This window comes from Spinacia oleracea, chromosome 6 (assembly GCF_020520425.1).
Source record: "Spinacia oleracea cultivar Varoflay chromosome 6, BTI_SOV_V1, whole genome shotgun sequence".
Lineage (NCBI taxonomy): Eukaryota > Viridiplantae > Streptophyta > Magnoliopsida > Caryophyllales > Amaranthaceae > Spinacia > Spinacia oleracea.
This window is the reverse complement of record NC_079492.1, coordinates 2,208,909-2,330,528: the sequence shown is the minus strand read 5'-3', so window position 1 is coordinate 2,330,528 and position 121,620 is coordinate 2,208,909. Positions and strand designations below refer to the sequence as shown.

The window sequence follows — 121,620 nt, the reverse complement described above, 5'->3', positions numbered from 1 at the left end:
CCTTGGGCTGGCGTGTTGTGGCGCGCGTTTCCCTTGCTGGACGTGGGCCTGGCTTCGTGCTGGGCCTTCGTCTAGCAAGCTCGTCCGATGCTAATTCGTACGACGCGCTTCCGATTAATTTTCCGATTCCGGAATTCATTTCCGATACGAACAATATTTAACATTTCCGATTCCGGAATTAATTTCCGTTTCGAACAAATATTTAATATTTCCGTTTCCGGAATTATTTTCCGATTCCGATAATATTTCCGATTCAGACAATATTTCCGTTTCCGGCAATATTTCCGATTCCGGCAATATTTCTATTTCCGATAATATTTTCCGATACGTACCATGTTTCCGTTTCCGGCAACATCTACGACTTGGATAATATTTATATTTCCGATACGATCCATATTTCCGTTTCCGGCAATATCATCGTTTCCGGAGTATTCTTTCCTTGCCTGTGACGATCTCAGCTCCCACTGAAACCAAGATCCGTCGATTCCGAATATCCATAGATGGAGTATTTAATGCCATTAAATACTTGATCCGTTTACGTAATATTTGTGTGACCCTACGGGTTCAGTCAAGAGTAAGCTGTGGATTAATACCATTAATTCCACTTGAACTGAAGCGGCCTCTAGCTAGGCATTCAGCTCACTTGATCTCACTGAATTATTAACTTGTTAATTAATACTGAACCGCATTTATTAGACTTAACATAGAATGCATACTTGGACCAAGGGCATTATTTCCTTCAGTCTCCCACTTGTCCTTAGGGACAAGTGTGCATTTCCTAATTCCTTTGTCGCTCGATGCTTGCTCTTGAACATAAGGTAAGAGTTGTCATCCTTATTATGTCCAGAGGTGTTCCTCGATTTCAGAGTTCAACTGATCAAATAAACAGATAATCATAGCCTATGATTCATCCGAGCACGGCCATGCATTTCACAGTTTCTAGCTCTCCGAGTGGCCTTGTACAACTTTTAAGCATCTCATCCCGATTTATGGGAGGACAATCCCAATCTTGCGATCTTGAGATTAGACTTCGTTTGATAGGTGATTACCTGAGCGTTGCCTTTATAGCCTCCTTTTACGGTGCGACGGTTGGTCAACGTCAAAGCAACCAGTTCTCAAACAAGTAATCTCAAATCACTCAGGTATTGAGGATTTAGTGTCTAATAATTTTAATGAAATTTACTTATGACAGATTTTCATCTCTTACAGTAAAGTTTCATAGGTCTTGTCCGATACTAGTCTTCCCAAAGTAAGTATCTATGCAAATGATTATGACATTGCCATGTCCACATAGTTCAAGAAACAGAACTACTAGTCATCTTGCATTCTAGTCGTCTAACGTTTTCTATGCGTCCAATTTTATAGAAAACTCCGACTAGGGACCATTTTCAACCTTTGACATTCAAGTTCACTTGATAGACATTTCTTAGTCACAGGACTGGTCCTGACAGTCTATCTTGAATATATCGTCAATATTGAAGGGACTCATCATTTAATACTAAACCAAGATTAAATGGAATATGAAAATACATTTCATATATGATAAATGTGTTAGGTTATGATACATATGACATTTACATAGATCATGCGGAAACAACCATTAACCCAGGAAACATATTATTTACACATAATCATATAGCATAATTAGATGCATACTCTTTGTTGCGTGCCTTCCCTAGCTGCGCCCGAACCGAACAAGAACAAGTCTTTTAGGACTCCAAGTGTCGTCCCTCCGTAGATAGTCCACAGCACGTCCGGATCCGCCTTAAGATTGACCAACTAGAATCGCCCTTAAGGTACTAGAAAATTCGGCACTTTTATGAGCAAGATGTGTTTTAATTTTCTCTCAAAAAACTCACTTTTGAATACTTTGAAACTTGTTTATAAATTATGACCCCTAGGCCTTTATTTATAGAGTTATGGAAAAGGAATCGTAATCCTAGTAGGATGTGAATTAATTGGAATTAGAATCCTACATGAATTCTATTTAATTAATTTATCCAATTAGGAATAGAAATTTAATCATACACTGACTCTTGTAGATTCAGGAATCACGCATGAGCACAAACTCACACACACACGGCAGCCACAAGGGCTGCCCATGCGCGTGCGAGCAGCAGCCCGCGCAGCACGGCCCACGCAGCCGTGGCCCTTGGCGCGCGCTGGGCCTGCCTTGCGGTAGGCCTGGCCGCTGCCTTGGCTGGGCTTGTGGCGCGCATGCTTGCTGGGCGATGGCCCCGGCTTCGTGCTGGGCCTTCGTCCGGCAAGCCTCGTCCGATGCTAATTCGTACGATACGCTTCCGATTAAATTTCCATTTCCGGAATCTATTTCCGATACGAACAATATTTAACATTTCCGATTCCGGAATTAATTTCCGTTTCGAACAAATATTTAATATTTCCGTTTCCGGAATTATTTTCCGATTCCGGCAATATTTCCGATTCTGACAATATTTCCGTTTCCGGTAATATTTCCGATTCTGGTAATATTTCCATTTCCAATAATATTTTCCGATACGTACCATGTTTCCGTTTCCGGCAATATCTACGACTTGGATAATATTCATATTTCCGATACAATCCATATTTCCATTTCTGGCAATATCATCGTTTCCGGAGTATTCATTTCTTGCCTGTGACGATCTTAGCTCCCACTGAAACCAAGATCCGTCGGTTCCGAATATTCATAGATGGAGTATTTAATGCCATTAAATACTTGATCCGTTTACGTACTATTTGTGTGACCCTACGGGTTCAGTCAAGAGTAAGCTGTGGATTAATATCATTAATTCCACTTGAACTGAAGCGGCCTCTAGCTAGGCATTCAGCTCACTTGATCTCACTGAATTATTAACTTGTTAATTAATACTGAACCGCATTTATTAGACTTAACATAGAATGCACACTTGGACCAAGGGCATTATTTCCTTCAGTCTCCCACTTGTCCTTAGGGACAAGTGTGCATTTCCTAATTCCTTTGTCGCTCGATGCTTGCTCTTGAACATAAGGTAAGAGTTGTCATCCTTATTATGTCCAGAGGTGTTTCTCGGTTTCAGAGTTCAACTGATCAAATAAACAGATAATCATAGCCTATGATTCATCCGAGCACGGCCATGCATTTCACAGTTTCTAGCTCTCCGAGTGGCCTTGTACAACTTTTAAGCATCTCATCCCGATTTATGGGAGGACAATCCCAATCTTGCGATCTTGAGATTAGACTTCGTTTGATAGGTGATTACCTGAGCGTTGCCTTTATAGCCTCCTTTTACGGTGCGACGGTTGGTCAACGTCAAAGCAACCAGTTCTCAAACAAGTAATCTCAAATCACTCAGGTATTGAGGATTTAGTGTCTAATAATTTAATGAAATTTACTTATGACAGACTTTCATCTCTTACAGTAAGGTTTCATAGGTCTTGTCCGATACTAGTCTTCCCAAAGTAAGTATCTATGCAAATGATTATGACATTGCCATGTCCACATAGTTCAAGAAACAGAACTACTAGTCATCTTGCATTCTAATCGTCTAACGTTTTCTATGCGTCCAATTTTATAGAAAACTCCGATTAGGGACCATTTTCAACCTTTGACATTCAAGTTCACTTGATAGACATTTCTTAGTCACAGGACTGGTCCTGACAGTCTATCTTGAATATATCGTCAAGTTGAAGGGACTCATCATTTAATAAACCACAAATTAAATGGAAAAATGAATTTCTTTCATTTATTGTGAATGATTAACCAATAATGTTTTACAAAGATTTAAACTCTAAAACTTTAAAACATTAAACAGAGACATCAAAGCCATTCTCCAATATGCTTGATTCCCATAGCTGCAGTGTGCGAGTTGTGCTTCGCTTGCGGCAGAGGTTTAGTTAATGGATCTGATATGTTGTCATCAGTTCCAATTTTGCTTATCTCGACTTCTTTTCTTTCAACGAACTCTCGTAGAAGGTGAAATCTACGAAGTACATGCTTGACTCTCTGGTGGTGTCTAGGCTCTTTTGCCTGTGCAATAGCTCCGTTATTATCACAATACAGGGCTATTGGTCCTTTAATGGAGGGGACTACACCAAGTTCTCCTATGAACTTCCTTAGCCATATAGCTTCCTTTGCTGCTTCATGTGCAGCAATGTACTCCGCTTCAGTTGTAGAATCCGCAATGGTGCTTTGCTTAGCACTTTTCCAGCTTACTGCTCCTCCGTTGAGGCAGAAGACAAACCCAGACTGTGATCTGAAATCATCTTTGTCGGTTTGGAAACTTGCGTCCGTATAGCCTTTAACAATTAATTCATCATCTCCACCATAGACCAGGAAGTCATCTTTGTGCCTTTTCAGGTACTTCAGAATGTTCTTGGCAGCAGTCCAATGCGCCTCTCCTGGGTCTGACTGGTATCTGCTCGTAGCACTGAGTGCGTACGCAACATCCGGGCGTGTACATATCATAGCATACATTATTGAACCAATCAATGATGCATATGGAATCCCATTCATTCGTCTACGCTCATCAAGTGTTTTTGGGCACTGAGTCTTGCTTAGAGTCATTCCATGAGACATGGGTAGGTAGCCTCGCTTGGAGTCCGCCATCTTGAACCTATCAAGCACCTTATTGATATAAGTGCTTTGACTAAGTCCAATCATCTTTTTAGATCTATCTCTGTAAATCTTGATGCCCAATATGTACTGTGCTTCTCCTAGATCCTTCATCGAAAAACATTTCCCAAGCCAAATCTTGACAGAGTTCAACATAGGAATGTCATTTCCGATAAGCAATATGTCGTCGACATATAATACTAGGAAAGCAATTCTGCTCCCACTGACCTTCTTGTATACACAAGATTCGTCTGCGTTCTTGATGAAACCAAAGTCACTGACTGCTTCATCAAAACGTATATTCCAGCTCCTGGATGCCTGCTTCAATCCGTAGATTGACTTCTTTAGCTTGCATACCTTTTTAGCATTCTTTGGATCCTCAAAACCTTCAGGCTGTGTCATAAACACAGTTTCTGTTAAAACGCCGTTTAAGAAAGCAGTTTTGACATCCATCTGCCATATTTCGTAATCGTAATATGCAGCGATTGCTAACATTATTCGAATAGACTTTAGCATTGCAACTGGTGAAAAGGTTTCATCGTAATCCACACCGTGGACTTGCCTGTAACCTTTTGCAACCAATCTAGCTTTGAAAACTTCAAGTTTTCCATCCTTGTCCTTTTTCAGTTTGAAAACCCATTTGCTTCCAATGGCTTGGTAGCCATCTGGCAAATCGACCAAATCCCATACTTGGTTTTCAGACATGGAGTCTAATTCAGATTGCATGGCTTCTTGCCATTGCTTGGAGCTAGGGCTCGTCATAGCTTGCTTGTAAGTCGCAGGTTCATCACTTTCAAGTAATAGAACGTCATAGCTCTCGTTCGTCAAAATACCTAAGTACCTCTCCGGTTGAGATCTATATCTTTGCGATCTACGCGGGGTAACATTTCTAGATTGACCATGATTCTCACCAGATTCTTCTAAAGATCTCTGAGTTTCATCCTGAATGTCATCTTGAGCATTCTCTAGAGTTTGTTGTTCGACTCGAATTTCTTCGAGGTCTACTTTTCTCCCACTTGTCATTTTGGAAATATGATCCTTCTCCAAAAAGACACCATCTCGAGCAACAAACACTTTGTTCTCAGATGTATTGTAGAAGTAATACCCCTTTGTTTCCTTTGGATAGCCCACAAGGATACATTTGTCAGATTTTGGATGAAGTTTGTCTGAAATTAATCGTTTGACGTATACTTCACATCCCCAAATCTTAAGAAAAGACACATTTGGAGGTTTTCCAAACCATAATTCGTATGGAGTCTTTTCGACAGCTTTAGACGGAGCTCTATTTATAGTGAGTGCAGCTGTATTTAGTGCATGTCCCCAAAATTCTAATGGAAGTTCGGCCTGACCCATCATTGACCTGACCATGTCTAGCAAGCTTCTGTTCCTCCGTTCTGACACACCGTTCCATTGTGGTGTTCCAGGAGGAGTCAATTCTGATAGAATTCCACATTCTTTCAGATGGTCATCAAATTCATAGCTCAGATATTCACCGCCTCTATCAGACCGCAGTGCCTTAATCTTCTTGCCTAATTGATTCTCTACTTCACTCTGAAATTCCTTGAATTTGTCAAAGGATTCAGACTTATGCTTCATTAGGTAGACATAACCATACCTACTGAAGTCATCAGTGAAAGTGATAAAGTAGCTGAAACCACCTCTAGCATTTGTACTCATTGGTCCACATACATCTGTATGGATTAAACCCAATAGTTCATTTGCTCTTTCTCCAACTTTAGAGAAAGGTTGCTTTGTCATTTTGCCAAGTAAACATGATTCGCATTTACCATAATCCTCTAAGTCAAATGGTTCTAGAATTCCTTCCCTTTGAAGTCTTTCTAAGCGTTTCAAGTTTATATGGCCTAATCGACAATGCCACAGATAGGTGAGATCTGAATCATCCTTTTTGGCCCTTTTGGTATTTATGTTATATACTTGTTTGTCGTGATCTAATAAATAAAGTCCATTGACTAATCTAGCAGATCCATAAAACATCTCTTTAAAATAAAACGAACAACTATTGTCTTTTATTATAAAGGAAAATCCCTTAGCATCTAAGCAAGAAACTGAAATGATGTTTTTAGTAAGACTTGGAACATGGAAACATTCTTCCAGTTCCAAAACTAGCCCGGAGGGCAACGACAAATAGTAAGTTCCTACGGCTAATGCAGCAATCCGTGCTCCATTTCCCACTCGTAGGTCGACTTCACCCTTGCTTAACTTTCTACTTCTTCTTAGTCCCTGTGGATTGGAACATAAGTGTGAGCCACAACCTGTATCTAATACCCAAGAAGTTGAATTAGCAAGTATACAGTCTATAACGAAAATACCTGAAGATGGAACGACTGTTCCGTTCTTCTGATCTTCCTTTAGCTTCAAGCAATCTCTCTTCCAATGCCCCTTCTTCTTGCAGTAGAAGCATTCGGATTCAGAAGTGGGTTGACTGACCTTCCTCTTTGCAGATTTGGCGCCAGTTTGCTTAGTTGGGCTGGCCTTGTTGCCACCTTTCTTAGCATTCCTCTTCTTTCCAGATTTCTTGAACTTGCCCCCACGCACCATAAGCACATCCTGCTTATCACTTTTGAGCGTCTTTTCAGCGGTCTTCAGCATACCGTGAAGCTCAGTGAGCGTTTTGTCCAGACTATTCATACTGTAGTTCAGTTTGAACTGATCATACCCGCTATGAAGAGAATGGAGGATGGTGTCTATAGCCATTTCCTGAGAAAATTGCTGATCCAGCCGACTCATATTCTCAATGAGTCCAATCATTTTGAGAACATGTGGACTTACGGGCTCGCCTTTCTTAAGCTTGGTCTCAAGAATTTGCCTATGAGTCTCGAATCTTTCGACTCGAGCCAGATCTTGGAACATGTTCTTCAACTCACTGATGATTGTGAAAGCATCTGAGTTGATGAACGTTTTCTGCAGATCCGCACTCATGGTGGCGAGCATTAGACATTTCACATCCTTGTTGGCATCAATCCAACGATTGAGGGCAGCCTGAGTGACCCCGTCGCCAGGAGCTTCGGGCATCGCCTCATCTAGGACATACTCCTTTTCTTCCTGCATAAGAACTATTTGCAAGTTCCTTTGCCAGTCAAGGAAGTTTTTCCCGTTCAACTTCTCCTTTTCGAGAATTGATCGAATGTTGAATGAATTGTTGTTTGCCATATTAAAAACTACAATTGAAAAGAATAAACAAATAAATAACCATTCACAGTTTCTCTTAATAAACTTAAATTCTAGCATACATGCATAATTCAATGTTTATTAAGCATTTTATTCAAGTTATGTGTTCCGGCAGGTGTGAATAAAATGATTCCAAGATCCTAAAATCATTGAAGAACTAAGCACAGTTTGTCGACTTAATCCTAGAACATCTTAGGTAAGCAAAAGCCTTTTGCTAATAGTCTAGAAACTATTCTTGGTTGATAGGTACGTCTAAGAACTTATTAGGTAAACCTATCGAATTTGCCACGACATAAAAGGACTCCTTACTTATATCGTTGAGTTTCACCAAAACTAACATGTACTCACAATTATTTGTGTACCTTGCCCCTTTAGGACCAATAAGTAACACCTCGCTGAGCGAAAACTATTACTAGATTGATGTAAAGGATATCCAAGCAAGTGTATATTTTGGCATGGCACCTTTTAACTCAATTTTTAAGTTTGGAACTTAAGGCTCTTACTATGTTGGTTAGATTTTAAGTGAACTAAAATCCTTAATCATGCAACATAATCAAGCTTTTGATCTCATGCATTTTAAGACATATTTAAAACAATAAATAACTTAAAACATGCATAAGATATTTGTGATCTAGTATGGCCCGACTTCATCTTGAAGTTTGACTTCAAAGTCCGTCTTGAAAATCTCCGTGGGAGGCACCATTTTCTTCAAATAGGATAAGCTATAACTAATTACAACTATTTGATGGTACGCAGACCATTTTGAATTGAAAAATAACTTTGGTGCTTTAGACCAATTACATTCAAATTAATGGTACGCAGACCATATTTTCTATCCTATTTGGGCCATACTAGTCACTTCATAACCTGCAAAACAGTACATATACAATATATACCATTCACCCATTCATTATCATGAATGGCCCACATAGCTGGTTAGTAAAACACATTATGCATCACGTAAACATTTGCAGCAATTAATCAAGGGCACCAATAATCTACCAATTATTCAGTCCTTATTAATTCTAATCAAGTTGTTTTAACCTTAAGGATTTGTAGACCTAATCAAGAGTTTATGACTAAAAAGCGCTCCCACTTAAACCAATAAATTCATATGCTTTACTAATTTTAAACATAAAATTGTATTTCTAGTCTAACCGGAAACATACAAATTTAATTAAAATTTAAAGCTCATATAAATTTATAATTGAATCCAAAAATTTAATTTAATTTCAGTCGCATTTAAATTAATTCATGATTTTAATTTTAGTAAAATAATTAGAATAAATTCCATTTATTATAATTATAATATTCAAAATTAAAATCCAAGAAATTAATTCAAATTATTAATTTTAAAATTAATTAAAATTACGTGAACTGAAATTTTCAAATTAAACATTCAAAACGATCTAATCGTAACGCAAACACCCTACGCGTTGCACGCCCATGGGCCGTACGCACACAGCCATTGCTGGCCATGTGCGCGCAGCCCATGCGCTCGTCGCATAGCTGCTGCTGTCCTATCGCAAGCCTCCGCACAGCGCCCCATCGCACGCGAGCTATCGCTCGCAGTGCGCGCGCGCGAGATCGCTCGCTGGGCGCGCTGGCTCGCTCGCTGTGCGCACGAGCCATCGCTCGCTGGGGCGCGACATCGCTCGCTGGGCGAGCGACATCGCGCGCTGCGCGCGCGAGCAGTGCTGGGCGCAGCGCTCGTGGCACGCGAGCTTGCGCTCGCTGCGCGCGAGGCTGCGCGCACTTGTGCGAGGCAGCGCGCGTTGTGGCGCAGCTCGCTTGCTGCCCACACGCGACTGCCTTGGCTCGCCCTTCGCCCATGCCCATTCGTTCATTGCTCGTGGCACACGACACAAGGCAGGGCTGCTGCCTTGTGCTCGTGCACTACGCCCTTGCTCATTGCATTCGTGCCGCACGGGCGACGAGCTCCCTTGCTCGTCGTCGCATGCCCGCATTATACAACACCCCTTAAGGGTAACACGAAGCGTCCATTGCTTCGTGCGTGCAAGTTATTTGAACGAATCGCATAAAATTTAAAATTTATATTTAAAATTAATGACAAATTAATAAATATTATTAATTTCATAATTTTAGGGCGAAAAAATCGAAAATTTATTATCCAATTGATTTCCGATTGATATGGATTCAAGTCTAGGTCATAAAAATTTAAAATTTATCGTAAATTTACAATTTTTATGGTGGTTTTTAATCATAGGTTTCTAATTAAATTATAATTAATTATGAAAATCAAATTAATTCTAAATTATTCTAATTTTCAACAAATTAATCATAATTACAAATTAGATTGCATAATTAACAAGACTAGGCATTCAAACTTGTTAAACATATGCAGTAGGTCAATCAAAAATTCAAGATTTATCAACAAGAATCGCAAATATTTAATTTAACATCTTAAATTTACGAAATTTTGCATTCGAAAAACTAAAACCTTCGAAAAGTCATAGTTAGGCTTCGAATTTGAGAATTCTGGGTTCGGCAGAAAAACACTATTTTTGTCAAAATTTTAGAATGCCTTTTACATGCGGAATTGACACAAAAATCACTCAATTCGGATGAGTAATGAAGAAACTGCCGAAAAACTGCGTACATATAATTAAATAAACGCAATTTGCAATTAATTAACAATTACGAAAATTAATCACCCCTTTTAATTCTTGCAAATTTGTAATATTTAACCATGTTCATGCAATTTAGATTATGAAAATAATTAGGGGCTCGTGATACCACTGTTAGGTTATGATACATATGACATTTACATAGATCATGCGGAAACAACCATTAACCCAGGAAACATATTATTTACACATAATCATATAGCATAATTAGATGCATACTCTTTGTTGCGTGCCTTCCCTAGCTGCGCCCGAACCGAACAAGAACAAGTCTTTTAGGACTCCAAGTGTCGTCCCTCCGTAGATAGTCCACAGCACGTCCGGATCCGCCTTAAGATTGACCAACTAGAATCGCCCTTAAGGTACTAGAAAATTCGGCACTTTTATGAGCAAGATGTGTTTTAATTTTCTCTCAAAAAACTCACTTTTGAATACTTTGAAACTTGTTTATAAATTATGACCCCTAGGCCTTTATTTATAGAGTTATGGAAAAGGAATCGTAATCCTAGTAGGATGTGAATTAATTGGAATTAGAATCCTACATGAATTCTATTTAATTAATTTATCCAATTAGGAATAGAAATTTAATCATACACTGACTCTTGTAGATTCAGGAATCACGCATGAGCACAAACTCACACACACACGGCAGCCACAAGGGCTGCCCATGCGCGTGCGAGCAGCAGCCCGCGCAGCACGGCCCACGCAGCCGTGGCCCTTGGCGCGCGCTGGGCCTGCCTTGCGGTAGGCCTGGCCGCTGCCTTGGCTGGGCTTGTGGCGCGCATGCTTGCTGGGCGATGGCCCCGGCTTCGTGCTGGGCCTTCGTCCGGCAAGCCTCGTCCGATGCTAATTCGTACGATACGCTTCCGATTAAATTTCCATTTCCGGAATCTATTTCCGATACGAACAATATTTAACATTTCCGATTCCGGAATTAATTTCCGTTTCGAACAAATATTTAATATTTCCGTTTCCGGAATTATTTTCCGATTCCGGCAATATTTCCGATTCTGACAATATTTCCGTTTCCGGTAATATTTCCGATTCTGGTAATATTTCCATTTCCAATAATATTTTCCGATACGTACCATGTTTCCGTTTCCGGCAATATCTACGACTTGGATAATATTCATATTTCCGATACGATCCATATTTCCATTTCTGGCAATATCATCGTTTCCGGAGTATTCATTTCTTGCCTGTGACGATCTTAGCTCCCACTGAAACCAAGATCCGTCGGTTCCGAATATTCATAGATGGAGTATTTAATGCCATTAAATACTTGATCCGTTTACGTACTATTTGTGTGACCCTACGGGTTCAGTCAAGAGTAAGCTGTGGATTAATATCATTAATTCCACTTGAACTGAAGCGGCCTCTAGCTAGGCATTCAGCTCACTTGATCTCACTGAATTATTAACTTGTTAATTAATACTGAACCGCATTTATTAGACTTAACATAGAATGCACACTTGGACCAAGGGCATTATTTCCTTCAAAATGTTCAACCCCATTGTTTTACAACCATGGGCCTCAAACCCATCTTTAAAACAGTTCATGGAATTCAAAGCTTTGCTTGATTTCTAGTGCTACAACGTGAGTGTTGCTTCTCACTTGTTGCACATGTTTAGTTATCATGCTTTGCCAATCTTAATATCCTTTTCATCGAATGTTCTTCGAGATATGATGATAAGATCTTTTCGAGTTTGTTTATTATGTGATCTAGTCTTTCTTACTTTGATGGTGGTTTTACTCATTTTGCAATGAAGAACCATCAAGTTAGCAGACGTTTTTCTTGCTTCAAGAGTGGTTCTACGCATTTTTCAATGAAGAACCATCAAGCCAGCAGATAGGTGATCTACCCAAGTTCAGTGAAGAACTTTAAACAACCCTGTTTTATTGCTTCTTAGGCAATAATTACTTTTACTTCAACTGTATAGGTTGCTAGTGATGCTTTGTTTGGATTTACCTATCCAAGCAGTTCATAGATATGTGGAAGACTCTCCAACTATATCTTAGAACATAGAAATTATTATTTTAATTTCCCACGCAACAACTCATGGTCTCCAATCCATGTTTCCATTTTGAAACACGATGCTCTATAGCTCGTCCTTATCAATGGTTAACTCCAAAGGGTCTTGCTTGATCCTTTGCCAGTGTTTATGCGTGTAGCATCAATATTTAGCATATCTTTATTTCCTTGAATCAAGAACTATTCCTATGTACCTTTTCAAGTACCATAAGTATTCTTGATCTCAATCTAGTTGATCTTCACTTAGATCAATAGAGATTGGTATATGTTCGTCATGCCTAAAGTCATACGATACGTTTTTGGCGATCCTCATATTATATCATACATGATAAATTCTTTTGCAGAATAATTCCCAATTGAATTCTATTCATGTAACTTTAGCTTATCTAGTTTCAGTAGATACTAAATTCAGCTAAATTCTTTGACATATAATATAGGTTATGAATCTCATTTAGACTCTTTGATGTTTAACTTAGTAAATGCTTATACATAGTTCAAACATCCTTTACTTAGATTTATTCACATGGGTCGAATATCTCCAATGGAGACTTTCGTGTTTGATTTAGTAAATGCCATTACTTAATCCAAAACAATATCATAAGATCTTTGTAAATAGATCTTAATACCCAGTATGTACTAAGTTTCGCCTTGGTCCATCATTGATGAATAATTTCAAATCTAAGTCATTAGCATTTGAATGTTATTTCACAATAGAGAGATATGTGTGTGATACACACAGGACCAATTAAGTTTTTATGTACTCCCACTAAACTTCTTATATATCTATAAGAATCATGTACATTTTATGAAACTAAAATACTTATTAGCTTCACTAAAATACATTTCTAATTCCCAATTGCTTGCTTTAAATCTGTACTTAGATTTTATAAACCAGCTTTTCTTTTCAAGCATTTATTTGGATCCACAAATCCTATGACATACCATGTACATAGTTTCTTCCAACATTTGACTGAGGAAGATGTTTTGTCATCCAATTGCCATATGTACCAATATGCAATCATTGCTTGAATTATAGACTTAAGCATTACGATTTTGCATGAGGTTTCAACACAATCCACATCGTGAATTTGCTTGTAACCTTTAGCAACTAATCTAGCTTTGTGTGTGAACACAATTTTATGTTTGATGGTTTTTATCCTTAAAACAAACTTTTGCAACCAATAGGTGTGAAACTATTCTTGCAAATCAACAAAATTTCAATTTTGTCATCAAAACATTGAGTATGTTTTATGGCCTCTAACCATTTAAAACATTTGAGTCTATATATGGCCTCTAACCATTTTAGGGAATCTGGGTTTCGTCATAGCTTTCTTACAAGTCACAAACTCATTAATCTACATGATAATAGTTTGACTGCAAGTTGTAGGTTTCTTCACTATCTAATAGAAGAATCTCATAGTTTCATTGACCAGAACTCTATGTTTCTTTACTATCTAATAGAAGAATCTCATAGTTCCAGTGACTTGAACTCTATGCCTACTTGGGTATAGAACATTAAACAATAGAATATCAACAGGCACTTTGAGAGTCCTTTGAATATTCTGTTCTCTTTGAAGCACTTGTAAAGTCTTTTAAGAGATGTGTATTCTTTAAAGCCACTTGTAAAGTCCTTACAGAATAAGTTCGGATTTTCTGAAGCACTTCGAAAAGCCTCCGGAATGTCCGTTTATGTTTGTTGTTCGCCTCGAAGACTTTCGAGGTCTATTTTCTCCCACTTGTCATTTTGGAAACGAATCCCAAAAGGACATTATTTCGAGCAAACAAACATTATGTTCTCAAAAATTCGTGGTAGAAACAATACCCTTGTGTCTCATTTGAATAAATCACAATGAAACATATATCTAGACTTGGGCCTTAGTTTGTCGAATGACAAACACTAAGCTCCCACTGAGTTTAGGAACTCTTTAGATATATTATGAAAAGATATTTTGAAATTACTTTTCAATAGCTTTGACGAATTTGGTTTAGTTTGGTGGTAGTTGAGCATTTTGTTTTAGAAGTTATAGGAAAAGTCTTTATGATTCATCATTAATCAAATCAAGTACTAATTGACTTCGATTATTCCAACTAAGATATGCCATATCTTATGGACCTAGATTGTGAAATTACAACACACAATCATTGATGATCCTTTGCCAGTGTTTATGCGTGTAGCATCAATATTTAGCATATCTTTATTTCCTTGAATCAAGAACTAATCTTATGTACCTTTTCAAGTACCATAAGTTTTCTTGATTTCAATCTAGTTGATCTTCACTTAGATCAATAGAGATTGGTATATGTTCGTCATGCCTAAAGTCATACGATACGTTTTTGGCGATCCTCGTATTATATCATACATGATAAATTCTTTTGCAGAATAATTCCCAATTGAATTCTATTCATGTAACTTTAGCTCATTCAATTTCAGTAGATACTGAATCCAGCTAAATTCTTTGATATATAATATAGGTTAAGAATCTCACTTAGATCCTTTGATGTTTAACTTAGTAATTGCTTATACATAGTTCAAACATTCATTACTTAGATTTATTCATATGGATCGAATATCTCCAATGGAGTCTTTCGTGTTTGATTTAGTAAATGCCATTACTTAATCCAAAACAATATCATAAGATCTTTGTAAATAGATCTTAATACCCAGTATGTACTAAGTTTCGCCTTGGTCCATCATTGATGAATAATTTCAAACCTAAGTTATTAGCATTTGAATGTTATTTCACAATAGAGAGATATGTGTGTGATACACATAGGACCAATTAAGTTTTACGTACTCCCACTAAACTTCTTATATATCTATAAGAATCATGTACATTTTATGAAACTAAAATACTTATTAGCTTCACTAAAATACAATTCCAATTTCCAATTGCTTGCTTAAATCTGTACTTAGATTTCATAAGCTAGCATTCATTTCAAGCATTATTTGGATCCACAAATCCTATGACATGCTATGTACATAGTTTTCTTCCAATATTTGATTGAGGAATACGTTTTGTCAACCAATTGCCATATGTACCAATATACAATCATTACTTGAATTATAGACTTAAGCATTACGATTATGCATGAGGTTTCAACACAATCCACACCGTGAATTTGCTTGTAACCTTTAGCAACTAATCTAGCTTTATGTGTGAACACAATTTCATGTTTGATGGTTTTTATCCTTAAAACAGACTTGCAACCAATAGGTGTGAAACTATTCTTGCAAATCAACAAAATTTCAATTTTGTCATCAAAACATTGAGTATGTTTTATGGCCTCTAACCATTTTAGGGAATCTGGATTTCGTCATAGCTTTCTTACAGGTCACAAACTCATTAATCTACATGATAATAGTTTGACTGCAAGTTGTAGGTTTCTTCACTATCTAATAGAAGAATCTCATAGTTTCAATGACTTGAACTCTATGCCTACTTGGGTATAGAACATCAAACAAATAGAATATTAATAGCCACTTGAAAGTCCTTTGAATATTCTGTTCTCCTTGAAGCACTTGTGAAGTCTTCTAAGAGATGTCTATTCTTTAAAGCCACTTCTAAAGTCCTTAAAGAATAAACTCGGATTTTCTGAAGCACTTCGAAAAGCCTCCGGAATGTCCGTTTATGTTTGTTGTTCGCCTCGAAGACTTTCGAGGTCTATTTTCTCCCACTTGTCATTTTGGAACGAATCTCCAAAAGGACATTATTTCGAGCAAACAAACATTATGTTCTCAAAAATTCGTGGTAGAAACAATACCCTTGTGTCTCATTTGAATAAATCACAATGAAACATATATCTATACTTGGGCCTTAGTTTGTTGAACAACAAACACTGAGCTCCCACTGAGTTTAACAACTCTCTAGATATATATTATGAAAAGATATTCTGAAATTGCTTTTCAATAGCTTTGACGAATTTGGTTTAGTTTGGTGGTAGTTGAGCATTTTGTTTTAGAAATTATAGGAAAAGTCTTTATGATTCATCATTGATCGAATCAAGTACTAATTGACTTCGATCATTCCACTTAGATATGCCATATCTCATGGAGTTAGATCGTGAAATTACAACACACAATTATTGATGATCATTCTTGGTATAAGTAATCAACAACATGATCTAACCTAGATCTTTATGATTTCTTGCCAAGTGGATTTTATACTTCTGAATCTTTGAACTAGCCAAACAGATTCAAATTTATATCACTTTGAGTAAATAAACCTATATTCACTCAAATCCATGTGAAATAATAAAGTCATAAAATCTTTCTTTAGCTTTGAACTCTATTGTCTAGGCGTTCTAACAATAGTTCATATCTTTTGTTACTTTCAACAAGTAAGACTAGCTTGTCTTAAATTGATCTAGAAATCAATCAACTTTCAAAAGTCCATCGAAATAGAGCTTATGAAAGTTAACTTGTTGATATGGTCTAAGCAACAATGCTAAAGATTAGTGGAACTCAAATCAAGGGGTTGATTTGAACCTAGTAAAGTTCTTTAAAGAGTTGTTTGTTTTAATCAAGCATATTGACTCAACCTGTAATTGACCAATTCATTCAAATAAACAAACAAACATTGTTTTTTTATTTTTCTTGAATGTGAGTCTTTCTGTGTTTGAAAACAGAAATTTAGGTATGTTGATTATGGAACAAAATAGCCATTAAGTTCCAGCCTTTGAAAGGACTTAAAACAAACTAGATGACCCTACAACTAATGTAGCATTGCCATGCTTCATTTCCCACTTGTAGGTCATTAGTGTATCCTAGCTTCCATTGTTTGAGTTATTACCAAAGTAAGGACCTCAAGCGGTATATGATACCAAGGATGTTTGATTGCTAGGTCACTTCTCTTTAAACATAAACTTATAGGTAGAAACGGAATCGTAAATTCCTTTCATTTGTTCCTCGTTTTCCTATTTCTTGTACCCTTTCTTATAGTCTTAAGAATTGAATTCTTTAGTGTTGACTTTTATACTTTGTTAGACATGTCCAATGTCACCCCAACAAGGTTCTTACCATTTAATTTATGTTGAATATTAAGTTTCAACTAGATGATCTTACCAGAAGCTTCTAAAGTTCTCTAAGCATCGATCTATTCGAATGTCTAGGGACTAGACTCATTCGAGAATTAAATGGACAAAGATATTAGGTTGTTAACCATTGGTAAAGCTGAGCGTATTAAACTCAATGCTTTATGATCTCAAAACTACAGTGTATTTTGAATTCACAAGCACCAATTGGTTTGCCATTCGACTTTGATTTTCGAAAACAACCATAAAAGTCGCTATAAGAAACGTACATTTTAAATTGCTCACTTTCTCTCATTTTCGTGAATCGTTCTTGGATTCACTACCAATCGAGGAAATTTACTGTTACCTTTCTAAAAGGATTTATTGCAGTGCAAGATATTTAATTATAAACAATAATTAAAACATACATTGAAGCATGCAAAGTCTAAACATTTATCATGAATAATAACTTGAAAATTAAAGCAATCATGCAATTCAAACAAGTTATTACATTTTATTCGAATTTATTGTTCCGGCAGGTGTGAATAAAATGATTCCAAGATCCTAAAATCATTGAAGAATTAAGCACAGTTTGTCGACTCAATTCTAAAACATCTTAGGTAAGCAAAAACCTTTTGCTAATAGTCTAGAAACTATTCTTGGTTGATAGGCACGTCTAAGAACTTATTAGGTAAACCTATCGATTTTGCCACGACATAAAAGGACTCCTTACTTATATCGTTGAGTTTCACCAAAACTAACATGTACTCACAATTATTTGTGTACCTTGCCCCTTTAGGACCAATAAGTAACACCTCGCTGAGCGAAAACTATTACTAGATTGATGTAAAGGATATCCAAGCAAGTGTATATTTTGGCATGGCACCTTATAACTCAATTTTTAAGTTTGGAACTTAAGGCTCTTACTATGTTGGTTAGATTTTAAGTGAACTAAAATCCTTAATCATGCAACATAATCAAGCTTTTGATCTCATGCATTTTAAGACATATTTAAAAGCAATAAATAACTTAAAACATGCATAAGATAAATGTGATCTAGTATGGCCCGACTTCATCTTGAAGCTTTAACTTCAAAGTCCGTCTTGAAAATCTCCGTGGGAGGCACCATTTTCTTCAAATAGAATAAGCTATAATTAAAACTAATTACAACTATTTGATGGTACGCAGACCATATTTGAATTGAAAAACAACTTTGGTACTTTAGACCAATTACATTCAAATTAATTGTACGCAGACCATATTTTCTATCCTATTTGGGCCATACTAGTCACTTCATAACCTGCAAAACAGTACATATACAATATATACCATTCACCCATTCATTATCATGAATGGCCCACATAGCTGGTTAGTAAAACACATTATGCATCACATAAACATTTGCATCAATTAATCAAGGGCACCAATAATCTACAAATTATTCAGTTCTTATTAATTCTAATCAAGTTGTTTTAACCTTAAGGATTTGTAGACCTAATCAAGAGTTTATGACTAAAAGCGCTCCCACTTAAACCAATAAATTCATATGCTTTACTAATTTTAAACATAAAAATGTATTTCTAGTCTAACCGGAAACATACAAATTTAATTAAAATTTAAAGCTCATATAAATTTATAATTGAATCCAAAAGTTTAATTTAATTTCAGTCGTATTTAAATTAATTCATGATTTTAATTTTAGTAAAATAATTAGAATAAATAAAATTTATTATAATTACAATATTCAAAATTAAAATCCAAGAAAATAATTTAAATTATTGATTTTAAAATTAATTAAAATTACGTAAACTGAAAATTTCAAATTAAAATTTCAAAACGATCTAATCGCAATGCAAACACCTCACGCATCACACGCCCATGGGCCACACGCACACAGCCATCGCTGGCCATGTGCGCGCAGCCCATGTGCTGCGTCGCATAGCTGCTGCTTCTGCCCTTCGCAAGCCATCGCACGAGCTGGTGCTCGCTGCGCGCGCGCCAGCGCTCGATGCACGCGAGCATGTGCTCGCTGCGCGCGGGCCAGCGCTCGCTTCGTGCACACGCCAGCGCATGCTGTGCGCGCTCGCTACACTCGCTTGGTGCGAGCCAGCGCTCGCTGCGCGCGGCATCGACGCTGGGCGCAGCACTCGTGGCACGCGAGCTTGCGCTCGCTGTGCGTGAGGCTGCGCGCGCTTGCGCGAGGCAGTGCGCGTTGTGGCGCAGCTCGCTTGCTGCCCACACGCGACTGCCGTGCCTTGCCTTCGCACATGCCCATTCGTCCATTGCTGATAGCCCACGACACAAGGCAGGGCTGCTGCCTTGTGCTCGTGCACCATGCCCTTGCTCATTGCATTCGTGCCGCATGGGCGACGAGCTTCCTTGCTCGTCGTCACATGCCCGCACTATACAACACCCCTTAAGGGTAACACGTAGCGTCCATTGCTTTGTGCGTGCAAGTTATATGAACGAATCGCATAAAATTTAAAAAATTTATATTTAAAATTAATGACAAATTAATAAATTAATATTAATTTCATAGTTTTAGGGCGAAAAATCGAAAATTTATTATTCAATTGATTTCCGATTAACATGGATTCAAGTCTAGGTCATAAAAATTTAAAATTTATCGTAAATTTACAATTTTGATTGTGGTTTTTAATCATAGGTATCTAATTAAATTATAATTAATTATGAAAATCAAATTAATTCTAAATTATTCTAATTTTCAACAAATTAATCATAATTACAAATTAGATTGCATAATTAACAAGGCTAGGCATTCAAACTTGTTAAACATATACAGTAGGTCAATCAAAAATTCAAGATTTATCAACAAGAATCGCAAATATTTAATTTAACATCTTAAATTTACGAAATTTTGCATTCGAAAAACTAAAACCTTCGAAAAGTCATAGTTAGGCTTCGAATTTGAGTATTCTGGGTTCGGCCGAAAAATACTTTTTTTGTCAAAATTTTAGAATGCCTTTTACATGCGGAATTGACACAAAAATCACTCGATTTGGATGAGTAACGAAGAAACTGCCGAAAAACTGCGTACATATAATTAAATAAACGCAATTTGCAATTAATTAACAATTACGAAAATTAATCACCCCTTTTAATTCTTGCAAATTTGTAATATTTAACCATGTTCATGCAATTTAGATTATGAAAATAATAAAAGGCTCGTAATACCACTGTTAGGTTATGATACATATGACAATTCATAAATCATGCGGAAAAACCATTTAGCCAGGAATACATATTATTTACACATAATCATATAGCATAGTTTAGATGCATACCCTTTGTTGCGTGCCTTCCCTAGCTGCGCCCGAACCGAACAAGAACAAGTCTTTAGGACTCCAAGTGTCGTCCCTCCGTAGATAGTCCACAGCACGTCTGGATCCGCCTTAAGATTGACCAACTAGAATCGCCCTTAAGGTACTAATAATTTCGGCACTTTTATGCAAGATATGTGACTGAATTTTTCTCTCAAAAACTCACTTTGAATACTTGAAAACTCGTTATAAATTGTGAACCCATGCCACATATTTATAGGGGTATGGAAAGAGAATTGGAATCCTACTAGGATACGAATTAATTAAATTAGAATCCTAGTGAAACTCTTATTTAATTAATTTATCAAATAGGATTAGGAATTTAATCATTAAACGAATCCTGTACGTTTTAGGTTTCGTATGTGAACACAAACACACACGCACGCACAGCAGCCCACGAGGGGCGCCATGCGTGCGCGCGCACATCCCGAGCAACGCAGCCCACGACTGCCGCAGCCTTGGGCGCGCGCTGGGCCTGCCTTGCGGTGGGCCTAGCGCAGCCTTGGGCTGGCGTGTTGTGGCGCGCGTTTCCCTTGCTGGACGTGGGCCTGGCTTCGTGCTGGGCCTTCGTCTAGCAAGCTCGTTCGATGCTAATTCGTACGACGCGCTTCCGATTAATTTTCCGATTCCGGAATTCATTTCCGATACGAACAATATTTAACATTTCCGATTCCGGAATTAATTTCCGTTTCGAACAAATATTTAATATTTCCGTTTCCGGAATTATTTTCCGATTCCGATAATATTTCCGATTCAGACAATATTTCCGTTTCCGGCAATATTTCCGATTCCGGCAATATTTCTATTTCCGATAATATTTTCCGATACTTACCATGTTTCCGTTTCCAGCAACATCTACGACTTGGATAATATTTATATTTCCGATACGATCCATATTTCCGTTTCCGGCAATATCATCGTTTCCGGAGTATTCTTTCCTTGCCTGTGACGATCTCAGCTCCCACTGAAACCAAGATCCGTCGATTCCGAATATCCATAGATGGAGTATTTAATGCCATTAAATACTTGATCCGTTTACGTACTATTTGTGTGACCCTACGGGTTCAGTCAAGAGTAAGCTGTGGATTAATATCATTAATTCCACTTGAACTGAAGCGGCCTCTAGCTAGGCATTCAGCTCACTTGATCTCACTGAATTATTAACTTGTTAATTAATACTGAACCGCATTTATTAGACTTAACATAGAATGCATACTTGGACCAAGGGCATTATTTCCTTCATTAAACCCAATAGTTCAGTTGCTCTTTCTCCAACTTTAGAGAAAGGTTGCTTTGTCATTTTGCCAAGTAAACATGATTCGCACTTACCATAATCCTCTAAGTCAAATGGTTCTAGAATTCCTTCCTTTTGAAGTCTTTCCATGCGTTTCAAGTTAATATGGCCTAATCGACAATGCCACAGATAGGTGAGATATGAATCATCCTTTTTGGCCTTTTTGGTATTTATGTTATAAACTTGTTTGTCGTGATCTAATAAATAAAGTCCATTGACTAATCTAGCAGATCCATAAAATATCTCTTTAAAATAAAACGAACAACTATTGTCTTTTATTAAAAAGGAAAATCCCTTAGCATCTAAGCAAGAAACAGAAATGATGTTTTTAGTAAGGCTTGGAACATGGAAACACTCTTCCAGTTCCAAAACTAGCCCAGAGGGCAACGACAAATAATAAGTTCCTACAGCTAATGCAGCAATCCGTGCTCCATTTCCCACTCGTAGGTCGACTTCACCCTTGCTTAACTTTCTACTTCTTCTTAGTCCCTGTGAATTGGAACATAAGTGTGAGCCACAACCTGTATCTAATACCCAAGAAGTTGAATTAGCAAGTATACAGTCTATAACGAAAATACCTGAAGATGGAACGACTGTTTCGTTCTTCTGATCTTCCTTTAGCTTCAAGCAATCTCTCTTCCAATGCCCCTTCTTCTTGCAGTAGAAGCACTCGGATTAAGAAGTGGGTTGACTGACCTTCCTTTTTTCAGACTTGGCGCCAGTTTGCTTAGTTGGGCTGGGCTTGTTGCCACCTTTCTTAGCATTCCTCTTCTTTCCAGATTTCTTGAACTTGCCCCCACGCACCATAAGCACATCCTGCTTATCACTTTTGAGCGTCTTTTCAGCGGTCTTCAGCATACCGTGAAGCTCAGTGAGCGTTTTGTCCAGACTATTCATACTGTAGTTTAGTTTGAACTGATCATACCCGTTATAAAGAGAATGGAGGATGGTGTCTACAGCCATTTCCTGAGAGAATTGCTGATCCAGCCGACTCATGTTCTCAATGAGTCCAATCATTTTGAGAACATGTGGACTTACGGGCTCGCCTTTCTTAAGCTTGGTCTCAAGAATTTGCCTATGAGTCTCGAATCTTTCGACTCGAGCCAGATCTTGGAACATGTTCTTCAACTCACTGATGATTGTGAAAGCATCTGAGTTGATGAACGTTTTCTGTAGATCTGCACTCATGGTGGCGAGCATTAGACATTTCACATCCTTGTTGGCATCAATCCAACGATTGAGGGCTGCCTGAGTGACCCCTTCGCCTGCGGCTTCGGGCATCGCCTCTTCCAGGACATACTCCTTTTCTTCCTGCATAATAAGAACTATTTGCAAGTTCCTTTGCCAGTCAAGGAAGTTTTTCCCGCTCAACTTCTCCTTTTCGAGAATTGATCGAATGTTGAATGAATTGTTGTTTGCCATAATTAAAACTACAATTGAAAAGAATAAAAAAAATAAATAACCATTCACAGTTTCTCTTAATAAACTTAAATTCTAGCATACATGCATAATTCAATGTTCATTAAGCATTTTATTCAAATTATGTGTTCCGGCAGGTGTGAATAAAATGATTCCAAGATCCTAAAATCCATTGAAGAATTAAGCACATTATGTATTTAGACTTAATTCTAAAATCTTTTAGGTAAGCAAAAGCCTTTTGCTAATAGTCTAGAAACTATTCTTGGTTGATAGGCACGTCTAAGAACTTATTAGGTAAACCTATCGATTTTGCCACGACATAAAAGGACTCCTTACTTATATCGTTGAGTTTCACCAAAACTAACATGTACTCACAATTATTTGTGTACCTTACCCCTTTAGTATCGACAAGTAACACCTCGCTATGGCGGAAAACTATTACTAAGATCGATGTAAAGGATATCCAAGTAAGTGTTATTTTGGCATGGCACCTTTTAACTCAATTTTTACGTTTGGAACTTAAGGCTCTTACTATGTTGGTTAGATTTTAAGTGAACTAAAATCCTTAATCATGCAACATAATCAAGATTTGATCTCATGCATATTTAAGACATATTTAAAGCAATAAATAACTTAAAGTATGCATAGGATAAATGTGATCTAGTATGGCCCGACTTCATCTTGAAGCTTCAACTTCAAAGTCCGTCTCGAAAATGAAAACTTCGTCTTGAAATTCACCATGGGAGGCGCCATTTTCTCCAAATAGGATAAGCTATAATTAAAACTAATTACAACTATTTGATGGTACGCAGACCATATTTGAATTGAAAAACAAATTTGGTACTTTTGACCAATTACATTCAAATTAATGGTACGCAGACCATATTTTCTATCCTATTTGGGCCATACTAGTCACTTCATAACCTGCAAAACAGTACATATACAATATATACCATTCACCCAATCATTATCATGAATGGCCCATATAGCTGGTTAGTAAAACACGTTATGCATCACATAAATATTTGCAGTAATTAATCAAGGGCACCAATAATCTACAAATTATTCAGTCCTTATTAATTCTAATCAAGTTGTTTTAACCTTAAGGATTTGTAGACCTAATCAAGATTTTATGACTAAAAAGGCTCCCACTTAAACCAATAAATCATATGCTTTACTAATTTTAAACATAAAAATGTATTTCTAGTCTAACCGGAAACATACAAATTTAATTAAAATTTAAAGCTCATATAAATTTATAATTGAATCCACATATTTAATTTATTTTCAGTCGTATTTAAATTAATTCATGATTTTAATTTTAGTAAAATAATTAGAATAAATGAAATTTATTATAATTATAATATTCAAAATTAAAATCCAAGAAAACAATTTAAATTATTAATTTTAAAATTAATTAACATTACATAAATTGAAAATTTTAAATTAAAATTTCAAAACGATCTAATCGTAACACAAGGTACGCAACATCACCACGCAACGCACAACCATAGGCCACACGCACGCAACCATCGCTGGCCATGTGCGCGCAGCCTATGTGATGCGTCGCATCCATCGCTGCACACCATCGCAAGGCGCCTCGAGGTTTGTTGGCCTCTGGCTCGCTGCGCGCGCCTGCCCTCGACGCACGCAAGCTGGCGCTCACTGCTCGAGGCAGTGCTCGTAGCTTGCGACCAAACGCTCGCTGGGCGTAGCGCTCGTCGCACTCGAGCTTGCGCTCACTGCGCGCGAGGCTTCGCACGTTGCGCGAGGCAGTTGCGTCGTGGCGCAGCTCGCCTGCTGCCCACACGCGACTGTCGCTGCCTTGCTCTCGCCCTTGCCCACTCGCCCATCGCACATAGCACACGACACAAGGCAGGGCTGCTGCCTTGTGCTCGTGCACCATAGCCTTGCTCGCTGCATTCGTACCGCATGGGCGACGAGCTCCCTTGCTCGTCGTCGCATGCCCGCACTATACAACACCCCTTAAGGGTAACACGTAGCGTCCATTGCTTTGTGCGTGCAAGTTATATGAGCGAATCGCATAAAAATTAAAAATTTTATTTTGAAAATTAATGACAAATTAATAAATCATATTAATTTCGTAATTTTAGGGCGAAAAATCGAAAATTTATTTATTAATTGATTTCCGATTAACATGGATTCAAGTCTAGGTCATAAAAATTTAAAATTTAACACAAATTTACAACTTTTATGGTGGTTTTTAATCATAGGTGTCTAATTAAATTATTAATTAATTATGAAAATCAAATTAATTCTAAATTATTCCAATTTTCAACAAATTAATCATAATTACAAATTAAATTGCATAATTAACAAGGCTAGGCATTCAAACTTGTTAAACATATACAGTAGGTCAATCAAAAATTCAAGATTTATCAACAAGAATCGCAAATATTTAATTTAACATCTTAAATTTACAAACTTTTGCGTTCGAAAAACTAAAACCTCCGAAAAGTCATAGTTAGGCTTCGAATTTGAGAATTCTAGGTTCGGCCGAAAATTAATATTTTTGTCAAAATTTTAGAATGCCTTTTACATGCGGAATTGACACAAAAATCACTCGATTTGGATGAGTAACGAAGAAACTGCCGAAAAACTGCGTACATATAATTAAATAAACGCAATTTGCAATTAGTTAACAATTACGAAAATTAATCACCCCTTTTAATTCTTGCAAATTTGTAATATTTAACCATGTTTATGCAATTTAGATTATGAAAATAATAAGAGGCTCGTGATACCACTGATAGGTTATGATACATATGACAAAACATAAATCATGCGGAAAAACCTTAATGCCAGGAAACATATTATTTACACATAATTTAGGAGCATACACTTTGTAGCGTGCCCTCCCTAGCTGCGCCCGAACCGAACAAGAACAAGTCTTTAGGACTCCAAATGCCGTCCCTCCGTAGATAGTCCACAGTACGTCCGGATCCGCCTCAAGTTAGACTAATTAGAATCGCCCTTAAGGTTACTAGGAAATTCGGTTAAGTGTTTGTAAGTGTTTGGCTTATTTTCTTTCAAAACTTACCCGTAGAATACTTCAATCCCATGTGCATAAATTATGACCCTAGGCCTTTATTTATAGAGGTTTGGAAAGGGAATTGGAATCCTAGTAGGATATGATTTAATTAAACTTAGAATCCTACAAGGACTCTAATTAATTAAATAATCCTTTTAGGAATAGGAATTTAATCATACACCAAATCCTAATAGATTTAGAAATTGTGCATGGACACAAACACACACACGCACGACAGCCACGAGGGCCGCCCATGCGCGTGCGCTTGGCCCACGCTACGCAGCCCACGCTACGCAGCCATGCCTTGGCGCGCTGGGCTTGCCTTGCGGTGAGCCTGGCGCTGCCATGGGCTGTGCGTGTTGGCGTGCGTCTTGCTTGTTGGGCGATGGCCCGGCTTCGTGCTGGGCCTTCGTCCGACAGGCCTCGTCCGATGCTAATTCGTACGATACGCTTCCGATTAATTTCCCGGTTCCGGAATTCATTTCCGATACGAACAATATTTAATATTTCCGATTCCGGAATTAATTTCCGTTTCGAACAAATATTTAATATTTCCGTTTCCGAAATTATATTCCGATTCCGATAATATTTCCGATTCTGACAATATTTCCGTTTCCGGCAATATTTCCGATTCCGGCAATATTTCCGATTCCGGCAATATTTCCGATTCCGGCAATATTTCCATTTCCGATAATATTTTCCGATACGTACCATGTTTCCGTTTCCGGCAATATCTACGACTTGGATAATATTTATATTTCCGATACGATCCATATTTCCGTTTCCGGCAATATCATCGTTTCCGGAGTATTCACTTGCTTGTGACGATCTCAGCTCCCACTGAAACCAAGATCCGTCGATTCCGAATATCCATAGATAGAGTATTTAATTCCATTAAATACTTGATCTGTTTACGTACTATTTGTGTGACCCTACGGGTTCAGTCAAGAGTAAGCTGTGGATTAATATCATTAATTCCACTTGAACTGAAGCGGCCACTAGCTAGGCATTCAGCTCACTTGATCTCACTGAATTATTAACTTGTTAATTAATACTGAACCGCATTTATTAGACTTATCATTGAATGCATACTTGGACCAAGGGCATTATTTCCTTCACTTCAGACCATTATTGTCATGATTTGTCCCAATTTTCATGTTATAAGCCTGTTGACAATCAGAATACTTACATTACTATACCTGATGGGAGCAACATTGCAGTAAAACACATAGGTTCAGTAACACTAAATGATGGTATAATCTTGAACAATGTCTTACATGTTCCAGATTTTAAGTATAATCTGATATCTGTGCATAAGTTGTGTCAAGATCTGCAATGTGAGATCCATTTTACTCATGATAAGTGTTTTGTTTACTGCCAGCAAGGGAGGCTGATTCCTCTTGGTGATATGAAGTCAGGTCTATACAAGTTGGGAGAACAAGAATCTGAAAAAGCCAACCCTGTCCAAACACACATCTGTAATGTGGCTTGTTCATCCACAGTAGATAATGCTAAACTGTGGCATTTAAGACTTGGACACTTACCTTTTAATAGATTGAAACTAATAAATCCTAGTTGTGACGTGTCTGCTTGTTTACAAGACACCATTTGTCAAGTGTGTCCTGCTGCAAAGCAAACTAGGTTGAGTTTTCCTCACAGTAGTATTAAGTCAACTAAGCCTTTTGATCTTGTACACATAGATATTTGGGGTCCACATGCTGTAAAAACACCTACTTGCTGTACTCAGTTTTTGACTATTGTTGATGATTATACCAGATTTACTTGGATCCATTTTCTGAAAAACAAAAGTGATTGTGTTTCTGTTATGAATAATTTCTTGAATATGGTTGAAACACAGTTTGGAGTAAAGGTTAAATGTATTAGATCAGATAATGCTAAGGAGCTTTGTGAAGGTGATATGAAGAAATTATATCTGAAGTTAGGTATTCTAATCCAAACCAGTTGTAGCCATACACCCCAACAGAATGGTGTTGTAGAAAGGAAGCATAAACACTTGTTAGAAACAGCAAGAGCCTTGTACATACAGTCCAAAGTACCAGAGAGATTTTGGGGGGAATGCATACTTTGTGCTGCCTATTTGATCAACAGGATGCCTTTGCAATCTTTGAAACTTGAATCTCCTTACTACAGGTTGTTTGACCAAACTCCAAACCTCTCACACTTGAGGACTTTTGGTTATCTTTGTTATGTGTCCACAACCAAAGTAGGGAGAACAAAATTGAACCCAAGGGCCACTCCCTGTGTGTTCATGGGTTACTCAACAACACAGAAGGGGTACAAAGTTCTGGAAATAGATACAAACAGGTTCTTTGTATCAAGAGACATACATTTTCATGAAAAACACTTTCCATTTCACCTTTATCACAAACACAAATCCACAAATATCTCTCCTTACACCAATGCCATCTATCTTCCTACTTTTTTATCCCCTACAGTTTTTGATCCACCAGATTTTTCTTCACCCACTACCATTTTTCCTCCTCATTCCATAACACCACAAGCTAATGTGTCACCTGAACCCTTCACTCCATCACCATCACCATCCACATCTGCTTCTCCTTCTGTACATAGTACATAAACTTCTTCCTCTTCTTCTTCTCCAACAAACTCATCCACTCAATCTCCTACTCCTTCTGTACATAGTACAGAAACATCTCAATCTACTGAATACACTTCTAGTTCCACTTCTGAACCACTTCCTTATCCCACCATCAGACAATCTGCAAGATCACACAAACCACCAACATATTTGGATGCTTATGAATGTTTTACTGCCTCAAATCCAGACACAATACCAGTTGCTCAACACTGGTGCAATCTGGTTTCCTATGTTACTTTTCCAGAAGAATTTCAAGCTTTCCTTACTCATGTTTGTGATATCAAGGAACCTTCATCTTATTCTGAAGCTGCTAAACACCCTTTATGGGTTGAGGCAATGACAAAAGAACTGGATGCTTTAGGCAGAAACTACACCGGGGAGTTAGTGGAACTACCTAAAGGGAAAAGAGCTATTGGTTGTAAATGGGTATTCAAAGTGAAGCTGAAATCCACTGGGGCTTTAGAAAGGTGCAAAGCCAGATTAGTGGCCAAAGGATACAATCAAAAATATGGGATTGATTATGAGGAGACTTTCAGTCCAGTGGTTAAAATGAGCACTATTAGATGTCTTCTTGCAGTTGCAGCAAGCAGAAAATGGCCCCTCTTTCAGATAGATGTAAACAATGCTTTTTTACATGGAGATTTGAAGGAGGAAGTGTACATGCAAGTACCAGAAGGAATTGACAATCCAACCAACAAAGTGTGTAGATTATTAACTGCTTTAGAAAAACAAGGGTTTCTGCAGTCTAAACATGATTACAGCTTGTTTATTAACAAGCAAGATCGGCATATCAATATTGCAGCAGTTTATGTTGATGACATAATCTTGACAGGGACTGATTTAGATAAGCTACACTCTTTAAAGGCCTATTTACACCAGGAGTTCAACATCAAAGATTTAGGAACTCTCAACTATTTTCTTGGCATGGAAGTAGGATACACCTCTGATGGAATAATTCTTAGCCAAAAGAAATTTACCAAAGAACTCATTGAATGCTGTGGTTTTGATGTATCTAAGAGAACAGTTACACCTTTACCAGTAAATGTCAAGCTCAGTAACACAGAAGGTGAACTTTATTCTGACACAGAAAAATACAGATCACTAGTTGGAAAGTTGAATTTCTTAACACACACAAGACCTGATCTCTCATATGCAGTACAAACACTGAGTCAGTTTCTGCAATGTCCTAGAGTGCCACATGTAGCAGCTTTGCATCACACTTTGAAGTATCTGGCACACACAGAAGGTCAAGGGATTTTGTTAAAAAGTTCAAACAATATCAGCTTACAAGCATTCTCAGATTCAGATTGTGCTTCTTGTCCAGATTCTAGAAGATCCATCATTGGATACATTCTTTTACTTGGTGGTTCACCAGTGTCTTGGAAGTCTAAAAAGCAAGGAACAGTTTCTAAATCTTCAGCAGAAGCAGAATATAGGGCAATGGCAGCTGCTGCTTCAGAGGTGACTTGGATAGTTAATTTATTGGAAGATTTGGGTGTTTATGATCTCAAGCCAATCACCTTGCACTGTGATAACCAATCAGCTTTACACATTGCTAAAAATCCAGTGTTCCATGAGAGAACAAAACACATTGAGATAGACTGCCATTTTACAAGAGATAAAGTCCTAGAGGGATTGTTGCACCTCACTTATCTACCTACACAGCAACAATTGGCTGATATTTTTACTAAACCTCTCTCATCTGTGCAATTCCAGACTCTCTTGTCCAAGATTGGAGCTTGTGAGCCTCCATCTTGAGGGGGGATGTTAACATTATATGTTATACTTGTTCTATTTATAAGCTGAAACAAGACATACAACACCAGCATTTCAGCATCTCATCTTGAAGCATTGCAAGCTCGATTTGTATGCACTGTCAGCATACAGTCAGCACCCTAGGTGCACTTTCTGTTATTGAGCTGCTGACATCATGATCAGTTAGTTACAACAACTTATAGAAGTTTCTAGAATTCTAGCTTGTATATAAGCACTCCTCACTGTAATTCTGTTATTCATTCAATCAAATATACTAAATCCCCAAACTCTCATTGTATTCTTTTGCTCTCAAACTGCTGAATCAGTTGTTCTTATCTCAAGTTTTGTCACGTATAAGATGGTTCCTGAATAATAAGGGTTACCAAGTATAATTGAAATTCAGTAAAGTGATTTTCAAATGAATAGACTTCACCTTAAGAAATTCTTTATGCCCGCTTATAGACCAAGTTTTATTTGTCCTAATAATAAATTTAGATTAGTAAAAAAGTTTCTTTATAAGGAAAGAAAATCAAGTTAGACTCTCTGCGAAAGATAATGATCTAACTCATCTTCGCAGCCTCGCATGTGATGAGGGAAATGAGGGTCGAAAGAAGAAAACAAAAATAAAACACACACACAACAAAAACCAATTTTGCACCAAAAAGCCCTTCTCTCAATTAACTTTTCGGGAATTTTTTTGATGCAAAAGAGAAGCTAGCCCCCGGACAATAAAACTAAAAGAAATTAAGGAGGAATAAACCGCGGCATAGATACACGCCTACGCCTACTACTACATCATGTAAAATGCGCCCTAAAAGAGGCAGGAATAAATCAACTTTATCTTGTTGTTGTGGACGACACTTTAGATTTGATAGTCAGTTTGCAGCTCAATTACCTTCTCTGAATACATGGATGATTTCTGTTTTCCATGCTTGATTAGCTAGACGTTGTCTGCATTCTCATTGCTAGCTCTAAACCATGCTCCACTTTTCTTAACTTTTCGGGATATAGTTGTATGGATTAACTTTTTCTGCAATTTTAATTGAATCACGTTATTCGGCTCACTCTATATCTCTAATCAGGTCGCAAGGCCCAAGGCCCAACTAATTATTAGGGTTATTGTAAATTTAAGGTGTTTACAATTGATTATGTAATTTGAAATCTAGCTGCATTATCCATATGTTCTCAAACTATACCCAAATTACCAAGGGCTAGATTAACATGAGATTCTCTCGAATGTTTCCTTTAGAATATACCTTAAATTGGTCAATCCCCTTACTGCAACGCCCCAACACGAGAATCTCGCTGACCGGTCACTCGGTCAGCAAGTCGAGTTCCGCGCCCTATTTTATGGGTTCGGGGGCAACACTCCTAAACTTTCTAGGTTTTCTGCATATGTCTAGTGAGTGTTATATGAAATCTCTAGGTCATAACCTTCTTGGCTTCTGTAACCTGTACTCTTCAAGATGAATAAAATTTTACTCTGCTTGTGGACATAGTTAACACATTGTTAGTAAACTACATTAAATCTCTGTGTTTTTTATTTACTTTATTTATAATCTTTCTCACTTTCATTATAACAATTTCATTATATCTCTCCGAGTTTTAAGAGCTTACCGACATTCCCAAGCTCCAACACTTTAAGCATATTTTTTGTCGTTTTCCTCTTAATAATAATACTACTATGCATATTCTAACCACTTAATTAAGACACATTCATCAAATGTATAAATATAATTTAAACTTGTTCAGACCCTAACTATTCAAAATCAATAAAAACTACGTAGTACTTGTCAGGCGTGGCTTCTGCTAGATTTTTTTTTTCTTTTTTGTGTGTTAGCACCCGGTTCACCCTTAGAGTTAATCCGAATTCGGGGCGAATTTTAGGTGGTTAGATTTCAGTCCCCTCTTAATTGTTGTTGCGGGGGATCGAACTGAACCAACAAGTAATTGGTTTCTACTAAATTATCCGAATGTGAAGGACTTCCTTCAAAAAAATCCTATCTTCATTTTCAACGATTGGCAATTTGGCACCACGTTGAGCGATTCTAGCGCTAAATGGATCATCAAATTGACGTACGGAGTCTTTGGTTTACACATATCCATCATTTTTCATACTTAAGGATTAATTATTCCACGTAATTAGTTTTAATTTGTAAAATAAACTGGATTATATAACAGTATTTTATTAGGAAAAATATTTGTGTTCCCACTTTCTAGTAAAAACCATGTTTATTTAAAGTATTATATTGTGGTTAGAAAACTAACTGTAGTTTACAACTATTTGAGAAAACACAGCTGTTTAATTTAGACGTTGTTAGAAGACATAGCAATGAGTCCAATGACAAAAATAATCGTTTCTTTGTCAAGTTTGCATGCATCATGCTATCATAATTTGTACGTCATTTAATTTCATTAAAACACTACAAAATATTATACCATTAACGACGGAAAATCTCGTCGCTATAGTCCAATAATAGTTGATTAATGACGGGATTTCCTGTCGCGAACCCGTCATAAAAGGGGTTCGTCGTTGAAAAATCCCGTCGTAAAAGACATTTGCGACGGTTGTGCCCGTCTTTATTTGGTTGTTAGCCCCGTCGCAAAAAGCTTTTGCGACGGAATTTTTGACCCGTCGTAATTATGTTATCGTTAAACATACAAATTCTTGTAGTGAAAGTCATTTTGGTGTTAATTACGTACTACATAATAATATTACAGAGTTGAATATTTTAAGGGTAATGATATAAGCAGTATTTTAGGGTGCGTATATCATTTTTCATATTTTAATTATCAAAATGGAAAAGATAGAGCCGTTGCTAATGGGGTATTGTAGATAATATTGTATGTCACAAAAACTCGTGTAGTGGATGTTAACTAAGTAACTGTTAAAATCGATCTGACCCATGAAACATCACGTGTGAGAGTCCCACATTGATAAAAGAGAAGAGAGTTAAACACTTAATAAGGCCAAAGGGATACTCCCCTTATTGCCATATGGTTTTAAGGTGGAACCTCATTTGGACTTGTTAAGTAGGCTCTCTCTCTTGATGACGGGTGCGGCCTAGACCCGCATTTAACAGTAACCTAGTATTTACGTTTGTGGAGTGTTAGAGTATTTGACCCGAATCTCGTTTGAAGCTTAATTTGTAGAGCGTAAGCAAAAGGAAAAGACATGTATCGTTCTATTGGAAATGTGTTTCAAGCTTCATGAGTAGGCTAATTAAGAAGTTAATTAACAAACTGAAACAAGATAAAATAATAACAAAACTAAAATTGCTCCTATGAGAAAAAGTCTACACAATATTCATGGCTTTTTGGGATTAAGGAAATGCTAATTAAAATAAAAATAAAAAATAGAATTAGCCTTTCACTTTATGTTGGGGTGTTTTGGTTAGAGCGAAGATATGAATTTATGATTTGGAGTTTTATACCATCCAAAGAAATAAATAATGACTTTTGTTGAAAGGCTAAAATGAAAAATAACCTCAAAACTCTACATCACCTCTTGGAGCTACCGACCACCAACCTATAGAAATTAGAAAATACTCTATTCGTTCCTAAAAAATTGTCCTATATTTTTTAATTGGGTGTTTTTTTTTTACGTTTGTCTCATACCTTAAATGGTAAATTTTTTCACTTGTTCTAGGTTGTGGTCGTGGAAAAATTGGGTTTAATTTCTCTATCTCACTGCTCATGGGCACACACTACCAACTCATGTGCATATTTTACACTCAATTCTTAATAAAGTGATTTTTTGATATGGAGAATATTTTAGTATAGTATAATAAAGGAGTGAGTAAAATACACGTATTTTTTTGTTTAGGGAAAAACCAATGCATTTTAAGTGTTTGGTTTTGGTCTAAACCTATACGATTTGTTTGGTAGATAATTCAAATAACTTCAAACCAAACCACAAACCCCTAAAGTATAGGGTTTAGAAACCTAGGGAAAGGTGAGTTTTGCTCATATGTTTACTATAGACATTAAATAAAAGGAAAAAAAATTCACTTCTGAACTTAACCAAACACATGACATTAATCATCAAGTTCTAAACCTATATATCTTGATATAATTGTGAATTGCAACCCCATACCACAGTGTGAAACTGTGAACCAAAAGATCCCTATATACGTTAAAAATAGAGCATTTTACTTATTGAAGGCTTTACAGTTGAACTTCCTTCTAGTACGCACTGGGCCAGTCCAATAGAACAGCCTATTAGACATATCTTTCTTTGGACTCTTTTACAAAGTAATGCGGACTTTTCTTCGATTATTTGTCGGGCTATTAACATGAGAAATAGGCCCATTAATAAAAATGATAGTTTATTTTATTTTTGCGCAAATGAGCCACATGGTCAATTCAAATTGTAAACTGGGGAGGAGGGATTCGATCCTGTGAACTTGGCCTAAGGCTATTCAGTTCACTGATATACGTAAAAAATTCAATTGACAACGACTTTTTAATAAGCTACTTTATTAGAATATGACATTTTTTCTTAGGCGTCTACCAAAATTTCAATTATATAGCATCATTTAAAAAAAGATATATAGACAAACATCGAATGTGACACTCTACTCAAGTATCCTCCAGTTTACAAGATGATGCTTCATGCTTGCAATGTTGACAAGGAAACGGCTGGAACAATGGCATGGCCTTAACTTGTTTACCAAAAAAATGTTACATAAACCACAAGCACTTGTTTACCAAAAAAAAAAAACACAAGCACTTACAAATTTATAGAAATTCCTATTAGTAAAAGTAATTATCTATATATTTTATGGGACAAGTATATGGAAAATGACAACACGATAAAGCCCCTTAAAAGAGTATGTAGCTTTATAAAAGATAAATATTTTGCAGGATATAGGTCATCGACTTTAAGTTCTTGAGTTCTTTATGTTCCTCTACAATGCCCCCGAACTCTTATAAGTTGGACACTTGGCACATAAATAACTAAGTAGTGCGCTACACAAGTTAAACTCTTTGCAAAAAGAACAAGAGAAAAAGATGGCAGAACAAAGAGAGCGGTTTAACTAACTACTGCATTGTTTTCATACAATTGATATGGGATAAAAGCATAAAATTGAATATCCCAACTGCCAATATAAACGAGTACTTACGGTCCATAGAAATAAGACCATATGTAGGAACACAAATGGTTATAATATCAGATAAAAACGAGATTATTAACCATATTTTGACCCTTTATACTTTCAAACGTAACTTATTGTAGTGCATTTTCCTCACTGATCTTCATGCAGTGTCACCCTAAACTACAACAGCATATTTAACCAAAGTTTTTAGTTGACATTGGAATGAGAGTATACTCTATATTTTTTACATCAATCACATGTTTTGATGATAAATCTATACAGCTTTTCAAGTTGAAATCAGTTCAACTTAACGTTGCTACTCACGTATAAAGTATATGACCAATATCTGCGTATTCTGACAGAGATATCTTTATATGTTGAATGTTATTCTTTAAAACTATGCTAGCTGAGGAGCAAAGGTCCTTTCTAGGTGGAAAGAACCAAGTCAGGCTCCATGTAATTGTAAGTAACTACTAACACAAAATTGAATTGTAAAATTTACAATAAAGGTGCAGAGCATGCAAAAGAAGCGAGACCTATGGGAGAGTACTGCAGAAACATCATTCATTTCCAACATAGCAGAAATTCTTTGAACAAAATTACCTCAAGTTGGACCGACCATTTCAAAGTGAGGAATTTGAAGTGAAAGGGCAGATGGAAACTACGAAGTGAGGCAAACAAAGTATACCTTGTTTTTCTCAATTTTATTAGCTTTGCGCTTCATTACATGTATGGTTTCATTGATCTTGCTTGCCATCACCAGCTTGTGCAATTTCTCTTCACCTGGCAACAGTGACAGTTTCTTTGTGTACAAGTGAAATGAGTTCATCCAAGGCAAATATGAACTCAAATGCTGCTCTACCTATTCCTTCTTCGTCCAAAGAGTAAGTATATTCTGGTACCTTTGCATAGTTAAGGAATAACATTCATGGGACAGTAAATTTTAACTAAAACCACATACAGCAACATGAAAGAGGAAGAGCTTTAGAATATGGAAGGATCAACAGAACACAGGAACAAGTATATCAGCAGCATGAACATGCATACAAGTAAAACAGGACATAATCATAATGCCTCAACCATATAGTTCAATCAGAAAATTGGAAGAGAAAGAGGGGAAAAAAGGGGCCAAAGTTACATTATGTAGGCACGTGTTGTATAAAGAAAAAAGACACAAGAAGAAATTTGGAGGGAGGGGATATCGATCAATCGATGTGTTCAGCTTGACTTTGATCATCTTAATTTTAAAAAATTCAAAAGCAATTTAGTCAACAAAAGTACAAGTGTTTGAACTTGGAACTAAATGTTATGGAAGCTTGGAGTTCTGATCAGTGAGGAAGGAAAAATGAAGGTTACTATTTTAGAAAGCATCCGTAAAGTCTCCAAGTCCTCCAAAATATCAATCTGAGCAAGTAAAGAGCTTCAATAGGCTGGTACACATATCTGACATTTTGAGTTTCAACATAAGTATGTTGCTTTCCTGTCCCAACCAACTTGGGGAATGCAGCAAGGAGGCCTTCCATTCTTATGCGAGTAATGTCCACAAAGGCACAAATTGCCTTGAGACAAGAGCTGCAAGCAAGTTTGAATAAGAATCAATGCCACAAAGACAAAACTCAAATGTAAACATAAAACGCAGTTAAGTCAAATAATCTAAAATAATGCATGCAATATCTATTCTCTAACCATCTAACGTACTTATCCTACTTCAACGAACAAAGAGCAGCGACTGAAGAATAATAAGCAGAATTTCAGCTATATGCAAAGACTAATTCAACTCCAGATTGAGCATTAGGAGCGAATCCCTCAAAATATGTTTTGACTAAAACAAAACATGATTTAAGAACTTCGAAACTGCACAGGAACTAGGAACTGTATAAATCATTAATATTTGATGATGTGTTGGTGTTCATCCTTCGTGAAAAGCATAATGTTAACTGCAAAGGTGATAGTTCTAAAAATTAAAGGCAACAAGTGAAGTCTGTATTCTGTAAACTGGCAAGTCAACCAAGATTGGAGAATTTTATTATAAAGTTGGAAATCCAGGACAGTGGGACAAAGACAACCATTTTCCCCCCCAATTGTTGCATTGTTCTTTTTAAAAAGAAATCTGGCAGAAGCTAGGTGGTTTCTCACGCATATGAGGTGACTAAACAAATATTTAGGGAAATAGTAGGATAAAAATATGGCAAGATCAATAGAGGCAGGAAGCAAATTTCATGAACAGTTCCAATTCCAAGATTACATTCAAACAATTCAACAAATTTGAGAAATTAAAATTGTTGTTATTCATAGATTACTCATTAAGATCTTCTAACTGCCCTCTCACTTCAAATTCAACCGAACTTATGAACTCGGATAGATAGAATGAAAGAACCTAAATTACTAAATTTCCTAAACTTTTCCATTCCCCATTATTCAACGCAAGATTTCAAATGAACAAATAAAATTCAATCAAATTGTTCATATTAGCAGAATATACACCAAATCAATTCAGCCATAATACAGATTAACACTCTAATCAAAACCTAAGTAAACAAACAAATTAAAGAAAAAGAACTGGTAAATTCGCTAAAAAAATTGAAATTGGAAACAATAAATTTGATGTTTACTGAATTACTGATTACATTTTCAAAGGCCTAGGTAAAGAAAATCTAAGAATAAAATAATGAGGAAGAATATAAACCTTAAACCAAGCTCAAAACTCAAAACAAACAATAACAAATACATGAATCCCTAATTTAAATTTTCAACATCAATAAAAAAATCAAATTACAGGGTTAAAAAAATGAGAAATTTAAACATACCTTGCACAAAGACGGATCAAGAGCCTCGCCTTGGACTTCTGTTTGACTTCTGTTTCAGCTTCTCCAGTTTCATTCCCTGTCGTTCTAGTTCTGCTTCATCAGTTCTGTTTCTAGTGCATCCACTTGATATATTGCAGCGTTTAGCAACTCCTCTTTCTCTGAAGGCATCTGCATTGGCTTTGTCTGTAAGGCATTTACCTTCTCTTCAAGACCACTAAGCCTTGTCACTGTAATTGACCGGAATTCTGTCTCTGTCATATCTACACCCACTGACGGTCGTTGCAAATCTTCTTTAAGGCTGCGTGCGAAATTCAAAATTAGTGTGGTAACTCTTCGAGAAACTTTCGTTGTTGATGATCGGATGAAACCAAATAAGGTCACAAAGAAGGCCAGGACTGCAGCCAAAATTCGGAAATGACTTTGTTCTCCATTGGCAGATTGTTGAGCAACTGTCACTGCAACAAATCACAGTAGACATGCTGAAAAATCAAATTAGACAAGGATACAAGAAAATTTTGATATCCAGACATCCAGTTCAAGTTGAACTAGTCTTCCAGAACCATTAATGGATACACAACGTGAAAAGACTAGCTGCCTGGCTACAGTAAGATTCATCAAAACAAAATAATGCAGAGTTTAAGAACATAATAACAAAAATAGCGATCATGAATGTATCACTTTGGATGAAACAACACACTTTGACACACAAATACACAATAGTTGACATGCTAACCTGTGGATGGATTAGACTGATCAGTGGAGATGACTCCTAAGGACTCTGAATCCGAGAGTTTACAACTACAGGAACATGCTCATCATTATCAGGCGAGCCACCAGTAGAGCCACTGTTTCTTGCCATCCGAACCTGCAAAATTTCATTGCCTGTCAAGGTCTCCTCCTTCCCCTCTATCTTCATGAAAGTTAATATTACTTTTATCAAATTGCATTTTATTAGTTTTATCGAACATTTTCAGGTAAGTGCTTGGAACAATAAGCATGAATCATATGCACAGTAAAAAGAACCCAATATCGAAAAAGTTATTCACGTGACCGAATTGGAGACCGGCACCATATTCCTCTCCTAGTACCAGCACCAATAAATAAAAACACAAATGCTTCAACTTGCTGCTTGAGATATGTCGTGTTACATGTCAATTGCGTAATCTATGGAGAGCCACTTTACCTACCATAGTCCATAGGTATAGGATAGATGCTCCCAAAAAGGACAATATACCAAGGCATCATTTCATTACAATGTAGCATTGAAACTACGTATATAATTTTAAAGAAATGAGGAATAAGAAACGGTTGAATGATCTCTACTAGGCCAACATTCCAAAAGATTTAACAACTGTCCAAGAAAATTAGAATCTACTATTCCTTTTAACATGTGCCCAGGCCCAGGGACCATTTTAGGTTACGACTTACGAGTGAAGATAACCTTCAGCAGCTTCTTTGCCAAATTAAAAGAAAAACTCTACAAGAAAGGGTAAACACATGGTAATGGTGAACCGTAATAAAGGGAAATTTATTAACTTCTTCGTTTTAAGATTGGTCAAGAATGCACATATTCTCATTTTATTTGTTTTATAATTCTATTGATAAGGAATCTTGTACCGGCCCCACATTAGACAATTGATGGTTGTGGGGCTGTTTTCATGTCTGCTCAAAAGACCGGAGAGGTTGTCTGGTGAGTAGACTCATGGGTTTGATAGTTGGGGAGGTGGTGGTGGCAGTAGACGGGGAGGGGTGGGCTGGTGGCAGTAGAGTGAAACTGTTAATTCAGTTGGTTCTATATTTAAAACTACTAACAGCATTAAGATGTTTATGATGGAATTACCTAAAGCTTGTCTGGTTCTAAAGGAATGTGTATCCCTTGAGCCTTTGACAACAGCATCTTCTAACGAGGACTTATCAAAGTCATCCAACCTTTGATTCAAAGAGCCATTATTGGGTGTTGGAGATGTATCTATTATTGGTGGAGTCTCATCTTTGCTGAGATTTGTACCATCACATTCTCTGCAACAACTAGTTATAAGCATATCCCACCTTGTAGCCACCAACACAATTACTTGAGCTCTATGAGTTATTCTTGCTGCTCCCATCAAACATAAGCAGAATCCACTCAATTGTTTTGCTGAACATACCTTCATATTCAATCACCAAATTCCATACACTAATTAAAAACAAGCTCAAGTTTCTTAATCATTTCTGATTACTGATGTATATGTACTTTCAGGGTCTGAGTACATTAATTTTAGCCATGCTGAATCTCAGTTTTTCGTGTTTTCCTACATTTTCTGTAGGCATTAAAACGAAGAAAAAACTCGATTATAAGCAATTACTAAAGCTCCGTTCTACTTGACTATTTTTGTCTGGATTTATATTATCTGAAAAAACTCATTTGTGTGTGAAAATGTATGAAATTAACTTATTTTTGCTGAAGCTAACTGAACTTATTTTGGTTGAATTAAGTCAAAATAAGTCGAATATAACAAAAACTACCAAATTAGCAGTCACTTACCACAAGATCACCAGAGTTCAAGAAATTCTTCTACTAATGTTCACTTTTACTTTGACGGGAGTTGTAGAATTGAGAGAAGCGACACTCCGGAATCTTGGGTTTGGTTGGTTTTTTACGCAACCCAAAGACTTCTTGTACCAAAGGAACATGAACTAACACCAATTTCCACGCCATCCACCAACCTGCAACATTAGATTAGATTAGACTAATCAATCAATTAATCAAAATCAATCCATAATCAGATTTACAGTTTGTTGGAATTACCTAAGAGGAGGACGAAAAGAACAAAGAGAAGGGCGAGGGAAGGGCGTACGAAAAGGAGAATAAGGTAATCCCAGGAGGAGGGAGAATTTGGCTCCATTGACATGTCTCTCCTGCACTTTGGCCAAACCAAACATCAAATAACCTTAAATTATAAACATCAAATAAAATCAAAGATCCAAAACTCAAACTAAACCGAAAACATCCAAGGAACTTACCAGATTAATGGATAATCAAGCAATGAAAACGACTTTCTTCAACCAACAATAAAACTCCCCAAATAGTGGGTTCAGGCTGCCTGGGCTCTCGCAATTAAAAAGAAAAAGAAAAGGAGATACGATATGCTAGGAAAATGCGACGTGTTGAACTTGAAACCAAGAATCATATATTCTAATCAGCGCCCTTGCCATTGGTTGGTGCTTTCTGGTGCCGGAATTTCTCCATCTCCTTCCCAAGCCTATCTAATATTGTATCAGTCACATTATTTGGTAAACAACCAGCATCTAACATCATCCTTAGGAATTTGTGTGCATCTTTTAGCCTACCCACCTTAGTATGTATTTCAATTAGTGTATTGAAAGTGACAGTATCAGGGTTTATCCCACTTTTCCTCATCTGCTTCAAAAGCTTCAAGGCTTCTTCAACTCTACCAGCCTTCCCAAGGGCACTCATCAGAGTATTGTACATAACAATGTCAAGATAACCACCCTCCTTTACAAGCTTGTCTAGTATAGATTTAGCTAGATCTGCTCTTCCCATCTTCCCCAAACTTTGAATAACCAAGTTATATGTTGCTACATCTGCCGGACAAAGGTTCTCACCCATTTCATTGAGAATTCCCCATGTTTGATCAAAATAACCCTTCTTCACAAAAGAACTCATTATGGAATTGTACGTGTAACTCCCAGCATCAGCACCCATATCAGTGAATATCTCAAACAGTTTGCAGGCTGTGCTCAATTGCCCCTTTGCCAAAAATATGGACAAGTATGTATTAACCATGTCAATATCAAAAGAGTTCATCCCTTTTGCTTCAACTCGTCGACCCTTGGACAAGGAGAACCATTTGAAAAATTGGCCGTTACATTTGACTTCATTTGCCAATTGATCCATGTAAGGGGATGATGACCACTCATCTACATCGGCAGAGCCTGACTCCATATCTGAAAGTTCTTCATCACCTGATCCTATGCCGCTATCTGTTCCACCATCAACAGAGAGCAAATCCACAATTTCACTAAAATTGCCTTGAGCTGGGAAAATAGGGGTGTAATCTTCTCTTGTTTTCTGTTGTTGCTTCATTGAAGCTTCCATATTAGCTTTCCACCTGAGAACACTATGTAACAAATTTCCATCTCTTATACACCTCATCAACCGTTCTGTTGAATTCCATTGACCTTGCTTATAAAGTCCAATTAAGAGTGAAGTAATGGTGACCAAATCAACAACAAATCCTCTGCTTTCCATCTCTTCCACCAGATGCAAGGCTTCATCAATTTGCCCCTCCCTACAAAGATACATGATTATGATGCTGTAAGTAATGCCATCAACAAACTGCCCTTTCTTTTTCAAATCACAAAAAAGTGTGTAACCAGCAATTGCCCTATCATTTTTAATTAGCCCATCAATCAAAATATTATATGTCCAACATGTTGCTCTAATCCCATCTTGCGTCATTTTCTCAAAAAGTTGACAGGCTTCTGAGAGCTTTCTAGCCTTTAGAAAACCATCTAGGAGAGAATTGTATACAACAGTATCCGGTTGGAAACCATTACAGAGCATTTCATTAAAGATTCTAGTTGCAACTTCAACCTGATATGATTTTGAGCAGCCCTGGATTAGGATACGATAGGTGAAAGCATCGGGCTCATGACCTGAGTGTTTTAGCTCTTCCCAGACAATAAGTGCATCCTTCAGCTTGCCAAGTAAGCAGAGTACATGGATGAGACTGTTATATGTACACAAATCTGGACCACAGCATGCACCAGCACTTGATTCCTTCATCTCCCTAAAAAGGCGGAAAGAAGCTTCTAGGTCACCCCAACACCCCAATGAATGAATGCATATATTATAACCCCATGTATCCAATGCAATGTTGTTCTCTCTTAGACTGGAAATTACTTTTCTGAACTCTTCCTTCATTTCAGCTCTTTTGAGAGCAACAAGCAATTCATTGCAGGCAACAGGCTCACAAGGAACAGTAGCTACACCACCACTAGAGGTTTCTAGTAGTCTGGTAAACATAGTTAAAGCTAAACCAAGCTGGTTTTTTCGAACCAGAGCAATGACAACAGAATTATACATGTGGGGACTGAAAGTAGCTCCTAAATCTTCCATCTGATCAAGAATTCCAAGAGCAGAATCAATTTGACCAGAGTGAATAAATGCATCAAGCAGAAGCTTAAAGATGGCTGAATCAACGAGGACACCATCATTCTTCATGGCACTAAATAAATATTGCACCACGTTATCATTAAGGTGACTGCGACTCCTCGTACGACAAAGTACACGAAATATCTGGGTATAGGCTTCTGTAGAGTGTTTATAACCATGCGTGTCAGAGCACCACTTGAAGAACTCAATCTTTTTGAAAGGGTCAAGGGAAGTCTTTCTAAGAACATGCTGAACAAGACTCTCAGAGAAAGGTATGGAGTCAGCATCAAGATTTTGCGTTCCAGATCGAGACAAAGTTTTGGTGATATGGGCTGCAACAAGAAGGTTTCCAAGCTTTTGTGATGATTGAGTAGGTATGGACTTTGATCTCTTCAATTGGCCAAAAGTGGAGGAGCAGAAGCATCGACAGCTCCTCCACAAAACGAAAAAACGGCAACTAGAGAGGTTTGCATCCCAAATCATTCTAAATCGCCAATTGAACCCTACAAAGGCTACAATCAAGACACTCAAATTAATCAAAATGAAGAATGAGGCCAAATGATCAAGTTATACATAAATCACAAACAAAAACATAAAACTACCACCACCATCCACAACACAATTTGATATTTGCTTAAGATGTACTCCGTAGAAAACACAACCCTAAATCTTATATTCCTATCACCAAAAATATTGACATAAAAGAAGTGAAACGGACAATTTTGCATGATGTCTTTCCTACCTCCACATGTGCGCGGGGGGAGAATGTGAAGGATGAAAATTGTCATCATAATCACAAAATATGAATTACTATGAGTTCGTTTATGATGTTATGAAATACATGAAGGTGACAACTGCAATATCATAAGCACATTTCTATCAGTTGCAATCAGCTCACCAATAAGTCCAGGAACTAAAATTTAGGCATAACACCAACCCTAAAAACGTATGAACGGCTAATAGTATATATACATAAACCATTTCTAACAGACATTTCATCAAACATAAAATGGTCATGTTTAATTAGGTTGCACGGAAACGTGAAACGGAAACGGATATGATACGGGGAAACGGCAATTTAAATAATTCGTAAAAAAAAAAAAGCATAAATAAAAGGAATTCAATTAAAAAATATGGTCAGTGTGCAATAATTACATTGGATACTTAATAGTGTCCAAAAGCTATCTCAAAATCACAAACAGTAAAACATAACATTTTCGATCTACTGGACTACTACTAATATCAATCTGACAGCATAACATAACATAACTTTTTGCACTTAACTAATTATTATCAATCAACCAACAAAGGTAATTCTATAACTTTTAAAGATCATATGTACGAGTGCTTCACTAATGATATTTGCTCCAAGCATCTTAATTCTGTTTTATCATTCTGAATCAGATTTCTCTACAACGTCTTTCCAGTGTCATTCTTAATGGAACAAGCAGCAGACAAGCTTTTACCAGCAGAGGATGGGTATCTTAAGACACAAAGCAGTTGTTTTATCATAGAATGAGCAGTTTCAGTTGGGCATTTTGTCGAACATTTGGAGTGCAAGCTCATAACACCTAGAATTTCAGACACAAAAGCCCAATTTTTGTAGAATATGAACCCAATTTCGTATAATTTGAAGTATTGAAGACAAGTGTGCATCAAATTAACCCTTTTTCGTGTAAATTAATTCCAGTTTTTGTATAAATTAAAGGATGTTTAAGTGTTTAACTACTTAATTCATACAATACAAGGCCTAACCTCGACGCCGGCGCCGACGAACCTGACAACCGGCGGGGAAGAGTGACAATCGGCGGTGAAGGGAGTACCAGAGGAAGAAGGAAAGCTGCGAGTATGTTCTATCATTGAGAATTGGCCATTGGGGGTTTTAAGAAGGAAACGGGTCGTATTTCCAATAAACAGCGTTTCCCAGCCTACTTTGAAGGTCCAGCATTAAGAAACGTTTTAAATAAAAAGAAACGTTTTAAGACTTTTCGAAACGCCTTTCGGGGGTTTCACCTAAAGATGGCCGTGGGTCGGGCCGGAAATCGGGTCGAGTCCATGGGCCTAATCGGATCGGGCCTACGACATGCCAACATTGTATCGTGTTGGGCCAGGGAGGTTCAAAATAAGGCCCAAGCCCGACCCGAGTCCATGGGCTTCCGTGCCGTCCCTAAAGCTAATCTATTACTATAAAAAAAGAGACACGTGTCAATTCCTGGTGTAAAATTTTCCCGCCAAAAACCATTTCCTAAAAAAAAATCTACTTTATTCTTTTTTATTTTATTTCCTTTTTCTTTATAAATGTTTATATATGGAAAAAATTATAAGATTATGTAATATGACATTATTAGACAATTTTGGTAATATTTTAGTCAAATCTTCATATCAATAGCAGAAAATATTTTTACTCAATATTTTGGTCAAATTAGCATATTAACCATATCAAATATTTTGGTCAAATCATCATATTAAACATTTAAAATATACACTTCGTATAATACTTAGTAGGACGGGCAATGTATATTATAAGATAAAATGATAAAATGAGTAGTTTCGAGATTTATTAATTACGCAATAGATGTAAGGGGTAAGTATTTCATATAAAAAAGATGATTAAATAATAATTTTTAAATATCCGTGCGTGCACGGGATTTAATCTAGTTTTACTAAATTTAGTGTGTCTTATCGTGCTTTTTCAAAAAAAATAAGGATCAGGCCCGGCTCACGGCCTACAACTTCGTGCCCGTGCTTTTTTATGCTCGTACTGGACCGTACTTTTTTTGTGCCGAATCGGGTCGGGCTACGGGCTGGCCCGGCCCACAACCATCTTTACTTTCACCGTTTCAGAAACGTCCAGCTCGCAAAAACCAGCGTTTCCGTTGAAGGCTTTACAGTTGAACTTTCTTCTATTACGCAGTGGGCCAGCCCAATATAGAACAGCCTATTAGCCATTCATGTCTAAGATATCTTTTTTGGACTCTTTTACAAAGCAATGAGAATATGGACTTTTCTCCGATTACTTGTTGGGCTTTTATCACGAGGAATAGGCCCATTAATAAGAATGATAGTTTCTATTTTATTTTTGCGTGAATGAGCTATATGGTCAATCGAATCCGTCACTTATTTGTCCATCAATATTAACCACTAGGTCAATACAACATTGATAATAAGAGTGACAATTATGGACAATACCAACAAATCCTTGGGAATAGAAGTGCAACAATTTGGCTCATTGAAACCTCTATATCCAGTTTCTTCATAGTATATGGTTCTACGAAGTTTAATTTATCTCTAATTGGCGTAAAAGGCGAAAATTCACAAAGCAAACAATCATTTTAAAATTAATTTTAGAGTAAAGGACGAATTTAGAAGTTTAGTGGTTATCACATAGTTGATGATTAAAGTCTTGACAGTGATACCCAATATGAGATCGAGTCCTGTTAAAATCGTTATAGGATAGTCTTATGTATAAGACAAATTTCTTACTAAATAGTTGCATGAAATAATTTGATAGTTACATATTGCGATCAAATAATTACGTTGAATTAATTCAAATGTATTTATACTTTCTTGTCATCCGATTATAATCATACATTTTTTAATTTCTGATATCAACAGTGTTGCGTATGACAACCTGTATCATAGAAGTTGAAGTGTTGGTGGAAAACATTCCTTCATACCAATGTTGTATATGAAACAAAAGATAACCATAAAAATAAAAACAAAAAAGGTGGCCTTTGATTGAAGCATTTATCATCACGATGCACTCGACTATGGCTACTTGATAGCAAGTTTATAAATACAAAGCGTACAAACAACAACAACATATATAGGATACCTAAAACTACGTGTTCCTTGCACTCCACACCTTACTCCTTGTGCAACATCACGCACCATTTTTGTTTGTGAATATGCATCACAATTCACAACATATGTCTACCGTTTTATGTGGATTCCTAATTTCCACTTATAGTTAATTAATATCTCTTACTATAGGCCTAAAATGAGTAAAAAGCTACTCATTTTAGGCCTATAGTAAGAGATGTAGTATTAATTATTAGTACTCCTTAAATTAATTTTTTTTTTTTTTTTACTATTAGTATTAGTAAGAGATATTAAAATTAGTAACTTTTTGAATTGACTTCTGATATTTTATCGAAAATTAATTTAAGAAGGCACTAGTAAAAAAATATTAATTTAAGGAGTACTAATTTTACTAGTGCCTTCTTAAATTGTTATTTCCGATTAAATATCAAAAGTCAATCCAAAAAGTTACTCCCACGATCAAATATTCATACCATTTTTCATCATACAATTGATTGTATTTAAAGTCTAATATTAGATATGTGGACACATCAAATGCTATTATTTATGTCTCATGTTTGGTAGTACATTAGAATGCACAACATACCTCCTCTTACTTGCCAAACTTTTTTTTCTACCAAAAAGAAAAAATACACAAAAGTTAGGATAGTTTGCTTTGTACTCAAATTTACTTATCTAAAAAAAAAAATATATAATACTAAATTTTTGACCATTGATGAAATAAACATAATACTTCCTCTGTTCTTAACTTCTTGTTTACATGACACAATTGGGTTTTAGACACTATTCACACAAACATCTTTGATTTTCTTTTGTGGTTTATACATAAGAAAAAACATAGTCGTGTGAGGTCTTATTAGATTCGTATCAGTAAATATTATTTAAATATCAACTTTTTATAACTTTTTCAGATACATAATTAGAGATATTAATGTTTGAAATCGTGTATTGGCAATGTGCGTAAATAATTGTGTCGTTTAAAAAAGAACGGAGGAAGTATGTTGTTGCTCGATTGAATTAGTGATATACTGATATGCATGACGAGAACTTTTATATGATGAATATACCCTTGGATATAAACTTTTATATGATTGACGTAGTGTTTCATATATTTTTCATCTTATCCTTTTTTTTTTTTTGTTTTTTTGTTAAAGATAACTTAATTGCAAGGTAATGTAGGGGATCACAAGGAAAAACAACTTCATTCATACAAAAGATGGCGGTATATGATGACTGATGAGTGCAAAAAAGCTTTGTAAAACGAACTACACCCCTCTTCAACGCCACGTAATCCAAATTATAAGTTGATGTTTCTTGCAATCTTTTTCTACAATTTCTCACTCCAAATTTAAGCTCTCTTGTCGTTCTCGATCTCACGAAATCCATCACTCCAAAAGTGGGACCCATAACCACTTCAAACATCATCTCCACCGTCCATCATGCCCAAAAAACATAACGATTTAATCCTATCTTAATCCAACGGTTATTAGCTCTAATCTACCTTTAGTAAGGAATGGCCTGGATTTCATGCATGTTTTTTTGGTTGTATTAGCATTATATTATTAACTTTGATCGACGTGTATTCATCTGTCTCTCATTGTTTGATTTATTTGACTTTTTTATGGTCTTCAAAATTTGATTTAAAACGTAAGTATTTTTCATTTTACAAGTATAAAAGTTATAAAAATTTATATTCTAAAATTATACATTGAATTTAGTCTAAAAAGATTCTATGTGACTATTTTATTTTTTAAATATAAATGTTGGCGAGAATTTATGTCAAACTTAATTTTTAAAGTCTGATTAATTTTCAAGGAAGTGTTCGAGCGTATTATATATCTTACACACACTTTTAAGTTTCAATCTTACCTGATACACGACGTAATTTATAGGGAGCAATAACGGACCGTAGTCTAGGGGTATATGATACATTTAAGTTTTAAATAGGGGTATATTATGTTTTTTGAAAATATGAGAGGGTATTTGATACGTTTCGTGAAATCTCAGGGACATTTCATGAAAAAACCGTTTTAAAAATAACAATGGATACATAGAGTATAACTTAGAAAACTCAATCACAAATTCTTATTTACAATGGGTGTACAATAAATATTGTACACCGGAGTAAAAGTTAACTCAAAATGCTTAAAAGTTAAGCATATATAGGTAAAAGTTATCTATTTTTCAAGGATAAATTTTTTCATTATAGTAAAACTTATTTCTTCAAACTAACTAATAATGTATAAAATTAATCATTTAACCCTTTAAAATATTTATCTATTATTTTTTTTAACTAATATAAAAGTTAATCAAAACTAGGTTAAAGTTAAAAAAAAAAGGTTAAAGTTATCTTGGTGTACAATAAATTTATTGTACACCTTATGCGCACAAGACCTTTTAAAACTCAATTAATTGCCTGTTAGTTCAGTGGTGATTGAGATTGGACTTGGTATGAAGGACCCCGTGTCCGATCCCCCACGACAATAATTAGAAGGAGACTGAAATCTATCCACCCACAACTCGCTTCGAATTCGGATTAATCCTAAAAGGTGAACCGGGGGTAAAGAAAAATTTAGAAAACTAAGTGTTTATTTTTTTCCTTTAAAAAAAAACAGGAAACTCCTGGCACGTTATAGCAGTATAGCACCACACTCCAGGCTACCAGTCTATATAAACCTCTGACTCCAAAACTAAAATAATAAAAACAGGGGAATTAAAGTTGTCGAAGAAGTCTTAACATCACCATTTCATCTCTCATTTCACAAACACACTCTCTTTCTCTCTCATCATCTCTGGAACTCGGTGAGAATTCTTCTATCATCTCATCATCTTCTTCTTCTTCTTCTTTTGATTCATTTTAGCACAAATTATTACAATTTCATCTTAATTTCTTGTTCAAAATTTGAATCTTTTTTATCTGCTATTAAATGTTTGTTTGGAGTTCTAGATAAACTGAGACATTATTTCTGCGCCCAATTTCTGGTTTCTGTACTTGGGTTTTTGCAATTTTGAATTTTGGGTATTAAATTAGAAACATTTTAGGTCATTTTCTGAGTTGCATGCATTAGAAAATAAAAAAAATAATAAAAAAATAAAAAATGGAGCTGTATTTACTGATAATAAATCAAGCCGTTAAAAAGGAGTCATCTTTTTGGTGTGCATGACAAAATAAGAGTTTATTAAAGGGAGTATTTTCTGGCAATGCCGGCTTGTTGCAATCTATGTGCTTCTGTTTTTCAGTTATTTCTTATTTTGCTTGAAATGTTAGTTTCAAATTTCAATAGGTTACATTTGCCTTTAAGGGTTCAACTGTTAAAGATCGCTAATTTCAGTCATTAATTTGTAAAATTATGAGCTGAATTATATAAAATGGTTATGTAATTCGGGAGAAATTGGAAGGAAAAGAAAATAAATGAACCCAAATTCTTATATGAGACTGTCCTCTAGTTGATGGTGAGACCAGTTCATACTTGTGAATTTAGGTATGTTACTTCTATAGTTTAGACATGTTACTTTTTTTATATATAATTTTAGAGGAGGTACTTTTTTTAGTTTAGCTATGTTACTTCTATAGTTTATACATATTATTTTTTTTATACGGAGTAGTTTTACTTCTTAGTTTAGGTATGTTACTTCTATAGTTTAGACATGTTACTTTTTTTTTTTAATAATTTTAGAGGAGGTATTTTTTTTTAGTTTAGGTATGTTACTTCTATAGTTTAGACATGTTACTTTTTTTTTTTATAATTTTAGATGAGGTACTTTTTTAGTTTAGGTATGTTACTTCTATAGTTTAGACATGTTACTTTTTTTTTTTATATAATTTTAGATGAGGTACTTTTTTAGTTTAGGTATGTTACTTCTATAGTTTAGACATGTTACTTTTTTTATACGGAATAATTTTAGGGGAGGTACATTTTTAGTTTAGGTATGTTACTTCTATAGTTTAGACATGTTACTTTTTTTTTATATTATTTTAGAGAAGGTACTTTTTTAAGTTTACGTATGTTACTTCTATAGTTTAGATCTGTTACTTTTTTTTAATAGTTTTAGGGGAGGTACGCTATTGGTTTCGCGCTCGTCACACCATCAAGTTGATGGTGTGACTGGTCTCACAGGAGACGCGCTGATAAATGAAAATAAAGCTTGTAATCCCGTGTTTGGTTCCAAAAATTATATGAAAGGAAAACCCTTTTTTAAAAGTTTCATTTTACTTTCCTCCCAAAATTTGGAGGAATTTGGGAGGAAAGAGAAAATTAAAATCTATTACGGAGTAAAACAAAATATTCTTCAATGCAACTCACGTTTTCCCTTCCCTTCCTTTACTAATGTTGTACCAAAAATGAGATTCCTATCATTTTTTTATATCATACCAAACATAGGAAAATACATTTTATTTCCTTTCCTTCCTCTCCCCTTCCTATCTATTCCTTTACTAATATTGAACCAAATGAAGTCTAAATCGACGTTCAAGGGTGTATATTGAAATTATTATGAGAATTCGGGGCAGTTAATGTTTCAAGCATCAAGATTTTTGATATGTGATGAACTGAGGTTAATTTCGTTGATGAAACTTCACTGACTTGGACAATATATATTAGAAACGAAAATGATAAAGGTCGCAACATGCGACCTTTAAGCCGTGTCACAATGATGACATGACATGCTTATGTGTCACGATTTAAATTGAAAATTAAAATATTTAATTTATATATTCTATTATACATGTTTTAAAAAAAGGTAGGAAAATCTTAATATTTTAATTTGTTTCTTTCTTTATATTGATTACCTTATTTACATATTTTCATATTAAAAATATTACATTGATAGTAAAAATATTATGATGACTCATAGCCTACATGACGCCTATATGTACCAATTAAACTCCGACACGTAAGATTGCGACAACTAAATATTGTCGCAACTTGCGACCTTTATCATCGAAATGAGTTGTTTCTTCTAGTTATAAGACTATTGCTTGTTTGATTGATGTAAGAGTGGGTAGGCTGTAGAAGTTCCTAGGAAGTGATTACTCCTTTTTCTGGAATAAGAGTCGTTTCTTGCCTATTGCAATTCAGTTACGAAGATTCATCTTATCAATTTCTATGATACTTTGATAGGTGAAGATGAATAAAGTTAAGGCACTTGTGTTCCCGCTATTTCTGTCATTGCTTCTATTTCCACTGGTCCTTTCAACATCCAATGATGGGTTACTTAGAGTCGGACTGAAAAAGAAGAAATTTGATCAGAATACTCGTGTTGCTTCTCGACTTGGGGCGAAAGAAAGGGAGACACTGAGGGCTTCCCTTGGGAAGTATCTTCTTGGCGAGCTTAATGACGTGGGGGAGGCTGATGTTGTTGCCCTCAAGAATTATATGGATGCTCAATACTTTGGGGAGATTGGTGTTGGTACTCCCCCTCAAAAGTTCACTGTTATTTTCGATACCGGTAGTTCTAACTTGTGGGTGCCTTCATCCAAGTGCTATTTCTCGGTCAGTTATTATCATATCTATGGCTAGTTTTTGTCACTTCAAAATAACAGTTTTCTTAAAGTCTTATGTTAATGACTCTGGTGTACAGATTGCTTGCTTTTTCCATTCCAAGTACAACTCTGGTTCATCTAGTACTTACTGTAAGAATGGTACATCTTCTTTCCTTGTCAATCTCTGTGGGTGTGCTTCATTTCTTCTGATAAACCCTACTTAATATAGCGACTGCTTAGTACTTGGCCACTGGCTCGCCATTTAATGATTGTTCAGTGATGCCATTCTTTTGTTCTGAGCTGGCTGTAATTGGGCATGTTGACATTGATACCTGTTTCAACTTTCTCTGAAAGGCACATATGCCGGAGATTAATGATGTTTTGACACTTTGCAGATAGTATCTTTCTTTTCTCATTTTGGTTTATAGGATTTTCGGAACTATCTCTTTCTTTACATGATGATCTTTCTTTATTTGCTATTTGCCTGTATTTTTCATGTTTGGTGTACTTGAGTGTGAGTGTCCGTGTGTGTGTGTGTTTGAATTTGGCAATTATATATAACTATTGCTGATGTTTTTCCTTGGGACTCTCTATTTCATCTTCAGTGCCTTTGCCGGAATGAGTATTGACAGGAATATTGAGAATGATTGTGAACAGACTAGCAAAAGAAAAAAAAAAGAATGTCTCACTGTACACTGTATGAGAAGTCAAGTGCAATATGATACTTCGTACATATGCCTGTTGTTTATCTATGAATGAGAGGTTCGCTGATGGGAATTTCACTTATTTGCTGCTAATATGATCATGACCTATTGACCTTCTTTTGGTTTCAAAACTTAGCCAATTTTTCTCTCATTTCATTTGCCCTTTTCTGTCACCCAGTCATCAGTGTCATTCCTTTGTTTTGAGGTCATCCATGTTTCTAGTTTCTTCAAGTATATATTATAGTGTATCTTCTTTTCTTTTTTTCAATTTTGAAGTTTTAAATGTCATAAGGGAACTTTTTTGAGATATTCCAAGGGATGATCTTAACTACAAACTATATGTGCTAATGTGCAGGAAAAGCTGCTGCCATCAAATATGGTTCTGGAGCCATATCTGGTTTCTTCAGTGAAGATAATGTGGAGGTCGGGGACCTTGTTGTTAAAAACCAGGCAAGTAAACTCAACTTTCCTTCAGTTCTTAATGATAATTGATTACGTATTGATCGAGCAACTTCTTGTTTATTTCTCAGGAACTAATTGAAGCTACCAGGGAGCCTAGTATCACATTCGTGGTTGCCAAGTTTGACGGCATACTCGGACTTGGGTTCCAAGAAATAGCAGTTGGAGATGCTGTTCCTGTTTGGTAAGCTTTGCAGTTACCACCCACGAACTGAAATTATATTCTGAAATTTGATCTAATTTTACACCTTTATGTAATAAATCTCTCCGTGTGTCGAAAAGGACCATGTGTAATTGTTGTCAATAAAAACAAATTGTTGTTATATCAATTTATTGTTTATACTTTATACTTTGTGCCATATGGTAAAGCATATCAACTTGTGAAGTATTAATTTGACATACTAATAATAAGTAGGAGGATTTGGGCAAGTTTTCATTTCAGTAAAATGAAAACTAATTTCCTGTAATTTGGCAAACTCGTGTTCAAGGTACAATATGATTAAGCAAGGGCTTGTAAAGGAGCCTGTATTCTCATTTTGGCTCAACCGCAAAGCAGAAGAAGAAGAAGGTGGCGAACTTGTCTTTGGAGGGGTCGATCCAAAGCACTATAAAGGAAAGCACACTTATGCTCCCGTTACAAGAAAGGGTTACTGGCAGGTATTTGTTTTACATGTGAAACATGTATTTTGGACAAATATAGTCATGGATCTTGCTTAATAATCTATTTGTTGGCAGTTTGATATGGGTGATGTTCTTATCGATGGTAAAACAACAGGTAATACACCTTTCTAATACACAATTGGCCAATTATTAACCTCTTCAATTGTTTTGTGTTTATGATACTGATAAGACTGGTGTAATCTACAGGGTATTGCTCAGGGGGATGTGCAGCTATTGCAGATTCTGGAACTTCCTTGTTGGCCGGTCCTTCGGTTAGCCTTCTTTGTCATCTGTTATTGTCACTGTGTAATAAGATTAATAACTCCCCCTACAAGATGGGCGTGCTTGTGCTTATTGATGACTCTTAATTTTACCTCAAGTACTCGTGTTACACTTGAGAATCTATTTGGACCAAAATCATGGAAATTTTCTTATATACTCCCTCCGTCCCAAAATTATAATCATGGTTCCTTTTCGGGCGTCCCATATTTATAGTCCTGTTTCCCCTTATTTGGACATTACTTTTCCCACTTTCCCATACACTATATTCCACTTTCCCACTTTACCATACACTATATTCCACTTTTTACGCTTCCCATACACTATATTACACTTTCCCACTTTCTCATACACTATATTCCACTTTTCTTCAAACCCGTGTTTTTAGTCAAACAAGACTATAATTTTGGGACAGAGGGAGTAATTGATACTGACACTGTAAACCTATGTTTGGAAACAATAGGAGTAACGTAGGCTGTACGTTTGTGCCTAATTTTTCCATGACAGGCCCCACTTTAGGTCTGACTCTCTGAGTGTTGTAAAAACAAGCATGTTCTTTATGAAATTCATAAGTACGTGGAGCTGACATTGTATGTTAGAATTTGTTGCATTTGATTTTTGTTTCTACTTTCTATCTTGTCTGATGATGAATCTATGTGAAACTGTTTGCATTGAATTTATCTAGCATAAGTACTCTGATAGTACTGTGTGTCCAAGGTTAATATGTTAGTTAAGGTCTCGTGGACTTGGCTCATATTTTAATGTTAATGTTGCTCATGCAAATGCATCTGCTAATGGCTATCACATTGTATGCAGACTGTTATTACCCAGATAAACCATGCTATTGGGGCTTCAGGTGTCACCAGTCGGGCATGTAAGAATGTAGTTGAGCAATATGGGCAAACAATGATTGATCTTTTGCTTTCAAAGGTAACTTGAGTTTTTTGTGACAGTTTGTTTGGACGACTTTTCATTACTTTTTCTTGTAAATTTCTGATGATCATAGTTGCTTTATGAACTACGGAGTAACTTTTCTGAAGAATTTAAGTGAAGAAGGTGAGGGAGGCACTAGATTGCCTACAAAATACAAACAGTCTGAATTTGGTCAATTGTAACAACTGGCATATAGTTGCTGCTGGATAATGTGGAATTTGTTGTGTTCATCAAAACAATCACTAATTCACTACCTTATGTGGGGATTTATTTATTAACACAATGTCGGAAAAAAAACGACAGTAGATCTTTCTTGGTTGGATTTGCATTATTTATATTCAACACAGTTGCATAGTTGTGCCAGATAAACACCATCAACTTCGCATTTAAATATAAATTTCTTGGGATTTTATGGAGTACTTGACTACTTGCTGGATTCACTTTTTTTTTTTTGGTTTTGATAGGAGTCCCCTAAAAAGGTCTGCTCTCAAATTGGTGCCTGCGCTTATGATGGCACTCACGGTGTTAGGTAAGTGTTGGATGCAAACATTCTATAATATTTTTATTTTGTTTCAAATTTTACATATTTCTTTTGTCCTTCGGTTAAATGGTTTAGCTGAATATATACATCAAACCTTCAAATCTTTGACAAAAAGTTTCTTACAGATGTGAAATTGAAAATTTGGAAAGTTGCACCCTAACTTGATCAAGTAGATGTTTTTGTTTTATGTTTTTGAAATTGAAAGAACTTTAAACAGTCTAAAAGAATTTCTTACATTTTTGTGATTACTGAATGAGGTTAATATATTAACTTGTTGCAGCAAGGGGATCGAGTCTGTGGTAGATATGGAGAATTCTGATGGAACATCAGATGGGTTACGTGATGGTATGTGCTCTGCTTGTGAGATGGCCGTTGTGTGGATGGAAAGTCAACTCAAGCAGAATGCAACTCAGGATCGTGCTATAAGCTATGTCGACGAGGTAGGTCGTCTCGACTCGACTCTCGTGAATATTGTTATCTATTCTATTACGTAGTACATTATACTAAAACTGACACTAGTAATGAGTAATGACACGTGTCACTTACTCAAAAATTTAATAAAAATATTGTCAAATTATAATTTTATAATATCTGTGCGTCAGTTCGTGCACGGGATCTAATCTATTTTGTTAGATAAATCTCTGTTAGTGTTCTTAGTGTTTGCTGACTTTGCTCCCTGAAAACACGCAGCTATGCGAACACATTCCAAACCAATTGGGACAATCAGGTGTTGACTGTTCCCAGGTTGAGAAGATGCCGTCGGTGGCCTTTACTATTGCAGGCAAAGAGTTTGTACTTAGTCCTCATGAGGTAAACTTTACTTATTTTACATGCATAGTTGTTGCCAAAATTAGACACTTTCAACTAAAGATGGCTGTGGCCCGTCCGGGCTGAGGCCAGAACGGGCCCGGCCCATGCCGCATTGTGTCGTATCGGGCCAAAATGTTTCAAAACAGGGCCCATGCCTACGGGCCATCGTGCCTAAGCCTAAGTTTGCTAAATTTAACGTGCTTTGTCTAGCGTGTTTTTCCAAAAATGAGACCCAGGCCCGGCCCATGACTTTGTTCTCGTGCTAGGCCGCGCTTTTTTTGTTCACGGGCCGGGCCTTGGGCCGGGCAGCACATAGCCATCTTTACCTTCAACTTGTCGTGCTAATGGCAATAAGCTGGCATTATGTTGCTAACACCAACAGTTCCGTCTTTCGTGTGTTTATATGCTCAGTACATACTCAAAGTTGGCGAGGGAGCTGCAGCACAATGCATTAGTGGATTTACGGCATTGGATATTCCACCTCCCCGTGGACCAATCTGGTAACTATCCTGTATCCATCAACTTAAAACTGTTCTTTTCTTTGGAAAATTTGCAAATTACTGCCTAATAATTAACGTATAATTAACAGTTGATTATGATACGATTAGTGAGTTAGTGACTAATTGACCGGAATACGGGTTAAGGTAGTAACTGACAACGATAACTAAACACCTTGACAACTTTTAACAAACTAAGTAGTAAATTGTAAAGCCACTAAATACTTAGGTAGTAATTTGCAAATTTTGCTTTTTTTTTTTTACCTTCCAGTGGGTGAACACATTTTGACTTCGAACTGTTGCCATTGAAAACAATGCAGGATTCTGGGAGACGTGTTCATGGGTCGGTATCATACTGTATTCGACTATGGAAATCTTCGGGTTGGATTTGCTGAAGCGGCGTAATATTGCCTTGTATAATCTAATTTCGCGTGTTTAAGTTGGTATTAAGCCATGGTTACCCTCGTAAGCTAGCGACTCAGAGTCACCTTTTAAGTAACCCAAACCCTCCTCTGAATTGGCAGTAATTAATGGTTTTGTAAATATGTATGAGAGTGTTTTATTTACTTATGTCGAAACATTAATACAAATGGCTTATACCCACAGTATTATTTGCATTTCTGCTCTGTTGATGGTATTCATGGTAAGGTTCGAACATTGAACGTCTCGAGTATACTGTTCAATGGGCTGAGGGCCCTTTAAAAGCCCGAATCCAGCCCTTTTCTAAACGGGTTCAGCCCTTTAGTTTTATAAGTGAATAGGGCTCTTACCGGGTTCATGTAGCTGATGTTGGCAAATTGAGTGGACTTAATCAAATGGATCACCTGAGATCTACTGTATATACCTTATTGCCAAGAATGTACGACAATGACGGGCCGGTCGGTGTGGCACAGACAGACTCCTTGAACCCGTGTAGGAGCTTAGCGGGTGGGTTATGGGGCTTATGGCCCGAGGGCTGAGTTTGACTGCCCCGTAACTTAATCTGCTTTAGATATTGAGTGGTCCGTTTCTGGTTCGAATTTTCCTATCCCAACCCGGTCTAGGCCTGTTTAGGCCAGCCCACACATTATTTGAGTACCATACATGTGGTACATTAAAAGAAACATCAGACAAATATATACAAGGACATACTATGTTACTCGGTCGTTTGGATCGGATTACGGATTTAACCAATTCACTATTTCAGGTCAGATTCGGGTCCATTTGGGTATCAGGTATAACTCGGTTTATGCATTGTCGGACAGGGTTTGGTTTGGGGGTCATTTCTAGTAGACATTGTGTGACTAATAACGAATGTTACACTATCCTAACAAAGTATAAAACAACTCCTAACAGAGTTGCCTTCTGGTATCAGTAATTCAGTATGACACCATAATTGTAATTTGTAGCCACGCCCAGCCCGTTTGCAGATAATGTCTACCATGTAATCTGTAGCATTTTTCAAGGTCTGCTTCTTGGCATAAACATTACTCAACAAAATACAATAATTTACGAAGTTTGTGCAAATTGAACTCGAAGTATTCCACCTTACTATTTGTCACAAGTATTGAAAATTGCACATAGATCAAATCCGCATCGATATTTCAATAAAACAGATCCAAAAAAGAAACGTAAAAGGTCACACAAGAAAAATACTTAACTAGTATTTGGTAAACTGAAATGAACAAGAACAAAATAGAACTCAAAAACTAAACAAGCAAGTAAAGATTATTCTTTGACATAGGCTTAAAAGGTTTGCACATTAAACAGAGTACTAGGGTCTTTATAGACCATTACACATACTACAGAACAAACTAAATGCATAAGCAGCTCTTCTCCGTTGGACCCGATTGTTGACTTGGCTATTCTCAAGAAATATAAAGATAAAGATGTAGATTCCAGATGAAAGTTTCAAGAGTAGTTGTAATCAAAGATCTTAGAGTAGTCTGGCAGAGTACAAAGTCGATTAATGACATCATGGCGTAGAATTTTGCCGTTTTGATTTTTATAAAATATGTTCACGAATTTTGCACTCACGAAGCAATGGACGCTAAGTGTTACCCTTAAGGGGTGTTGTATAGTGCGGGCATGCGACGACGAGCAAGGGAGCTCGTCGCCCATGCGGTACGATGCAACGAGCAAGGGGTGTGGCACGTGCGCGCAAGGCAATAGCCTTGCCTAGCGCTGTGTGCTGCGAGCAAGTAGGCGGGATGGGCGAGTGGGCAAGGCAACGAGCACAAAGCATCGTGTGCGCGGGCAGCGATGGCTGGCTCGTCCAGCTATGTTGCCCAGCAGCGTTCCTCGGCAGTAGGCGAGTGGGCTGCGCGCAAGCGTGGCTTGCTGGGTTTGCTGCGTTTGCGCGTGGTCGCTCGGCCTTTGCGATACGATCAGTCGAGTGGCAAGGCATTCTACGAGGCATGGGCGCGAGCCCATGGCCTTGTCTTAGCCCGATTGGTTCGTTTTAATTTTAATTTTGATTTTCAGTTGGAAAAACGATTTTAATTAAATTTAAAATTCGTAATTTAATTTTTTCACGGAATTTAATTTTGAATAATTTAATTATTATAAATTTTATTTATACTAATTGTTTTACTAAAATTAAAACCTTGGTTAAATTTAAATTAATTAATTTAATAAACTGAAAATAAATTAAAGGATTTAAATAATAATTTATATGAGCTTTAAATTTTAATTAAATTTGTATGTTTCCGGTTGGACTAGGAAATACAATTTTATGTTTAAAATTAGTAAAGCAAGTAAATTTCTTGGCTTTAGTGGGAGCGTTTTAGTCATAAACTCTTGATTATGTCTACATTCCTTTAAGGTTAAAACCACTCGACTAGAATTAATAAGGATTGAATAATTTGTAGATTATTGGAAGCCTTGATTAATTGCTGCAAATGTTTATGTGATGCATAATATGTTCTACTAACCAGCTATGTGGGCCATTCATTGATAAATGAATGGGTGAATGGTATATTGTAAATGTACTGTTTTACAGGTTATGGAAAGTGACTAGTATGACCCACATAGGATATAAAATATGGTATGCGTACCATTAATTTGAATGTAAAATTGGTCTAAAGTACCAAAGTTTTATTGCTACCATCAAATAGTTGTAATTAGTTTCAATTATAGCTTATCCTATTTGAAGAAAATGGCGCCTCCCATGGTGAAATTCAAGACGGAGTTTCCAATCCATTTTCAAGAAGGAGTTTGAAGTTGAAGCTTCAAGATGAAGTCGGGCCATACTAGATCACATTTATATCTTATGCATGCTTTAAGTTATTTATTGCGTTAAATATGTCTTAATTATGCATGAGATTGTGGCTTGATTATGTTGCATGATTAAGGATTTTAGTTCACTTAAACTCTAACCAACATAGTAAGAGTCTTAAGTTCCAAACTTTAAAAATTGAGTTAAAAGGTGCCATGCCAAAATAACACTTACTTGGATAACCTTTACATCAATCTTAGTAATAGTTTTCCGCCATAGCGAGGTGTTACTTATTGATCCTAAAGGGGTAAGGTACACAAATAATTGTGATTACATGTTAGTTTTGGTGAAACTCAATGATATAAGTAAGGATCCTTTTATGTCGTGGCAAACGGGATAGGTTTACCTAATAAGTTCTTAGACGTACCTATCAACCAAGAGTAGTTTCTAGACTATTAGCAAAGGATTTGCTTACCTAAAATATTTTAGAATTGAGTCTAAATACATAATGTGCTTAATTCTTCAATGATTTTAGGATCTTGGATTCATTTTATTCACACCTGCCGGAACAATAAATTCGAATAAAATGCAAATGACTTGTTTAAAATTGCATGATTGCTCTAATTTTCAAGTTATTACTCATGATAAATGTTTAGACTTTGCATGCTTCAATGTATGTTTTAATTATTGTTTATAATTAAATATCTTGCACTTCAGTAAATCCTTTTAGAAAGGTAACAATAAATTTCCTCGATTGGTAGTGAATCCAAAAACGATTCACGGAAATGAGAGAAAGTGAGCAATTTAAAATGTAGGTTTCTTTTAGCGACTTTTATGGTTGTTTTCGAATATCAAAGTCGAATGGAAAACCGATTGGTGCTTGTGATTCAAAATACAATGTAGTTTTGAGATCATAAAACATTGAGTTTAAACTCTCAGCTTTACCAATGGTTAACAACCTAATATATTTGTCCATTTAAATTCTCGAATGAGTCTAGTCCCTAGACATTCGAATAGCTCGATGCTTAGAGAACTTTAGAAGCTTCTGGTAAGATCATCTAGTTGAAACAAAATATTCAACTTAAATTAAGTGTTAAATACCTTGTTGGAGTGACATTAGATATGTCCAACAAAGAATAAAAGTCAACACTAGGAGTCAATTCTTAAGACCATAAGAAAGGGTACAAGAATAGGAAAAGAAGGAACAAGTGAAAGGAACTTACAATTCCGTTTCCACCTATAAGTTTCGGTTCAAAGAGAAGTGACCTAGCAATCAAACTTCCTTGGTATCATATACCGCTTGAGGTTCTTACTTCGGTAATAACTCAAACAATGGAAGCTAGGATACACTAATGACCTACAAGTGGGAAATGAAGCATGGCAATGCTACATTAGTTGTAGGGTCATCTAGTTTGTTTTAAGTCCTTTCAAGGCTGGAACTTAATGGCCATTTTGTTCCATAATCAACATATCTAAATTTCTGTTTCAAACACAGAAAGACTCACATTCAGAAAAATAAAAACAATGTTTGTTTGTTTATTTGAATGAAATGGTCATTTACGGGTTGAGTCAATATGCTTGATTAAAACAAACAAATCTTTAACAATAAGAACTTTACTAGGTTCAAATCAACCCCTTGATTTGAGTTCCAATAATCTTTGGCATTGTTGCTTAGACCATATCAACAAGTTAAAGTTCTAAAGCTCTATTTTGATGGACTTTTGAAAGTTGATTGATTTCTAGATCATTCAAGACAAGTTAGTCTTACTTGTTTAAAGTAACAAAATATATGAAGTATTGTTAGAACCCCTAGACAATAAAGTTCAAAGCTAAAGAAAGATTTTATGACTTTATTATTTCACAAAGATTTGAGTGAATATTGGTTTATTTACTCAAAGTAATATAAGTTTGAATCTGTTTGGCTAGTTCAAAGATTCAGAAGTATAAAATCCACATGGCAAGAAATCAGAAAGATCTAGGTTAGATCATGACGATGATTACTTTAAGACCAAAAAAGATCATCAATGATTGTGTGTTGTAATTTCACGATCTAGCTCCATAAGATATGGCATATCTAAGTTGGAATGATCAAAGTCAATTTGTACTTGATTCAATCAATGATGAATCATAAAGAATTTTCCTATAATTTCTAAACAAAATGCTCAACTACCACCAAACTAAACCAAATTCGTCAAAGCTATTGAAAAGTAATTTCAGAATATCTTTTCAATAATATATCTAAAGAGTTGCTAAACTCAGTGGGAGCTTAGTGTTTGTTATTCAACAAACTAAGGCCCAAGTGTAGATATATCTTTCATTGTGATTTATTCTAATGAGACACAAGGGTATTGTTTCTACAACGAAATATTTAATTCTTATTTTTTAAAAAACTTAATTTATTTTTTCATAACATAATTTCTCTACAATTTCTTCCTGGAAATGAAAATAAATTGAAAAATTTCTCCCTGAAAAATGAAAATAAGTTGAAAAATTACAAGTTTAAAATTTGTATTTTATGTAAGTAGTATAACACCATCTTTAATTGGTTAATTTTAATTAATTATGTTATACTACATCGTTATTTTTAACTTGTACCTTATATTTTCTCAAATACACATAACGAATGTAAATCAATTTTATTTCATTAAAAATATTTTCTATTTCTAAATTATTATTTACGAGTAATTGATAATAGTCCGTAAATAAATTTTATCTCATTCGTGCGTTGCACGGGTCATAAGCTAGTAGGAAATTAAACAAAATTAAAATTCATGGGTATAACTGCCTAAGTTTAAAGTAATTGACATTTTGGGAAGAGTTACATAAAAACAGACATCCTAATTCAAAACCCCTTTTCATTGCCAATAAAGATCTTCGAAGTCTTGAATTCCCTTGTAGCAGTTTCGCTTGCCATAGCTTAGCATTTACAAACCTATGTTAAGCTGGAATTTTAGTTTTCATAAAAAAAGGGCCTGCCACCTTTTCGTTTGCAGCAAAGGCACGGTCTGACTCCTAAAATCCCTTCTAACTCCGCCACCACATCCCTTGCATTAGCTTGTTTCCACCTCTTGCCATCCATATTCAGGTAAAACACTAGGCCTCCAAGTTTTGCCTCTAGGAAAAATAAAAACATATTACAAAATTTGATATTATGAATTGAAAAAAAAAAGAAAATTACCGAGTTGATCAAGTAAGGTCGACCACTCGATCTGTCTGTACATGACATTGATGTTGTGAAAATAGTGAGTCTGCACGTTATCTGGAATTAATCGCCCATGTGTAACACCCCGACAATTCTCTCTTTTCTAAAATAACCTTTTAATATAAAACGTAGAGAATTATCAAGGCATTATCGCCCGTGTGAAAACGTAAAGGCTTATTCAGAATTTTGCAGCGGAAAACATAAAACTGACTTTAGGTTTATAAATAATCGATTACAGGTTTAATCCAAAAAACCAACCAACAAAAATAAGGAAATATAAATAATACGACAAGTTTAAAGTCAAAATTAACAAACCAAGTCACTTATCAAAACAAAACTAAATACAAGCTATCTAATCCCGATCCCCATGATGCATCATCTTCAAACCTGTAGATGGGCAATGCTTATTGATCCTTAGAGACTGCTCACCAAAAATGGGTCATCACAGGATCAATAAGGCATAGCCATGATCAACACACACAAACAAAGCACGTAATCAGCAAAGCTGAGTACTACATACTAAAACAGAAACAATCCTAACATGATACTAATAAACGAACAACCCTAACATGATACTAATGAAACATAAGCAAGGAAAACCTAAACATATTGACTTAAAAGCTATACTTGACTGGACTAGACTTTTGTATCCTTAACATTATTTTAATTGAAATAGTCAATGGACCGAGTTGCTACTAGAAACTTCTTCTTCACTAAGGAAGACGAGGTACGGGCGCGACTCCGTAAACCCCAATGACCTGCGATATCGAGGGACTTTTGAATAAAATAGAACCGGTGATCAATCCGGCCCCAGAAAAAGCCATAGGCTACCCATGACCCCAACTCCTGATTGTCCGTCACTTTAGACGTGCACAGTCTAAAGCTATTGCTACTCAGTTTTACTTTACATGATTTACAAATTAAACTCTGTTATGACTCAACAATCACATAAGTCATACAATCAACAATTATTCTCCACTGTTTTTATCTTTGAATTAAGTATGTGATCACAAAGGCATCAAACATGACTCATTCCCATTTAAATCCAACCTTTCCTTTAATACTGATCAACCCCTATATGGGTATAAGGTTTCAACTTACTAAACAAGGTCCACGGCCCTCATAAAGTAGTGAAAAACTAAAAGGGAACAATGAACAATCGATCTGAATAAATATATATAAAAATCTAATGTTCCCAACCAACATGTTCGCATCAATCATCTACTAACATGTTATAATTCTCATAACGAAATATATATGCTTAACATGTCCATCCAACAATATTAAACAATATTAAACATGCACTTTCAACATAACCAAGTTCATCAACAATTTCAACATAACCAAGTTCATCAACAATTTCAACATAACCAAGTTTATCAACACTTTCAACATGGTTTCAACAAATAACACACATTCCAAGCACACATGTATGTACGTACCTTGTGTAAACAAACTGATAGACCAATTTAACACTTTCAAAAGTCGCCTACAGAGAATTCTTCACCTAAAACAACCAATAAAGATTCCCAATCAACTTCTAATAATTCGCAGCCATAAACAAGCATTCTAAATACATCCTAAACATATTTAGAACTTTCCTCAACATCCAAACTTAACTACTAAATCTCATAGCATAGTGATTACTTCACTAACGATCACGAATTATTGCAAATTCCAATATAACACGCAATTTACAATTTCCAACAATATAAAATAGTTTCAAACTACTCCAAAACATAATTAACATGTTTGAAATCATAAAAACAATAACTTTAATAACTTATAATCATCCTACCATGATTTTAAAACTATTAAACCTTAAAATTAATGCTTTAAATAATTCAAATTCTCATTTCAAACCAATTATATAATCTGAAAATTAAATTATTAATTAAGCAAATATTTAAATCTGAAATTCGTAACTTAATAATAAAAACTATAATTTAATTCAACAAAAACATGAATTATATTAATAAAACGTAATTAAAGCATTTAATTAGTTTAGGGTTTAAGAATTAACCAAAAGAGAAGAGAGTGAGGTGCTGGCCGGCGGGTAGGGCGCGGCAGCAGGTGGTCGCGGCTGGGCGGCAGGTGGTTGTGCTGGGTGGTAGCAGCGTCGGTTGTGGCGTGTGTTGATGGTGGTGGCACACGAAAGAATGAAGGGAAAGAGGAACTACGAACAAGAGGGAAGAACAAGGCTGTCAGGATAGCAAGGCAGCGCGGCAGAGCAGACCGGTCGGCGGCGCGGCGGCTGTCATGGTGACACTGGGTGGTGGTGAGGTGGCGAGGAAACTCGCGGTCGTTGCGCTGGTCGAACAAGCAGCCACGGTTAAGGGGTGTGCAAGAAACAAAACCAAAAGAGAAAAATAGAAGAACGAAGGAGAGAAGGAAGAGGGAGGAGTTACCGGCGGTGGTCCGGCGGCTGACAGAGGCGACGGTGGTCCGGCGGCTGGCGAGCTACGGACGTGAAGGGAGGAGAGAAAACTGCAGTGTGAGGGTGAGGGTTTGAGTTACGTGAAACAGGAAAGGGAGATGAGGGCTTTGATTTCTTTTACGTGAAATAGTTTGGGTGAGGTTTTGAGCTTGGGTTTTAATGTTGGGCTTTCCCAAGTGGGCTAAAATTAGGATTTTGCTTTTATGATTCGAATCCAAAACTTAATAGGATCGTTTTCTAAATTCAATCAATTTTCGTAATTCAAATTCTTTTCAACTTAAAATTCTAAAATTATTTTCGATTTCGTAAATCGTTGAAAATATTAAAATGTAATCTATAAATATACGTTAATTATATATTTATTTTTAAAATTCATAAATTCTTATTTAAATATATTAAATATACGTCAAAATATATAAATAAAATGTAATAAATTTACGGGGGATTACACCATGCTTGTTCCATTGGTCTCTTCAAAGAATGTGGTGATTCTCTTTGGACAGTGGCGCGAAACAAAATTGTAACTGGGTCTCAAACTCAGTACCAACTATTTTGTACTCCATCTGCAAATAGTTTCATACAAGGCTATTATTTCAGAGCTTGTTTGTTAATGAAAATTGATAATTTCAGCTTCTTTGATAATAAAAATTGATAACAAAGAAATATATAAATATACTTACCGTACTGTCATAAGGTAATTGATGAACAATGCTCTGATTAACGGATCAAAGAGAGTGAACAACAAACTTAGGTTCTGTCCCCAGGTTCAATTTGTTGTCCAAACAAATGTATCGGTGGGTAGATCGTAGTATGACAATGAAATCAAACGCAGGAACATTGACTAAATTCGACAAGACGACGCCAGGAACCAGTAGCACGTCTACAGGAAAGCCATAGGGGGTAGTTGTGCGGGGTCATCTTGATCTTGATCCTGTGATTAAACCAAACAAGTACAACATCAATTAAAATCGAAGAGAAAGGGGAAGTAGACAAGCAAATTTTGAGTTGACCGAAAGAGCCGCGGAGAGCATTCTGGTGCAAGGAGTATATACAGAACAGGAGATTGCTAAGGATGTTACCGAAAAATCATGGTCTACTAGTATGAGTAAAGTGTAAATTAATTTATTCAATGACGAACATGAAAGTACTGACCTTAGAGTCGTTTAATCTTCTAAAGGACCTATTAATTAATATTGTTTATATACTAGTATAGTACTCCCTCCGTCCCTTAATACTCGACCTGTTTTGACTTTTTGCATTATTCACATAATTCACTTTGACCTTATTTTATTTCTAGTATATGAAAACAAATGTTAGTATATAATATATTGTTGGATTCATCTTCATATATATTTTCAAAATATTAATATTTTATAAGATTTTATAATATGTAGTTAAAGAAATTGGTGGTCAAAGTTGTGCATTGGCAAGCGTGTCCGGTCAAAACAGGTCAAGTATTAAGGGACATAGGGAGTAGATCAGTAAACTAATCCTTCCATTAATTACTAACTACTAAGAGGTGTTTTAGCTTCTAATTCTTGCTTTCCTTTTTCACTTATGGAGAGAAAATAAGGGAAAGAAGGTGGAATTGCCTTTCAAATTAAAATATAAAATCATAAGATATAGTAGTTGCCTAAATTTTGACATCTAAACCTAATGCATTATATGCAACTTTTCATCACTTGAAAAAAAAAAAAAAATACGAAGGAAGCATTTGAGTTGCTGAGTTCACTACTAAATCTCGACCCTGATTTGGATTGGCAGTAAATACTCCCTCCGTCCCTTAATACTCGCACCGCTTTTCTTTTCGGGTCGTCCCTTAATACCTGCACCGCTTCTATAAATGAAAATTTTTCCTAATATTATATTATTTCTCACACTTACCTACTAACCCACCTACACCCCTACTCCCTACAAAAAAATCATTTAAAAATTCACACCCCCACACTCCACTCCTCACCCTTACCCATTTCCCACTAACTATTTAAAAAAATACCCCACTATATATCAACTAACACCCATTAAATTAATAAATCAATTCAAATTTGTTAAACTTCGCACCGGTCAAAACGGTGCGAGTATTAAGGGACAGAGGGAGTAATCCACAACACGAGGTAATGGTTCCTAATTCGGAACGGGATTCACTAGTTGTTAAAACAAATACTGGAAATCCTCATGGAAAGCATAACCTCAATCAATCAAGATTCAATATGTTATAACATGGTTTTGAATTCAGAAAGGAATACCATGCTCAGGGATCAGTAGACTTCCCAATCCTATTAACATATACCGTTACACAAAACAATACCTAAATTACAAGTCACTTCGGGCAACTGTTTGGAATCTTCTTTCCGAGTTGACACGATTTTTTTATTGTGTTATCTAGTGGCGGATCTAGAAATTGTACTAAGTGGGGTCACTATTACAAAATGAATGAAAAACTAACTAAATTAGGTACTGTTTAAAATGAAATAGTAAAAAATAAACTAAAATTATGCAATTTTTTTTTTGCCAAGTGGCCAAGTGGGGTCAAGTGACCCCACCTCCCATACACTGGATCCGCCACTGGTGTTATCACATTGAATATAATACTTTAGCTTATTGCTTTCGACGACTTAGGTCTAAGACACCCGGTTTGGACTTTTCCCTATGCATGTACTAGGAGTAAAACATAGTCGAGTAGAAAGAATAATACTGTTAAGATATGTTAAGATATTAGATATTATTCTGTGAATATTCTGTAGAGTCCTAACTATGGTATGTTACCTAATGTGTACCTAGGGTTTAGGTAACTGAGTTGTACTATATATACGTGTGTGATTAATGAGAATGATACGAGATTACACAATATTTGACATGGTATCAAGAGCCTAGGTTAAAAATCCTAGTTTTTTTTCCGCAATAATCTGAGAGAGTGTAGCCGAGTATTGAGAACAGCGAATTTCTTCGCTTGTTGAGTATCGAGATTAGGAGTTAACCATTCCTTAAGTATCACCATGAGTTTCGATGAGGAGGCACCATCAAAGGTCATCGCCGCCGCCGTCGACCTAGACTACTATCTCGGGTCAGGCGACGGTCCCGGTATTGTTATCACCCCTGTGAAACTAAGAGGAGCATCGAACTACGATGAATGGGCCAAAGCCGTTCGTCGCTCGATGATTTCAAAATTCAAATTTGGATTTCTTGATGGTTCTGTGAAGGAACCCATTACGGACGCAACGAAGATGAAACATTGGATTGCGGTCAATTCGATGGTGGTGTCTTGGATCACAAACACCATAGACGAGAGTTTGCGTTCGAATCTGGAAGATTTTGATATTGCTCACGAGTTGTGGTGTCATTTGAGGACGCGGTACTGCGTCGTGTCGGGAACTAGGGTATGCCATATTAAGATGGCTCTGAGTGGCTGCAAGCAGGGCACGTCTGAGGGCGTCATGGAGTACTATGGCCGCTTGTCAAAGGTATGGAAGGAGTACGTACAGTATGCACGAGTTCCAAGGTGTATATGTGCGGGTTGCACGTGCAACATAGCGAAGCAGGTGGGGGACATTCATGATGAAGATCGTCTGCACTATTTCTTAATTGGCCTAGACGATCACTATGAAGCCATTCGTGCACAACTGTTAGCAAGATCGCCGTTGCCAGGCCTCGACGAGGCATACCAGACGGTTATGAATACCGAGACCATGCGCGCCAAGGCAACGAGAGGTAAGGAGAGTGTCATGGCTTTCAAGGTCGAGACTAAGGGTCGGTCGAGGTCGGGAGATGCGAGTGACAGATTTTGTGGTCATTGCAATCGTGAGGGTCATGAGGAAGAAACTTGTTATCAGCTGATTGGTTTTCCCGAATGGTGGGATGAGAAGAAACGAGGTGGTAGAGGGCCTGGTCGAGGAGGGAGGACGTCGATTAGAGGAGGCAGAGGAGCTCGTGGGGCAGCGTCGTCGACCAGTGGTGTCGCTCGCGCCAATGCCGTGAGTAATACCACAGCAGGGGCGACAACCACTGTGACGAGTGGAGGCGGATCGCAGGGAGCAGTGACGACAACCAATCATGAGCTTGTTGGTGTGACGAAGGAGCAAGTCCAGCAAATTGTTGACATCTAATCACGACCACCAAACAAGTTGCAAGGTAATCTTGATTTACGATGGATTGTTGACAGTGGGGCCTCACGTCATGTGACGGGTGATATTTCAATTCTGAGAAATATCAAAACATCGAGTAATCAACAGGTTGTGTTACCAGATGGTCAACCTGCAAATTCAAATCAATATGGTTCGGTGGTCTTGGAGGATGGTTTTGTGCTCGATAACGTTCTATTTGTGCCTAAATTGAACTGCAATTTAATTTCTGTAACTCAATTAAGTGACGAATTACATTGTGCTGCTCAATTTACTAACAAAATGTGTGTTCTTCAGGACCGCTCGACGAGGATGGTGATTGGCGTGGGTGATCGACAGGAAGGACTATATTTTTTCCGTGGGGCTCCAAGGGTTCGTGTGCTAGCAGTGGAGTGTGTGGTCGACTTGTGGCACCAACTGAAGGAAATAATGCCCTTGGTCCAAGTATGCATTCTATGTTAAGTCTAATAAATGCGGTTCAGTATTAATTAACGAGTTAATAATTCAGTGAGATCAAGTGAGCTGAATGCCTAGCTAGAGGCCGCTTCAGTTCAAGTGGAATTAATGATATTAATCCACAGCTTACTCTTGACTGAACCCGTAGGGTCACACAAATAGTACGTAAACGGATCAAGTATTTAATGGCATTAAATACTCCATCTATGGATATTCGGAATCGACGGATCTTGGTTTCAGTGGGAGCTGAGATCGTCACAGACAAGAAATGAATACTCCGGAAACGATGATATTGCCGGAAACGGAAATATGGATCGTATCGGAAATATAAATATTATCCAAGTCGTAGATGTTGCCGGAAACGGAAACATGGTACGTATCGGAAAATATTATCGGAAATGGAAATATTGCCGGAAACGGAAATATTGTCAGAATCGGAAATATTATCGGAATCGGAAAATAATTCCGGAAACGGAAATATTAAATATTTGTTCGAAACGGAAATTAATTCCGGAATCGGAAATATTAAATGTTGTTCGTATCGGAAATGAATTCCGGAATCGGGAATTTAATCGGAAGCGTATCGTACGAATTAGCATCGGACGAGGCCCGCTAGACGAAGGCCCAGCACGAAGCCAGGCCATCGCCCAGCGAGCCGCACGCAACGCACGCCTCGACCAGGCCCAGCGCAAGGCCAGGCCCAGCCAAGGGCGCGCGCGCGCACGCAGCACCGCACATGGGCTGTGCGCTTGTCGTGGGCCGCAAGGCCTGCGCGGGTGCACGGCTTGTGCGATGCGTATGCTGGAAATCCTAATTCTATTGGGATTCGTGCGAAGATTAAAATCCTAATCTTATTAGAATTGCTTTGTTATTTAGAGTCCTAATAAAGTTCTAATTAACAAATCCACATCCTAGTAGGATTACAATTCCTTTTCCATACCTCTATAAATAAGGGCCTAGGGGTCATTATTTATACACATAAGTTTTCAAGTATTCAAAACTAGGATTTTTAAGCAGAAAAATCAGCCATAATTCTTGCCCATTTAGCCGAAAATAATAGTACCTTAAGGGCGATTCTAGTTGGTCAATCTTAAGGCGGATCCGGACGTGCTGTGGACTATCTACGGAGGGACGACACTTGGAGTCCTAAAGACTTGTTCTTGTTCGGTTTGGGCGCAGCTAGGGAAGGCACGCAACAAAGAGTATGCATCTAAATTATGCTATATGATTATGTGTAAATAATATGCATTCCTGGCTTAATGGTTGTTTCCGCATGATTTATGAATTGTCATATGTATCATAACCCAACAGTGGTATCACGAGCCTCTTATTATTTTCATAATCTAAATTGCATGAACATGGTTAAATATTACAAATTTGCAAGAATTAAAAGGGGTGATTAATTTTCGTAATTGTTAATTAATTGCAAATTGCGTTTATTTAATTATACGTACGCAGTTTTTCGGCAGTTTCTTCGTTACTCATCCAAATCGAGTGATTTCTGTGTCAATTCCGCATGTAAAAGGCATTCTAAAATTTTGACAAAAGTAGTATTTTTCTGCCGAACCCAGAATTCTCAAATTCGAAGCCTAACTATGACTTTTCGAAGGTTTTAGTTTTTCGAATGCAAAATTTCGTAAATTTAAGATGTTAAATTAAATATTTGCGATTCTTGTTGATAAATCTTGAATTTTTGATTGACCTACTGTATATGTTTAACAAGTTTGAATGCCTAGCCTTGTTAATTATGCAATCTAATTTGTAATTATGATTAATTTGTTGAAAATTAGAATAATTTAGAATTAATTTCATTTTCATAATTAATTATAATTTAATTAGAAACCTATGATTAAAAACCACCATAAAAATTGTAAATTTATGATAAATTTTAAATTTTTATGACCTAGGCTTGAATCCATGATAATCGGAAATCAATTGAATAATAAATTTTCGATTTTTTCGCCCTAAAATTGTGAAATTAATATTAATTTATTAATTTGTCATTAATTTTAAATATAAATTTTAAATTTTTATGCGATTCGTTCATATAACTTGCACGCACAAAGCAATGGACGCTTCGTGTTACCCTTAAGGGGTGTTGTATAGTGCGGGCATGCGACGACGAGCAAGGGAGCTCGTCGCCCGTGCGGCACGAATGAAATGAGCAAGGGCATGGTGCACGAGCACAAGGCAGCAGCCCTGCCTTGTGTCGTGTGCCACGAGCTATGGATGAATGGGCATGGGCGAAGGCAAGGCATGGCAGTCGCGTGTGGGCAGCAAGCGAGCTGCGCCACAACGCGCACTGCCTGGCGCAAGCGCGCGCAGCCTCGCGCGCAGCGAGCGCAAGCTCGCGTGCCACGAGCGCTGCGCCCAGCGCTGATCGCGCGCAAGCTCGCGTGCCACGAGCGCTGCGCCCAGCGTTGATCGCGCGCAGCGCGCAATTGCTCGCGCACAGCGAGCGATGGCTCGCGTGCATCAAGCGCTGGAGCGCGCGCAGCAAGCGCTGGCGAGCGCGCACAGCGAGCGATGGCTCGCGTGCGTCGAGCGCTGGCGCGCGCGCAGCGAGCACCACTTGTGCGTTGGCTTGCGATGGGAGATGCAACAGCTATGCGACGAGCGCATGGGCTGCGCGCACATGGCCAGCGATGGCTGTGTGCGTGTGGCCCATGGGCGTGCGATGCGTAGGATGTTTGCGTTGCGATTAGATCGTTTTGAATGTTTAATTTGAAATTTTCAGTTTACGTAATTTTAATTAATTTTAAAATTGATAATTTAAATTATTTTCTTGGATTTTAATTTTGAATATTGTAATTATAATAAATTTTATTTATTCTAATTATTTTACTAAAATTAAAATCATGAATTAATTTAAATACGACTGAAATTAAATTAAACTTTTTGGATTCAATTATAAATCTATATGAGCTTTAAATTTTAATTAAATTTGTATGTTTCCGGTTAGACTAGAAATACATTTTTATGTTTAAAATTAGTAAAGCATATGAATTTATTGGTTTAAGTGGGAGTCCTTTTAGTCATAAACTCTTGATTAGGTCTACAAATCCTTAAGGTTAAAACAACTTGATTAGAATTAATAAGGACTGAATAATTGGTAGATTATTGGTGCCCTTGATTAATTGCTGCAAATGTTTACGTGATGCATAATGTGTTTTAACTAACCAGCTATGTGGGCCATTCATGATAATGAATGGGTGAATGTGAAGGAAATAATGCCCTTGGTCCAAGTATGCATTCTATGTTAAGTCTAATAAATGCGGTTCAGTATTAATTAACAAGTTAATAATTCAGTGAGATCAAGTGAGCTGAATGCCTAGCTAGAGGCCGCTTCAGTTCAAGTGGAATTAATGATATTAATCCACAGCTTACTCTTGACTGAACCCGTAGGGTCACACAAATAGTACGTAAACGGATCAAGTATTTAATGGCATTAAATACTCCATCTATGAATATTCGGAACCGACGGATCTTGGTTTCAGTGGGAGCTAAGATCGTCACAGGCAAGAAATGAATACTCCGGAAACGATGATATTGCCGGAAACGGAAATATGGATCGTATCGGAAATATGAATATTATCCAAGTCGTAGATGTTGCCGGAAACGGAAACATGGTACGTATCGGAAAATATTATTGGAAATGGAAATATTACCAGAATCGGAAATATTGCCGGAAACGGAAATATTGTCAGAATCGGAAATATTACCGGAATCGGAAAATAATTCCGGAAACGGAAATATTAAATATTTGTTCGAAACGGAAATTAATTCCGGAATCGGAAATATTAAATATTGTTCGTATCGGAAATAGATTCCGGAAATGGAAATTTAATCGGAAGCGTATCGTACGAATTAGCATCGGACGAGGCCTGCCGGACGAAGGCCCAGCACGAAGCCAGGCCGTCGCCCAGCAAGCACGCACGCCACAAGCCCAGCGCGCGCCAAGGCCACGGATGCGTGGGCCTTGCTGCGTGGGCTGCAGCTCGCACGCATGGGCAGTCCTTGTGGCTGCCGTGTGTGTGTGTGAGTTTGAGCTCATGCGAGATTCCTGAATCTGCAAGAGTCAGTGTATGATTAAATGTCTATTCCTATTGGATAAATTGATTAAGTAGAATTCATGTAGAATTCTAATTCCAATTAATTCGCATCCTACTAGGATTACGATTCCTTTTCCATAACTCTATAAATAAAGGCCTAGGGGTCATAATTTATAAAAAAGTTTAAAAGTATTCAAAAGTGAGTTTTTGAGAGAAAATTCAAACACCCATCTTGCCCCAAAAGTGCCGAATTTTCTGAGTACCTTAAGGGCGATTCTAGTTGGTCAATCTTAAGGCGGATCCGGACGTGCTGTGGACTTTCTACGGAGGGACGACACTTGGAGTCCTAAAAGACTTGTTCTTGTTCGGTTCGGGCGCAGCTAGGGAAGGCACGCAACAAAGAGTATGCATCTAATTATGCTATATGATTATGTGTAAATAATATGTTTCCTGGGTTAATGGTTGTTTCCGCATGATCTATGTAAATGTCATATGTATCATAACCTAACAGTGGTATCACGAGCCCCTTATTATTTTCATAATCTAAATTGCATGAACATGGTTAAATATTACAAATTTGCAAGAATTAAAAGGGGTGATTAATTTTCGTAATTGTTAATTAGTTGCAAATTGCGTTTATTTAATTATACGTACGCAGTTTTTCGGCAGTTTCTTCATTACTCATCCGAATTGAGTGATTTTTGTGTCAATTCCGCATGTAAAAGGCATTCTAAAATTTTGACAAAAATAGTATTTTTCTGCCGAACCCAGAATTCTCAAATTCGAAGCCTAACTATGACTTTTCGAAGGTTTTAGTTTTTCGGATGCAAAATTTCGTAAATTTAAGATGTTAAATTAAATATTTGCGATTCCTGTTGATAAATCTTGAATTTTTGATTGACCTACTGCATATGTTTAACAAGTTTGAATGCCTAGTCTTGTTAATTATGCAATCTAATTTGTAATTATGATTAATTTGTTGAAAATTAGAATAATTTAGAATTAATTTGATTTTCATAATTAATTGTAATTTAATTAGAAACCTATGATTAAAAACCACCATAAAAATTGTAAATTTACGATAAATTTTAAATTTTTATGACCTAGACTTGAATCCATATCAATCGGAAATCAATTGGATAATAAATTTTCGATTTTTTCGCCCTAAAATTATGAAATTAATATTATTTATTAATTTGTCATTAATTTTAAATATAAATTTTAAATTTTTATGCGATTCGTTCAAATAACTTGCACGCACGAAGCAATGGACGCTTCGTGTTACCCTTAAGGGGTGTTGTATAATGCGGGCATGCGACGACGAGCAAGGGAGCTCGTCGCCCGTGCGGCACGAATGCAATGAGCAAGGGCGTAGTGCACGAGCACAAGGCAGCAGCCCTGCCTTGTGTCGTGTGCCACGAGCAATGAACGGATGGGCATGGGCGAGGGGCGAGCCAAGGCAGTCGCGTGTGGGCAGCAAGCGAGCTGCGCCACAGCGCGCGCTGCCTCGCATAACAGCGCGCAGCCTCGTGCGCAGCGAGCGCAAGCTCGCGTGCCACGAGCGCTGCGCACAGCATCACTCGCGCGCACCAGCGAGCGATCTCGCGCGCCAGCGAGCGATGGCTCGCGCGCACCAGCGAGCGATCTCGCGCGCCAGCGAGCGATGGCTCGCGCGCACCAGCGCGCGATCTCGCGCGCCAGCGAGCGATGGCTCGCGCGCACCAGCGAGCGATGCAGCGCCCCAGCGAGCGATGGCTCGCGCGCACCAGCGAGCGATCTCGCGCACCAGCGAGCGCGGTAACGCGCGCGCGCTGCGAGCGATAGCTCGCGTGCGGTGGGCGCTGTGCGGAGGCTTGCGTATGGGACAGCAGCAGCTATGCGACGAGCGCATGGGCTGCGCGCACATGGCCAGCAATGGCTGTGTGCGTACAGCCCATGGGCGTGCAACGCGTAGGGTGTTTGCGTTTCGATTAGATCGTTTTGAATGTTTAATTTGAAAATTTCAGTTCACGTAATTTTAATTAATTTTAAAATTAATAATTTGAATTAATTTCTTGGATTTTAATTTTGAATATTATAATTATAATAAATGGAATTTATTCTAATTATTTTACTAAAATTAAAATCATGAATTAATTTAAATGCGACTGAAATTAAATTAAATTTTGGATTCAATTATAAATTTATATGAGCTTTAAATTTTAATTAAATTTGTATGTTTCCGGTTAGACTAGAAATACAATTTTATGTTTAAAATTAGTAAAGCATATGAATTTATTGGTTTGAGTGGGAGCACTTTTTAGTCATAAACTCTTGATTAGGTCTACAAATCCTTAAGGTTAAAACAACTCGATTAGAATTAATAAGGACTGAATAATTGGTAGATTATTGGTGCCCTTGATTAATTGCTGCAAATGTTTACGTGATGCATAATGTGTTTAACTAACCAGCTATGTGGGCCATTCATGATAATGAATGGGTGAATGGTATATATTGTATATGTACTGTTTTGCAGGTTATGAAGTGACTAGTATGGCCCAAATAGGATAGAAAATATGGTCTGCGTACCATTAATTTGAATGTAATTGGTCTAAAGTACCAAAGTTGTTTTTCAATTCAAATATGGTCTGCGTACCATCAAATAGTTGTAATTAGTTATAACTTATCCTATTTGAAGAAAATGGTGCCTCCCACGGAGATTTTCAAGACGGACTTTGAAGTCAAAGCTTCAAGATGAAGTCGGGCCATACTAGATCACAAATATCTTATGCATGTTTTAAGTTATTTATTGCTTTAAATATGTCTTAAAATGCATGAGATCAAAAGCTTGATTATGTTGCATGATTAAGGATTTTAGTTCACTTAAAATCTAACCAACATAGTAAGAGCCTTAAGTTCCAAACTTAAAAATTGAGTTAAAAGGTGCCATGCCAAAATATACACTTGCTTGGATATCCTTTACATCAATCTAGTAATAGTTTTCGCTCAGCGAGGTGTTACTTATTGGTCCTAAAGGGGCAAGGTACACAAATAATTGTGAGTACATGTTAGTTTTGGTGAAACTCAACGATATAAGTAAGGAGTCCTTTTATGTCGTGGCAAATTCGATAGGTTTACCTAATAAGTTCTTAGACGTACCTATCAACCAAGAATAGTTTCTAGACTATTAGCAAAAGGCTTTTGCTTACCTAAGATGTTCTAGGATTAAGTCGACAAACTGTGCTTAGTTCTTCAATGATTTTAGGATCTTGGAATCATTTTATTCACACCTGCCGGAACACATAAATTGAATAAAATGCTTAATAAACATTGAATTATGCATGTATGCTAGAATTTAAGTTTATTAAGAGAAACTGTGAATGGTTATTTATTAGTTTATTCTTTTCAATTGTAGTTTTAATATGGCAAACAACAATCAAAACATCATCATGGGTTCTGAGCTTATGGTCAAGCTGAACCTGACAAATTTTCTTGAATGGGAAGCTAAGCTAGTTGAAATAGTCAAACTCAATGGACTTGAGTATGTACTATCACATCCCATGCCAAGCTACTATGCCAGAGACATGACCCCTGAGAGATTTTACGCCTGGGATGCGGATCTCAAAAAGGTTATGAGTCTCATGCTGAACAATATCCCTGATGATTGGGCTAGAAGGTTTGTAGCCTATGAACCTTTTACGCTCATCAAGAATCTAAGGGATATCTGTCGTGGAAGTACGGAGGACAGGGACCTGAACGTCCATGAGTTGATTGAATCAATGTCTGGGCTAAAGGTTAGTTCTCCCAACAGGTGTTATAGGATGGAGGTCCAAGAAACACATGTTCAGCTCCTTCGCACTAAACAGAGGGTAGGCGTCCCACTGAGGTTCCATGTGGATCTTATGTGTTCATATTTTGATCGCCTAAGTCTACTAGGAACACCAATAAGCGAAAGGATGGCAGTCTCTGTCTTGCTCAATTCACTACACAGTGGGTTTGGTCGCTTCAAGCAACAATACCTAAGTGAACCAAGAGAAGAAACAGTTGCAGAATTTATTCACCTTGTCAGAAAGGCTGAAATAGTACTGGACTGTGAAGCCAAAGATTTACTCAAGGCTAGAAAGAGACCATTCAAGAAAGGTGGAAAGTCCAAGGGCAATGCTAAATCAAAGCAGGACAAGTCCACATCAAGCTGTCTTTATTGTGATGGAATAGGCCATTACAAAAGAGAATGTCCAAAGCTAAAGGAAGATCAGAAGAACGGAACAGTCGTTCCATCTTCAGGTATTTTCGTTGTAGACTGTATACTTGCTAATTCAACTTCTTGGGTATTAGATACAGGTTGTGGCTCACACTTATGTTCCAATCCACAGGGACTAAGAAGAAGTAGAAAGTTAAGCAAGGGAGAAGTCGACCTACGAGTGGGAAATGGAGCACGGATTGCTGCATTAGCCGTAGGAACTTACTATTTGTCGTTGCCCTCCGGGCTAGTTTTGGAACTGGAAGAATGTTTCCATGTTCCAAGTCTTACTAAAAACATCATTTCAGTTTCTTGCTTAAATGCTAAGGGATTTTCCTTTATAATAAAAGACAATAGTTGTTCGTTTTATTTTAAAGAGATGTTTTATGGATCTGCTAGATTAGTCAATGGACTTTATTTATTAGATCACGACAAACAAGTATATAACATAAATACCAAAAAGGCCAAAAAGGATGATTCAGATCTCACCTATCTGTGGCATTGTCGATTAGGCCATATAAACTTGAAACGCTTAGAAAGACTTCAAAGGGAAGGAATTCTAGAACCATTTGACTTAGAGGATTATGGTAAATGCGAATCATGTTTACTTGGCAAAATGACAAAGCAACCTTTCTCTAAAGTTGGAGAAAGAGCAAATGAACTATTGGGTTTAATCCATACAGATGTATGTGGACCAATGAGTACAAATGCTAGAGGTGGTTTCAGCTACTTTATCACTTTCACTGATGACTTCAGTAGGTATGGTTATGTCTACCTAATGAAGCATAAGTCTGAATCCTTTGACAAATTCAAGGAATTTCAGAGTGAAGTAGAGAATCAATTAGGCAAGAAGATTAAGGCACTGCGGTCTGATAGAGGCGGTGAATATCTGAGCTATGAATTTGATGACCATCTGAAAGAATGTGGAATTCTATCAGAATTGACTCCTCCTGGAACACCACAATGGAACGGTGTGTCAGAACGGAGGAACAGAACCTTGCTAGACATGGTCAGGTCAATGATGGGTCAGGCCGAACTTCCATTAGAATTTTGGGGACATGCACTAAATACAGCTGCACTCACTATAAATAGAGCTCCGTCTAAAGCTGTCGAAAAGACTCCATACGAACTATGGTTTGGAAAGCCTCCAAATGTGTCTTTTCTTAAGATTTGGGGATGTGAAGTATACGTCAAACGATTAATTTCAGACAAACTTCATCCAAAATCTGACAAATGTATCCTTGTGGGCTATCCAAAGGAAACAAAGGGGTATTACTTCTACAATACATCTGAGAACAAAGTGTTTGTTGCTCGAGATGGTGTCTTTTTGGAGAAAGATCACATTTCCAAAATGACAAGTGGGAGAAAAGTAGACCTCGAAGAAATTCGAGTCGAACAACAAACTCTAGAGAATGCTCAAGATGACATTCAGGATGAAACTCAGAGATCTTTAGAAGAATCTGGTGAGAATCATGGTCAATCTAGAAATGTTACCCCGCGTAGATCGCAAAGATATAGATCTCAACCGGAAAGGTACTTAGGTATTTTGACGAACGAGAGCTATGACGTTCTATTACTTGAAAGTGATGAACCTGCGACTTACAAGCAAGCTATGACGAGCCCTAGCTCCAAGCAATGGCAAGAAGCCATGCAATCTGAATTAGACTCCATGTCTGAAAACCAAGTATGGGATTTGGTCGATTTGCCAGATGGCTACCAAGCCATTGGAAGCAAATGGGTTTTCAAACTGAAAAAGGACAAGGATGGGAAACTTGAAGTTTTCAAAGCTAGATTGGTTGCAAAAGGTTACAGGCAAGTCCACGGTGTGGATTACGATGAAACCTTTTCACCAGTTGCAATGCTAAAGTCTATTCGAATAATGTTAGCAATCGCTGCATATTACGATTACGAAATATGGCAGATGGATGTCAAAACTGCTTTCTTAAACGGCGTTTTAACAGAAACTGTGTTTATGACACAGCCTGAAGGTTTTGAGGATCCAAAGAATGCTAAAGAGGTATGCAAGCTAAAGAAATCAATCTACGGATTGAAGCAGGCATCCAGGAGCTGGAATATACGTTTTGATGAAGCGGTCAGTGACTTTGGTTTCATCAAGAACGCGGACGAATCTTGTGTATACAAGAAGGTCAGTGGGAGCAAAATTGCTTTCCTAGTATTATATGTCGACGACATATTGCTTATCGGAAATGACATTCCTATGTTGAACTCTGTCAAGATTTGGCTTGGGAAATGTTTTTCGATGAAGGATCTAGGGGAAGCACAGTACATATTGGGCATCAAGATTTACAGAGATAGATCTAAAAAGATGATTGGACTTAGTCAAAGCACTTATATCAATAAGGTGCTTGATAGGTTCAAGATGGCGGACTCCAAGCGAGGCTACCTACCCATGTCTCATGGAATGACTCTAAGCAAGACTCAGTGCCCAAAAACACTTGATGAGCGTAGACGAATGAATGGGATTCCATATGCATCATTGATTGGTTCAATAATGTATGCTATGATATGTACACGCCCGGATGTTGCGTACGCACTCAGTGCTACGAGCAGATACCAGTCAGACCCAGGAGAGGCGCATTGGACTGCTGCCAAGAATATTCTGAAGTACCTGAAAAGGCACAAAGATGACTTCCTGGTCTATGGTGGAGATGATGAATTAATTGTTAAAGGCTATACGGACGCAAGTTTCCAAACCGACAAAGATGATTTCAGATCACAGTCTGGGTTTGTCTTCTGCCTCAACGGAGGAGCAGTAAGCTGGAAAAGTGCTAAGCAAAGCACCATTGCGGATTCTACAACTGAAGCGGAGTACATTGCTGCACATGAAGCAGCAAAGGAAGCTATATGGCTAAGGAAGTTCATAGGAGAACTTGGTGTAGTCCCCTCCATTAAAGGACCAATAGCCCTGTATTGTGATAATAACGGAGCTATTGCACAGGCAAAAGAGCCTAGACACCACCAGAGAGTCAAGCATGTACTTCGTAGATTTCACCTTCTGCGAGAGTTCGTTGAAAGAAAAGAAGTCGAGATAAGCAAAATTGGAACTGATGACAACATATCAGATCCATTAACTAAACCTCTGCCGCAAGCGAAGCACAACTCGCACACTGCAGCTATGGGAATCAAGCATATTGGAGAATGGCTTTGATGTCTCTGTTTAATGTTTTAAAGTTTTAGAGTTTAAATCTTTGTAAAACATTATTGGTTAATCATTCACAATAAATGAAAGGAATTCATTTTTCCATTTAATTCGTGGTTTATTAAATGATGAGTCCCTTCAACTTGACGATATATTCAAGATAGACTGTCAGGACCAGTCCTGTGACTAAGAAATGTCTATCAAGTGAACTTGAATGTCAAAGGTTGAAAATGGTCCCTAATCGGAGTTTTCTATAAAATTGGACGCATAGAAAACGTTAGACGATTAGAATGCAAGATGACTAGTAGTTCTGTTTCTTGAACTATGTGGACATGGCAATGTCATAATCATTTGCATAGATACTTACTTTGGGAAGACTAGTATCGGACAAGACCTATGAAACTTTACTGTAAGAAATGAAAATCTGTCATAAGTAAATTTCATTAAATTATTAGACACTAAATCCTCAATACCTGAGTGATTTGAGATTACTTGTTTGAGAACTGGTTGCTTTGACGTTGACCAACCGTCGCACCGTAAAAGGAGGCTATAAAGGCAACGCTCAGGTAATCACCTATCAAACGAAGTCTAATCTCAAGATCGCAAGATTGGGATTGTCCTCCCATAAATCGGGATGAGATGCTTAAAAGTTGTACAAGGCCACTCGGAGAGCTAGAAACTGTGAAATGCATGGCCGTGCTCGGATGAATCATAGGCTATGATTATCTGTTTATTTGATCAGTTGAACTCTGAAACCGAGGAACACCTCTGGACATAATAAGGATGACAACTCTTACCTTATGTTCAAGAGCAAGCATCGAGCGACAAAGGAATTAGGAAATGCACACTTGTCCCTAAGGACAAGTGGGAGACTGAAGGAAATAATGCCCTTGGTCCAAGTATGCATTCTATGTTAAGTCTAATAAATGCGGTTCAGTATTAATTAACAAGTTAATAATTCAGTGAGATCAAGTGAGCTGAATGCCTAGCTAGAGGCCGCTTCAGTTCAAGTGGAATTAATGATATTAATCCACAGCTTACTCTTGACTGAACCCGTAGGGTCACACAAATAGTACGTAAACGGATCAAGTATTTAATGGCATTAAATACTCCATCTATGAATATTCGGAACCGACGGATCTTGGTTTCAGTGGGAGCTAAGATCGTCACAGGCAAGAAATGAATACTCCGGAAACGATGATATTGCCGGAAACGGAAATATGGATCGTATCGGAAATATGAATATTATCCAAGTCGTAGATGTTGCCGGAAACGGAAACATGGTACGTATCGGAAAATATTATTGGAAATGGAAATATTACCAGAATCGGAAATATTGCCGGAAACGGAAATATTGTCAGAATCGGAAATATTACCGGAATCGGAAAATAATTCCGGAAACGGAAATATTAAATATTTGTTCGAAACGGAAATTAATTCCGGAATCGGAAATATTAAATATTGTTCGTATCGGAAATAGATTCCGGAAATGGAAATTTAATCGGAAGCGTATCGTACGAATTAGCATCGGACGAGGCCTGCCGGACGAAGGCCCAGCACGAAGCCAGGCCGTCGCCCAGCAAGCACGCACGCCACAAGCCCAGCGCGCGCCAAGGCCACGGATGCGTGGGCCTTGCTGCGTGGGCTGCAGCTCGCACGCATGGGCAGTCCTTGTGGCTGCCGTGTGTGTGTGTGAGTTTGAGCTCATGCGAGATTCCTGAATCTGCAAGAGTCAGTGTATGATTAAATGTCTATTCCTATTGGATAAATTGATTAAGTAGAATTCATGTAGAATTCTAATTCCAATTAATTCGCATCCTACTAGGATTACGATTCCTTTTCCATAACTCTATAAATAAAGGCCTAGGGGTCATAATTTATAAAAAAGTTTAAAAGTATTCAAAAGTGAGTTTTTGAGAGAAAATTCAAACACCCATCTTGCCCCAAAAGTGCCGAATTTTCTGAGTACCTTAAGGGCGATTCTAGTTGGTCAATCTTAAGGCGGATCCGGACGTGCTGTGGACTTTCTACGGAGGGACGACACTTGGAGTCCTAAAAGACTTGTTCTTGTTCGGTTCGGGCGCAGCTAGGGAAGGCACGCAACAAAGAGTATGCATCTAATTATGCTATATGATTATGTGTAAATAATATGTTTCCTGGGTTAATGGTTGTTTCCGCATGATCTATGTAAATGTCATATGTATCATAACCTAACAGAATGGTATATATTGTATATGTACTGTTTTGCAGGTTATGAAGTGACTAGTATGGCCCAAATAGGATAGAAAATATGGTCTGCGTACCATTAATTTGAATGTAATTGGTCTAAAGTACCAAAGTTGTTTTTCAAATTCAAATATGGTCTGCGTACCATCAAATAGTTGTAATTAGTTTTAATTATAGCTTATCCTATTTGAAGAAAATGGTGCCTCCTACGGAGATTTTCAAGACGGACTTTGAAGTCAAAGCTTTAAGATGAAGTCGGGCCATACTAGATCACATTTATCTTATGCATGCTTTAAGTTATTTATTGCTTTAAATATGTCTTAATTATGCATAAGATTGTGGCTTGATTATGTTGCATGATTAAGGATTTTAGTTCACTTAAAATCTAACCAACATAGTAAGAGCCTTAAGTTCCAAACTTAAAAATTGAGTTAAAAGGTGCCATGCCAAAATATACACTTGCTTGGATATCCTTTACATCAATCTAGTAATAGTTTTCGCTCAGCGAGGTGTTACTTATTGGTCCTAAAGGGGCAAGGTACACAAATAATTGTGAGTACATGTTAGTTTTGGTGAAACTCAACGATATAAGTAAGGAGTCCTTTTATGTCGTGGCAAAATCGATAGGTTTACCTAATAAGTTCTTAGACGTACCTATCAACCAAGAATAGTTTCTAGACTATTAGCAAAAGGCTTTTGCTTACCTAAGATGTTTTAGGATTAAGTCGACAAACTGTGCTTAGTTCTTCAATGATTTTAGGATCTTGGAATCATTTTATTCACACCTGCCGGAACACATAACTTGAATAAAATGCTTAATAAACATTGAATTATGCATGTATGCTAGAATTTAAGTTTATTAAGAGAAACTGTGAATGGTTATTTATTTGTTTATTCTTTTCAATTGTAGTTTTTAATATGGCAAACAACAATTCATTCAACATTCGATCAATTCTCGAAAAGGAGAAGTTGAACGGGAAAAACTTCCTTGACTGGCAAAGGAACTTGCAAATAGTTCTTATGCAGGAAGAAAAGGAGTATGTCCTAGATGAGGCGATGCCCGAAGCCGCAGGCGACGGGGTCACTCAGGCAGCCCTCAATCGTTGGATTGATGCCAACAAGGATGTGAAATGTCTAATGCTCGCCACCATGAGTGCGGATCTGCAGAAAACGTTCATCAACTCAGATGCTTTCACAATCATCAGTGAGTTGAAGAACATGTTCCAAGATCTGGCTCGAGTCGAAAGATTCGAGACTCATAGGCAAATTCTTGAGACCAAGCTTAAGAAAGGCGAGCCCGTAAGTCCACATGTTCTCAAAATGATTGGACTCATTGAGAATATGAGTCGGCTGGATCAGCAATTTTCTCAGGAAATGGCTATAGACACCATCCTCCATTCTCTTCATAGCGGGTATGATCAGTTCAAACTGAACTACAGTATGAATAGTCTGGACAAAACGCTCACTGAGCTTCACGGTATGCTGAAGACCGCTGAAAAGACGCTCAAAAGTGATAAGCAGGATGTGCTTATGGTGCGTGGGGGCAAGTTCAAGAAATCTGGAAAGAAGAGGAATGCTAAGAAAGGTGGCGACAAGGCCAGCCCAACTAAGCAAACTGGCGCCAAATCTGTAAAGAGGAAGGTCAGTCAACCCACTTCTGAATCCGAATGCTTCTACTGCAAGAAGAAGGGGCATTGGAAGAGAGATTGCTTGAAGCTAAAGGAAGATCAGAAGAACGGAACAGTCGTTCCATCTTCAGGTATTTTCGTTATAGACTGTATACTTGCTAATTCAACTTCTTGGGTATTAGATACAGGTTGTGGCTCACACTTATGTTCCAATCCACAGGGACTAAGAAGAAGTAGAAAGTTAAGCAAGGGTGAAGTCGACCTACGAGTGGGAAATGGAGCACGGATTGCTGCATTAGCTGTAGGAACTTACTATTTGTCGTTGCCCTCCGGGCTAGTTTTGGAACTGGAAGAATGTTTCCATGTTCCAAGTCTTACTAAAAACATCATTTCAGTTTCTTGCTTAGATGCTAAGGGATTTTCCTTTTTAATAAAAGACAATAGTTGTTCGTTTTATTTTAAAGAGATATTTTATGGATCTGCTAGATTAGTCAATGGACTTTATTTATTAGATCACGACAAACAAGTATATAACATAAATACCAAAAAGGCCAAAAAGAATGATTCAGATCTCACCTATCTGTGGCATTGTCGATTAGGCCATATAAACTTGAAACGCTTAGAAAGACTTCAAAAGGAAGGAATTCTAGAACCATTTGACTTAGAGGATTATGGTAAATGCGAATCATGTTTACTTGGCAAAATGACAAAGCAACCTTTCTCTAAAGTTGGAGAAAGAGCAAATGAACTATTGGGTTTAATCCATACAGATGTATGTGGACCAATGAGTACAAATGCTAGAGGTGGTTTCAGCTACTTTATCACTTTCACTGATGACTTCAGTAGGTATGGTTATGTCTACCTAATGAAGCATAAGTCTGAATCCTTTGACAAATTCAAGGAATTTCAGAGTGAAGTAGAGAATCAATTAGGCAAGAAGAACAAGGCACTGCGGTCTGATAGAGGCGGTGAATATCTGAGCTATGAATTTGATGACCATCTGAAAGAATGTGGAATTCTATCAGAATTGACTCCTCTAGGAACACCACAATGGAACGGTGTGTCGGAACGGAGGAACAGAACCTTGCTAGACATGGTCAGGTCAATGATGGGTCAGGCCGAACTTCCATTAGAATTTTGGGGACATGCACTAAATACAGCTGCACTCACTATAAATAGAGCTCCGTCTAAAGCTGTCGAAAAGACTCCATACGAATTATGGTTTGGAAAGCCTCCAAATGTGTCTTTTCTTAAGATTTGGGGATGTGAAGTATACGTCAAACGATTAATTTCAGACAAACTTCATCCAAAATCTGACAAATGTATCCTTGTGGGCTATCCAAAGGAAACAAAGGGGTATTACTTCTACAATACATCTGAGAACAAGGTGTTTGTTGCTCGAGATGGTGTCTTTTTGGAGAAAGATCACATTTCCAAAATGACAAGTGGGAGAAAAGTAGACCTCGAAGAAATTCGAGTCGAACAACAAACTCTAGAGAATGCTCAAGATGACATTCAAGATGAAACTCAGAGATCTTTAGAAGAATCTGGTGAGAATCATGGTCAATCTAGAAATGTTACCCCGCGTAGATCGCAAAGATATAGATCTCAACCGGAAAGGTACTTAGGTATTTTGACGAACGAGAGCTATGACGTTCTATTACTTGAAAGTGATGAACCTGCGACTTACAAACAAGCTATGACGAGCCCTAGCTCCAAGCAATGGCAAGAAGCCATGCAATCTGAATTAGACTCCATGTCTGAAAACCAAGTATGGGATTTGGTCGATTTGCCAGATGGCTACCAAGCCATTGGAAGCAAATGGGTTTTCAAACTGAAAAAGGACAAGGATGGGAAACTTGAAGTTTTCAAAGCTAGATTGGTTGCAAAAGGTTACAGGCAAGTCCACGGTGTGGATTACGATGAAACCTTTTCACCAGTTGCAATGCTAAAGTCTATTCGGATAATGTTAGCAATCGCTGCATATTACGATTACGAAATATGGCAGATGGATGTCAAAACTGCTTTCTTAAACGGCGTTTTAACAGAAACTGTGTTTATGACACAGCCTGAAGGTTTTGAGGATCCAAAGAATGCTAAAAAGGTATGCAAGCTAAAGAAGTCAATCTACGGATTGAAGCAGGCATCCAGGAGCTGGAATATACGTTTTGATGAAGCAGTCAGTGACTTTGGTTTCATCAAGAACGCAGACGAATCTTGTGTATACAAGAAGGTCAGTGGGAGCAAAATTGCTTTCCTAGTATTATATGTCGACGACATATTACTTATCGGAAATGACATTCCTATGTTGAACTCTGTCAAGATTTGGCTTGGGAAATGTTTTTCGATGAAGGATCTAGGAGAAGCATAGTACATATTGGGCATCAAGATTTACAGAGATAGATCTAAAAAGATGATTGGACTTAGTCAAAGCACTTATATCAATAAGGTGCTTGATAGGTTCAAGATGGCGGACTCCAAGCGAGGCTACCTACCCATGTCTCATGGAATAACTCTAAGCAAGACTCAGTGCCCAAAAACACTTGATGAGCGTAGACGAATGAATGGGATTCCATATGCATCATTGAGGTTCAATAATGTATGCTATGATATGTACACGCCCGGATGTTGCGTACGCACTTAGTGCTACGAGCAGATACCAGTCAGACCCAGGAGAGGCGCATTGGACTGCTGCCAAGAACATTCTGAAGTACCTGAAAAGGCACAAAGATGACTTCCTGGTCTATGGTGGAGATGATGAATTAATTGTTAAAGGCTATACGGACGCAAGTTTCCAAACCGACAAAGATGATTTCAGATCACAGTCTGGGTTTGTCTTCTGCCTCAACGGAGGAGCAGTAAGCTGGAAAAGTGCTAAGCAAAGCACCATTGCGGATTCTACAACTGAAGCGGAGTACATTGCTGCACATGAAGCAGCAAAAGAAGCTATATGGCTAAGGAAGTTCATAGGTGAACTTGGTGTAGTCCCCTCCATTAAAGGACCAATAGCCCTGTATTGTGACAATAACGGAGCTATTGCACAGGCAAAGGAGCCTAGACACCACCAGAGAGTCAAGCATATACTTCGTAGATTTCACCTTCTACGAGAGTTCGTTGAAAGAAAAGAAGTCGAGATAAGCAAAATTGGTACTGATGACAACATATCAGATCCATTAACTAAACCTCTGCCGCAGGCGAAGCACAACTCGCACACTGCAGCTATGGGAATCAAGCATATTGGAGCATGGCTTTGATGTCTCTGTTTAATGTTTTAAAGTTTTAGAGTTTAAATCTTTGTAAAACATTATTGGTTAATCATTCACAATAAATGAAAAGAATTCATTTTTCCATTTAATTTGTGGTTTATTAAATGATGAGTCCCTTCAATTTGACGATATATTCAAGATAGACTGTCAGGACCAGTCCTGTGACTAAGAAATGTCTATCAAGTGAACTTGAATGTCAAAGGTTGAAAATGGTCCCTAGTCGGAGTTTTCTATAAAACTGGACGCATTGAAAACGTTAGACGATTAGAATGCAAGATGACTAGTAGTTCTGTTTCTTGAACTATGTGGACATGGCAATGTCATAATCATTTGCATAGATACTTACTTTGGGAAGACTAGTATCGGACAAGACCTATGAAACTTTACTGTAAGAGATGAAAATCTGTCATAAGTAAATTTCATTAAAATTATTAGACACTAAATCCTCAATACCTGAGTGATTTGAGATTACTTGTTTGAGAACTGGTTACTTTGACGTTGACCAACCGTCGCACCGTAAAAGGAGGCTATAAAGGCAACGCTCAGGTAATCACCTATCAAACGAAGTCTAATCTCAAGATCGCAAGATTGGGATTGTCCTCCCATAAATCGGGATGAGATGTTTAAAAGTTGTACAAGGCCACTCGGAGAGCTAGAAACTGTGAAATGCATGGCCGTGCTCGGATGAATCATAGGCTATGATTATCTGTTTATTTGATCAGTTGAACTCTGAAACCGAGGAACACCTCTGGACATAATAAGGATGACAACTCTTACCTTATGTTCAAGAGCAAGCATCGAGCGACAAAGGAATTAGGAAATGCACTTGGTCCAAGTATGCATTCTATGTTAAGTCTAATAAATGCGGTTCAGTATTAATTAACGAGTTAATAATTCAGTGAGATCAAGTGAGCTGAATGCCTAGCTAGAGGCCGCTTCAGTTCAAGTGGAATTAATGATATTAATCCACAGCTTACTCTTGACTGAACCCGTAGGGTCACACAAATAGTACGTAAACGGATCAAGTATTTAATGGCATTAAATACTCCATCTATGGATATTCGGAATCGACGGATCTTGGTTTCAGTGGGAGCTGAGATCGTCACAGGCAAGAAATGAATACTCCGGAAACGATGATATTGCCGGAAACGGAAATATGGATCGTATCGGAAATATAAATATTATCCAAGTCGTAGATGTTGCCGGAAACGGAAACATGGTACGTATCGGAAAATATTATCGGAAATGGAAATATTGCCGGAAACGGAAATATTGTCAGAATCGGAAATATTATCGGAATCGGAAAATAATTCCGGAAACGAAAATATTAAATATTTGTTCGAAACGGAAATTAATTCCGGAATCGGAAATATTAAATGTTGTTCGTATCGGAAATGAATTCCGGAATCGGGAATTTAATCGGAAGCGTATCGTACGAATTAGCATCGGACGAGGCCCGCTAGACGAAGGCCCAGCACGAAGCCAGACCATCGCCCAGCGAGCCGCACGCAACGCACGCCTCGACCAGGCCCAGCGCAAGGCCAGGCCCAGCCAAGGGCGCGCGCGCGCACGCAGCACCGCACATGGGCTGTGCGCTTGTCGTGGGCTGCAAGGCCTGCGCGGGTGCACGGCTTGTGCGATGCGTATGCCGGAAATCCTAATTCTATTGGGATTCGTGCGAAGATTAAAATCCTAATCTTATTAGAATTGCTTTTTTATTTAGAGTCCTAATAAAGTTCTAATTAACAAATCCACATCCTAGTAGGATTACAATTCCTTTTCCATACCTCTATAAATAAGGGCCTAGGGGTCATTATTTATACACATAAGTTTTCAAGTATTCAAAACTAGGATTTTTAAGCAGAAAAATCAGCCATAACTCTTGCCCATTTAGCCGAAAATAATAGTACCTTAAGGGCGATTCTAGTTGGTCAATCTTAAGGCGGATCCGGACGTGCTGTGGACTATCTACGGGGGGACGACACTTGGAGTCCTAAAGACTTGTTCTTGTTCGGTTTGGGCGCAGCTAGGGAAGGCACGCAACAAAGAGTATGCATCTAAATTATGCTATATGATTATGTGTAAATAATATGCATTCCTGGCTTAATGGTTGTTTCCGCATGATTTATGAATTGTCATATGTATCATAACCCAACACCAACGTATGGGGCATCCGTCGGAAAAAGTGTTGCAGTTACTTCCTCCTGTGAGTCATAAGATTAGGAATAATAAAAACATTTGTGATGTATGCCCACGGGCGAAACAATGTAGGGAGAGTTTTCCAAATAGTGATAGTCGTGCAAGTCGCCCATTCGACCTTGTTCATCTTGATTTATGGGGGCCTTACAAAACACCCTCGTCGAGTGGGGCGAAGTATTTTCTTACCATTGTGGATGATTATTCTAGGGGTGTGTGGATTTATTTATTGTGCAATAAAATGGAAGTTGAATCGTCGTTTCTTAATTTTGTTGCCATGATTAAATGTCAGTTTAATCGATCCCTGAGAGTTGTTCGCAGTGACAATGGTACTGAGTTTAATTGTTTGCAAGGTTATTTCTTTAAAAATGGGATTCTGTTTGAGTCGTCATGTGTTGGGACACCTCAACAGAATGGGAGAGTCGAGAGGAAGCACCAACATATTTTGAATGTTGGGAGAGCGTTACGGTTTCAAGGGAATCTTCCTATAAAATTTTGGGGGGAATGTATTCTGGCAGCTTGTCACTTGATCAATCGTACACCTACACCGGTCCTTGACAATAAAACCCCTTATGAGATGTTATTTGGAAAACCACCATCGTATGTGTCTATCCGGGTATTTGGGTGTCTGTGTTATGCGTATAATCTCCGGAGTAAAGGGGATAAGTTTGCGTCTCGTGGTCGCAAATGTGTGTTTCTGGGTTACCCGTTTGGCAGGAAGGGATGGCAACTGTACGACCTGGAGACACACGAGTTCTTTGTCTCAAGGGATGTAAAATTTCATGAACGGACGTTTCCATTCGCAGACACGTCGACTATGTTGCCTGCAATGCATGATGGTGGTGGGGTGCTTGACCAGTGGGGTTTGGATGAGAGTGGGACTGGATGTACTCAGGAGGTGTCGCCTGCAGGTGACAATGAGGAAGTGTCGTCACCTGCAGGTGCCACAGAGGAGGTGTCGTCGCCTGCGGGTGACACGGAGGAGGTCTTGTCGACTGTGAGGGAGGAAAAACATGATACACCTAGTCGAGGTGAATCAGACGTCGCCTCAGGTGTAGATGAGACGACGGGTAGTGATGAGAGTGAGACAAGGCAGTGTGTGGAGGATACGGAGTTAGGAAGGGGGAAGCGTGTGAAGTTTCTGTCGACAAAGCTGAAAGACTGTGTGATACATACAATACGGGAAAATATAGTACTTCCGACAAAACACCTACGGCGTCACCACCCTCAGGTACTCCTTATCCTATCACATATTTTGTTAATTATGAGCGTTTTTCGTCAAAGCACAGGCATTATATAGCAGCATTGCAAGAAGGGCAAGTTCCTAAGAGTTTTAAACAAGCGATGCAACATGAGGGGTGGCGTCAGGCAATGGCTGCTGAAATCGACGCGTTGGAGGAACAGGGGACATGGACGTTGGAAAATTTGCCGGAAGGGAAGAAAGCACTGGGGAGTAAATGGGTGTATACTGAGAAGCGTGATGAGGATGAGAATTTGTTGAGACTGAAGGCTCGATTGGTATGTTTAGGGAATCATCAGGAGGAAGGGTTGGATTATAATGAGACATTTGCTCCCGTCGCGAAGATGGCGACAGTTCGAACTTTCCTAGCTGTCGCAGCTGTCAAACAGTGGGACGTGCATCAGATGGACGTCCACAATGCGTTCTTGCACGGTGACTTGGAGGAAGAGATCTATATGAAGATTCCTCCTGGATTCAAGAAGAATCACTTTGACAAAGTGTGTCGAATGAGAAAGTCGTTGTATGGGTTGAAACAAGCACCTAGATGTTGGTTCCAGAAGTTGTCGACGGCATTGACGCACTATGGATTTCGACAGTCGCTGTCCGATTATTCGCTCTTTACTCTGTCTAAAGGTACGTTGCAGCTGAGTGTGCTCATTTATGTGGACGACATGATTATCGCAGGCAATAACAAGTTTGCGCTTGAGAGTTTTAAGGCATACTTGAAGGAGTGTTTTAAAATGAAAGACCTCGGGGCTCTGAAGTACTTCCTTGGGTTAGAGGTGGCACGAAGTAGTCAAGGGTTCTATGTATGTCAGAGAAAATATGCCATCGACATCATCTCAGAGGCCGGATTGTTGGGAGCAAAGCCTGTGGACTTTCCCATGGAACAGAATCATAGGTTGGCATTGGCAGACGGGCCAGACCTGTCGGACGGTGAGCAGTATAGGCGTCTGATCGGACGTCTGGTTTATTTGGCTGTCACGCGACCAGACGTTGCCTACTCTGTACATGTCCTATCTCAATTTATGCAAGCACCAAAGGAGGCACATTGGGAAGCAGCTTTGCGAGTAGTGAGATACTTGAAGAAGTGTCCGGGTCAAGGTATACTACTTCGGTCGGACAGTGCGTTGCAGTTGGAGGGGTGGTGCGACTCGGATTGGGCAGGGTGTCCGGCCAATGACGCGTCGGTCGGTGACTGGATGGTTTGTGTCACTTGGTATGTCGCCAGTTTCTTGGAAGACCAAGAAACAACATACTGTTTCTCGGTCGTCTGCTGAGGCAGAATATCGATCGATGGCAGCTCTGACGTGTGAGTTGAAGTGGTTGAAACAACTACTACGCGACTTGGGGGTGACACACGACCAAGGCATGAGGATGTATTGCGACAGTCAGTCTGCGTTGCATATTGCACAGAATCCGGTGTTCCATGAAAGGACAAAACACATCGAGTCAGATTGTCATTTCATTCGAGATGCAATCAAGGAAGGGATCATCAGTCCGTCGTACGTGTCGACGAAGGTTCAGTTAGCAGATATCTTCACCAAAGCGTTGGGGAAGGCGCAATTTGAGTTTTTTTTGAACAAGATGGGCATTCGAGATCTACATGCTCCATCTTGAGGGGGGATGTTAAGATATGTTAAGATATTAGATATTATTCTGTGAATATTCTGTAACTATGGTATGTTACCTAATGTGTACCTAGGGTTTAGGTAACTGAGTTGTACTATATATACGTGTGTGATTAATGAGAATGATACGAGATTACACAATATTTGACAAATACAAATACCAATCAGGTTTCTTGAGGAAGACCGGAACAGGCTATTGATCCATAGTGGGGCCAAGACGGTTTTAAATATTTTTCTGCAAGCAGCTTCTCCACAAAGATCATATTTACAGGGTTTTTGTGTTGACTTCATGACATATAAAATGATATGAATTTTGTGGAAAAGCCCCAAGCAACCACAAAATAAGAGCGAAATTCACTGATTAACATGGACTAAACAAAAATAAATAAAAAGGAAATGATTTCTAGTAAGGATTTCATCCAACGGTCCAGGAGAGGAGTCATACATAATTATTTTGTCCCAGATTTCAAATTCTTATAGTTTTCTTTTCTGCGAGAAGGAGAGCCAGAGGTATCGAAGAGAAGGGGGAAGTAGACAAGCAAATTTTGAGTTGACAGAAAGAGCTGCAGAGAGCATGCATTCTGGTGCAAGGAGTATAATGTATATACAGAACAGGAGATTGCTAAGGATGTTACCGAAAAATCAGGGTCTACCAGTATGAGTAAAGTGCAAATTAATTTATTCAATGACGAACATGAAAGTACTGATCTTAGAGTCATTTAATCTTCTAAAGGACCTATTAATTAATATTGTTTATATACTAGTATAGTAGATCAGTAAACTAATCCTGCCCATTAATTACTAACTACTAAGAAGTGTTTTAGCTTCTAATTCTTGCTTTCCTTTTTCACTTATGGAGAGAAAATAAGGGAAAGAAGGTGGAATTTCCTTTCAAATTAAAATATAAAATCATAAGATATAGTAGTTGCCTAAATTTTGACACCTAAACCTAATGCATTATATGCAATTATTCATCACTTGAGAAAAAAAAAATACGAAGGAAGCATTTGAGTTGCTGAGTTCATATCTTCTATTAATATCAATTTATCATTTCTTTCGAAATACTTATTGATAAACCCCCAGCTTACATCTTGTGAGAATCCTTAGAGCAAAAACTATTATTTTGTCACATATAATATGGCTGAAATTATTCCACCACCACCAACAACAACAACAACAACAACAACAACAACAACAACAACAACAAAGCCTTAGTCACAAAATATTTTGGTTTATTCCAAAAACTAACTAGATACTGAATTATCAAAGAAGTATGAATTACACCAAAAAACAAAGTAACCATTTTCAAAATACAACACAATGCGAGATAAAGAGATAAAAGAATCAAAATAAAGAGGGCAGACTTACTTCATTATCTTGAACCATCATTGTTGATGCAAACATTAGAGTGAAGGGAAGAGGAAAGAAAGGGGAGTAAATGGAGTGAATAGTGGAGTGAACAGTGAAATCACCCTGACCCTGCTGATGAACAGACGAGTAAACAATAGGAGGAAGGTGACACGTCAGTGATTTTTAATTTTTTACCGTTTGATGTAACTACACAATAAGAACAACGGCTGGGATGAAATAAGTACAGTTGTATTTTTTGTGACCAAGACGACAAATAGCAGATAGTTTCTGTACGAAGGTTTCTTGCAGATTCTAAAGACGGATTGGCCATTGTATTCTAATTAGTTTTGAGAGTTTGGTATGGGTAATCTTGATATTTTAGTAAGACATTATCTGTTTCGTAATAAATGAAGTGGAGAGAGAAAATGAATACAAAGGAGGCCAAATGATTTTATGTTGTTGTACACTGGTATTACAGAATGAGAATGTTTTGCCTAAATAAAACCATAGAAGTAGACCTATTAAAACGGTTACTCGAGTCAGGCCCAGATCTGGTTATTTCTGGTATTGGAACATGATCCGGTCGGGTTATATACTTATATCGGGTCACTTTATCAATTGGGTTTAGTCGGATTTAGGTGGGTTCGATCAGTTTGATTTCTGGTCGGGTTATTTTTTCATCTCGGGTATACGTCGGCTTTGGATTGAGTCTTATTCCGGGTACTATTTCGAGTTCGGGCCTTATCGAGTCGGGCTTGAGTCGGACTTGTAGCTTTAATATCGGATTCAGGTCAATTTCAGGTCAGATAGTTATCGGGTCGATTAAATTTAGGTGGGTTCACTCTCGAACACGAGTTATATTAGGTCTGATTGCTATCAGGCATCCCTCGATGGGCTGGGCAACGCTGCTGGACGAGCCAGCCAGCGCTGCCCGCGCGCGCAGCCTTCAAGTGCTCGCTGCCTTGCTCTCTTCGCCCCTCCCGCCCATACGCACGCAACACATAGCGCATGGCAGGGCTGCTGCCTTGCGCGCATGTGCCACGCCCTTGCTCGCTGCATCGTACCGCATGGGCGACGAGCTCCCTTGCTCGTCGTCGCATGCCCGCACTATACAACACCCCTTAAGGGTAACACTTAGCGTCCATTGCTTCGTGCGTGCAAGATTCGTGAACGGATTTCATAAAAGTTAAAACTTTTATTATTTAAATTTATTGACGAATTAATAAATCATATTAATTTCATAAATTTTGGGCGAAAAATCGAAAATTTATTATTCAAATTAATTTCCGATTATATTTATTTTCATGGATTCAAATCTAGGTCATAAAATTTTAAAACTTTTTAATTTTAACAAATTTTATGGTGGTTTTTAATCATAGGTTCCTAATTAAATTGCTAATTAATTATGAGAATCAAATCAAATTCTAAATTATTCGAATTTCAACAAATTAATTACAATTACAAATTAGGTTGTATAATTAACAAGCTTAGGCATTAAAATTGTTAAACATTTACAGAAGGTCAATCATAGATTCAAGATTTACAAGCAAGATTCACAAATATTTAATTTAACATCCAAAAAATTATAAATTTTGCGTTAGAAAAACTAAAACCTCCGAAGTCATATTTAGGCTTCGAATTTGGGAATTCTGGGTTCAGCATCAAATCTTTGATTTTAGTCAAAATTTTAAAACGTCGTTTACATGCGAAATTCACTATAAAATTATACGATTCCGACCATTATTGACTAAACTGCCGAAAATCCTGCGAACATATAATTAAATAATGGCGTCTAATTCTGAAGGGCACTCTTGCCTATTGGCGACAAGAGCGAGGGTCAAGGGTCGAACGGGGCGCTTGTGTGCGCACAGCAGGCACAAGCGGGACCGTCGACGAGAGTGTATCTGTTTTGAGGGACTTTGATGGGTCTTGGAAAGCTTAAAAGCATGCGATAACACAATATCTATAAAGGCTAGCAACAACACATGAATTAAGCAAAGACAACTTCTGATGAGAGGTATTGGTTCATACCCCTTATAAAGGTTTATTTTGAATTAGCTAAAATTTGCCAGTGAACACTGGAATTACAGTAACATAATAATTCTTCCTAAAGCCTAGAAAACTATTAGAAAGATCCTAGAAAGCAATAGAAAGGAGAAATACAAGTAAAGGAAGGTTGGATTCTAACATCAGCCATGGACTATTCCCTAATTTCATTAATGATAAGTGAAACTATTAGATTTTGGTTGGTTTTTTTTAGCTCTCTTTGGTTTCTGTTTGAGATAAATATATTGGTTGTTAATTTTGGAACACACGGGACAATTTTAGAACACATGACTTAATTTTTAGAACATGTGGCACACGGGACAGTTGTTGATTTAATGTTTTAAATTTTTTGGATTATTTCCTGAATTTCAAAATTAATTTTATTTTTTCGGAATGTTTTGTGATTAATTTTCGAATTTCTGAATTAATTTGTGATTTTTTAGAATATTTCTGATTATTTCTAAATTAAACTGTGACTTTCAGATTTTTTCTGAATTAATTTGTGATTTTCTTTCCCGTTTTTTTGTATGATTAATTTCTGACTTATTCCTGAATTTTATACATTTAGAGAGTTTCTCATGTTTTGAATTTCTGAAGGAATTCTTGATATTCTAAAAATGAGTAAATGACAATAAGATGTTCTAACTTTTTAAACAGATAAATTACAATTGAAAAAATTGAGTCCATTTGTAATATTTCATCATCCTAATTCTTTAGAACATGAAGGCTTCGTGTTTAGAACATAATGTATATGTATGCAGGAATTCATCAGCAGCCTGATGGAGTAAACGAGAGAGATAGGTCAAATACAAAGCAAGCTCTTATCTCAGCATATAACACTGTAATAGCTCTTACCTTCTAGCTAATTTTACCGTGTTTTTAACTAATCTTGAGGTCTTACCATGATTGTTTTGGCGGGGTACAGGGACACCTCTCCACTTAGTAGCTAAAGAGAGGAATAGGGAGGCAGTCAGATTTCTGGTTGAGAATGGGGCATTCCTACCATCTAATATCAACGACATCCGATTTAACCCACCATTACTCTACTGCCCTGGCCTTGAATGCGCTTATGACGAGCTGAAGCGCTTGCAAGAAAGTTTATTTTATTCTGGTGACATCATACATCTCTGCAAACGTTGCATAGGACTGTATTCTCAACCTAGTTAACTAGCTTCTTGATTAAATACATATAACAATACCTATTTTTCTCTGGTGACTTTCTTTCAGAAAATATTTTGAGGGAAAAATAGACAAAAGATAAAATATTGGAGAGTTGTTATTTGTTGGTTTAATTGCACTTTAAGATTTAATCAGTTTAGTTTTTATGGATGAGATTGGATATCTATCATGTGACCCGTTTCATCTATACCTTTACTGAATCCAAAATTCCACATATTGTCAGATTAAGGTCTAAGCAAATCAGTATCTTGTGAAAACTGACTAAATGCTCTTGTTCCAGCTTCTGCATTTTTCTCCCCTTAATTTTTATGTAGAAAATATTGGCAGACCAAAAAAATTCAAAGACACTATAAACACATTGTTGAGTTCAGATTCAACAGTTGACCAGATATTCAGATTTTTCTAAGCTATCCCTTGTGCAAGAAACAAGTATATGTGCATGTTGCTACTATTTCTGATTTCAAGTCAATTAAGAAACTGTTCTTGTAATTAATCCAAGCTGAGAAAGGCTCTGGGGTGGATGTTGTCTAAGAATCGCAATAACAAATAACAAATAACAAGTATATCGCTTTCTAAGAATCGCAATACACCTTTCACTCATCATCCATGTTTTAGCTTTTATATTTTGTATGTGTCACTTTTAGTATATAGTAATAGATAGTGTTTGGGCTCCCAATTGGCTACCAATTGGGCCATTAAAGTCCAAAGCCCAATGGCTCAATACAACAACATCAAACCCACAAACACTACAAAAACGGCTGACTAGCCAGCAAGGCCCAAGGCCCACCAAACAATAAATGACCTATGTGGATATTTATTACACAAACACTATAAATAGGCCGCCAAGGCTCACACCTCAAGTTACGTCCAATTTATTTCCTTAAGACTACTCTCTAGAGAACTTCTCTCTAAGATCCGAGCATTGTTCTTACTTAGGCATCGGAGGGGCTTTCCTCGGAAACACCCCCGAGGCTAGTAACATTGTCTTTGTGCAGGTGAATTCGGACATTACTCATTCAAGCTAGCAAGATCTTCAACACACTCGAAAGGGCCTTCATTCGAAGCCCATTGTTCTATCCACTTCAACACCGGAACAATTTGGCGCCGTCTGTGGGGAAGAACACTTCAAAGCCTTGAAAAACACCCCATTTTTCACTTGAAAAATGGAAATTCCCAACAATGACAACCAGGACGATGTCCTTGTCCAAACGGATCCAGGATCTGATGAGGGGGAACAACTGCATTCAGTGGCGAGTTCACAGCCGACAAGGGCTACCGCCGCAACAGCTAGCAGACCTCCACTCCCTTCTTGAGAAGAGCTCGCCGCAGCCATGACCATCATGCAGAATTTCCTCTTTATTGAGAAAAAACAGGCACAGGCAGCGGATCGCCGAGAAGCGAGGAGATTCAGGCGACAACTTCTGCTGAACAAGCCACCGCCTAACGAAGAGACTGCGGGACCCGAACGCACTCTCCCTACAATGTCGGGGACACACTTAACGACAAGATGGAGAGAGAGTATGTGGGATACGCAACAAAGGGCGGAACAACAACCAGAATGGTTTGAAACACCATCTCCAACACCGCAAGCTCTCCAAAGCGGGGCAAGTGACCGCACTCGGATCCGAAGCTCGGTACACAGTAGGTTGCGTCCTTCGGTCCATGATAGGCTAGGCAGCCCCAGTAGATCCAGTAGGAAAATCGAAGCCAGTGGCCAGTCGAGAAGGAGAAGGAGGAGTGATCAAACTGCTAGCCCCCTATACGCCCCCGAACAATCCCACAGAGGAAACTCGAGGAGCGAAGGTATCAGGGCGAGGCTAGGAAAGAGGATCATGACCCCAACATCTTCCCCGTTCTCAAATGATATTGTTATGGAGGAGATTCCTAAAGTGAGGCTACCAGCACACTTAACATTCAGCGGAATTACGGATTCGAGGGATCACGTCATCTCCTACGAGCAGCAAATGTTCTTGAGCCCCTACTCCGAGGCTTGTTGGTGCAAATACTTCCCAACCACGCTGACGGGAGTTGCAGGGGAATGGTTCAGGTCGCTGCCGAAGGGATCGATCAAAAGCTGGAAAAAGCTGAAGAAGAGGTTCTGCGTACAATTTGTGAGCAACAATCGCCCCGAACGAACTACCGCAGAACTGACCTCCATACAACAGGAACGAGATGAAAGTCTTCGGGACTTCATGGCCAGATTCATGAAAGAATCAACAAACATCCCGAACCTGCAGCCAGACGTAGCAATCTTCGCCTTGAAGCACGCACTCCGGGAGGGGAAATTCCGAGATAAACTGTCAACGAAAAACCCATCCAAAATAGCTGACGTGCTTCAAATGGCAGATGCGTTCATCAGAACGGAAGAGTTCAACAAGGCAGCTGCAAGGTTGAAAGGTCCCTCGGATACAAGGGATACCAAGATGAATCAGAGTAAGCCCGAGGGCAACTCGAGAAAGGGGAAAGAGAAGGTGGGCGCGAGAGAGGCAAGCCCAAAGAAAGACGGGAGGAAGGGCGAATTTCAACCCAAATACACCAACTACACTCCACTCACCATACCCCGAAGAGAAATCTTCAGCCTCCACAAGGACGATGAAAAGTGGAAGCTACCAGACAAGCTCAGATCAAACCCCCTTCGTAGAAACAAGAACAAGTGGTGTGAGTTCCACGATGACTTCGGCCATACCACCGAGGAGTGCAACTCGCTGAAGGACAACATCGAGGACCTCATCCGCCGAGGCTACCTAAAGCAATACTTGCTCGACCGAAGAACGGAGAGGGAAGAAAAAGAAAAAGCAACGTCTGGAAAACTACAAGAGCAGGCCCAGAGAAGAGTCCATGAGACCCAAGGGAAAAAGAAAAAACCAATCCTTGTGGTGTTCGGAGGGCAAAGATCCGGCCATGCCAGCAAGCAACACTTGAGGGCTCTCTCCCACCGAGTCAACTTCAGCACCGTAGGGGAGAACCAGCCTACACCCCCGAACATGACTTTTACTGCTGATGATTGCCTCGGAACCCAGTACAAACACGACGACCCGTTGGTAATTGAAATGGATCTCAATAACCACAACGTTCACAAGATGATCTGCCACAAGCTAGATGTCAATGACGAGGCCCGACCTGAAGGAAATAATGCCCTTGGTCCAAGTATGCATTCTATGTTAAGTCTAATAAATGCGGTTCAGTATTAATTAACAAGTTAATAATTCAGTGAGATCAAGTGAGCTGAATGCCTAGCTAGAGGTCGCTTCAGTTCAAGTGGAATTAATGATATTAATCCACAGCTTACTCTTGACTGAACCCGTAGGGTCACACAAATAGTACGTAAACGGATCAAGTATTTAATGGCATTAAATACTCTATCTATGGATATTGGGAATCGACGGATCTTGGTTTCAGTGGGAGCTGAGATCGTCACAAGCAAGAAATGAATACTCCGGAAACGATGATATTGCCGGAAACGGAAATATGGATCGTATCGGAAATATAAATATTATCCAAGTCGTAGATGTTGCCGGAAACGGAAACATGGTACGTATCGGAAAATATTATCGGAAATGGAAATATTGCCGGAATCGGAAATATTGCCGGAAACGGAAATATTGTCAGAATCGGAAATATTGCCGGAAACGGAAATATTGTCAGAATCGGAAATATTATCGGAATCGGAAAATAATTCCGGAAACGGAAATATTAAATATTTGTTCGAAACGGAAATTGATTCCAGAATCGGAAATATTAAATATTGTTCGTATCGGAAATGAATTCCGGAACCGGGAATTTAATCGGAAGCGTATCGTACGAATAAGCATCGGACGAGGCCTGCCGTACGAGGGCCCAGCACGAAACCAGGCCATCGCCCAGCAAGCCAAGCGCGCCACACGAACAGCCAAGGCCACGCCAGGCCCAGCGCAAGGCCAGGCCCAGCAGGCCATGGCAGCGCGCGCAGCGTGCGCAACAATGGGCTGTGAGCTGTGCTGCTGCTCGCGTGGGCTTGCGGCTCGCGTGGGCCGAGCGGCCGTGTGGGCTGTGCGCGGGCATGGCCTGCACGCTCGTGGGTCATGCTCGTGTAGAGTTTGTATTCACATACGAAACCTAAATTGTGTAGGATTTGTTTGATGATTAAATTCCTAATCCTAAAAGGATAAAATTAATTAGTTAGAGTCCTACTAGGATTCTAGTTTAACTAATTAGTATCCTAATAGGATTCCAGTTCCTTTTCCATACCTCTATAAATAAGGGCCTAGGGTCATTATTTGAAGGAACGATTGAAGTATTCAAAGGGTAAGTTTTTGAAATAAAATTAACCATACACTTGCAAACACTAGCCGAAATTCCTAGTAACCTTAAGGGCGATTCTAGTTGGTCTAACTTGAGGCGGATCCGGACGTACTGTGGACTATCTACGGAGGGGCGACATTTGGAGTCCTAAAGAATTGTTCTTGTTCGGTTCGGGCGCAGCTAGGGAAGGCACGCTACAACATGTATGCATCAATACTATGCTAAATGATTATGTGAATATAATATGCTTTCCTGGCTTTATGGTTTTTCCGCATGATTTATGAATTGTCATATGTATCATAACCTAACAGTGGTATCACGAGCCTCTTATTATTTTCATAATCTAAATTGCATGAACATGGTTAAATATTACAAATTTGCAAGAATTAAAAGGGGTGATTAATTTTCGTAATTGTTAATTAATTGCAAATTGCGTTTATTTAATTATACGTACGCAGTTTTTCGGCAGTTTCTTCGTTACTCATCCAAATCGAGTGATTTTTGTATCATTTCCGCATGTAAAAGGCATTCTAAAATTTTGACAAAAATAGTACTTTTCGGCCGAACCCAGAATTCTCAAATTCGAAGCCTAACTATGACTTTTCGGAGGTTTTAGTTTTTCGAATGCAAAATTTCGTAAATTTAAGATGTTAAATTAAATATTTGCGATTCTTGTTGATAAATCTTGAATTTTGATTGACCTACTGTATATGTTTAACAAGTTTGAATGCCTAGCCTTGTTAATTATGCAATCTAATTTGTAATTATGATTAATTTGTTGAAAATTGAAATAATTTAGAAATAATTTGATTTTCATAATTAGTTATAATTTAATTATAAACCTATGATTAAAAACCACCATAAAAATTGTAAATTTATGTTAAATTTTAATTTTTATGACCTAGACTTGAATCCATGTTAATCGGAAATCAATTAAATAATAAATTTTCGATTTTTCGCCTTAAAATTATGAAATTAATATTATTTATTAATTTGTCATTAATTTTGAATATAAATTTTTAACTTTTATGCGACTCGCTCATATAACTTGCACGCACAAAGCAATGGACGCTACGTGTTACCCTTAAGGGGTGTTATATAGTGCGGACATGCGACGACGAGCAAGGGAGCTCGTCGCCCATGCGGTACGAATGCAGCGAGCAAGGGCATGGTGCACGAGCACAAGGCAGTAGCCCTGCCTTGTGTCGTGGGCTGTGAGCAATGGGCGTGTGGGCAGGGGCGAGAGAAAGGCACGAGCAGTCGCGTGTGGGCAGCAAGCGTGCTGCGCCACAGCGCGCACTGCCTCGCGCAAGCATGCGGAGCCTCGCGCGCAGCGAGCGCAAGCTCGCGTGCCACGAGCGCTATGCACATCGTCGATGGCTCGCGCGCAGCGAGCGCCAGCTCGCATACTGCTGCCTCGTGCGATGAGCGCAAGCTTGCATGCGGGAAAGGCAGGCGCGCAGCGAGTGATGGCTCGCATAAATCGAGCGCTGGGGCGCGCAGCGAGCGATGGCTCGCGTACATCGAGCGTTGGCGCGCGCAGCGAGCACCAGCTCGCGTGTTCGATTGATGCCTTGCGATGGTGAGCAGCAGCGATGCGACGCAGCACATGGGCTGCGCGCACATGGCCAGCGATGGCTGTGTGCGTGTGGCCCATGGGCGTGCGTTGCGTGGGATTGTTGCGTTGCGATTAGATCGTTTTGAAATTTTAATTTGAAAATTTCAGTTTACGTAATTTTAATTAATTTTAAAATTAATAATTTAAATTATTTTCTTTGATTTTAATTTTGAATATTGTAATTATAATAAATTTTATTTATTCTAATTATTTTACTAAAATTAAAATCATGAATTAATTTAAATACGACTGAAATTAAATTAAACTTTTTGGATTCAATTATAAATTTATACGAGCTTTAAATTTTAATTAAATTTGTATGTTTCCGGTTAGACTAGAAATACATTTTTATGTTGAAAATTAGTAAAGCATATGAATTTATTGGTTTAAGTGGGAGCCCTTTTAGTCATATACTCTTGATTAGGTCTACAAATCCTTAAGGTTAAAACAACTTGATTAGAATTAATAAGGACTGAATAATTTGTAGATTATTGGTGCCCTTGATTAATTGCTGCAAATGTTTATGTGATGCATAATGTGTTTTACTAACCAGCTATGTGGGCCATTCATGATAATGAATGGGTGAATGGTATATATTGTATATGTACTGTTTTGCAGGTTATGAAGTGACTAGTATGGCCCAAATAGGATAGAAAATATGGTCTGCGTACCATTAATTTGAATGTAATTGGTCTAAAGTACCAAAGTTGTTTTTCAATTCAAATATGGTCTGCGTACCATCAAATAGTTGTAATTAGTTTTAATTATAGCTTATCCTATTTGAAGAAAATGGTGCCTCCCACGGAGATTTTCAAGACGGACTTTGAAGTTAAAGCTTCAAGATGAAGTCGGGCCATACTAGATCACATTTATCTTATGCATGTTTTAAGTTATTTATTGCTTTTAAATATGTCTTAAAATGCATGAGATCAAAGCTTGATTATGTTGCATGATTAAGGATTTTAGTTCACTTAAAATCTAACCAACATAGTAAGAGCCTTAAGTTCCAAACTTAAAAATTGAGTTAAAAGGTGCCATGCCAAAATATACACTTGCTTGGATATCCTTTACATCAATCTAGTAATAGTTTTCGCTCAGCGAGGTGTTACTTATTGGTCCTAAAGGGGCAAGGTACACAAATAATTGTGAGTACATGTTAGTTTTGGTGAAACTCAACGATATAAGTAAGGAGTCCTTTTATGTCGTGGCAAAATCGATAGGTTTACCTAATAAGTTCTTAGACGTACCTATCAACCAAGAATAGTTTCTAGACTATTAGCAAAAGGCTTTTGCTTACCTAAGATGTTTTAGGATTAAGTCGTACCTATCAACATGCACTAAATACAGTTGCACTCACTATAAATAGAGCTCCGTCTAAAGCTGTCGAAAAGACTCCATATGAGTTATGGTTTGGAAAGCCTCCAAATGTGTCTTTTCTTAAGATTTGGGGATGTGAAGTATACGTCAAACGATTAATTTCAGACAAACTTCATCCAAAATCTGACAAATGTATCCTTGTGGGCTATCCAAAGGAAACAAAGGGGTATTACTTCTACAATACATCTGAGAACAAGGTGTTTGTTGCTCGAGATGGTGTCTTTTTGGAGAAAGATCACATTTCCAAAATGACAAGTAGGAGAAAAGTAGACCTCGAAGAAATTCGAGTCGAACAACAAACTCTAGAGAATGCTCAAGATGACATTCAGGATGAAACTCAGAGATCTTTAGAAGAATCTGGTGAGAATCATGGTCAATCTAGAAATGTTACCCCGCGTAGATCGCCCAGCCTGCCGGACGTGGGCCTGCCGGACGAGGGCCCAGCACGAAACCAGGCCATCGCCCAGCAAGCCAAGCGCGCCACACGAACAGCCAAGGCCACGCCAGGCCCAGCGCAAGGCCAGGCCCAGCAGGCCATGGCAGCGCGCGCAGCAATGGGCTGCGAGCTGTGCTGCTGCTCGCGTGGGCTTGCGGCTCGCGTGGGCCGAGCGGCCGTGTGGGCTGTGCGCGGGCATGGCCTGCACGCTCGTGGGTCATGCTCGTGTAGAGTTTGTGTTCACATACGAAACCTAAATTGTGTAGGATTTGTTTGATGATTAAATTCCTAATCCTAAAAGGATAAAATTAATTAGTTAGAGTCCTACTAGGATTCTAGTTTAACTAATTAGTATCCTAATAGGATTCCAGTTCCTTTTCCATACCTCTATAAATAAGGGCCTAGGGTCATTATTTGAAGGAACGATTGAAGTATTCAAAGGGTAAGTTTTTGAAATAAAATTAACCATACACTTGCAAACACTAGCCGAAATTCCTAGTAACCTTAAGGGCGATTCTAGTTGGTCTAACTTGAGGCGGATCCGGACGTACTGCGGACCTATCTACGGAGGGGCGACATTTGGAGTCCTAAACACTTGTTCTTGTTCGTTTCGGGTGCAGCTAGGGAAGGCACGCTACAACATGTATGCATCAATACTATGCTAAATGATTATGTGAATATAATATGCTTTCCTGGCTTTATGGTTTTTCCGCATGATTTATGAATTGTCATATGTATCATAACCTAACACGACCAATCAAACAAAAGAAAAGGAATTACTCCTCGGAAAAGAACAAAGCTATCACCGAAGAGGTGAAGAAACTGCAAGAAGCAGGTTTTATCGAACCATGCATGTACCCCAAGTGGTTAGCCAACGTGGTCATGGTCAAAAAAGCAAACGGTTCGTGGCGCATGTGCGTTGACTTCACGGATCTGAACTGGGCTTGCCCGAAAGACTGCTATCCCCTCTCGAGGATAGATCAGCTGGTGGACTCTACCAGTGGCCATGCCTTGCTTAGCTTCATGGACGCCTGTGAGGGGGTCGAAAAAGCACGAGGCTAATGCGTGACCTCGTCCCTCGTGGGCGTGACGTTGTCAGATCAAGCGTAATTGGATTTCCTGTGAGTTTACACCCAATCGACTAGTAATATAGGAGTCGCCATTCAGTTTTTAACGACAATGAGAAAAACTGACAAAACCCGGTTATCGTGACATAAAGGGAGTGCAATTATGTTCGACCACGACGGCCATAGGTTCCCTTGTGATCCCTGGTGTGGGGATTGCTCAACGTACACCCGCAGGGAAGAGATTGAGAGTTCGAGACTTCGAGGGACTGTAACTACCGAGAGGAGTGCTTATCGATAACTCCAGAGGCAGGTTATCCTTACTAGCTCAGCATAAATAATTGAAGGGACATGCGTTAAACTATTAAACTATTCTGAATTGATTTTAGAAATATGCAACACATGACACTAAATCGATCGCGATTATCTTATTTAGATTGATTTAAGGTACCTAGCATGATAATTCAATTGTCCAAGGTATTATCGTATTAGGCGTGATAGATCAATCAAGTTAATAGTTTGACAATTTTATAAAAGGGTGATAAAAGCGATTAAATCATATGAGGGACACATTACAACACACTCTTGAGAGGTGCGTTACGGTTCTCAGAAAACTAACCACTTGGCTTTGCTATTTCTCCTTTTATTTGACGAATGTCGGGTTTCCAAGCAATGTTCCAGTATTTAGGCTTAATTCATCAGCTACAAGGGGCAGGACGCGTTCTGTTCGACTTTTGGGTCGATTGCGACAGAACGCCGGATCAATTTCGCAGCGTGAGGCTAGGCTTAAGGCTAGAGTCAATACTCAGTTTATGGAATTGTGTCCTCTTCACGTCGGTTTTGGGGCTGTATTTATAGGAAAAGGGTGTGTGGAAAGATAGATTTTAAGATACAGATCCAAAAAGAATCCGGAAATAAAACGGCTCCAGGCATTTTCAGCGCCCAGGGCTGGGCGCCGAAGATTTCAGCGCCCAGATCCAGGCATTGAAAATGGGATCTGGGCCGAGTTCTTTGTCAGATTTGGACTCTTAAAACACGGAGCTTTTGAGATTCATCCGAGTCTATTAGTGCGTATTAACTTTATGACGGAATGCGTCTGGGCCCGTTACGAACTCTAGGTTCGTTAGGAATTTAATTAATACGTAACTCTTATTTTCGAATTATACCAGGAATGCAAATTCTATCTCTTTTAGGATTTATGTTGGCGTGCAACACCTAATTCTGACAGGTTTCTATCTTTTATGACTTTGCCACTTTTAACAACTACCTTTTACGACAGTTACCATTCTTAGCAGGTTTCCATAAATAGCAGTTTTGGCTAAAATGAAAAGGTGATTGAGATTCGTTATTTTATAGGAGACGCGTTGCCAAGTGGAGATTTGTGTTCTCATCATCGAACCTTCCCTTTCGGGAATGGGGACAAAAGTAGGTGTCTACAACGCCTTTTCAGGGTACCATCAAGTATTCATGCACCCCGACGATAGAGCAAAAACTGCCTTCATCTCAAGCGCGGGAGTGTTCAACTACAGAATGATGCCCTTCGGATTGAAAAATGTCGGGGCTACGTACCAAAGGTTAGTTGATCACGTCTTCACCGATCAAAAAGGAAGAAACGTCGAGGTTTATGTGGACGATTCCATAGTAAAAAGCGTGAAGGAGGAGGATCACATCAAAGACTTGGCCGAAACCTTCGCCAACCCGAGGAAGTACAAAATGAAGCTGAACCCGAAGAAGTGTGTCTTCGGGGTAAAAGCAGGAAAGTTCCTGGGATTCATGGTGAGCGAAAGGGGAATTGATGCAAACCCGGACAAGGTCCAGGCTGCATTATACCTACCCGCGCCGAAGACAAAGAGAGACGTGCAGAGGCTAACAGGCAGGTTAGCCGCACTCTCAAGATTCATATCGAAAGCTTCGGACAAGGGGGCACCCTTCTTCAAAGCTCTCAAACCAAAAACCCTCTCAGGAGGAGAAGCTGAGCCTATCAAAAAGAAATGCGTCCCGAGGAAAGTGGACCCCGAGCTAACGTGGGAACAAGAGCAGAACGATGCATTCCAACAGCTCAGGGCTCACTTGGCCCAACTGCCGACACTAGCCAGGCCGAAAGAGGGGGAAACCCTATACTTATACGTCGCAGTTAGCCCCGGGACGGTAAACGCAGTATTCCTGCGGGAAGAAGAGAAAAAGCAACAGCCAATCCACTTCACCAACCGAACCCTAACAGATGCCGAGACTCGGTACCCACTCATTGAAAAAGTAGCATACGCAGTGGTGGTGGCAGCCCGAAAGCTTAGGCCCTACTTCGATTCCCATCAAGTAGTGGTGCTAACTGACCAACCACTGGAAAAAGTGCTAGACAAGATAGAAAGGTCGGGAAAATTGGTTGCATGGGCTTTCGAGCTATCTGAGTTCGGCATCAAGTATCAGCCGAGGACCGCCATCAAAGCACAAGCACTCGCTGACTTCTTGGCCGAATGCTCATATCAGGAAATGTTGGATGACACCAAAAGAACATGGGAAGTATACACTGACGGATCTTCCACAGTGAACGCCTCGGGAGCCGGAGTAGTGCTGATACCTCCAGTAGGAAAAAGCATCGAATATGCCCTGAAGTTCGGTTTCAAAGCAACCAACAATGAGGCCGAATATGAGGCCGCGATCACAGGGATAGAGCTATGCTTATCTCTAGAGGCCGAACATGTTTGCCTCAAAACTGATTCTCAGCTCGTAGCCAACCAAATCCGAGGGGAGTATGAGCCCAAATGGCCCAGTATGACAGCCTACCTAGCAAAAATTAAATCCTTAACGTCAAAGTTAAGATCCTTTGAAGTCATCCTCATTCCCCGAGGTCAGAACACACAAGCGGATGCACTGTCCAAACTTGCAAGCTCAACGCTCATCGACCTAAACAGGTCGGTCCATGTGGAAGTACACCAAGAGAGAAGCATTGACATGCCACCCCCCGCAGTCTGCAATCTACGTCCCGAACCAAGCTGGATGGACGCAGTCATTGCATACAAGGAAAGGGGAGAACTTCTCGAAGACAAGCTGCAAGCAAGAAAGTTAAAAAGATTTAACCAAAGGTTCGTCATTGACGCCCACGGAGAACTCATGAGGAGGTCATTCTCAGCCCCACTGCTGAAATGTGTCGGCCCAACTGATGCCGATTACATCCTAAGGGAAATCCACCTCGGCATATGTGGAAATCACATCGGAGGTAGGGCATTGGCACACAAGGCACTAAGGGCCGGGTTCTGGTGGCCCACCATGGTTTCCGAGGCAAAAGCGCTGACAAGAAAGTGCGAGAAATGCCAGAAGTTCGCACCAGCAATCCATCAGCCAGCTCAGACCTTAAAATCAACACTCTACCCCTTTCCATTCGCAAAATGGGGCTTGGATATCATCGGTCCATTCCCCTCAGCTGTGAACCAGAAGAAATGGTTGATTATAGGAGTCGATTATTTCAGCAAGTGGATTGAAGCCGAAGTAGTTTCGTCCATCACTGAGCCACAAGTCCGCAAATTCATTTGGCAAAACATCATCACAAGATTTGGTATACCGAGGCTAATGGTCTTCGACCATGGAAAGAAATTTGATAACACACCACTGCAGACGTGGTGCAAACAGTTCGGTATCCACCTCGCCTACTCGGCGGCATGCCATCCTCAGAGCAACGGCCAAGCCGAAGCCGCGAAAAAACTCATACTCAACGCTCTCAAGAAAAGAGTCGAGGACGAAAAGAGTAAGTGGCTAGAAGAGCTCCCTGGAACACTCTGGTCCCTTCGGACCACCGAGAAAGAAGCCACGGGACAGACACCCTTCCACCTGGTATACGGTTCCGAAGCTGTCATCCCTGTAGAGATCGGAACAGAAAGTTTGAGGGTCCAAGCATACAACAAGTATGATGGAACCCACGGACAAATCAATGATCAACTTCTGACCGAAGCCCTAGATCTACTAGATGAAGCTCGGGACGAAGCCAGAACTCTCAACGCAGCTTACCAGCAGAGGGTTAGCAAGCACTACAACCGAAGAGTCAATGCCAGACCTCTGAAGGTCGGCGACCTAGTGCTCAGGAATGCTGCTGCAGTTCAAAAGGGAAGGATCCATGGAAAACTCTCGGCAACATGGGAAGGGCCATACATCATCCACTCTGAAAAGAGGACTGGCACCTTTGTGCTTAAACAGTTAGACGGAACAATCTTGAAGAACCATTGGAATGCCGATGTTCTCAAGAAATATTTTGTATGACCTTACCCCCTTTGTAATCCAAGTAAGTTTAACGAGTAAGTTTAATGAGAAGAGAAAGCCACTGGCACCATGTGTTTCATTAAACATATCTCTAATGTCTTTTGTTCTCTTACCATTTATATATATATATATATATATATATATATATATATATATATATATATATATATATATATATATATATATATATATATATACTTGCATGCAACTTCGGATCTGATCAATCCGAAGCTAAAAACAATCCGAGGTAGCTACTCCTTGGAAACTAAACCTAAGGAATAGCTGACTCAATCCAACCCGCAAGATACCGTCCAGAATCCTCAGATTCGCGATACCCAAGAAAATTCCGTTCGCAACAGGGTCTCTCGAATAGTTATAAAGAGTTCGGCTCAGATCCAAGGATCCCCGAAGCTCATAACTAAGAGTCAGACTTGCGACTTCTTGCCCAAGTTTCCTTGCCACAAGAAGTCGGAGGAACGGAAACATACGTTAAAGAGCTCAAAAGTAGACTCTTAACAGATCCACGGATCTGAAGAGCTCAGAAGCAGACTCTAAACACGTCTACAAGCGTTAAAGAGCTCAAAAGTAGACTCTTAACAGATCCACGGATCTGAAGAGCTCAGAAGCAGACTCTAAACACGTCTACAGGCGTTAAAAAGCTCAAAGTAGCCTCTTAACAGATCCTCGGATCTGAAGAGCTCAAAAGCGAGACTCCTGACAGAAGAAAACCAGCGTTTCCAAAGAAACCAAAGACTAAAGTCCAAGGCTACCGAATCCCCCAGCAGAGTCTAAGGAAAGCTCAGAACTCAAAACGAGTCTCTTAGAAAATCTACGGATTTGGAGAACTCGCAAACGAGGAAGCACCATAGCAAAACTACGGATTCAAAAGCAAAAGAAGTAGATACTTCGGAAACACAGAAAATTAAAACGAAACAGCGAAGTCATTTTTCATTCAATATTCGGGGGAACAAGTAGAATCATACCAACTAAAGCACGGCACAACCCGAGGAATCCTCAAAAATTGAAAGCAAAATGACCTAAGAAAAAAAGCTAAATCGGCAGCCATCAACAGACAAAACATTGGCCTACCGAAGTACTAAGAAAGCAAAAAGAAATTAAAGTACGACGCAGCACCGAGGCAAAAGGGGAGAAAGTCAAGCACAAGTTCGGAGGCCCTCAACTGGAACCAACCGACTCTGAAGAAGACGACTGCCCGAGTTCCTAAGGGACATCACCAACAGGTCCCTGAGGAGATACCCTCGGAGAAGTACCCGCAGTGGTGTCACCTTCCGAGGCGACCTTCCGAGCTTGTTGCTGAAGGAAATAATGCCCTTGGTCCAAGTATGCATTCTATGTTAAGTCTAATAAGTGCGGTTCAGTATTAATTAACAAGTTAATAATTCAGTGAGATCAAGTGAGCTGAATGCGTAGCTAGAGGCCGCTTCAGTTCAAGTGGAATTAATGATATTAATCCACAGCTTACTCTTGACTGACACCCGTAGGGTCACACAAATAGTACGTAAACGGATCAAGTATTTAATGGCATTAAATACTCTATCTATGGATATTCGAAATCGACGGATCTTGGTTTCAGTGGGAGCTGAGATCGTCACAAGCAAAAAATGAATACTCCGGAAACGATGATATTGCCGGAAACGGTAATATGGATCGTATCGGAAATATAAATATTATCCAAGTCGTAGATGTTGCCGGAAATGGAAACATGGTACGTATCGGAAAATATTATCGGAAATGGAAATATTGCCGGAATCGGAAATATTGCCGGAAACGGAAATATTATCGGAATCGGAAAATAATTCCGGAAACGGAAATATTAAATATTTGTTCGAAACGGAAATTGATTCCGGAATCGGAAATATTAAATATTGTTCGTATCGGAAATGAATTCCGGAACCGGGAATTTAATCGGAAGCGTATCGTACGAATAAGCATCGGACGAGGCCTGCCGGACGAGGGCCCAGCACGAAGCCAGGCCATCGCCCAGCAAGCCAAGCGCGCCACACAAACAGCCAAGGCCACGCCAGGCCCAGCGCAAGGCCAGGCCCAGCAGGCCATGGCAGCGCGCGCAGCAATGGGCTGCGAGCTGCATGTGCTGCTGCTCGCGTGGGCTTGCGGCTCGCGTGGGCCGAGCGGCCGTGTGGGCTGTGCGCGGGCATGGCCTGCACGCTCCACTAGTGGAAAAAATACCTGTTGAGGGGGGCATTTTGGGCTTATTGAAGCGAACAAGGCCCGCTTCGACAGACGTGGCTTCAACAGCTCACATAGCTGTTGAGGCGGGCTTTGTTCGCCTCAACAGGTGGTCTGTTGTGGGGGGCTTTCAAAAGCCCGCCTCAACAGCCCAAAACCAAAGCGAAAAAATAAGGACCTGTTGTGGGGGGCTTTACAAAAGCCCGCCTCAACAGACACCTCTGTTGAGGCTCACTTTTAAATGCCCCCCTCAACAGACCTGTATTCTTGCGCCAATACCTGTACATTGGCGCCATAAATTCATATGTTGTCGAGGCGTACATTAAAAGCCCCCTTCAACAACATTATTTTTTTTTCCAAATTCTTTTAAAATATAAAATAGGTGGCAATAACCAAATCTATATATATACACCATTGAGTATTGAAACCTGTACACGCACCAATCAACACCAGAATAGCAAAGGTATGAATCTGCTTATTTTTTTATTAACAAATCGATCATTAAATTAACTTCATTTATATTAGCCTAATAAAGAAAAACGTATAGTACGTACGTTTACAATTTTTAAACACCTAGCTAGCTAGTCTAACAAATTAAAACTAATATTAACAAATAAAGACAAAAGGCTAGAGACCTAGTCTAACAAATTTCTCTAATCCGGCCACTTAGCTCCCTTTAGATCGATCATGCATTACGTACAAACCTTAATTAAGGCCGTGTTGACTTTCTAATTCCAATCGACTCGATCCCTGCAAGATGGAAGGAAAATATATGAGCTATAGAGTACCAAAGTTCACACTCACGATAGTATCTTTACATTCCATTGAAGCATAAAAAGATATAGTTGCAGACTATAGAGATAATTAAGTTGTTAAAAATATGACCTATAACGAGCCTTAAATGTGCATAAATAGATTCGAATGAGTTTTAGAAAGTTAAAACTATGCATATTAATCATGTAATAAGAATCAAATGAGTCCTTAGGTTCTTTAGTTCAAAGTTGGGAGAGAAAATGTTATTTTAGCTCTAAACATGACCTATAACCACCCAATGAGCCTTAAATGTGCATACGTAGATTGGAATGAGTTTTAGAAAGTTAAAACTATGCATATTAATCATGTAATAAGAATCAAATGAGTCCTTAGGTTCTTTAGTTCAAAGTTGGGAGCGGAAATGTCACCTAAATATGACCTATAACGATCCTATGAGCCTTACATGTGCATAAATAGATTCAACTGAGTTTTAGAAAGTTAAATTGTGTTCTTTCACTTAGTTCTTAAGGCTAAAATCAGAATAAGTGTCTATATTTCTAGATGCACAGATGTATGCTTGGATTTCATGGAAATTCCTGAGAATCATCCATGTCTTAGGAACTAACACTGCCAGGTTAAATAAACATATTGTCTGCTGATTCCTAGAAAGTGACAGACGTTGAAGAAACCAGAGGGATATTTTTATTTATGCCTTATCAGTTGGTAGAAGAAGGTAACTATGTGATTTATAAAATGAAAATAATGGTTTGTTGTAGCTTAAAACCATTATTTTTAATTATTTACAGAAAACCCACCTCCTAAAAACAGACTACTTTACCTGCTACTTGATAAAACGTTATCCTTAAGAAATTTCTGGGTAGATACAGATCGTTGTTGAATAAATACAGTATTTTATTCCATATTGGTTTAACCCATATCCTAATAATCAATTTTCCTAATGGTTGTGTATGAAGATCATAGTCTCATGGAAATAGAAGAATAAAAGGGTCAATGCCTATAGTATTTGCATCAATTTTAGCAAGAAAAATAACTAAGAAACGGCTAGCAGTTGTCGTCTTGTTACACTAGCATTACTAGTTCATGTCATAGTTTGTTTTACTCTGATCAAAGCTGCACCTCAAAATTCACTAATTACCAACTTACCAGGATTCACTGGCAACTTCCCTTCTAAGCACTACTCAGGGTAAGCTCTTCAAATCGCGTTCATTTTTGTCTTCTAATTTTATCTGGTGTTATGCTGATCAAGTCAGCCAGGCCTGCCAGCCATTTTCCTGCTTGATTAGTTTGGCCAATTTTGGGATGTACTTAGCCTGATTAGATTGTTTAGGCCATTTAGGTTTTAAGGCTACTTCAGGTCAATCCAGTCCCCAGTGCACCCTATGAATCTATGATCAACTCTAGTCAGTCCCCAATACAAGTATCTATTTTGACTATCAATTGTGATTTATACGGAATACTTGAGAAAAAAATACTTAAGATTTTCTTACCTTTTTTGTGACACCACTAAGGTATCAGGAAAGCTACCTACTGTCGGGCAACATACCAAATATTTGCAATAACAAGTATATCTGAACCATCTGACTAAATCAACAAAACCAATCATAACCACCAGAACTTAATGAAATAAACTGGAGAAAACAGATAATAACCACTTCAAACTTTCGTATTAAAGGCAGCATAAAATAATAAAAATGTAGCAAATTAAAATAACCAACAAAACTTTAACATCATCTCACCTTGACAAATCCAGGACGACGATCCAGATTCAAATGCAGGTTCTTAATATGACCGACATCTCCGAAAGCATTAAGGAGATCCTCTTCCTGTGCCTCTTCATGCACTCCTGTGACAAGTACAATCCAGCCTTCAATTGCTGCCATGAATCAAACTTTGTTAGAATTCTGCTTGCAGAAATTTCAACTTAATTGTAACCATATAAAAGGAAAGAGAAATACAGGGAAATTTAAAATTCAACTACTACAACTCTGAAATTCACAACCACAAGCAAGACTTCAGCAGTACATATATAAGAGCTTGTATCCTTTCCTTTTAGATATAAGAGAATTGAAACGAAACATAAATACCTTTCCATATCTAAGGAAAGGAAACAAGCTCGGACCCCTTGTTTATCAGAGTTGGTTATGTTTGATCTGTCAAGCTACCAAGGAATACAGATAAGAGAAAAAGAAAAGAATATGTCTAAAGGTTTACCTTCAAGGGAGGAGACTTGGTGACCTCTACAGTCGGAGGCTCGGAGTCAATTTGGTCAGGATTCTCTATTCCCAAGTTTGGAATTACAAATTCATCAGTGTCTGGAAGTAGCATGAGAATGAATTAAAGAATACAATGAAAAACTGACTAAAAAGTACGAACGTTCAGGTTCAGAAATCAACAGAAATTCCAACAAACTAAAAACATGGTTTGCTAATCATGGAAGAGCAATATGCTTTTTTTTCCCAACCTCCTACCCACATATTCTACTCCGTACTGTCTTCTTCCCTATCTTCCCTATATTTATTTATGTAGCCTTGGCCTATATCCATGCATAAGACCAAGAAAGTGTGGATCAAAATTACAATAGCGGGTTAGCACTCCATTTACAAGAACTCACGATTCTAGTCCTTGTAACTTCTATCTTGCATCACTTTAGTAATTAAACACTTTTTTCAGTTTTCAAACATTTTGCCTACACAAAAACTTCTAAAAAAAGGAAATTTTAACATGAATGAGAACCTAATAGGTCATTCTCATTCCTTTCATGTATATATATACTCCTTATATCTATAAGTTATTCCCTCCGTATTTTAAAAAGACATACTTTGACCGATACATAATTTTAGGAGAGTGAGTTGAGTTTATTAAAATAAGATGAAAGTGGGGTAGTGGGTGGTGAATTATTTATTATAGTAAAAAGATGATGTGAGTAAGTGTGGTAAGAAAGAGAGAAATATTAATATAAGAGAAGTGAAGACCAAAATATGTAAAAAAAAGAAAGTGTATATCTTTTTAAAATACAACCGTTTACGAAAAGTGTATCTCTTTTTAAAATACGGAGGCAGTATTTAAATTCTTATAGGTTCTAATTTTAATTTTCAGACAATGTGAACGACTACCCAAATTTTGTTCTCGTCAAATTTAATATATTATTACTAATTTACTATGTCTACATGTTAGTGAAGGACTACCCAAAATATATTTTTAGAACCAGAGGGGGCAGATCAATTGATCTGACTTCAGTTGCGTAACATGATTTTGAATATTTCAAAAAAAACAAAATCAGAATCCAAACAAATTTATAGATGAAATCAGGAAACTTTGATTAAGTAATTAAGTTGTACTGTTGTAGATGAAAAGAGAAGTTACCTGGGACTCATCATATCGATCTACAATTAACAATTTTATCTCCGAAATTCAATCAGACACTTGCTAAATAAGATCAATATCAAAGCAAATTCGAGTCAAACTACATCGCATCATCAACAACAAATAAAAAAAATACTAAGTTCATTTTGCTAACTGCTTAGAGACTCCATAATCAAATTCAATTGAGAACAAGTACATAGTTTGCTAGCTATCTTATTGATTGCACACAGTTATGAAAAATAAATAACATAACATAACTTAAAGGTGATGTAAACACCATTCAAGACACATAATTTCTGGAAAATATTCATGTTAGTTGAAGAATGATCGAGAAATAAAGTCCGACGTATTTGCGTAGTATCATAGAAGTAGTTTCAAAGATTCAATATTGAAGAACCACCTCATTCTACTAAACACTCTCCATTTAATCCACCCCAATGAACATTTCTCTACATCTTTACATCAAGAAAACAGTCTACTAGGGACACAAACACAGTGCCTATCCGAAACCACACAAGGCAGACACATACACGTATACACCCAAACACATGGGAAACTCAAAATTAGCTGCCAATCATAAACATATATGGCAACATACTGAAATTCCAAATTCTCATAATCTTTCTTCAATTAGATTCAAGATATCTAGTTTGAAGTTCAGTTTTAGCACAACAAAAAAGACCAGGAATCAAGAGGAATTCATAAAAATAAAAATTAGGAGAGAGAATACCCCAAGCAACAGTACACTCTTCACTGGTAGCACTCGCCTGGTTTGCTTGGCACTCAATGCCTATTCAAAATCAACATCAACAAATCAAAATCAATTTTTGACAAAAACCTTTAAAATAAATTACCCTAAAAATTAAGGGAAAAGAACTCACAGAGATCCATGATGTGGTTCCTACAAATTGCGCAATTATCGACCACAATATCTGCCGAAAATCGACCCCGAAAATCAACAAAAAACAGTAGAGAATCCTCCATTAAATTAGGGTTAGGGTTTATGAAGATATTTGAAGCTAAAATGGTAGAAATAATAATTACCCCAAGCCCAGAGAGAAACGACGTTCCTTTTTTTGATCTCGAAACGCTTCGATTTCTTGATAGATGAAGATGGGCCAGCAGCAGCGTTAGAACCCTCGCCGGCGGTAACAAAATTTGACACCAAAAACCAATCTCTATTCCCAAGAACAATAATTCAAAATTAACAGAAAAATTCAGTTATGAAGACACCTTCTTTGAAATTATAGAGAATGAGGGAGAGAAGATCTTCCATGGAAAGGGGCGGATGGTTTGAGGAGTTTTGAACCGGGAAGAGAAGAGAGAGAAATGAAAATTTCAGGCTAACAGGAGAAATCAGGAGGAGAGAGAATTAAAAATTAGAGTATATGCGAGTAGTATTTGTTGAAGCGAACATTTAATGCCCCCTTCAACAATTGCTATTGAAGCGAACAATAAAAATGTTCGCTTCAACAACCCTTTATAATGTTTGACCCGCGTTGACCAATTACTTGTTGAAGCGTATTTCTCTATGCCCCCTTCAATAAGGGGGCTGTAATAAGTGTTTTTTCTACTAGTGCTCGTGGGTCATGCTCGTGTAGAGTTTGTGTTCACATACGAAACCTAAATTGTGTAGGATTTGTTTGATGATTAAATTCCTAATCCTAAAAGGATAAAATTAATTAGTTAGAGTCCTACTAGGATTCTAGTTTAACTAATTAGTATCCTAATAGAATTCCAGTTCCTTTTTCATACCTCTATAAATAAGGGCCTAGGGTCATTATTTGCAGGAACGATTGAAGTATTCAAAGGGTAAGTTTTTGAAATAAAATTAACCATACACTTGCAAACACTAGCCGAAATTCCTAGTAACCTTAAGGGCGATTCTAGTTGGTCTAACTTAAGGCGGATCCGGACGTACTGTGGACTATCTAAGGAGGGGCGACATTTGGAGTCCTAAATACTTGTTCTTGTTCGGTTTGGGCGCAGCTAGGGAAGGCACGCTACAACATGTATGCATCAATTCTATGCTAAATGATTATGTGAATATAATATGCTTTCCTGGCTTTATGGTTTTTCCGCATGATTTATGAATTGTCATATGTATCATAACCTAAGAACATGTACTCACAATTATTTGTGTACCTTGTGAAGGAAATAATGCCCTTGGTCCAAGTATGCATTCTATGTTAAGTCTAATAAGTGCGGTTCAGTATTAATTAACAAGTTAATAATTCAGTGAGATCAAGTGAGCTGAATGCCTAGCTAGAGGCCGCTTCAGTTCAAGTGGAATTGATGATATTAATCCACAGCTTACTCTTGACTGAACCCGTAGGGTCACACAAATAGTACGTAAACGGATCAAGTATTTAATGGCATTAAATACTCTATCTATGGATATTCGGAATCGACGGATCTTGGTTTCAGTGGGAGCTGAGATCGTCACAAGC

General features: G+C 38.1%; 2 protein-coding genes and 1 long non-coding RNA gene across 8 annotated transcripts; 1 reads left to right on the top strand and 2 right to left on the bottom strand.

Moving 5' to 3' along the window:
• Positions 1-36,531: 36,531 nt before the first annotated feature.
• On the bottom strand, positions 36,532-46,170 carry LOC110792676 (pentatricopeptide repeat-containing protein At4g01570). Of its 5 annotated transcripts, XM_021997488.2 has the most exons (9): positions 45,768-46,170; positions 41,858-44,524; positions 41,643-41,752; positions 41,379-41,560; positions 40,695-41,001; positions 39,588-39,719; positions 38,855-39,309; positions 37,404-37,619; positions 36,532-36,949 (listed from the first exon to the last, which is right to left on the bottom strand). In XM_021997488.2, the coding sequence occupies exon 2, from the start codon at positions 44,493-44,495 to the stop codon at positions 42,030-42,032; it is 2,466 nt and encodes an 821-aa protein (XP_021853180.1). In that variant the 5' UTR covers positions 44,496-44,524; positions 45,768-46,170; the 3' UTR covers positions 36,532-36,949; positions 37,404-37,619; positions 38,855-39,309; positions 39,588-39,719; positions 40,695-41,001; positions 41,379-41,560; positions 41,643-41,752; positions 41,858-42,029. The 5 variants fall into 5 exon arrangements, with proteins under 5 accessions (XP_021853180.1, XP_021853183.1, XP_021853179.1 ...); XM_021997491.2 differs by lacking the exon at positions 36,532-36,949 and having other exon boundaries at positions 37,073-37,619; positions 41,643-41,757; XM_021997487.2 differs by lacking the exon at positions 36,532-36,949 and having other exon boundaries at positions 37,073-37,619.
• Positions 46,171-50,481: 4,311 nt separating this feature from the next.
• On the top strand, positions 50,482-58,816 carry LOC110792677 (aspartic proteinase A1). Its single transcript, XM_021997493.2, has 14 exons — positions 50,482-50,636; positions 52,955-53,326; positions 53,415-53,475; positions 54,376-54,470; positions 54,551-54,663; positions 54,968-55,136; positions 55,215-55,254; positions 55,347-55,411; positions 56,235-56,348; positions 56,816-56,880; positions 57,173-57,332; positions 57,583-57,702; positions 58,114-58,202; positions 58,520-58,816. Exons 2-14 carry the CDS (start codon positions 52,961-52,963, stop codon positions 58,602-58,604), a joined length of 1,542 nt encoding a protein of 513 aa, XP_021853185.1. The 5' UTR covers positions 50,482-50,636; positions 52,955-52,960; the 3' UTR covers positions 58,605-58,816.
• Positions 58,817-64,147: 5,331 nt separating this feature from the next.
• LOC110792667 (uncharacterized) lies at positions 64,148-96,998 on the bottom strand. 2 transcript variants are annotated; one of them, XR_008924350.1, is made up of 6 exons: positions 96,595-96,998; positions 67,715-67,965; positions 67,006-67,597; positions 66,621-66,907; positions 66,040-66,104; positions 64,148-64,509 (listed from the first exon to the last, which is right to left on the bottom strand). It is a non-coding gene; the product is annotated as an uncharacterized lncRNA (long non-coding RNA). The 2 variants fall into 2 exon arrangements; XR_002534487.2 differs by lacking the exon at positions 64,148-64,509 and adding an exon at positions 64,792-65,018.
• Positions 96,999-121,620: the final 24,622 nt, after the last annotated feature.

Bases quoted from the DNA above. Each gene is read 5' to 3' on its own strand.
- LOC110792676 (XM_021997488.2), bottom strand. From the start codon at position 44,495: ATGATTTGGGATGCAAACCTCTCTAGTTGCCGTTTTTTCGTTTTGTGG.
- LOC110792677 (XM_021997493.2), top strand. From the start codon at position 52,961: ATGAATAAAGTTAAGGCACTTGTGTTCCCGCTATTTCTGTCATTGCTT. The intron at 53,476-54,375 runs GTACATCTTCTT...GCTAATGTGCAG, and splicing joins TAGTACTTACTGTAAGAATG to GAAAAGCTGCTGCCATCAAA. The intron at 57,333-57,582 runs GTAGGTCGTCTC...GAAAACACGCAG, and splicing joins CTATAAGCTATGTCGACGAG to CTATGCGAACACATTCCAAA.